The sequence below is a fragment of the Rhopilema esculentum genome, chromosome 20, assembly GCF_057945365.1.
Source record: "Rhopilema esculentum isolate cy_ngs chromosome 20, ASM5794536v1, whole genome shotgun sequence".
Classification (NCBI taxonomy): Eukaryota; Metazoa; Cnidaria; class Scyphozoa; order Rhizostomeae; family Rhizostomatidae; genus Rhopilema; species Rhopilema esculentum.
The window spans coordinates 686,199-807,431 of record NC_142834.1 but is presented as its reverse complement, the minus strand read 5'-3'; the positions used below and the strand labels follow the sequence as shown (position 1 = coordinate 807,431).

Genomic DNA, 121,233 nt, shown 5'->3' with positions numbered 1-121,233 from the left:
TGGCTACTCTTTGTATTCCTTAGCACTCAGTACACTGCTGTACTGGAATAATACCACGGTTTGACAATTATCGGGGGGATCCAGCTGCCCGGCCTCCACGGTTCACACGGACCTGACCTCAGTTTGGTGGCTTTAAGCAACATCAGATTATATTTTGCTGCAATTAGGAAATGTTCGAAGTGATAAAGGCAAAGGGAGGAGCTTATTGTTAATTCTCCAGAGTAAATTTTTGGTATTTGCCTATCTTGAATTCAGTGCCAATTATGAAGTTTTGTTCCCAGAATTAACCAAATGTTGTTGTCACCTTTAACCAGGCCCAAATCTAGTAGAGAGTTGAGCCTTGTTGCGAGAAAGATTTTTCGTCAAATATCAATGTAATATTATCTAAAGCTCTGATAGGCATGAATGAGATGTAGGAAACTTATGTAAAGGGTGGGCATGGAGCACACTCTACTTGCTAGGACCTGGAATTCTATGACACTATGAACAAAAGGCACTTTCTGCCTCCTCTGGCCTCTGGTTGGATATTCATATTCAATTGGATAGTCCAGTTCTGGTGATGTAATTTTACAATGAGATAAGTTTGGAACAGAGACAATTTTTGATTTAAGATAGTTGAAGGAAAACTGAAAGCTGCAGGTTGGTATTAGTTTTCATATCTTCCAATTTTTAGATGAAAGGGGTGGGATGTTTTTTGTTTAATATATTTTTACATATTCCCATCATTTCTGCTTAAACTTCTTCAGCTTTAAGATTTCATTGTTCTGTGTCAAAAATACATTTTTGTTGTGATATATAGTGGGAAAAGTATAAAGCAATGTTGTCACCCTTTCAGCTACATGTAGATTATAGCCCTTTTAATAATTATCCTTTTTAACAGCGTACTGAATAGGAACTGGAAGCAATACAACAGGCAGCCCATCAATATGAACTAATCCTGCCTATTATTCAATTACACCAAAAACTTAATCATCTTTAATTTTTGTAATAATTCTTTTTACAACTTATGGAAAGCTTGTTGCTGTTGATGACTGTTCTGGTTTGGTAAGTAGAATCAGGCAAAAAACATGATCTGGTACAATCTTTCTTCTCTTTAATTTGAAGTAAAGAAGACTCAACATGGAAAAAGAGATTTGAAATTCTTGACATGTTTATATATTTATACTTTGTAAACCAAATCAAACTCTGAGGTTTAAAGAAAAAATTACATACATCTGCAAATATTAACTTGCTTAAGAATTAGACAGAAATTAGAAATTTTCATAAAATGTTAGCTGAAGTTTGTCTAGGGAAAGATTCTTTGCAATATTCTAGGTAATGGATGTTGCTAAAGAAACATTTTTAAAAGCTGATGTCTGTAATCATAAAATTACAAATTCATCAGCTAAACACCTTTGATATATACAAAACATTAAAATTTGTCTTATTGTCTTTACTCAAATGATCAATGTTTAAAAGAAATGTTTAAAAGCGGAAAACTAAGTGTAGAAGGAAGGAATACATCAAGAAACGTACGTGTGATGACATCTATTAACATTTAGGTTTTCCTAAAATCGGTAATTTAAATATTCAACGTTTCTTATTGTTAAGCCTTTTGAATTTAATATCGGATCTATCTCTTCAAACATACTGAAAACTGGTTTCAATTCAAAAAGAAATAGCAAGAGAAACGGTATCTGATTTTGCTTAATAGTGAGGGCAACCAGTGGCAGATTTCATAACAATCGTGCATTTAGTGAAGAAAGCATGAAAATTGGCATACCTATAGATTTTGACATGCTGAAAACGATGAGATCGGGACCCCACCTGTTAGGTACCCCAAAAAGCTATTTTTAGATGATGATACTCGGACCCAGTCCTCCTCAACCAATTCTACCAATTTTACACCACAGTTCCATATTAAAAGCATACAGAGTTGTATAAGTGTATAATCAGGCATGAAAATGCAATAATATTGTTATTTCAAAATGAATTGCCCCCATATTCTATTTTTAGATGGGGTTCTTGGTCCCAGACCTCCAGGAAAGGTGCTGATCATTTTTCTGTAGTACCGGGGAGCGAAATACTAAAATTACTAATATCACAGAGATTAAGATCCTCATAACGATGAAAGCAATTGTTCAACTTTCATATTAGGCGCGCAGTCTATTTTTAGAAAGCGGTACTTGGATCCAGACCTGTGTCGGTAGTTGTGTCTGCCCTCTCATGATTTTCGGATGTTGGAAAATTGAGATACTGGTACCATGGAAAGCACTCAATGCTGTAGATGAAGATGGATTGTGGTCAATGTTGTCGATCGCTGCAGACGTGAACATACCATTCTGGATACTTGGTGGGCAAACTACGCCGTTTTCTCTGTAAATTTTACACAACTGTTTTGTAACCGCTAGTTCGAAATTTTGCACGCGATTGTTCGGGACGCTTATTCCATGCTTTGCAAGGTTTACTACCAAGCCCTTTTTTCGCGTTTTGCTGTGTATCATCAATCAAATATAGCGAGGAAATGGTGTTTCGTCAGCTTTCATGTGCCGTTTTTTTCAACAATGTCATTATGCTTCTTTTCTTTTCTGATTGTATTAAACCGAATCAACTGAGAGATAGATTTCGCAGCTCTACTGTTGCTCAATTCACAAGGCTCCCCTCCAATCACCGAAACACCCAGGATCATTCTTACTAAGCTATAAAGTGAGGCCGGAACTGATGCTTCGGCCTCACTTCATTGTTTTGATGTTTATGATGTTTTGGTTCTTCCTTATCGTCAGCAAACATTTGTTTTCTAATTATTTTGGCTGCTCTTGCAAGGCATCTACCATCATCCTCTCCGCTAAACGAGCACGAATCGAATATTGCTGATCCCGTCTCTTCCTTCAAAGTCAAGAGTATTTCTCTTCCTTTCTTATGCTCACTCAGTTCTGGAAGTAGCTCAATAATTTTCTCTTGAGGCGAGTGCTGTGAATCTTGCTCTTATATTCTTCAGATGCACCATATTCGACAAGGCGCTTGCAAAAAAAGAGTTTTCAAAGCACTTAGTTTGAAAACTGGGATTGTTTCTTCAACACTGCAGCATTCTTGCATGTAGGAGACTATTTCCGCTAAAATGACTCCGTAAATAATTTCGTACTCAACATCTGCTGCAGGTTTAGAAGATTTTATGGCTCGTACTCTATTTCCTAGAATGGTCAAACAGTTCTTGTGGAAACGAGCCTCAATTGCGACCAAGTCACCTTCACTGAGTCTAGCAAGAAGCTTGTCGTCCGATAACAGAATGGCCGCATCGCGAATTCTTTTATCCAAGCCAAGTGTGCCCGCATGGTGCAAGTTTTTATCGGAGTCATGCTCATCACATAATATGCACGTTGGTTGAAAATTATCTGCAGTATACTGAGATCGAGTTTTTAAAGTCACAGTGGAACTTTGTTCCTGGCTGCTTTCATCAACGCGCCTTTTTCTACATACCCTGTTGTAATGATAATTGTCGTAACGATTTCTACAACTTTTATGAAACTTTGCTTGGTATTGAACAAAATTATCTAAGAGATTCGGATTTTGGAACCTTCGCTTCAGAGATGACGGTAGCTGTCCTATCTCCCCAAAACGTCTAAGGTTTTCTATTACAGCAAGATATCCTTGACTAGCATCAGCTCTAGTAACATTCGCTGGACGCACGAGCGCAGTTTGATCGACTCCTTGACACAGAAAACAGAGATTCCAGTCTATTTCTCTATCAGTCTGACATCTATCAAAGTGATTGGGTACGTCCAAGAGCTCAAACCTCTTTCCGGACATGACACTTTTTGGAACCGTTCTGGCTACTTTCTGCTTACAGTCATGTCAAAATATCCCCTACTCATATCATGCCACGCGCCCCTGTATCTTGATAAGATCAGGCTTTTCTTTTTACCAGGTATCTCACTTCAAGGATAGCGTGCTCGCGCGTTCTTAAGACAAAGGATCTTCTACATGCATCAACGCAACTGATCAGATCAGTAATTATACCACGTTTCTGGAAATTCAAAAGCTGCAACGCTTACAGATTGCTTTCAGCTGTTAACTACGGATTCAGCTTCTGTATCGCGAAAATCGAAATTGTCCATCCATTGCATACGTAAAGATAGATTGATAGAAAAACTGCTCTACCCCATTCTGAAGAAAGCTTTTTGGTACAATTTAATCCCCTCTCAATTAACTTTTATGACTTGACGCATGGTTTTTGAAAATTTTGTAGAGGTCTGGATCCAAGTACCGCTTTCTAAAAATAGACTGCGGGCCTAATATGAAAGTTGAAAAATTGCTTTCATCGTTATGAGGATCTTAATCTCTGTGATATTAGTAATTTTAGTATTTCGCTCCCGGGTACTACAGAAAAATGATCAGCACCTTTCCTGGAGGTCTGGGACCAAGAACCCCATCTAAAAATAGAATATGGGGGCAATTCATTTTGAAATAACAATATTATTGCATTTTCATGCCTGATTATACACTTATACAACTCTGTATGCTTTTAATATGGAAGTGTGGTGTAAAATTGGTAGAATTAGTTGAGGAGGACTGGGTCCGAGTATCATCATCTAAAAATAGCTTTTTGGGGTAATTTACAGGTGGGGTCCCGATCTCATCGTTTTCAGCATGTCAAAATCTATAGGTATGCCAATTTTCATGCTTTCTTCACTAAATGCACAATTGTTATGGCTTTTTCCCTCACTATAATAAGATTGGGTTAGACAACTGATGGATTTCAAAGGTTTACACTCGATACAAATTTGAGACGGTATGAAACCTTCTAAAATCTAAACTACGTACCTTATTTAAATATTTAAAGACAACTAATTCAAAGAAACAACAAGTCTTTTTGAATATGTCGTTCCAAGCAATAGGTATCTATCTACAAATGCGATAAGAGCTCCAACCTTATGTAACCCCTGCGCTGTCCAGTTGTCATGAATTTGAGCAAATAGTTAACAATACAGGTTGCTGAAGTTCCAGAATCTTTAACCTGAATTCATAAGAAACCAAAATTTCAATCAACACATGCGATAAAAACTCCAACCTTTGGGCAAATTGTTAACAATCCTGGATACTGAACACCCAGAACCTTTAGCATCCTTTAATTCATAAAGAAACCAACCCAGATAAGATATGTGAATTATATTTCAACAAAAGTAGGCCAGACACAGAACAGCTGAATTGAATTTCAGAATCTTCAACAAACTTTACACCTCCGTAGCAGTTGTAGGATACCCAACTGCCAACGAACTGATAGCCAATCACAGACTCGAGTTTGGGGAATTTCAATGTGTAACAGCCAATCAACATAGTTGGAACCCTCGGAACCCAAGACATCCCCGCAAAAACCCTTTAGCCAATCAGAATTGAGCTTCTTAAAACTTCAGCACTACTGCAATTTTTAAATTCAAAGTCGTTTTAAGTCGTTTTTGATCAACTGTATACTATTTTTATTGTTAAAGTTGTTTTAAGTTGAGTTCTACTTGTAGCTTGATTGCATTATCTCATTTGATTCTTGACGTGTGATGCCAGGTATAATAACCTTGCTTGAGGAACACCTTACAGCCGGCAACAACGTGAAGAAGAGCTTCTGACAGTAGGCAGTATGAACAATCGGAAATCAGGCTTAAATTCCATTTTACCAAATTTTTGCCAGTAGGAAGGGTGTTGTTTAAGTACCTTACGGTAAAAATGAGAAGTTTTCAGGAAGTTTGCTTTCTATGTCACACAAAACCTTGTTGAAGTGTGGTACAGAATGATAAAGAAGATAGGATATTATAGTTCCTTGAGAAGTTGGGTGATTTTGCAAGCGGCTCTTGATGAACAGCTTAAAAAAACTCCTTTGTACTCCTGTACATATAATATGCTTTATTGGTTTTGTTACTAGTATTTTTCCATAAGTTACAAATGTTTCCATTTGGAGAAGTTTTAAGAGCATTTTGATTGATAGTTTGGCATTGGAAAAATTTGACAGATGGTAAATTACAGCTGGGTCCATTTTGGATTTTTGATAGAATTATGTTGTTGAGGGTGGCACTAATTGGAAGCTCTAGCCATTGGCGTATTTACTTGACTAGGTTCTCAAGATCCTCAACTAGATATATGCCAGAAAATTTTAGAAAAATCGTAGTTGTTATAAAGATTAAATTTTTTTTCATGAAGAGGTTATGAGTCTATTTGCTGAAGCAGGTTAGTCAGTGTTGGAACGATCTCAGAATTGTGTATTTAATTGGTCAATTCAAAGCCAATTTGGCCACCAAGGTACTTGAATGATTTTTCATTTTCAACAGAGGGAATGGTCTCATTATTAGCGAAAAGCCTTGGCTAACATTGAAGAGAGCAGGAAGAAAATTTCTTGATACAGAATGTTATATATTTGTCAACATGAATGATCATTGGCCTATTGGCACCATCAAGTGAAACAGTCCAAAAGATACTGTTTTCCTTTTTCACTACTGGTAATAACAGGTAAATACATTGTATTTGTTCTTGAGAAAAGCTAATTCTGTTGAAGATTATAATCAATAATTTACGTGTATTCTTTGTCTTTCATTCTCGGGTCATTCCGGTGTTTGTTATTTGCTACGCTTACTTTGAAAGCCCAATGCTACAGTGATTAAAATGCAAATACTATGCAAAGAGTGCTTCTCAATTCATTAAAAGTACATTTCATTAGTTTACAAGTAAAAATAAAGCAGGCAGTAGTAACGCCATAGAGCTTTTTGGCTGTAAACTTTCCTTTGAGTATCAGAACTTGAGATCAACACCTTTATCAGTGACCATCATACGCATATTCTCAAACATCAAACACCCCTACCATGATCTATGGCATGTTCTGAAAGGGTTGACCAAGAAGTTGCGAGAAGCCATCAATGAATTACGGTATGAGATTTTGCAGCAATTCAAAAAAATCTGCACTGGTGTGCTTTGTCAACCAAACAGGGATTTGGTGATCTTATTCTGGCTAAATGGAAGTAATTCATGAGACATATCGGTGACAGACATACTGATCATCTGACCCTCTGTTTCCTCAGTGTGCACATGATGCTATTGAAGAGCATGATTTGATTCGTTGGTATATATAAATAAAGGTAAAATTATAAATTTTATCATGTAGCATTCATTTTCAACAGTAGTAGCTTCAACTAACAATTCCAGTGAACAGAAAACTTTGATAAAGCCGCATCCATAAATCCCTTTTTTAGGAGATTTTCATGAAGGGCGACACAATTGAAGTAGTTGCCAAAGTAAACATGGTGGTTTCTGCCATGAATGTTTGTTGTCAAATGTTTGACAGCCCTTCTTCCAAGTTCTTTCTCTCGGCCATGATTTCCTCTTGGATTCCCAAGGTAAACTTAGAACTTGCAAACATACCCATTCCTGCTATCTGCCCGCTCCCAAACCTTGATACCATATTTAGTTGGCTTGGCCGGCATGTACTGCCCAAATGACAATATCCCACAAAACTTTATCATTGCGTCGTCTACAGCATTGTCTCTGTTAGGACTGTAATTCCCCAAACACTGTTTGTTGACAATTTCCAAAAGTTGCCTAATCAAGTGGAGCTTGTCTCTGTTAGGATCTTGCCGATTATAGACAGTGTAATCTTGTACATGGATATACTGGGATACTTCGTCAAATCTATCCCTTGTCATGATCTCAGCAATGGCATAATCACCATAAAATTTGTCCTGGCTCCAATACATTTTGATTTCTAGCAGGTCAACCAACGACATGAAAATTCTTAGGTCAACAAAGCAGCGCATTTCATCAGGTGTTGTTGGCGACCAACACTCATCTACCTTGTGTCGCTCCACCTGCAACTGCAAGGCATACAAATTTGTTTGCTCTGCCGAAATGTAGTAAATCTCTTCAGGGAACATTCTCAAAAAAGTTTATTTCTCTGGCTTCACTAGCAAGAGTGAATGTTGCTCAGACATCCTCTACAAATTCTGGGATGTAAACATCGCGAAGCATTTGTGTCCATCCGTTGGCTATATCGTCAGACAATTCTTGGCTTTCCCCGGAGCTGAAAAACACGTTGATAAAAAGGTCACCTTCCTCTGATGTTCTCTTTAAATTTTCAAAATATATTTCTATTGGCAAAAACTTAAAAAATTGACTTTCTCCGTCGCTTCGCCAATTTTGCAGTTTCCAGATTTTAATCTACCATTTTATATCCAATCAGATGTGAGTGATAAGGGTTCCGGGGCTGTTTTAGGTCAAATGTGCAATGGATCAGAAGTAGTTGTCGCATATGCTAGCAAAGCTATTGCACCTAACGAAGCAAATTGGTCGACTATAGAGAAGGAAGCCTTTGCAATTATATGGGCAGTTAAGTATTTTAGACATTTTCTGTATGGTGGCCAGTTTACCATTTATACGGACCATAATCCTTTAAAATGGCTGTTCACTCTTAAGAGCCCCAAAGGTAGATTAGCGAGATGGACAGAAACCCTGAAAGCGTATGATTTTAAGATAGAATTTAGGCCTGGACGAAGCAATGCAAATGCAGATGCATTATCTCGTATCCCTGTTATAAGTGCAATTTCTGCGCCTAAGTTCGAGCTAGCTAACATGTCAGAATTGCAGGGCAAGGATCCTGATTTGGCGCATATAATTAATTACTTACAATCAGGTATATTGCCAGGAACCTCTTCGGATGATCGCAAAGTCCTTGCAACATTTAGTCAGTACCTGTTGCAAGATGGTATTCTATATCATCTGTTTAGCCCTAGTACACCATATCGCAGGCAGGAAATGCGCTGTCAGTTGGTAATACGCCTTAATTTAATAGACGAAGTCCTCACCAGTATGCACGATGACGTATTTGCAAGTCATTTAGGTATAGCTAAATGTTATGATAAGATAAGGCAGGGATATTTTTGGCAAGGAATGTATAAAGACATTACGCATTGGATCGAAATGTGTAAGGACTGCGCTTCTAACAAATCGCCAAAGCGCACTGCCACAGCCCTTATGCGAAGTATTCCAGTAGAAGGACCATTCGATCGTGTCTGTGTAGATGTATTAGGCCCATTACCAACCTCGGACATAGGAAATCGCTATATTGTTGTTTTTACAGACAGTTTAACCAAATGGCCAGAAGAATTCGCAATTCGTAGCGCAGGCGCTGACACCATCGCTAAGCTTTTTGTCGAGGAGTTTCTAGACATGGTGCTGCTCTTACACTTTTATCCGACAGAGGTAAGAATTTTCTGTCGAAGCTAGTTCAGGAAATTTGTGATCTTTTTTCCGTCAAGAAGATTAATACGTCTGCCTACCACCCGCAAACAGATGGTCTTACCGAACGCTTTAACCATACGCTCTGCACAATGCTTTCTATGTATGTCTCTAAGCATCAAAGAGACTGGGACCGTTTTATACCTTTCGCACTATTTGCGTACAGGACAGCCGTGCAGGATTCTACCAAAGAAACACCGTTTTGTCTAATTTATGGTAGGGATCCCTCTTTACCATTAGATGTTGTACTTTCTGCTCCAATTAGCAAGTATGTATCGGTAGACGATTACAAGCAAGAAGTTATAAGGCGTACACAAGAAACTCGATATGTAGCTCAGCAAAGTATCGAGAGTTCTCAATTTAATCAAGCCACTAATTATGATAAAAATGCTAAGGAAGTAGAATTTAACGTTGGAGATCGAATTTGGTTGTTTACACCTCAAGTAAAACAAGGATTAACGTGTAAATTAGCTCATCTTTGGAATGGACCTTTTCGTATAATTAGAAAAACGTCGCCTGTAAATGTTGAGATCGAAGAAACACCTCGTAGAAAAACTATTGTACATGTAAACAGATTTAAACTGTACCGTCAACCACAACCACAACCAATGGATAAAATGGACAATGTCAATGATACTATAGCCCCGGATTTAGAAACAAGTTATCGTTTATCCTTAGATATTTGTAATCAATCTAACTTGTCGTTGAAACAAGGGACGTTTCAACAAGGGGGAGAGGTATGTCACCATACCCCCTTTTCCTTCATTCATTTAGATATATTTTTTCTATTCTATCGTCATCAATTAGTTGCTTCTTTTAGTTTAGCCGCCCTTTCTGAATCAGTTTAATGACTAACTTTCATTACATCGTTTCAGCTCTACCTACATCTTACCCTCGTTTTCATTCCTTTTCGATATCTACCTTTAGTGCATGACTCGGTTGTTTTTCTTACATTGTATCGTCGCTAAAGCTAATATCATGTTAGTCACTTTTCCTGTTTTTCTAAAATATTATTGGTTAAGTTCTTCACGTGTTTTCGCGTAGCTTTTTATTTAAACAGTAGTTTGTAATTAGAATTTAACTTGTGTTCCATGTCTCACTGGAGTCATGTTTATTGTTGATTGAATGAAAATGTTAATGTGAAACTTGTACTTTTCTATACCGCTCGAGCCTGACTGCCCTTCACATATTTTTGCAAGAGCACCTTCATGGAGGTAGGATGTGCCTCACTGCGAGTTTCAAGGAATTGTTCAAGAGATTGTGCTCTTTGTTTGCGCAACTCAGCTTAAAGGACAAGTGACACGCCTTTGGCGCCAAATTTTTTTTTCTTTTAACTTAAAGTAAAATGCTGTATGAGAGTGTTGTTGAAATATTTTTCCTTTCTGATTTCATTTTCCCACTTAAAAACCCATTTGAAATTATGGCGGGAAATGAATCACGTGACACCGTGATGTAGATTGTGATAATTTGTTATTACTGCTACTGGTATAGAGTGCAATATTAACGTTTACAACACGCTTGTAAACGAATACAGTTCGTCTGGACCTGTCGCGTCGTGTTTCGTAAACTCTCTATCAATTACAGGAAAATTCTGAGTTATCACAATGTACGTCATAGGGTCACGTGATAAAAAGCAAAATCGCGCCCCCTGCACCCCCTGCGCCCCCTGATTAGAATTTTTTGTTCCAAACCAGGAAAAAATTACTTCTAAAAGATGATCTATAAGTTAATGAAAAGAAAAGATAGGGTGAAAAGTGTGTCACTTGTCCTTTAAATTGACAAAAACTGAAAAACTATTTTATACCAAGATCTCGTGTATAACAACCTTATTCCAGTCAAATCCAATTTTAGATGCCGTTGGACGCTTGTTTTGTTGCGAAAATAAGGTAGTTGTAATTTTTACGACCTGCACTTCAATTCCAAAATCCAAGCCAAATGCGGTATTCAGGGGCATGAAAATGCTATGTATTGTCCTGATACCGTCTCATTAGACACCAGAGCAAGAGGCAATTCGCTCCTGCAAATAGCGTACGAGATTTTCCCTAAAAAGAAGAATTGCTGGGGATTGTCAGGTAAAACAAAAGGATTTTCAAAAAATGTGTACAATATTTTCTTGGAGTGATTTGCCCCTCCCACCAGACAGTAGATTGTTTGAACATGATTCACTCCGTGTATTTGATTAAAATGAAAACTCAGTAGAGGTCTTGTTGTCTTTGCTGGAATTTATGGAAAAACGGCTTGACATTGTTGATTGTGCAACGGAAGTTACGAAGGATAACTTCCTTTCCTTCGTAAAGCTTACAGCCAGTCAAAATGATAAACAGGAAATACATGCCTCAGCTGCACCAGACCTTGATTTGTGGTCACTGGCAGACTAGTATAATGAAATTCAGGAGACCGATATTAGGAAAGACGGCAACTCAAAGGCTCTCCTGAAACAGCTTTGCAGACAGGAGCACTACAAAGAGGTAGCACAGGTTATGGCCTGGATTCTGGTGTGCAAGCCAAACTCAGCAGATTGCGAGAAATTGGTCTCGGTTTATAGTAGCCTCAAGACAAGCACCAGAAGCTGGCTTCTACGCGAAACGATAAGCAACTATTTATATGTCAGCATGAATATGCATGTCTTTACCATGTTCAACCCTAGACCTGCTGTGCACTACTTTCTGCAAGACCGAAATCATAGAGTAAGGGATATACCAAAGGCAGATCGACAAGTGTGATTTTGCAAAGTATTTGAAAGTGAAAATGAGACACAAGACGAAGAAATGAACGAGAAAAAGCCTTTGCAACATAGTTTTCAGACATTTTTACTGACAGAAGATATGGTATATTTTACATAAACGTTTACTCTCAAGTTCCTAGTTGTAAGGGGGTGGAACTCCATTTTTCAAAAATTTTGCATACTCATTTCCATTTATCAACAACCCCTTAATTATATATTTCATGCAAAGTTCCTATTTAAAGACCCCCAACTTTAAACATAATTTCGGAAAATTTAAGCATTTCAATCTATTATGACCCATTTAAGGGTTTAGGAACTTGATAGTACTTTGCTCGCAAGTTTTGTTTGTTTATCCAGGGGTATGCTAAATGCTTGTTTTTAGGAGAGTTTTGACAGTCTACTTTAGGAATAGGAATCAGAGGTATAACATTGGACATAAAGATACAATTTGTTTGGTTATCATATAGGCTAGAAAATGGCCAATGAAACCTGACAGCAAGCACTGATGCATCTAATTGAAATTTTGCTTAACTAAGGGATGCACAAACTGGTGCTGAGTTGGCTGAGTCTTGTTGCCACGTTGTATAACTAGCATACCGGTTTTTAAAATTCAAAGTTGTTATAAGTCGTTGCTGGCAATTTTCTAAAAATAAATTTTCAAAATTTATTTTTTCTGGCAAAAACCCAAAAAATTCACTTTCTTCGTTTCTCCATGAACTAAAATAATTGCATCCAGCCTTTTTTGCATTGAAAGGTAAACACACTAAACCTCTCAACTTTCAACTGTTGTTTTCTCCAGATTTCTGACCTTGAACTACCAAAACATTTAACACCATTTGAGGTGGAAAATACTGGTCCAAGAGCCTAACAGCTCCTTTGAACTCAACTCCTTCCTTTGGCCGAGTTTCTGGAAAAGTGTAAAATTCCTTGCATACCCATTCTTCCACAATGAAGTAGTGGTGTTTTTTGGGCTAAATAAGTTATTCCCTTTTTAACAATGAAAGGGTCGAATGCATGTTCCATTTCTTCCATTTTTCACCAACAATTGTAGGGTCTCTATCGCAGTCAAATTGTGAAATTCTGCCAAAATCTGTACTAACAGGTGTTGCCATGATTTCTCATTGCCAGTTTGTTAGATCCCGCTCTTTTTATAACAGGATGCCACTGGATTGAGCTGCAGAATTTAGTCAAATAACGTATGCCATTTTAAAATGAAACACCCGTGTTCTCAACATGACCACAAGTTTGTATGAAAAATCAATCTCTATATTTTAGATGTGAAAGAAAAAGATCAAAGTTTTACACATAAAGATTTGCAAATTGCTTTCAACCAAGCGTAAGTGAACGAAACCAATCAAAAAATCTTCTTACAAAACTTATCTTGTGTATTGGCTTCTAGACAAACTTGTTCCATTCTTTATGCATTTTGGGGGCTGTAGGATCTTTGATTATTTTGAAGCTAGAAATATAAAACATCCTTCAAATAACATTTTATGTATTATTTATAAAGTGAGGCAGCTGTGAAAATTCCATTGCTTTTCCTTTGAAATAAAACTGAGTTTACTTGAACTCCATATGATCTTTTAGACATATTAGACTTGAAGCTCTTTTAATAATTTTCTGGGAGGGTTATTGATTTCTATTGTTTTACAGCAAAAGCCATCAACTGCAAAAATGCCAAGGTTCCCTATTTGAAAGAAAACTTTGAGATCAAAGGCATCCCAGACGACATTCCAAGGAGAAAGGAGAATGGCAATATAAAGAAGCCTTCAGATTATGGGCAACTCAAAAAAATCTAATAATGACAGTTAAAGAGTCGATTACATTCAAGGTTATTACGCCAGCATTAACTGCACCACCAACTGTAGAAGTTGTGGCTGCAACACCAAGTGTATCGGCGGTGGCATGTGTATCGATAGAGGAAAGTGCTAATGAAATCAAAACCCAGATAACATTGGATACGGATTTACCAGTCTGCATGTTAAAACTTGTAGAAAAGGAAGTAGGATTAAGGGTGCTGAATGGTGGTAGAAAGATTGAAGAAAGTGAGATAAACGTTTTCAAACGCCTCAGGGATGAAGAAGTTTGGCAGTTGACGGACACCTATTCCAGGGTTTTTACTGAGCATGAATTGGATGTTTTCAAGGAAAAATATGCATCACAAGAAAAGGGTGTTGTCTTGGCAACATATACTGATCATGCTGGTGTCTTTTGGCTGTTTAAGTTTGAAGGCTTTGCAAAGGATCTTACACATTTGAATGGTGATGATTCTGTGCCTGGCTACTGGCTCGACAAGAAGAAGGGTCCAGTTTACCATTTTTTTAACAGCAACGTCCATTCAATATAGAAAGATCATAAAGGACGATTACCAAAGTATTATAAGATGGAAACACAGAGTGGGAAAAAACGAGGCAACTAAGAGTGGACCAAGAGTTTCTCTGCTTGTTGAAGAAAAAATCAAACTGTTTAATTAAGTGCTTTGCTTTTGCTTTGTTTGATATTCTGGAGACTTTTAATTTTCACTCTTTGATGCCTTTTTAACTTTCCATCTTTTACAAAGACTGAGAACCAATAGTATTGATAGGAGTTTTTTGTAAAATTAAAAATCTCTCATTCTTTAAAAATATAAAATGCAGTAATGATGGTTGGTAACTGTTTCTTATGTTTCATTAGTACTGTCTTTCTCATCGGGTAAAATGTTAAAGGTGATTTCATCCTCGTTAATTTTTTGATGTCGCTGAATAGTGTATGCAACACAGTTGATAATCTTTTTTCTATTTTTCTAATAATCTTAATATGTTTGTATTTTTGTAATTCTTTATTTTACTACTTACAACTGATTAATTGTCTTAACTTTATTATCCTAGCTTAATGTTTGCCAGTTTTTTCAGATCCCTCTCTTTGATCTACAATGCCTGCCAAAAGTAGTTGGAACGCCGAGATTGTACTCTTAATAAATGTATATTTCTCAGTTCATTTCCCTTTTTCAAGCAGATGGAACCCCCTTCCCCCCTTATACAATGTTGTGAAGAAGGATAAACATGTTGCTAAACATGGGTTGCAAAATTTGCGCGGGAGGGGAGACATTTAGTAGGAAAGATGATTGAACTGTTCCAACACTTTTGGCCGGCATTGTATATGCTTGTTCTTTCTATCAGTATGGAGCTCTGAAATCCAATCACCTTTCCAGTTTCTAAAAATATATTTCCTCACTGCTGTTCATTTTTAGCTTCAGGGTTTACTGCCACTTAAATAATGTTTTGTACCATACTGTTTGGGTCTGGCATTGTTTATTGTCAAAAGCTCTCATAGCCTGTTATCAAGTAAATTAGAAAAGCGATGATAGAACTAAAAACCGTTAAAGGAATATGGAATTCGACGAATGGAATAGGAAGACGGATGTAAGAGCATGGAAAAGAAATATATGAAAAAAGCTAATAAAAATAAATATATATATACATATACGAAAATACAGAATATATGTATATGTATTTATGCACACTAATATGAAGAAAAAAAACCAAGAAAAAAGGGGGGGGGGTGGTTTTTGAAGATACGTAAACTGTTTATTAAGTCCAGAAGGATATAAAGTTCCAAGTTTAAAAATTATCCGTTTTTCCAGTGACTTTCTCTTTGCACTGTCCGTTGGGGCAAACAGGAGGCCAAGAACTACCATGTTATCTTCTGTGTGATTGGCCAGCTTAAAATCATGTCATTTATGAGAATGGAGCTGAAGTTTGAGACTTGTTGAAATAATGGAGGGTCTTATACCCCAACACCCACGGCTTTTACGTATCTTGTTGCCATGCTGTGGTATCATTAAAGATGCGATAGTTACTGCTGCCATCATGTGAGATGCTGTTGGCAGATGCTCAGTAAGCAAGAGACAAGAAAGCAAGAAGGATAAATTGAAAGTAACGGAAATCTTCTTTACAGTATGATTGCACGATCAAATTTAAGTCATATTTTCACCGAAGGGACATATGACGTTCATCTGTTGTACTATAAATGTGCAAAACATTCGCATTATATTCAACTTTTAGCACAATGTTCTTCTTTATGTGTCATGCGCTAAGGCGTTGACGATCATGCTCCTTCAAATTTCTCTATCTTGACATGCTTGAATGAGTTCATTTCCATTTGTCCTGTTAGTCCATTCTTTGATGTTGCTCAAAAACGTCACTCTCTGTCTGCCTCTTGCTCTTTTACTTTCTACTTTTCCCGTTAGCGATAGGTTCTCTATGCCTTTTCTCCACATATCCCAAAAATGTCATCTTCCTGTTTTTTGATGGTTTTCTAGCAATTTTCGATTCACATTAGCAATTGTGAGTACTTGCTCATTTGATATTTTATCAGTCCATGATATCATTTGATATCTTCAGCATTCTTCTTAAAAACCACATTTCTGTTGCCTCCAAACGCTTCTATATAACAGATGAGGTACTCCATGTCTCACATCCATATAGAAGGATGGACCGGATATAACAGTTCAGGATTCTCTGTCTCATTGACATGGTAATGTTTGAACTTGTTTAAATAGATCTCTATTTGTTGAAGGCCTCTTTACTTAATGCAATTCTTCGCTTTATTTCATAATCAGATTTGCCATCAGATGTAAAAAAGCTTCCTAGATAGTTGAATTTTGCAATGTGTTTTATGTAGATTTCACTTGCTTTAAGTGTACATGTTGGTGGACTGTCATCAAGTATGTTTTCTTAGCATTCAATGCCCATCTAAAGGACTCACTCTCTTTTGTAACTTTATCTAGAATATATTGGAGATTTTTTTCTGTCTTAGGAATCAAAACAGTATCATCTGTATATCTGATGTTGTTCACATTGCGTCCATTTATAACCATTCCATGCAGATCTTCGACTTTCCTGAAGATAATTTCACTACACAACGAAACAGGGTTGCCATACTGGCCTTTTTAAGGCCAAATTTCTCAATTTTGGCCTTTTTTCATGTTGATTTGCCTGAAAAAATAACATTTGGCCTGAGACTAAAATTTGGCCTTTTTTGGCCTGTTTTCTCGAATTTATCCTAATAATTTTTTTACTTTGTTTTTGGCCTTTGAAAAGTTTTTTTCAAACAGTGTATTCTCGCAGTTTCATGACATGGGCTTTGTATTGTTAGTGTAATGTAATTCATCACTTGCCACTTAACATAACGTTAAGCTGTGAATAACCAGCTACAGGGGTCACTGCGCTATAAATATTCAATTGACATTCACCAGTTAGTTTTCTACAATAACAGGATGTCTCGATGTGAGGCATAACAAAACATCGGCTGTTTTATCGGATATACCACTTCCAACAAGACTTGCGGACCCTAAAAACTTGATTCATATAACCCTAAACATCAGAAACCTTTCATTTAGATTCACGCGATTGCAATACTCACTGCTCTGTTAAATTTCAATTCGATTTCAATAATGAGTTTAAGCAAGGAACCCAAAGGTACTAAGTGGAAAGGCTACTATGAAAGTGCTCGAAAGTATAAGCCGCAATGGCAAAGAAAGCATCCTTGGGTAACAAAAGCTGTGGATGGAACAGATGAAGCATACTGCTCTTTATGTAAAGTCAATGTTAACCCAAAGCTTTGTCATCTTCAACAACACGAGGCTTCTACTAAACATAAAAAAGCTTCCACTGCAGTTTCTTCGAACAGAAAAATTGTTACTCTTTTGAAGAAAGATGATGAGGTCCTGAAGAAGATCGAGCTTGAGCTTGCTGTTGCTATAACGTGTCATTGTGCAATTCGGGCAGTTGACCATTTTGGTGAAATAATTGTGAAACACGGAGATAAGAGCAAACTGGGAGAACTGAAGCTTCATCGAACAAAATGCAGCCAATTAATCAAACGCGTAATCTCTCCTGCCCTATACGAAGAGTTACGTAGCGATGTTTCTGGCAAGAAGTTCTCCGTTCTCATAGATGAGTCAACAGATGTATCATGCAAGAAATATTTGTGTGTAACAGTGCGATATTTCAGCGAAAAGCAAGAGAAAATTTGCACAGCATTTATCAGTTCAGTTTCCCTCGTAAGCGCCACTGGGGAAGATATATTCAATGCCTTAAAACTAAGTCTTGAAGATGCTGGATTAAACTTAGAAGATTGTGTTGGCTTGGCATGCGATGGAGCATCTGTAATGGTCGGAAAGCATGACTCTGTTTATTCCAGGATGAAGATAGTGTCTCCAAATTGCATCCTTATGAAATGTATCTGCCATTCACTCTCCCTATGCATAAAACATGCTTTCGAAAAACTCCCTGCTAATCTTGGATTTTTGCTGAGCGAGATCCCAAAATGGTTTTCAAAAACCACACTAAGACGTGAAGCATACAAAGATCTCTTCAAGATCATCAATGGCGATGATGAAACCGTGAAAGTAAGTGGCGCCTTTCAGAAGAATTCCACAACAAGATGGCTTGTCAGAGGCAAATTGCTGTACAGCATCTTAGTAAGTTGGGAAGAGCTAAAAACCTACTTCTCAATTGCCGAAATAGAAGCTGATGCTTCTAGAAGATACAAAGCACGTTTAATTGCAGAAATGATGAAAGACAATGTGAATAAATTGTATTTTCACTTCGTTACACCCATAGTAAACGAATTTGAAAGGATAAATGCATTTTTCCAAGCAACAGACCTAGATCCAGACTGTATGATTAAAGAACTGAATTTGTTCCATAACAGCCTGACCAATCGAGTTTATCTCCCTGATGGCAGCCACGTAGCATCAGATAAAGTTGGTTATGGTGCTAAGTACATATTTGAACGCAACGAAATGATGGGGAGGAAGCAACTTGCTGCTCAACAAGGAAGGGAAATTGATGCAAGATGCCATCACTTGTTACTGGAGGCTGCAGCTCAAGTAGCAAAGCGCTTACCAGATTCCAATGCGATTTTTCAATCCATTGCATATCTTAGCCCCTCGAGTGTACTCAGTCAAGTGGAATGTATGCCATTGGCAAAGTTGCCCATGCAGCACCTTATTCAAGGCGATGTTCTGTCAACTATTGATGAACAGTATCGAAAGATAAAATTTATTGACTGGGCCAAAGAGATGAAGGAAGGAATACCACAAGATTCCTCAAAATTTTGGGCTGCAGTATTCTTATACAAAAACGCCCTGGGCGAGAGGCCATTTAAAGAACTCGCAAGCTATGCACTGTCATGCCTCACAACACCAACCAGCAATGTTGTTGTCGAAAGAATATTTTCTTACGTTACTGCAGTCAAAACAAAGCCAAGGAACAAGATGTCTCCTGTCATGCTTGAGGCAATCGTGCGCATCAAAACGAATTTGCATTTCGAAAATAAATGTTGCAAAGACTTTCGTGTCATTCCAAGGATGTTAGAGCTGGTCAATTCGTCCATGTATGCAACAGAAGGAATAGATGAAGATGATGATGATGATGTGATGATGCAAGATGAATAGCTTGTGTGAAACTTTATTATTTTTGCTTCATGCTTTGTTTGTTATTAACTTTAAATTTGTTCTTGTTTATCTTTTATAATTGTTCAGTTGCTTTCAGCTCTCGAGGTTCATGATGTGTTTTCCTAATGTATATCTACGCATGCGCATAGCGATGCTTCATGACGTCATTTTAGTTTGGCCTATTTTTGACCAATTTGGCCACTTTTTTAAGCTGGTTTGGCCTGCTCGTTTCCAGACCATCTGGCAACCCTGCAACGAAAACCTCTGGTTACAGATCACTTTACACTGTTACAGATCACTTTTTGATCTTTATCAAAAGTGATATGGATTGGCCTCCCATTTACACCACTCCTAGCTATCCATAGCAAAACTGATACAGTTAACCGTATCACTTTTGATCCTTCTAGCAAAATATCGCAAGTGATCCGGACTTGTGAAAACCCAGTGTAAACAGGGCAATCTGTATCAAAAGTGATACAGATCAACAATGACGCTTTGAATCAGCACGGGAGTGAGACAATTTGGCATCAACAGACTTGATTGAACTCAATTTTGCGAATGCCTGGTAGGTTTGAACTTCGTGGGATAACTTGATCAATAATGTTGTATCACCAGTAGAAATGGGTTGAGAAATTTGAAGGTCCAAGGACAGTCTCTTGAATCTATGTTATGAGTCAAACAGTCATTATGTGGGCAATTTTTTGCACCTCACAGAGAAGGACTTTGAAGTATTAAAGGAGTTTTACTTAACGGCATACAAATTTTAGCACTCACTCAAGAATTCATACTGGTGTAAATGGAAAGGCTATCAGTAGCAAAAGTGATCCGATGCAGTGAAATCAGGGCCTAAAATTCTTATCAGCCTCCTGACCTATCAAAACATTTTCTCACTCTCTATATTTTTCAAAATAGCAGACCAGCAGCCTCCTTTTAAGACTTAATGAGGCTTGATGAATATCATTGTTGGATTTAATCAAAGGAGAAGTAGGACAAGGTTAGAGGGTTAAACAATATCCTTTGGGTAGTACCCAGCTTGAATTTGTCATAACAGAAACTCAATGAAAGCGCACATTTAATGGGTCTCAATCCTAATCTGGCTCAGCTTTTGAAATAAATTAATCTAGAACATCGGACAAGAGAGCAATAGCAAACAGAGATGCAGTGTCACATTTCAAATCTCCAAAATTCATTGTAAGTCTGAATCTTTCTTATGTGGATCGAGCCCAGTGAATACAACTTTTCTAACAAAATATTCACCTAAAAAGTAGATATACCCTTCATGTTGCCCAGTACGATAAAGAATTCCATAAATTGACAGTTATTTTCAATATAAAACACTTTACATGAATCACTTTACACTTTACAAAACACTTTTATAGAAAATATTCACATAAATGCTTAACATTGCTGATACTTTATATCTTTCTATAAATTTTTAGATATGTATGATTTGTGAATAACGTTCTTTGGAAGCCTGATTAATTTTTTTTTTAATTTTCTGTTTTTGTATGTTCATAGCCATTTTCATACTGCATTTGTATATTCATAGTCTGATTGCTGAATATCAATTAGAGTTCTTCAAAACCATCGTCATTGTCATTATCATCAACTTCATTGTCGTTGTCATCATCATCATCATCAGTTTCATCAATGGCATAATCATCATCATCATTATTAATGTCATATTCAGTTCTCCTTGAAAATGCGACATTCGCTAGAAATTCACAGCTTGTAGACGCGATAGACGACGGGATTTCTTTTCCAAATTTTTCGTAGGTAATTTTTTCAGATAAAATTTGGTTTCAAGTAATTAGCACGTGCTTGTATAGGACACCACTTAGACAGGAATTTGCGTTTCTGCTCCTTGATAGTTCTTCCACCTTTTTCTTCAACATTTCTATGGTTTTTAACATGACTGCAATAGAAGTTTGCATTCTGCATAAAGAAAGCCTTGTTCTTCGTAGCATCTTTTTTCCAATTATAAAGCTGGATAATACAGCGTTTGGAAGCAAAAGGTATTTTGTCTATAAGAGAGGTCCGAGTAGATTCAGATTTTTGGTAAAGATTCAAAATCGAATGTCTTGTTTCTTGGAATGAAACTTTTTCAACTGACAGCAAAATATGTTCCTGAAGCACTATAGTTGGGCGTTGTATTTTGATACTTCAAATTTTTGTCGCTTTGTATATTGGCCTACCCCTCGTGCAAGACATATTGCTTGTTTCTGACCCTCTTTGAAAGGAAGGTGTAAAAAATTAGGACAGGAATATCTCTTGGTAGCATTATTATGTTTTCCGGTATCTGGAAGGATTATAATATCTTCTTTATAAACAAAAAATTAAGCTTTTAAACAGCATTGAGAAACACATTTCTCAGCTAGCTCTTGTAAAACATAGCGCAAAGTGAGGAAAACAAAATATCTTTGTATGACACAAAGAATTTAGTTGGAAGCAATAACTTGTTCATTCACATAATAAAAAAAATCAAGTTAAGCTTGAACCAGTGTGAACTATCTTGAAGCTACCTAGGAAACAGATCCTCAGAATATTATATGACTTAAGTATTGCGTATAAGTATAAGCATTAAGTATTGCCAGTAATATCTTATTAGTATAATCTGTTATATCATTATTGAAGTATCTTATCAGTTTTTTATAGGTATAGAAGGTAAAAACTAAAAAAACAATGTTTCAATAAGACATCTTATCCTCACCAGAATCCATCACAGACAGTAGCAAGTCACACTGGACGACCTGCCAGCATTCGATTCTCAATGTTTCTATTGCATCCCATTACAATTTGTATTTCTCACAACAGTACAGTCTACATTAGTGGTTCCTTAGCTATCAGCTCCGATTATTAACGAATTGCTCAGATTGATATTACTCTCCAGCATCCACTTTACTACTGCATTTTGTTGTTACTTGCGGTTCCTTACACATCGTAGTTTGCTTCTGGTGCCCACCCCTTTTGGGCCTTACAACTGTAGCTTATATTACCGGTTCGGGGTGAGGCTTGGTGAGTTAATGTTGGATGGGTTTGCAGATTTTATTTTCTTTTTTAGTCCAAGTGAAAGGCCTTTGCTAGATTTCGATCTGGTGTAATCCTGTTGGGCAGGTGTTTTTAGGGGAGATCAATGTCCATTTTTGGGGGTCAGGTCAATGTCCATCAGATCTGTTAGTTTGGTGGTAGCTGATGACACCAGTGACGTCACCATGGTGGTGAAGGCAATAGCAATAGTTGCCATGTTCGGAATTCCAGATCTGTAGGGCACTAAAAGTATCGACGGCAAAAAGCACGCATCAAGAAAGCAGGCCTTTAATTTCTCTAACTTGCTACTACAACTTTCCAACTACTACTACTACAACTTTCCAACTTGCTTTCCTGCCATTCAACCCACCCCCCTGATTACTACTTTTCAGGAAATTCTCAAACTCCCCAATCATTTCAACACCCTATTTTTCAGTACTTCAAAGATAGTGTCAGGACTTCTTTTCAGCTATAATAATATAGTTTTCTTAATAAGTTACTTCACTGTGGTGGCCCCATCTAAAATACACTTGAAGCTGTTATTGTGTAATGCAGCTTTCAAACAAATGTGGATGCTATCCATTTTCTACTGCTCTGTAGTAGCAAGTTGTAAGCTTAAAGACTAATTAATATTATTACATCATTGACCTTTAAATTTTTTTCAATATTATGGCTAATGATTTCGCCCTTTCACAATAAATGAAACCTAATACGTAAAATGTTTTACCTTGCTAATTTCTAGGTGAAACATTTAACAGCATATCATTCCAATATAGAGTAGGAAAGCGAACAGTATCTTACTTAGAAACAACACAAGCACTCTTTTCTGCATTTAAGAAAGTCTACTTGAATGTAGAATACATTGATACTAGATAGAAGTCATTAACATAAATGTGTGATTCTGTTGAAGTATGTAAGATTTATAATTTTTGAAGCTGGGAATCCTGATTTGCCGTATAGCCTGGTTAAGGTGATTCAACATTGTGAGAGAAGAACTGAGTATCCAGTCTATGCGATCTCTGCTCGGGTGATTGAAGCCAGCTTGGGTTTCCAGGATACTGAGTTGATCCATAAGTACCTGCGTACCTGCTTGAGGCATAGATTGACCCCTTTTACATTGGATTTGCATTGGATGCCTGGTGGCCTAATGATCCCATCTGGGCTTGAACGATTATATTTGATACTTCGTGCTGTGCTATTTTCCTTGTGACAGGATCTAATTCGCCAAGGCTCTCTGCTACAAAAAGACCAAAGCTTGCAGTGGCACTGTTGCAATCACTCTTCTGCTTTCTTTTCTTTGTTTGGTTTATGGATGTTGCCAGACTTTTAATATGAAATATGAAATTTATTGTAGGTGTTACTATTTTAGAAAACAGAAAAAAACTTTCAGTGACTGACTGAATAACATACTAAGCAATGTGCAATTTTGCTTTTTTACAGGCAAGTCTTGGGTTGCTTTCATCTGCTTTTCCTGCTTTACTATCTACAAATATTTTATAGCACTGCCTTGCTCGAAGCTTCAGGGTCTTGTGCTGGTAGAGGAATACCATGTGCTTTCAGTTCATCTGCTAAGGTTTGTGTCACTTTTTCTTTTCTATCTTTTTTCAATTGTTCCCATGTTTTTTGCATACAAATGCTTGTTGCTTTGAAAAACAACTGGCAAATTAACCTGAAAGAACAGCATTGAGAATCTTATTTTGAATTAGATTTAGCTGAATGTTTGAAGCAGATTTGAATTTTCTGTTAAAAATTTGGTTTCTTGTCATTCTGTGCTCGTTTTTTCTATTAGTTTTGATTAGCATGGACTTTGCACAACACGATGGCAAGATAGAATTAAATTTAGTCTTAATTCGAGTACTTGGTTATACACACATGGTTGCAAGAAGTTTTTTTATGTTTATATTTTTTTATGCAAGAAGTTTCAAAAGTCATTTCAGTTTTTTATGAAGGTTTCACTCGAACACAGGATGAAGATTTCACTCTTCGAGAGATTTCAAGTCATTCGAGAGATTTTAAGTCATTCGAGAGATTTTAAGTCATTCGAGAGATTTTAAGTCATTCGAGAGATTTCAAGTCATTCAAGCTTGTTTGATACTTGCTTGCCATAAGACAAAGCAATTATTGCAAAAAAATCTACAACAGCTGGCAGCAAATCTTGCCATTCATTCATCAAATAGCTGTTTTTTGCTTTCTCGGGAAAATGTTCCCTCTTTTTCAAGGTTTATAAGTTAAACTTGCAAATGACCTTGATTTTATGCCATTTAATGATTTTTATGATATTTCCTCCTCTGAATTCGAAGAAATGATGGATTTCCACTGTCAAAGTGACAATGTATTGGATAAAGATGGGAATTGAAGCCATTCATAAATCAACAATTGGTCAAGCATCAAATTTTTAATGGAAGCGACAAAGGATGTACCGGATAACAGCTTCCAATTTCTACTCAGCTGCTGTCAACACAGTTACGAACAAAGGTTGATCTGTTAGCTGATTTGCTGTAGCATGCATACAAGACTTTATCTTCACTGTTATCCATAACATTAAAGCCTGTAAAGTTGGATTTTTTTCTTTTGCTCCAGGTCACATGCTCATATTTTTTTGTCATCAGCACAAATTTTTTGCCCTATGATTAAAAGCATATGACTGTTGTCTATATCATTTGATGTACCAACTTCCTTCAACATGCTCTAGCATCGTTTGACAGATTGCACCAAAACGGGCACAGTCTAAAAACGGGCATCTTCTCCATCTTGCAGTGGTCTGAATTTTGTAATTTCTTGTGTGATTGCATCTGATACAAAACGAGGGTCTCTATAAATAGCATTTAACACTCCCATGCAGTGTCATAATCAGATCCAACTTCTCCATTTCATACTTATCATCATCCTTGATTAAATTTGTAAACTCCTCGTGCTTATGTACTAAAAGTTCAAACCTCCTTTAAAATTATCCAATCATTTTTGTACCTCGTTTACTGGACTTGCATTTGTGACTACATGATCTAAGACTTTCAAAGCTAGAGTAGAGGCTTCTTTTGCAGGTCTCCGATTGATTTTTCCCCCTTTTAACTTCTCAGCTTCCGCCATGGTTTCCTTTCATAACTTTGTTGGTTGCAGCTCTCAAGTTCTTTGACAATTTATCATAAATCAAATGCATGGTTCCTTATAACAGGACAGACTTTAGAGAAATGCACCCAATCATATATATAGAAATCTTATTCGATTTGAAACAACTAATTCACATCATAATAAAGCACAGCGAGATGATATTAAACAACATTTGTCAGCAAAATAATAATAATAATATTATGTTTTTAAAAATATTTAATCAAAGAAACACCCTCAAAGTGCCAATACCCCCTCCCACAAGTTTAAGATGCTTCCTGAATGCAATGCAAGAATTTAACATGAGGTTGAACAAGATATTGCAACACTATGCTACATTGAAACCGTCTAGCCCTCACTAACAGACAGTTAAATGCCGAAATTAATTATATAGAATGATAAGCAATTAAGCATACTTTGGAAGATAAGCTTACCAATCAATGTTTTAAGCATGTCTTGCTCAGCATATTTATGTCCCTTGGACTGTTGAGGCTTCTGCACTTTAGCTGTATTTAGTTTTGCTGATTGTTATGCAGGACATGGCAGAGTGCAGTGGGGCTCCAGCTCATGAAAAGTGAGGAACTAGAGAAGGTCTGTGGCTGTAGCACACAAAAAGTTTTTTGGACCACCTCCTTTTTTCCTACAAGAAGCATTTTTTCCCTTATAAAACAATCCTTGTTTCCCAAGAAATGTAATTTAATTCACGATTTGCAATGAACATTATTTCCTAGAACTTAATTTCAGAGTTTTGAAATTAGATATTTTATGCATTGAAAAATCACGATAAAACATTGAATAAAGTGCTATTAGTAAAAATTTTCAACTCTACACTGTCATGAAATCTAAACGAGAAAAAAGTTCAATAACGTTTTTGAGGGGATACCAGGTTCTAATCGATAGACCAAGTTTTCAGCTGTCTATTATCATGGACTATAGATCAGCTTCATCGATTTGATGGAAAATTGTTTTTGAAGAGTTGCTAAGTCAATTCCGTTTGAAATATCTCTCTCGCTGCATATTTAAATGATTTTCTAGGCATTCTTCAGTCATTGTAGCCTTAAGATAGCTGTTGATAATTTTTACTTTGCTGTGGCATTGTTTGCATGATGCTATTGACACAGGGAGACATGAAGCAATTTTTATTGCCAGATGAAGGTTTGGGTAAAGATTTTTAAGATCGCTTTGCTGAAACATCTTGAGAATTAATGGCAAATCGGGATTTTTCCATTTCTGATCTACGAGTAGGGATCTACAAGAAACTGGTGACAAGTGTTCAAGCACTTAAAGAAATGGGGAAACTTATCAAAGTGAATGGGTATGTGAGGATGACCCTTGAAAATCTCCCAGCAATTAGAGCAGACCTCGTGAGATTGGATGAGGACTGGCAAAAGTGGGGATTTCCTCAGCTGATTGAGGCGTTGCTAAAATGGTCTGAAAGAAATACAGTTTTTAACAGTGAATATCAGCTAAGTGAAAAAGCAAACAGACTGCAGCGAAGGGATACGTTTTTTCAAGTCAAACAGCACGAGTGGAAACCAAGGCAATTTTAGCAAATAATAGCAAATTTAAACATCTATTTTAAATAAAGATGTTTTAATATACTGCCATTTATATGGTTATTATATTAAGTTATGCAATATCCGGTTACAGTCGCACAAAATGTTGCTTGAAAACTTGTGACTGTAAACAAAGTGTCACTGTAAAAAGGGCTAAATTGAAATATTTTTACATATTTTGGTTTAAATGTTATGTGACTTTAACCAGTAGTGTGCCTTGTAGCAGTAGTTCGACTGTAGAGACATGAACAGGTAGCCAAAAGAAAGTCTTTTATTTCCAACAACGTGTTTTGCTTTAGATTTCACAGGACAATTAAATTCCTGTTTTCTTTTTAAATATTGCCTACTGTATCAAAAGATTGCAATATTCCAGTTAAAGAGCATTTTAAAATAATTTTTTATTCCATTGTTTGCATGACCTAGGGTATGCAGTAGAACTTATACACTATCCTTTCCTTTAGAAGAAGCTGTTCCCTTATGTCTATCTTTACTGGAAACAGTATCAACAGAAGCTTTGGAGAACAATTAATTCTAACTGGTGATGCACGACATGATAGTATGGGTCATAGTGCTAAGTATAGAGTATACAGTGTATTTTGTTGCAACAAACTATCAATTACACACTTTGATCTTGTCCAGGTAAGAAAGTACCTCTGACCCTTTCTTAGTAGTTTCGACAAGTCCTTTTCACCATATTATTGTTAGGTGAATTGATTTTTATGTAACATGCAGTTTTGTTTGTAAGCCTTGGTCTAGCCCATAAAGAATTGTTAATGCCTCTACTGCATTTGCCTTCACAGTGTGGTAAAAGACTTTATCTATAAAATCTGACACAAATGTTTAACTATGCTTGATAACTTTGCATCAAAGGCACAATTTAAAGTGATTGCTTTTTATCAGTAACTGAGGTATGAAAATAAATCTTTTTCTAACAATTCAACTTTTTTCTAGCGTAATGGGTGGATAGCAGCTCAGCTATGGAGTACAAAGGGTTTCAACGAAGCATCACATTCTTTGCTACACTGCCTTGTGGAATATCCACATTCGTATCAGACAGACACTGCTCTGTTGCCAAGCACATGAGAGAAAAGTTTCCTACTGTGAAACATTACTTTGGTCTCTGGCATCTAAGTTTTGATCTGATTCGGAAAAATAGATAATTGATGCCTATAATCAATACAAATAATGTATGCAAGCTTCATCTTTAGCAATTCTTTTCCTTGCAATTATCTGCTTTTCTTTAGAGGTTCGTAAAATTTTAACAAGAATATCAAAGCTAAAGGGTTGCGAAGTATTGGCAGAGTTGATTCAACCATGTGTGAACCATTTGCATTGGAGTGCAACGACAACACTAAGTGGAGATGGCAATGTAATTCTTGCAAAATTTAGGTCCTTTCTTGGGCACATCATCGATCGGCATAAAGATCTTGAAAATTCTCTTTTCGATAAATGTGCACATGGAGGAAATATTTCACAATGCAAATGGCTTAGGAAAGGTTCGCATTATTTGTATAAAGTACACTGCATTATTTTCTTTCTATTACTGTTGATCAAGTGTACAAAAATCTAAAAAAAAATGTTCTTGATTTTGCATTTAATGTCTCCTCACAGACTCGGATGAATTTGAAACGCTTAGTTCTGCCCTCAGTAACAGGCTACTGGAAAAAGGTATCCAGCAAGCTTTACCATTGGCCCAGACTAGCTGCTTGTAAGGTTTCCTTTCAGTGGTTATTCATTTTTGCTCAAAAAAGATTGGTGTCTCGTATGTTGGAATGTTTTGCAGGTAATTAGACTGAAAATTTCCATATCTTCTTGTGCAAAAGACAACTTTGTGAGGCTGTGTTAATGAACAATATCAACTTTTTGGTTTATTTACTTTTTAACAGCCAATAAGGAAGCTGCTTCTTTGCATCATATTTAAAAATGACCTGTACACAGGTTGAATATCATTAAAATTTTAGGATCCGAATACACTTCATGAATTTTTTTTCTATACTTTAGTTCTGATTTGATTTTAGTTCATATCAACAGGTTGCAGCAATTACCTTTAAAGAAAGATTTGATTTTCTTACCTAACAAATAGCATATGAATCTCTTTTCAGACATGCTCTACATTTCAACTACAATTTGGACAGGGAAATCAAAAGAAATGACGATGGTTCAGCTCAATTAGCTGTCCATTACCTGAAATTCAAAAATGGGGAGGCTACCATGAATGATATTACAGTTCATCAGTATTTTGCTGAATATTTCTTTTTCTCATTAATTACTCTAGTATAGATAAAGTAGTTGACAGTTTCTAATGTATTCTAGCTCAAATAAGGTTTGTGTGTTTGCCTAATGTGGCTGTTGATGTTTTACTAGGAATGTTCAACTAATATTTTATATCATGTGGAGGAGCTGTTTGCCACAACAATGAAGGACTGTAAAGGTTGAACAAACTAAAAGAGGCTACACCACCCCCGCTTCCTGCAGGTTTTGACAAATAAGATAGGGAAGAGGCAATTGAAAAACAGGAGCATAATGGACAATTGAAAAGGTTCATAATACACAATGTTAAAAACTATGTCAATGCCCAAACAATCACATATATTGAAAGAATTGTTGGAAGTGACTGCCTGAACAGTATGTAACAATAGGTGCAATGGGGACCAACTGCTGGCAAACACTTTATGCAAAAAGTTGAATACAGTTCAAAATTTTGCATACAGTTCAAATGTTTCATTTGTTTCAAATCATATGTTTCAATTTGCATATAGTGCAAATGCACTTTATGCACAGTATGTAAAACACCCATGAAAGAACACAAATTATTACACAAAGACTGTCCAAAAAATTTAGAGTAATCAGATTTATTATAATTACCATAAATAGAGTCTAATCAGCCCAGCTCTTCCTTTGACACCCTTACTAGCGATAGTCCAGTCTACTATAACACGTTTTCATCATGTTCTGCATATCCTGTTGCTCTCTCATTTCTTAAATTAAATTTTCCTCGAAATGCATTATAAACAGGCAGTGGCACACGCTTCTCCCCCAACTTTCCATGAATCAGCCTTGTAAAAGCTCTATAGGCAGCAGCTCGCAAAAATCTAGAAAAAAATAACTGCTAACAAGGAGGAAAGATTAAGAAAAATAAGTGATGATCATCGGCATGCAGTGCCATTTCAACTGATAAGTTGTGGCCATAAAGTTTCTTTCTGTCTTCAAAAAGGGGTAGAAGAACAAATTTTTCCCTAGTGAAAATAAATTCTTTGTTTGAAATTTGATAAATTTTTAATTTCAAAACTATATATTATATATCTTTACAAATAATGAAAATTGATGTTTTATCAGTCCGACATAAAGTGCTTCATGTTGTGCAGGCAGAGCTGTAAAGGCGTTTGTTGACAAATATACTCTCGCGTTTGTTGACAAATATTCTATCAGCTGTTAGCCTACCATAGCCCCCTTTTGATTTACCATCACTCAATTTCTGTCCAGCATACTTTGTTTTCAGTTTACGAAGTGCAGTTCCAAGGCGTTTTTGCACATGTCCGACACATTCATGCTTTTTGATTAATTTTACACCAAATGGCTTTAGGCTGGATACATTGTTGTATGCTTTGGAGTCACCATCTCCAATGTTTCCATTATATTGCAACTCGTGTAGTTCTTCTGATCGGAGGAAGATTCTTTTCACTCCCTCTGGCTCCATAGCTGGAGATGAGCCATGATAATTTGTTGCACAGTTGATCTTGGCCAACCATTTCTCTTTCTTTGGACAAACTGGCTTGGACTTCCAGGTTGAACATCCATGACACACTTTGTTTAGTGTCTCAAAATCAAGACACTTTCCTGTCTTTGCTAAGATGGCAGTAACCGCACCTTGCAGGGAAGAAAAACCTTTTTTGCCAGGTACCATCAAGCATCACATCACACTCGGTGTGGTCAGTCTCCTGGTCTTTCTCCTTTTTGGAAGCATCTCTCATGTTTTCTGCTACCTTATTTTTCAGACAACCTTGTATGGTTTTCAAAGTTGAGCTGTATGTGTCATGCAACATTGGGAAGGGAATGTTCAAATAAGCACAAAGCTTTAAAAAAGATGTCTCCCCCAATTTCCATTGCACCAAGTACAGCTCTACGGTTTATTTCAAACCCTTTGAATTTTTGCAGTTGGGAGAGGTGTACATCTCTACCCTCTTCAAACATTACTGACACTCTACAACAATCAATGATGCTAGTCCCATCTTCTTTTCTGTTTCTTTCTTCACTTGAAGCTTGCCATATTTACATTTCTGGCAAATTGCAGTGATATCCAGAAGTGACTGCAGAAATTCCATACCTATGGTACGAAAGCCTTCAGATTGAAAGTTGTCTTGGATGTCCTAAAAATAAATTACTAATAATATGTTCCTTATATATATCCAGGGGCCGATATAGGAAATTTTTTGACCAGTGCTCAGTTTAAGGGACCGCAACCAACAAATTGACCACGCCCATTTCGGTGGCGATGTTAAGTAGCGTATTTTTTCCAATCAGTGTCCCTCTCTAATGCACGCCCCCCTTTTGAGTAAAATTTCTCTTATCAGCACCCACTCTCCAATGAGCGCCCCCCAAATATTTTGAAAACATATAGTAACCAGCAAATCTTTACAATAGTAATCAGTTAAAATATATGGAATAAAACCTATGCTGTTTCAATTTGGAAATTCTTCTGCAACTACTGACAGAATTACATAAAAATACATTTGAAGGTATTGACATTTTAAATATTCAAGATGCCACACCAGTATTTATGCAAGTCTACTAGGATTTCGACTCAGGTGAAACTGAAATCTTGTAATGATTATGCCCATAACAGGTGTGATGGATTTTTCTAAAAACAACCATTGTTTAAATTTCAAAGCTTAACTTTTTAGTGGTGGATTTTTATCTTTTTCTTGATTAGCCCCACTCTCTAATGGGGCCAGAAATATGATAGAATACGGTAAACAAGAGTGGCTATGGAAGCAAGGAAAGTATTGTACAAAAAAAGGCAAATTCATGAAAATTGCTAGCCTGTGTTCAAGAATGTCAAAACGATGCTTTAAACATACAAAAAAGCAGAATTAATTTCAAATATTTTAATATCTAATTTCAGGCATTTTGGGGCCTTTACGAGAGAAAACCTTACCTGGAATGACGCATCATTGTTATATAGTCATTTGCAGCATTAACACAAAGGAAGCAATATTTTTTCTACCTGAACTCAGTAAAACTTGATTGCAGTCTTTTAGAACAACGTGTTGCGATAACATCGTAACTTTTTCAAAATACCTTTCTTAGGTTAAGAAATTACAACAGAATGGACTCGGAGGGACAGGAAGAGAGGAAAGGGAAGACCAAAGAAAAGATGGAGAGATGAGATCGAGCAGAAGGCAGGCAGCACGTGGACCCAGAGTGCCCAAAACCGTGATGAGTGGAGAAAGATGTGGAGGCCATCCGCCAGCAGTGGTGTGACAGGCTAATGATGATGATGAAGAGGTTAAGAAAGTCTTGACGACAGTTTTGATGAACTAAAATGGATTTCTTGCTTTTCTGAACAGATGCCCTCAGTTGTGCTACAAGTACTTGATTATCGAATGTGGCCTCGTATATCATATAAACCTCAATAAAAAATTTTCCCAACGGTTGATTTTGGGCGATTTTCAGTCTGTTATAGAGGAAAAAATTCTGAACTGGATGGTGGAAAATTCGCTTTTCTACTATTTTTTTCCGAATTCACCTTGAATTGAACGCTCCACGACCTAACTATTTCTTGTATGTGTGCTATTCTTCTGTCATTACCTCTGTCTTTTCTGATTCTCATCCAAACTGGCCTATTCACTCTGCAAAATGAGTTGGGAACAGTTGGATGACCTCTTGGATGAAGAATGCAATGTCTTCAATTTTTCACCTTGGATTGATTCTTTCCAGCGTTTTTCTATAATATTTGCCAACTTCTAAGATGTTGGTCATCCACTTCATCATGTTTTTGATCATGTTCCTCGTTCAAATCATCAAGAAACTCACCTCCATGTTTGTTTGCAACCTTCCCTGCATCCTTGTTGTTTGGCACTTGTTGGTTCTCCTTTTCACATTTTAGTGACAAATGCAAAGGAAATTTTTACGACGTCTCTTGCTGTGAAAGCATTTACTTCTATCATCAGAGAAAAGTAGGCAGGCTGCTGCTGGAATTTGTGTCATTCCATGAGCGTTTCTTTCTGGTGCTACCTGACTTCAGCCTATGGACGTGGAATTTGTTGCCCCTAATGTTTAATTTCATGAATTCCTCAAACGTATTTGCCATTGTGGCCATGCCATCCTTTCATTCATTAATATTTTGCAGTTCGTTCTGCGGTAGTTGACTACATTGTGGTCCCTTCCACTCATTCATTGATATTGTCTTCGGAAGACTTGAAGTTGACCTTTCAGTTTCTTCTTGCACGAAGTTCAGTAGGCAAACCCGTATTGCTTCTGAATTTCCTCTTCCTCCATTAATTTCATTCACAGAAATTCTTGACCAGCAAAATAAAAACCAAGACCTCAAAGCTGGTCGACTGACACAAAGATGCATGTTTCGCAACTGACCTCTACGGGCATGCACCGCATATCTCATGTAATTACTGGTGGTGTAATTGGAGATGACGTAGAATTAATGTCATCCTGCTTGTTGGTGAACTTTCTTTAACAGTGGCTCTTCTTATTTGGTTGTCTCTGCTCCTTATCAATTCCTCTACCTTTCCCATACACCAAAACCCATCTCACAACATCTCCGACAACAATATTAGCCTCTCCAATATACGATGCAATAAACTATTTTCTCCTCTGTAATTGCCTACCAAGATTCTCTTTTGTAACATCTTTCATTTTTCTATCTAGCAATGTCTCACATTTTAATTGAAAATGTTGTCCGCTATTTTTTGCCGGTATTTTTTGTTGCCGTTTGTCTGCATAATTATTTGTGCCAAGCAGAAAATGCTGTCTATTGTCCGAATGGTTTTGTCAACTCTAAAGATAGCAATGGCTAAATTCTACCAGGAGAATGGCAAAGATTGGCTGCATCTGAAGGAATGGGTTTGCAAAACATACTTCAAGTGCAATAGCCATTAGGAATGCTTTGAAGCAATACTTGTACAGCAAAACTGGCCCTGTACCATGTCAATTAGCTTACATTCAAAGAGTTGATGACGAATAAACTCACACAGCATCTTCTAATAATTGATTTTTTAACATTTTATAATCAGGAAAATTTGATAATTGAGCAAATAATTTTTTTAAAAAGTAATCTCTATTGAGTAAAAACATGTTCTGATTTGGCTCTATAGCAACACTCTGACTTCTCTCACTTGTATTTCCAAGTGCTGATACAACAGGCTAATCGGGTGAAGGTGCATTCCATGCTGGTTGGTGCATGCATGAACGATTGCTGTTGCTGCTCCTGCATTTGTATATCAAATATAATATTTTGTATTTGAATGTTGTTTGATAGAAATTTCTATGCACAAATCGAAATCCCTGCTCATTGGAGTCCTTAATCACCCCCCTCATTCTTCGAATTATCTAAATGAGGATTTAGAATTGTTGTCTGATGAGTTGTTAAGTACATCTGTAGCCGAGGGGGAAGAAACCATCTTAACGGGAGATATAAACTGTGACTTTCTAAAAAGAAACGATCATAGATGTATAAAGAATATTTTAGCCAGTTATGGGCTTGAACAGCAAATCAAAGACTCTACTAGAATAACACCACATACAAGCACCCTAATAGACGTAATAGGCACAAGGCACAATATTAGTCGCCCAGTTGTGCAAATCACATTGATTAAAGGATGGAACCCATAATTAAAGTAAGATTAGGAATACAATAGAGAAGGATGGTTATCCCACCTTTATTGTATCAATATGGTATCATGTTTGCATCTATATCTATAGAGAAAATGCATCAAATGATAAATATAGAATAAGAATCTCAAATACAAACTCTACTACACTTTATCCTTGATAAGAATGAAAGAATAAAAATGAATTCAAAAAAACATAGTAAAGACCAAGGTTGATCATAGAAGGAGTAGTGTTGAAAACGAAAACAATACTACGCAATCTGATGCTAAGTTTTCCATAAAAAGGGGCCCTCGAATGAAAAATGGACTACGAATATAATGGGGATGGTGAGTACATTGTAGTTCACTTGTTTGTTTGTTTCTGAAATCTATTTTGTTTTGATAAAAAAAATAGTGTTATCCTAAAACACTGCCCCAATCCTAGATAATTTATCAGTCATTGATTATCCATTAATCAATCATCAAAGCAAATTCTTAATTTCTTTTCCTAAAAGTTTTTTCGAGTCCTGATTGATAAAGGACCAACTTTCCAAGTTCTGAGACTCATGCAAACTTCTTTCCCTCTTTGCACTTCCTCTCACATGCATTGCCACCTAATTGCTGGCCGTAGATTCGTTTTAGGTCCTCATTCAGTCTAGCTGTACTGATGAGCCCTGATGTGGGGCGAAACCAGTCTACAGCCGACTGTTTGAGGTGTCAGTGGCTTTCTTTACTTCACATTTCTAAGCTCTACCCCAAAATAAGTAAGAGCTCAGCCCTTGTTGAAACAAACCGCTTCCTAGTGCCTTGTTTTGTTTTAAATGATTTTAGCTGCTGTACTCCGTTTTTTCTGCCTACCTTACACTCTGCTTTTTGAAATCTATTTGAATGGAGCAGAAATTTGGGGTGCATCGTGAAGTAGCTAATAAATGATACAGAAAATTGATATTGATTGGCTGATAACAATTTAGGTATAAAAATTCATGCAAGCGGAGTCAGCAAAATGGCATCAGTATATAGCTATCACTAAAAAAATCCTGTTTGCTCAATGTAAATTCAAATTTGCTCAAATAAGGCGAATTCTTCTTATCAAATAAGGTGTCATATGTACAAACTGTTGATAAGAACAATACTGTGAAAATTGGAGCTGTCTCCGGATTTCTTGATTCAAACTCGAACAGGCATGTTGATAACGGTGCCTTTTTAATTTTAAAAAACTTCCAGGCTTGAAAATCATGAAACTCTCGGTGATATTGATAATTCTTACCTATGAATCTAATTGTTTGTTTACCATCTAAATCCTCCTCCAGTGCAAGTGCTACAATAGGCATATTTGTCCTTATAAACCATTCATCTAACTGTAAAAGAGGATAATATAACAGCTTAATGTTTTCAGAAGCTGATAGAACGTAAAATTGTTAGGTGTATATTTTGATGTTTTACACTCTGAAGAATGTCAGAAGAAATGCTTAAGCATGATTGAACATGCTCGCATTTTTCAAAGCCATTTTTAAGTTTTTTAACACCAAAAGATTGTTTATGAAATTGTTTGCTGTCAGTAAGTCTACATGTCTATAATTTGTAAACCCAAGTGAAAGCAGAAAGCAAAAGTTTAATATTTTTGTCCTATTTAGTTCCTAGGCTCCAAAACATTGCTCACAAATTAATCTTGAATAAACATACTGCTGAAAATATGGAATATTATCATGAATAACTCGAAGTAGTGGCTTCATTTGGTTCCTGAACTACAGAATCTGTTTAACCACGGAATGGGTTCAGTTTTGAAATGTACCGGAGCATAATATTAATATTTTTCAAACACTTTTGTTTAGTTTTGTATTCTGGTTGTATTTTGAGATAAACAAATTTTTTAAGGAGTGCTTTTTAACAAAGTGAGTACTTGGATAGGCATAAATGTAGGAAACTTTAAGCACAAGGCTGCAAATGCAAATAAAACACATGCAAAATTATATTTTAAAACAAAAGAAAGTTGCGAGGGCAGATTAGAGGCTCAACAAAAGTTTGGTATTATCTCAACAACTGCATGTTAGCAAGTGAAACCAAACAAAAGAGTAATTCAGCTTTTAGTGAGATCAAGCACCTAACAAGACTTTTTTTGAAATAGTAGATTAATTTTTTTCTAAGACTAAATATTCTTTACTTGTATAAGCAGTGCAAAACAACACCTATAATCAATTGTTTCAAATCATTCATTTTTACTTGTCGTCTGACATCTTCATGAACTTATAATTTTTTATGCTCTAGTCAATGAACACCGAGAAAAGTTAAGGAATTCTTAAGGATTTTTGAGTTTCAAGGCATGGGCATCAGTGCCCTGCCTAAGAAAAATCTTTTACAAAATGTATGTAATCATTTCAAATTATCAGTATCATTTCATACTTCCAGTTGTTAAAATCATCAAATGTCCAAAATTCAAATTTACTGAGGCTATAGTCTATCAAGGGGATATCTAGATTTGAAGTCCGGGGGAGACTTTTTTCATGAATGTTATACATACCATTGTAGCAAGGCTTGAAAGCTTCGTCCTGACAAATGCTCTACGGCGCCCTCTTTTTGCCAAGTACTTTAATTGCTTCTTTGATCTTTTTCTCTATCAAAAGCAACAAATATAGATTTCATCTGTTGTCAGGATAGTGGCATGTAGACAGGAAGAAGAAGGAAGTCAAAACCTGCAGGGGCACAAATAGAAGTAAGCCATGCAACAAAAAGGGCAGTTTTATGAATGTTTTCAGAGGAGACCTTAAGCAAAAGCATTTATCAAAAAGATGGGAATGTGTCCCCTCCCCTGCTCAAGATGTGCTTGGTAAACAATGCAGGATTCATATAACCTATAGAACATTTTTCCAACAGTTTAAAGCATAATATTACAAAATGAAAGAAGGATTATGTACACCTTAACCAAAAATGAGAGGTTTTATGCCAACTTGTGCACCTGAAGAAGCCTTGGTGCATGTGCTCGCTTGCCTTCATTTCCTGAGGCCTCTTCACAAAAAAACTATCAAGCAGATACACCTTGAGCTACAGGCTGTAGCAGAGATCATTAGGATCCTATTGCCCCCCAATTTTGTATGATTCTCAAAATGTGCAAGAAGATTTGTTATATTTGATAGAAAATAGAAATGAAAAGCTGATTAGCAAGAAACTTGAAACAATAACTACAATCCGCTGGTTTTATAGGAACTTTTCATTTTCAATTCAACACAAGCTACAATGACAAATTTCACTACAAAAAAATTTGCAGTTGGCTAGCGTGTGGTAAAATATCATTTGGTTATTTAATTCATTCACACATTATATTATAATTATACCACATGCAGCTTATATATTTATTTCATTTTTACTGACTAGCTATATCGATTAAAAGACGATTAAAGATCAAATGAGTAAAGAACAATCAGATGATAATAATTGACGACAATAACAACAATAATTTATTTACTTATAAGCCTTTGAATAGGTTCACGAAAAAATGTGGAAATTAAATAGATTATTCAATTCAACGGTTTTCGATGAATTTGTTTTTGTAATCTTGTTCCAATACATAACCCCACGAGTATGACTGAAGAACTTTTAGAAAGATCTCATAAGATCATTTTGCTAAATTTCTGAAAGTGCCTTTCTCTGGTTTTATTCGGAAATACTTCATGCTCGCAGAAAGATGAACTTAGGATAACATTTGGTTTGACAAATGTTATCCTAAGTTCTATCAATTGATTAAGACTGTTCTATCAATTGAGGTACTAATATATTTATAATTATTTCGATATCTTGAAACATATGGGGCTTGGGAGTGAAAAGGGAGCATAAAATTTCAATTAACACAAGCTTAAAAAATCACAAAATATATTCAAGACAGCAACATGCGAAAGCTCATACATTGAGATTGTGTTTTGTGTTCAGTTTTTAGTCGTTTGAATATAGTGCTACACAGGCAATATTATAAGAAGCAGTGATGGCCAATTTGTACAGTGATGGAAAATGTGCAGCAATGAATCTGAATTTATGCAGAGTGAAATTTTCAAATTGTTTTAATTAGTAATCAAAATGTATAAAACAGCCACAAACTAAACAAAAAGTGCAATTTGTTTAATCAAAAATGTTGTTACTTTTAAAAACTAGTTGACATTGATATATACCTAGATGTTGGCATATTGTCTTGCGTATAAGACTGCTTCTTGAACTAGTTTTAGGTCTGTTGTGTGCTGAGACTAAATTGTTGCAGTCTGCCGAATGAGACTTTGATGTCAAAATCCTTATCATCTTGATCTCTTCTACATATTTTTCTGAGGATATCTATTTTGACCTTTGCATAGATCACTATCTTTGAGATCTTCATATTGATCTGCAACCTCACGTGAGTCGAAATTGTAAGCAATGGATGCACGGACATTTCTTATATCATTCTCACTGGCTCAAAGCTTACAAGTTATCCAAATTCACCAAGAAATTGGTTTCTCGTTTAAAGTTTAATAAAGGAGCACTTGATTAGTTACAAAAAGTTATTATTTCATGTGTGATATATATTTTATTTTGCTAGTGTCTTCTTTCGCTGGTATGTTTCAATAAATCATGAAACAAATTTATAACATCTTATATCTAATAGACAATAACAAGTTGGCACAATAATTTTTATCCTAGTAAGCATAAGCCTGTCTATTTTGTATTCAGTTACGAGAGCTTCAGCTACATTTAAGTGAACTTCAGCTACTTAGCGTTGAAATGTTTGGCCCCCACGGAGTAAGTGAGTGTAAAGGTAAGCAGCTAGATCATGATCACTTTGCACATAATTTCTTTTTCAAGACGCGAAAAACATAAATTGATTAAGAAACATTTATTTTATCAAACAGGACAAAGTATGTCTGTGCACCCAAAAGCACACACATTTAAAAAATGTGAGTAGTTAAATGCATGCATCTGATGTTGGGAGCAAGATTACTCTTGCCTTCTTGATGCAACAGAAGACACTGCTGACGAGTAGTCTGCTGATGAAGTGAGGAGATCTTCCTCAAATCAGGCTTGCCGACAGACCAGATGAAGCCTTTGATAACTGGCATTCTGGAATATGATCAATGTCTCCAATGCACACAGGTGGACATTTTTGACAATAATATGATATGGGGGGCAACATCTTGGTCAGATTTAAGTGTCCAACTCACTGATTTCAGTGTTATCGGTGTTAACTCACTGTTTTACATGGGGGTTTTACAGAGACAAATGTCACATGCACTAGCAAAGTAATAAATGCGATGCTTCAGAGATTTGCCAAGTAAGACGTCCCTCTGTTTCCAAGATGTCACTGAGGAAACGGGCTTTACAGTCACGAGGCTGGCATACAACAGGTTGTTTTCTATCAACATCAAACAGGCACTTGGAAGGAGTAATGTACGTCTTCAGAAAGCCACGTACCGGTGAGTGCAGCTTCATCAGGGCTGGAAAATGTCAAGAAAAAAAAGAAATTGTTAGCATGAATTCTCCATTGCTTGATGTTAATATGAACATTAAATTTATGTTAACCTCATTCTATGTAACACTGTTTTCTTGTCATAAACATACATGCTGTATATTTTTCGTTCTGCGCTACTAACAAAAAATAGAGATTTGCTTTCAAAATACAATCATTTGATATTATCAGTGTATTGTCTATTGTACAAATTATGTGTATTAGGTTCGAAGACATTCTCCTCAATTATATAATATAGAGTGAACAAAATGATTGCTGTCAAAACAGCTTTGATAAACAATAGAGGACCAACAATTTGTTTTTGCTTAGTGTGAGAAGTTGTTAGGAGAAAAGTTTGAACAAATCTAACAACTTAAAAAATCAGCTTCTGTGACTGGTTAGAATTTTTGTCAAAGATTTGCAAGAATATTTGAATTTTTTATTTTGCTGGCAGGAAGAAAAACTTGTTTTCAAGCCTTGAATTTCATCCTACCTAAGCTGATTACCATATAATTTGAACTTGACTATAATTTTATTCCCTGTTTGTTATTTCATTTTGCAAAGCCCTTGGATGGATGGCAGCCTTCTCCATTATCTCCAGAATTTAAAAAAGTGTTAGTTACAAAAAGTCTTACAAAAATTTCTCCCTAGGTATGGTATAAAGTTTCTTAAATTCAAACCTCTTGGAAAAGAATTTCTCCTGGAGCTAAGTGGGTTTGTCCAGAAAAGACGTATAAGCAACTTGTCTTCAAGCGAAGAAGATGGAAGTGAAAGTGAAGCTGAGGCTGACGAGCAAAGCAGTTGATGTCTGATCCAATTGTCAAAGCGATGGCTGGCCATTAGATAATTCACAAAATGGCTTACTGCAAAACTTACTTCCAAGATGACTCACCTCAAGGAATCAGCTGAATCAAAAGAAAAACCTGCAGCATCATCGCCTGTAGCTGATGGTACAATACCAGCTACATCAGAGGAGGCTTCTACATCAGGTGGCAGGACATCCACAGTAGCAAAAGCCGCATTTCCAATAGCTGTAAATGCTTCAAAGGTGATTTCCTTGACTGAGGAAGAGCATCACCTGCCATGACTGCTGAACAAAGCTGCACGAATGATTGGCATTGACAGGGATGATTGGAAGACATTGCAGAGGTTGTACTTTGAGAAAGCTGCAGGTTGGTCCCAACTCTGCAATCAGCTTGTCACCTGCCTTCACACAAAACACCAACAGAACAAGGATAAAAACACATTTAACATTTTCTAAAATGGCATCAAGTGCTGGAGGCAGATCCATCCACAATCTCGAGACGATACCATTTTCAACAGTCCATCCGTGATTGGGAAGGTCTGGTGCATCCATAATAGGTGTGTTGAAGCTCTTTTCCAAATTGCCCACTAATACACTGACTGACGCAGATGTTTCTTCAGAGAATCGAGGTTGCAAAGCATCATCAGTTCATCATAAATGCCAAGTTTGAAGGAATTCAGTTGAGCCTCATTTACCTTGCATACATCATTGAAGCTGTACATTCTACAAACAAACTTTTCTATTTGGCTTAGCCAATCATCACTGTACAGGAGGTACATCCAATGTTGCCAATGTACCTCATGAGGTAATCAATTCATCATCATCTTCCAAAACTTTTAGTGGTTTTACTTTTCCTTATCCATGGAAAGAATTTTTGGTACGACAACCTGCAAAAAACGAACAATAATAAAAGAAACTTTTTAAATTTTCTCTATCAAAATAATCCTGAACAACCTTATGATGGGAAAGCATAGACTGCCGGTCAAACTTTTGCTGAAGGAAAAACTAAAGCTTCTGTTCAATGCTGCTGCCTGAGATAACTTAAAGAATTATTAATATGATTTAAACAATTAAAGTACTTAAGAGAGAAGATCTTGAGTTTTTTCACATCACTGTAAAATTGCAATTGCATTTTCGCTTTCTAGAAATTCATGGCACTTTATTAACAACAACAAAATACCTGTGAATGCATGGAATCCAATAAGACCTGAAAATACGGCTGACACCACACTCTCCTGTATTTTGTTTATGTCAATCACCCTCCTTTAGTTTACTGCACCAGGGTCCAAGTACAAATTGAAATCAATCGATGACTTATGACCCAGCGTTAATATGAACACATTTGTGTTCCTTATCTGAAAGTAAATTCAATGAGAGAATCCTTGTTCTTTACCAGAGAGAGAAACTTTTTAAACTGGCACGGAATATTGTGGCTGGCATTCAATATCTTCGTCTGGGTTGTCCCTGCTCCTGTCAATTTGTCTCTTCACGGGTCTTAATGCTTACATCAGGATAAGTACCGTTTACTCGATCAACTGTAGTTTAGGTTTGCAACATGTGGCTCAACACAAGTCTTAAAAATTTTTTTCGGTATTTTTTAACGAAGTTTATTGCGAGGTAAAAATCTTAATCATTGACTGTATCCTGCCGAAACCTTTTATGCTCTGGGAGGACAATCGACTTTCTTTGCTTTGGCTTTACTGCCATTTCTATGGTGCTTTTCTTCGCCTGCAGCCATTTTAACTTGCGGTATGGTAGGGTGGCAGTATCAAGTTGGTTTTTCATTGTCGTGGTTGGTTGTCAAAGAATTTTAATCATCAGTTTCCTTGCTGCTACTACTTGTGTTTATCAAGTTTTCCTTCTTGGCTTCGGCTCTCCTTATTTTCTCTTCATCACACAAATTCTTGTAGCAAGTATTGTGATACTACCACTCAAAGTTATCTGAATTGATCTGTGTAAAGAATTCTTGTGTGAAGATTTTGTGGAAGAATTCTGCCGCGATTGTACTTTCTTCTGGAGAACAGGCTCTCGTTGATCGCGACGATTCGGCCAGGTCTTCCAATTTGCTGAGGGTTGTTTTAGGAAGTGCTCCACACAGACATCGCGGCAGAATTGGTTTCAGTCCACCACTGTGTGCTCACTTTTAATGTCTAGTTCTTTTAGGACCTGCTTTTTCGACAGGCCACACGTTCATCCACATTCTAGGCTCCAGAAATATGTAAGAGCTATTATTTGCCATAACTGGAGCTTCGAGCCTTCGAAAAAACTGCCCTTCTGCACTTTAAATCTTCTCTGACATTCTGGGCACCGCTTTGTCACTCTATCTAGTGATCTATTGACGGCACCCTCGGTACATTCTATGTGACAGTTCTCGCACAACATCCTTCGCGCAAGCAGCCCATTCAGCCGACACCAGGAAAGTGTGTCAGACAAATTCACATCAGACTTTACTCCAAAATGAAATATTGTCCTTAGTTTAAGAAATATTGTCCTGAAAAGATGGTAAGAAAGTGTCTATTAAATACATTAAAATAAAGGGAAAAAACAATTTCCTAAACTAATTTAATGCATTGTACAATTATAAACGGTCTATTTAATTTATTAAAAACGTTGCAATTTTATTCTTTAAAAAGTCTTTCAACAATGATACAAATTTACTGTATATACTACAGTTTCTTATGTTTTCTGGGAAAGAAGTCTTGTTGAGTTATCCTGGGAGGTTCCGGTTTCTTTTGGTGTAATAAGTGTTTTAGCTCTACTTGAACTCTTTGGGGAATTTTTTCTCTCGTCTAGAGGCAAGTATGTTGGCTAGGACTTATCATTAATCGCTTTAAATGCAGATTTGGGTCAAGACTACAGCAGTAAAGGGAGACTTCATCTTCTTCTTGTTCAAGGGTATTCTTTATCAGCTTTTCACATTAACTTAATGAATTGGATAGCAATGCATCTGCTTGCTCTAGCTTTCTTTTCTTTCTTGCTGGTGTAGAGCACACAAAGCTGGCTATAAAATTGACCCCCACTCCCTGAATAAGCTGCAGCAACAATGCTCTCTGTAACTTGGTTGGCTGTCTTCTCTGTCAAGAACAGCATCTGATCGAAAAATTTACACTTTGCAAGAGAGGATGGGGCTGCTTCTCACCTGGTCATCTTGTTCCTATATCCAGGCATTTCTTTAATGTTTCTTTTAGATTTTTATAATGTTTTGCAGAAATTCAACTAAGATCAAAATTAGAAACATTATTGCTTTTAAACAGCTTGCCTACAAAATCCACACAAAATCGGATAGGGCAAAATTTCATGCTAAAAAAGTTATCATTCATTTATATACTGCCTTGTCAAATGCTAAACAGTAAAAAAGGTCGATCAAGAATATTTGGGAAAAAAAGTAAAGCGATGGAAAAAGAAGGACTCTTCCGTGAAAATATTCTTTCGTCAAAAATCAAAGGCTGAAGCAGTGGATGTGCCACTTGAGGATAGAGATGAAGCAAACGATGAAGACGACAACAATGTTGACTGGTCTGATGTTAAGGTTGTGGATAACAACAGCAGAGGCAACTCTCTCTTGTTTGTATATCAAACAGAATGGCAACATAGGCTTCTCCGAAGATATGGAAATGAATTGGCTTTATTAGATGCTACATACCGCATGACACAATGCACGCTTCCACTGTTTTTCTTGGTGGTCAAGATGAACGTTGATTATCAGGTTGCTGTTGCATTTGTCTGCAAAGGAGGGTTCGACAGAAAACATTGCTGAGGCAATGTGTATAATACGAGAATGGAATCCCCACTTCATGCCACATTATTTCATGACCGATTATCCAAATGAAGAGATAAAAGCAACTGAGCAGGTTTTTCCATGTACAATAAATAATCTAAAAGTCTTAGCTATTTTTTAAAAGTACTTTATTTTGAAATGTTGGAGATACAGTGTTTTAGATATAAAATCATGCATGTTAGGTGACAGTTCTTTTTTGGTGTCAAGCAGAAAATTATATTTCCTTTTTGTGAATTTCTTATCACGCTTTGTCATGATATTTTTGGCGTGCAAAAAAGCATTATTTTCAGTTTATAAAAAAATTCTTCAAAAAGCTAATTCTTCTAAATTAATTTTTTTAAAGGTTATTAATTTTTTTGTTTGGGTCACATTTATTTGTGGTATCCACCAGGAACAAGCTTGGGATCGATGGTTAAGGAAAATAAGAAACGGTTGTGTGAAGGTAAGCAAAGAGGTGCTGCAGATGCACATTGGGCTGAAATAGGAGGTCAAGGGGACATTTGGGTTTTGGGCATATCTGACCAAAATTTTCTGACAAATAGCTGACAAAAGTAGTGGGAAATGGTAATTTGAGCATTTGGAAAGCCCTTAAATAAAAATCATTGTCATTTTATCACTTTAAGGCCATTCACAACTAACCATAAAGGGTTCATAAAGATTCCAAAATTTAGTATTTTCGTCCAGGTTACCCACTTATTCTTTAGGTTTCTAGTTCCAGGGTTGCCAATCGTAGGGATTTCTACCTACAGTAGGGATTTTTTGCCTTTTGTAGGTTGTAGGGATAAACCTACACGATAAAATGCAAAATGTAGATATAAATCGCTCAAGTTGTAGGTATAATCAAGATTAAAGAATTTTTCTAAGGTAAATTTTTGCCTTCAGTGCAAGACAAATGGTGTGACCCTTTAGTTTACAATGGCTGCATTGAAATCGCTCTCGAACTTTCATGACCATTGGATCACTCTTGTCCCAGAGTCTATTGATGCAATCAGATAGATTATCAAACTGACTTGTCTTTCCACTCTTGTTTATTCTATACTGACGGAGGAATTTAGTTGTTAAGGCCGATTGCTCGATCATACACAGAGAAAGAAGCTGAACAAGCAGAATATGACATAAAAAAGTCAAAAATCTGGAAAAGCCCAGAATACAGGAAATTAGTGGCTTGCCTAGAAAGTTATTGGTTTAAAATTAAAAAGGTAATCAATATGAAAAATAAGAAAAATATCAATAAACAAGTCACAAGGTTCTTTGATCTTTAAAAAAATTAATGCATTTGATTTTCAGGACCCCACACAATTTTCATGGATGTTATATTAATGCAAATTAAACACCTATTGATGTAATACACTCAATGGTGCCACAAGTATTAAATCAATTATTATCTTAATTTAGATCATACGTTTTATCTATTGTTTAACCTGTTTTTCCATTTCAGAGATGGATTCAGGCTTATCGCCAAAACAGGCTTCTCGTTAATTTTAACACAAACAATGGCACAGAACGTCAAAATGAGTCACTGAAGTACCAGTACCTGCAGAGGCACTTTAAAACTTTGCTCACTGTAATGCTTACAGTACTCACTGAACGATTCTTCGCAGATAAATTTGAGAAGTAAGTATTCAGCTAATGAAATTCAAAGCTTCATTGCTATTGAATAAGGTTATGTTCAATATTTTGTGATATAAGAAACTTCATATGTTATATAGCGTTGTATATCTAAAGGGACATTGAACACATTACTGACAGTTATAGATTGCATTTCAAATGCGGCTTATGAATTCTGAGACAAAAGTGTTAAATTTGAGGAGCATTGCACGACTTCAAGCAAATTGGAAAGCACTTTTAAATGGTCTGATGTGGTTGCAAATGTCATCTGTGCTTGAAGGTCATGCTGGCCTGTGGATTTTTTATTAATTGCAAACGATATTTACTCAATTTCAATCTATTCTAAGAATTTTTTCAAATGCAAATTGGATGATTTTAATCTCAATGCAGGTATTGCAATGCTGATATAAAGATGGATTCATCATATCGATGCTATTCTGACAACACTCCAAAATATTTGATGAATTGACCAAGCAGCTTCATAAACAGTTACTTGAAAAAAACGATCAACATGCAAGTGACATTCCAGCATCCTATATTTCAATGCAAAGCATGAGCAAGTTTGCAGTCACAAGCATTTCAAGAAACGCACTACCGGAAGAGTACCAATTAAGTTTCGAAAAAGATACAGCGATGCCAAATTGTACTTGTTATGATTGGAGACATTCTGTATACCTCTGCAAGCATTTTTTGTAGTATTTCCAAATTGGTCATGCGAAGCATTATCGCCTGTATATCGCAATTCGCCATTCATGACATTTGACGAAGAAATTCAGCAACACAGGTCCCGTGAAATTCTTGCAAAATTTCGAAGACCCTGAGCAGCCTGATTCCCAAAATGACCAAGACGCTCTTCCTTATGAATTAGGTAATGATTCATCTTCCAGCCAACAATCTCTGAAATCACACGAAAAATGTTATGGGCCACTTTGTCGCGAGACTCTAGATGAAATAAGGAGGCTTACTTTCCTTGTGCAGGATAGAAGAGACTCATGAAACTCTGACCTTCTTGAAAAGAAAACTTTACGCTGCTTGTTTGACGGAGAAGAGTTTGCAGTTGCTACCCACAAATAACTGTAGAGATGAAAAAAGAAAAAAATTAAGGCTTTCACTCCAAAGTTAATCGATGAGGAAACATAAGAGCCAACAGTTAGATCGAATCGTAGAGAAGAGAGATCAGACAGAAGAAGCAAAGAATTTTAGAATATATGATAGAGAAATTATTCCTATTATTGAGGAAGGAGTAGTTGGTGTTATCGACATGGATGGGGTAACAACGTTTGCTTCAACAGTCAAAAATTGTGCTGCAACAGTAGAGGACCCTTCTGACCTTCTGAAAGATCATCTGCTCAAATGACAGTGTTAAAACTACACTGAGTCATAATGAGAAGTCTTTTATGGGCGATCCTCTACGTTGAAATCTCACACAAAAGGATCTATCTGCCTTTCTGAAAACAGAACGCTAAACGACAATGTCATTAATGTTTTTCAAAAAATGCTTGGTAGAGATATCCAAAATGTATTAGGATTGCAAGACAAAGTTTTGGAACAAATCTTTAAATTCAAATCCATGCCAAATACACCTTTTGTCCAAATCATTCATGATGGCAGATTTCATTGGTTGGCACTAAGCACATATGGTTGTCAGGAGGGAGAAGTATTTTTATTGGACAGCCTTTTGTCAGGTATTATAACACAAAAGGTCAAGCATCAAATCTGTCGAATAATGAAATGCCCATCTGATATCATCGAAGTAAAAATTGCTTCTGTTCAGCAACAAAGTAAAGGAATTGATTGCGGTGTTTTTTCAGCATAGCATTCGTCCAAAGCATCCTCCTTGGAGATGACTTTCCCTCGTCAGATAAGACCAAGTCAGACTGTGCTCACATCTGTTACAATTCTTGCTACGAAACAAGTTGTCACCATTTGCATCAGCAATGGCTGCATTGAAACATTGCAAAGCAAGAACCATTGAGATTCAAGTACAGTGTAATTGCCGCCATCTATGGCTAAAATCAGATGACAGGATTTTTTCAAGGTAATAATGTGATAGCGAACTCTTCATGCTAAGAGTATGATGCTAATTTACAGTGGAGGCTGAAATACACGGTACTTTTACAGTGAATATTCAAACATGTCGGCAAATGAAGGTTTTCTCATGCACTTTGTTGGCAAATGAGGCCTCCCTAGATTGAAAAGCTAGCAATTGTGCTGCTTATACCCTGTCAATTTAAGAACAAATAAAGAACAATCCAGAATAAGATTTTATAAAAAATTAAGAACAGTCCACCTGAACGTAAATTAACTGGTTCTTATAAAAAAGTGTGTAGTCTATACAACCATGTATCAAGCTTGCGGCCCTGTTTTGATTTGGAACCAGCTGTCATGACATAACATGGAGACATTCGAGACAAAAGGTTTTACCGCCTTGTCAAAAAGACAAAAGAAAAGCCTATCCTTTCTTGCTGCAAAAGTTAAAAGCCAACATGTCTAGGTGAAAGGGACGCGAGGACTGATGGTTCCTTTTTCCAATTTACATGGTTTTTTCATCCTTTAGGTGAAAACAGACAAAAAAGGACTGTGTATTTCAGCCTTAAGGAATCTTTATAGAAGGTTTTCCACTTAAACACATTTTTCCTTGCTGCTATATAATGGAGTGAAAAAACCCATTACATCAGAAAATAGTCATTTTAATAAGTAATTTGTGGCAAATGTATTAATCTTTGAAGGTAACTTTGAACCCATTTTTCTATGAAGACGTTCAATTCCCTTTGTGAAAGCTACCTTGAACCACTCTCAGAACTTAGATTTCAGCTTTCTCTATTTCTTCTGTTTTTGCTTGACTTCCGTTTTGGAGTTGACCTCTGGTTCAACTCCTCTTCATTCTTGCCTTAATGTTAGCAACAAACCGAAATACACATGCCAAAAATCTTAACAACCTAATTCTAGATGAAAACCGATTAAACTCTAACATAATTATAATGAAAAAATTTTTATTTTATATTCTTCTACATACAACAGTAACCTCACTTCACAGCTAGTTACTATCGGCTAGCCTGGTGACAAGTCTACTAATTTACAAATGTTTTAATATATAAATAAAATCATCAGAGTTCGTAATATTTTTTGAAGGAGAGCAGTTCAGAGTTTGTCCAAGTTTCATTGCGCATACAGAATATATAATAAGATGTGCCTAGAATTATTGCTGACAATTTTTTAATCACAAAGTTTTGGCGTTGATAGTCTAGTTTTAATTTGCCACACATATTAATGAAAGAGACACTGGAGTTTCCAAAGATACAGAGGCAGCTGATGAGCAGATTGACAAATTTCATTTCTTTGTACTTAGGGCACAGTTCCTTTAGAAGGGAACAGTACTTCTCAGCCTTAGGGGCAGCGTTTTATTATGGTTAGTCTCGAACCCAACAGTTAATTCGATGACATACAGACAGTTGGAAGCAGTTTTGATTAGCATGTCAGGACAGAATGAATCGCCAGTTATGATACACTATGATTAGAAAGCAGGAATGTCAGCATATATGAATACATCTCGGATACAATAAAAGGATGATGCAATGAAGTGCTTTGCAGAGTCATGCCTCCAAGTAAAACGCCCTTGCTCAAGGTATTTGTTACATCCAGCTACAATCTGAAGAAATGATCCAGGCTGAAGACAGAACAAGCAAACTGGTGAAGAGCTAATTTTCCATTAGCAGAGGTTGTTCCTTGTGGCTAGTGTGTTGTTGAGGTACCTTATCGTAAAGTTGAAGATGTTTTTTGAAAGTTTACTCTGAGCTGCAGACCAGAGCGAGGCAAACTTTGTATAGGAATGCTCAAGCAGGAATGAAATAATGAAGCCTTGAGATGGTAACTAGGTTTTGAGCCTTTCAGTGTGTTCGTCCCTTGTAAATTTCAGTACTGCCTTAGTGTTCTTGTCAAACTGTATATTTTCAAAAAAAATTTCGGCTTTTTAATACTTTCCCTAAACAGAACTCTTGTGTGAGAAGCTTTGCTTTTTCTCTTCAGTCTCGTTACAGCGTTTCTAAGGCAGCAATACACGGACCAATCAACCTCTTTACCTGTCTGTCGCACTTTTTTCAAATGATATTCTCTTTCCTTTATTTTCAACTTGATATCATGAGAAAGCCATGGACATTCTCGGCTCCAGATTGTTCTTTTCACAATAGGTACATGTTTGTCAACTGTACTCTTGCGGAATTGTTTGAATTTATTCCAGGCGGTACTTATATCTCTTTCAGCATAAACCTGTTCCGATGGGGTACTCTTGAGATTTTCCTTGAAGTTAGCTTCATTTTATTTTGCATAATTATGTGTGAAAATCTTTCTCCGTTTGAATTTTTGACAATTCTCTCTCACGATCACTCCGGTTGGGTCATGATCACTTGTTTTCCAATTCCTGACCCTATTTCGAACAAATGGCTTCCAAGGCTTCTCATTACGGGTCCAACAGAGGGTGAATCCACCCAGTAATATGTATCAATATCATTTACATCTAACTCTTAATGAGAACCCGTTTTATTGACTTGATGAAGGTAGCCATCAAATTCGCTCCGAGAAATTCTAATTTGGGAATTGTTTTTCCTGAAATTGGACAAACCTTAGCCTTTGCTAAAATTAACTTAACGCCAATTTTCCCAGATTCCTACAGTGTGTGAAAGTAAACAAATCTTGCATATCCCTGTTTGGTGGCATCCAAAAAAGCGTGTATTTGATAGCTATGCGTTTTCTTGTTCTTAAGGCGTATACATTTCTGAACTGCTACCTCTTGTAACATACAAAGATCTTCCATTAACGTATCATAGAGTTATTTCTCTGTGCCTTCTAATTCTTTATTCCAAGGGATCTTTGCCACACACAAATCCTGAAACAAGATTTTCAGGTTGATGGTAAACAGAACCAAATAGCCTATGGAGTCAAATACTTTTGCAGCTACTTTTAACAAAGGCCTTTTCGTAGGGGGTAGCTCAGCTGCTAGATGTGTTATTTGCTGCACATCATAATAAAATTGATCTGACTTAAAATCCCAGTTGACCCCTAATACCTTAGAGGTACTGCTGCCTATAGGTAAGCTAACTACAAATTTTGCACTCGTTTGGTCGTCATGTAAAATATTTGAGTTCTCTTTATCTACCTTAGCCGATTCCTTTGATTCTAATTCATGTATTTTAGCACGCACTGCTGATTAATTACACTGCCATTTACATAGGTTGAAACCCCCTTTTGATTTGATTTGAAGTATCCTCGTCTTCCAACAGATTTATAGTGCCTCTGCCTAGGATTCTGCCCCACAACACTTATCGTCAACATATAACTGGCCCAGGATCTTGCAAATGTTACGCTCACTTTCCTAAAACTGTGTTATGCGCTTTCTTATTGTAGCTCCTAAAATAGCTGGACTGTGTTTTAATCTGAAGGGTAGACGTGCCCACCTAAGCTGAGCTATGTCGGAGTTTTCCTTGTCAACATCGTCGACCCATAGAAATCTTAAAAAATCATGGTCTTGCTTATCTATTCCAATTTGTAAAAATGCTTTCTCGATATCAGCAGTCATTACAATAGAATGAGTACAAAAACGAAGTACTTAATCAAAAATCAATAGCATCAATTTATATCCCCTCTGTAATCAATCATTTAAAGGGAGTCTGTCCCCTATTGTGCTCAACTTTATTTTCACAGGAGTGAAATTCACGCATCGTCAAGCTTGGTTGATAATTAAACGACTCAAACCAATCAGAGACAACTTTAATTCAAGAGCTTTTGAATCAAAGCTGTGGCTAGAAAAGTTGTTTTTCCTGTTTGGTTTGTGTGACAGATATGTCAACACCAAAAGGTAATGCTTCTAGTATCATCATTCAATTCAAATAACTTAATCTTCTTGCCATTACTGATAGCTTTTTTCTCGCAGTTTCAAATGTTGTGATCCGTTAAAGTGGGCAGACCAATAGTTCTTATTAGCCAATCATCGAGGGGATGGACTGCCTTCAATGATCTTTTCTTACCACACAATGATGCACAATAAAGTAGGCGTTCATAGCAGTTTCCTCTGCAGGGGGCACCCTTTTAATTATACCAGCATCTAATTGCTCCTTGAAAATATGACCCTATTATTTCAACAGTGCTACATCAGATTTAACTCTTGTCCTTAATGATGCCAGGCGAGCTAAACATAGCTCATTATCTCTTTTTACTGGTGAACCGATGTCTCCTTTTCAAGGCAGACCAACTTCAATTCTCTCACCATTGTGTTTGATATTCCATTCTTTGGTCGAATCACCATTGCTTAGCTTGTTGTCACAATGTTGCATCACCATGTGCTAGTAAAAGGCTTAATGGCACAAGTCATTCAATGATATACGTTTGAGAAAACTATATCTGTCGTATTTAGAAACCAATTTACACTGGTGACAGTTGTCGTGGGATTTGAAATCTGAGAAGTTTCAAACTTTTCGCCCTACACTGAACGACAGCCGAAATATTACATCACCATTTAAAGGGAGGTAAGTGATCACTGTACATAAATTTTGAAGCTTTTTTTCTTTTAAATATACCTTGTATATAGAACTCAATTCAACTCATTTCTGATTATCATTTGGCAAAAATGAGTAAAAAGAGAGCCGCCAAAGTGAGGGAACATAAACTTGAAATCATCGCTTCACCCCCACAATTAAAAGAAGACTAATAAAAAATCGTTGTCCACCCAAAAAACTGTTATGGGGAACCGGGAGAAGATATATTGAAAAGTGGCTACAAAATTTTGAAAGGGTCGCTAAAGCCAATAACTGTTCAGAAAAAAGGCAATGCAATATCTTGCCAGCATTTCTATGGGACAGAGTGGCGGAATATTATGTTGAGCTACATGACGGGTTAAAAGTGACCTTGAAACACTTATATCCTAATTAATGAAACATTTTATACGTAGGGAAACTTGTAGGTGTTATTATCCTAATTTATATTGACGCAAGCAAAACAAGCTAAAATCCGTTGATGATTTTGGCCGGGCCATAAAACTGCTTGTCCGTCTGGCACATGCTGAAATTCCTATAGAACATCAAGACACTCTGATGCATGAACATTTTGTGAATGGACTTAGGTCTGATTTAAAGTGTATGGTATTAATTTCGAACCCTAAAACATTCACACAAGCACTGGATTTGGCTAAGAAGGAAGAAATCCACGATCAAATTACAAATGGATCCACCACCTGGGTAAAGCAAAAATTTTTGTACCCAAGCAATGCTATTGTAACAAACCGGGGGAACAAAACTGGGGAACAAAATTTTAATGAAAGAATAGATCATTTAGAAAGTGTGGTTGAAAAACTTGCCATGACTCTTGCTGAGTCCTCTGTTTCCAAACGCCCCAATCGTTGATTTGGGGGTAAAGGCACATATCGTAGAAGGTACGAGGAAAGGAATTAAAGGTCCAGTAATGGAAGGCCAATTTGTGATCATTGTAAGAGAGTAGGACATCTGGAGGCTGTATGCAGCGACAAATAAAATGGAGAAAATTAAAAAAACTGATTAATGCTGCTCACGATTCATCGTCCTTGAGGCGTGATGCAGCTGATAGTAAATTGTTTAATCCCCAGTCTTCTTCGGATAGTCGTTTGTATGATGTACCATTACAATGTCTAACATTTATTGGACATGTCAAAAATTTTGGAACCGAAATAATTATTAATTCTGGCTTAGGTGTAGCAATTAGGTGTATCTTTTCACTTTGATCAATAAACATGCTAAGTCACCTTTAAAACTTTACACTAATTCAATATTAGCTAAAACTGCTACTGGTGAGAAATTGGATATCATCGGTACAACTATGTTAGAAGGTGATTTTGGCACTACAACTATGTTAGAAGTTGATTATGGCACTAGTAATTGGTATGTAGCCTGTTATGTTGCAGGTAATTTCAACTATTCATTCTTGATAGGGACCGATTTCTTAGTCAAATCAACGCCAAGGTAGATCTGTTTACGCTACAAGCTACTATAGGGCTAGATAAGGTTCCTATAAGTGTAGTTAAGCGTCCTAGCCAAGTACAGGTATGCATTACAGAATCCTTAGAAATTCCAGCTCGCAGCGAAGCATTCCTCACAGGTCATATTTCTGGGTTGCAGGGTACTGTTCTGGTCGAGCCTAGGAACGAAATACCAAGCAATGGTTGTTTTTTTATCTTGCTAGATCTGTTGCGTGCTTGTGAATAATGAGATCCCGGTAAAGATTTTTAATGCTAATGACTTTCCAGTCAAGGACCGTGTGATCTAAATGCTTTAGGCCTGTTTCCAACATTGCAGCGTGGCTATAAATATGTAGTAATTTTTACTGATTACTTTACCAAATGGCTTCACAAATGCTGATTCTCCTACCACCGCCAAATTATTCATTGAGGAGATCTTGTGCCGACAATCAGCTCCTCGTAGATTGCTATTGGATTGGGGTAAGAACTTCTTAGCTAAAGTAGTGAAGGGTATTTGTCAGATGGTAAACACGTCTAAGGTTAACATCACAAGTTATCACCCAGAATGCGATCCCCTTTATTAGAGCCCAAACTGTTTATAGAGGGTTTGCAGTAGCACTTGGTGTCTATTTCATGGTTGCTCAATGACCTGGGGAAAAAAGCCTAGTTTCTATCAGAAATTAAAATATTCTGATTTTTTATATAATACAGTCTACTGTTGTAATTATGGTGATCAATTATTGCTTTAAATTTTCTTGAAGGTTTCTTTCTTTGATGAAGATACTTTCTCATACAACTTGCCCCACCTCTATACTCTTAAAAAGATTCCATTTTGAGCCTGGATATATTCATAAAATATTCAGATATTTTTAAAATGTAGTTTTTAGGAAACATATTTCCTTGTGAAGGTTGAATAGAAAGCACGCTTTTAAAACAAAGAGATATACCAATATCAGTCATGCAATTTCCCGGTATGAACATCGCAAAACAGACAACTGCAGCAGCCAGAATGCTGAAAAATGAGACTCAAATACACAAATATGCTAGCTTTGGTCAAGCTACATTCATGAAATATTTGTAAAGATTGGGCGATTCTGTGACTGAATATTCTTAGAAAATTCCTTATAAAACAGTTCATAGCTCTGATATGATTTTGAGACTCACTTCTATCTCTACATATACTTGCGAGTTTACATGCAGTTTACATTCTTCATAGTAAAAAAAATGCATTGGGTGAATGTTTTTAAAATTACTGTTTACTTGTCTGTCATTAAGTCATCAATGCCTTCTAGTCAATTCTGTACTATATTCTTGCATTAACAGGACGATTGTAAGTTGCTGCTCTGAGTTTGAAGCTTGATGCGACCATCAGGCAACTGTTTTTAGGTGAATATTATACATATACTTGGAATCTTTTGTTGAGATGTATATTTTATATGTAAATATCTTACAGGGAAAAGGCAGTTTTACAAAATGTGGCGTCTGTGTGCTTTTGAAGGATTTGACTACTGCTTCCACAAATCCAGACAGAAGAAAAAGACTTCTTCAGAAAAAGACAAAGTACATTGAGCAGCAACAGTAAGTTAGGCACTATAATATTAGTAATACCTATGACGTTACCAGCATATTTTATTCAGATAAGACAAAGTATTTTTAATTTCATTCTGGAAATGATAAATTAAAAATAAAAATGATAAATTTTGATATTTTTTATTGAAATTAATAACGATGATGTTTATATCTTCCTAGAGCAGAAAGACAGAATAACCACCACATTGCTAAAGCGTGAAAAAACCTGAAGAAAAATATCTCGATAATTTCTGAAGCCCTGGATCAATCCAAAAGTAATATTCCACATTGGCTTGCAAAATCAAAGGTACCTTTCATTATTATTTTCCAAAAAATTAAAAAATCACAGCTGAATTCTTTATATTTAATGACAAAAAATTGTAAATTTGGTGATATTTGCAATAGGCACACCATTCAAATTTGGTGATGAATACGCTGTACAGATTGTTGGTAGATATTGCCACAGTACATTAAAAAGTCAGATTTTTTATTTTACCACTGGCAGATAGCTATGGCAGATGAGATTTAATTTTTCTGGACACGTTATCCAAATGTGTATTTAAATATTTTGAAATTATATCCATAAGTTTTATCCAGAATATCGTGTAAGCAAGTTTTGTCTACACTGTTGATTATTGAAACACTGACAAATATGTTTATGAAAAATAAAAAAGTAGGTTTACACGATTTCTGTACTTTTCTATGTTTTCCATATTCAGAAATGATTATTTTCAACAGATGTCCAGTAGATGTCCAGTAGAAACGCAGTCTAACTGCACAAAGAGAATGATGTCATGCTCCTGCAGTTGGAAGGTGTTTTTTGCAAGGCATACACTACTCGCCCAACAGTTACCACACTTCGGTTCCTATTCGATTTCAAAGGGTTCCTTTCTAAATACACCGCTAACATCCACAACCACAGCAAACCCCACACTTTAAATTTGAGAAAACAGCTTCTGGACTGGTTGGCATTACTTACAAGAACTGGGCAGCAGATAAGCAATGGCTACCATGAAATATTAATGGCAATAGAGAGCAGCCTTTGTTGATTCTCAATGAAAGTTGCACCTAAACGATTTCCCTTTACAATTGCAACCAGAATTCGATAAGAAAAACAATTTGGAAACAATGAGAAAAGAAGTGACAGCTGCAGCTGCCAGAATTACTGAAAGCGAAATGTTGTTCTACAAGAAGAATCCACGAAGTCCTGCTGAAAGTCTTTAAAGACAGGCAAGAGGCGTTTGCTGTCATGGAAATTTTGGGATAATTTGATTTTAAAACCATATCTAGAGGAATGAGCAGCAGAAAGTGATCCAGACAAGCAACAAAGGGAAGATGAGATAGATGAGATGATAAAAAATACAGAAAATTTCAAACAGGTTTGTAAAAAAATTTGTACTGTAGCTTTCTTGAGTGATATACATTAAAAGGTAAACCAGATAATTGTGCCCATGAATATGAGCCTATCGAGCGTTGTTGTGGTCTTAAAAACCAAAGGCAGACCATGTCAGTAATAAAGTTATAAACAGATTGTATCGAACCTATAAATGTAATGCAATTGCTCTCTATTTCAAGTCCACTTTTCCAAGTTTACAAGAACAAGGGTTAAAAGAAGATTAGCTTTCAAAAAAAGCTTTCAGTGAATAGAAGACTTCTACATTGTAGAAGAAATTTGTATCACCTTTCAACCATACGATTAAAGCAAAAATTTCTGATCACTTAGAAATGCAAAAATTGAAAAAATTAATAGATAAGCAAAAATAATGGAAACGCAAAAATAGGTAAGACGTTCCATCCCTATGACAGGATATTTTTGTCATTTTTTGATATATTAAACTGTTGTTTATCATACACTCCAATAATTATCATACGCTTCAATCTCTACTTTATTTTTCTCTCCAAAGAATATTTTAAACTTTTGAAATTAACCATTGACACCTCTTTACAAGCAAAACCTCTTACAATGAGAAAACGTTTGCTAAAATATCCATTCATGGTTTTTTATAAAAGTACATGTAATCTTTGTGCAAGTACTAATCAAAGCTATGTCCTCTCATTGAAATTTTACTCTTTTTTGAAACAGTTGTAGTTCACGGAATCTAAGGAATGTTTTCCTCTTTTTTACAGGTTGAGATAATCAAAAAAAGATGAATAAGAAAACGAGAAAGTTAGGTAAGTATTTGCAGCACTTTAGCAAATTTCTATAATCACAAAAGCTTCTACATACTTTCACGTCCATAATGGTCCTTATTGGCATTCAACTAACCATAGGATTTTCAACTACGGTATTTTAAACAATAGATATTGAAAGGTTTTTACATTGTAATTTGATGGTTTAACTTTGTAATTGTAAAAAATCATTTTGTGGTACAAAATTTAGAAATTGGTTTGATTAAAGCAAACATTTCAGTCAACATACTTTGTCAAACAATCGCCCTTATTGAAAACAATAACTGTAGTATTGATAATATTTACCCTGTATGAATGTTTCTCTTAACATCATTATTGTTATTATTAAGTCCCTTAAATGACCAATAATGTTTGAACTTGCAAACAAAAATCAGTACTGCAAGAAAAAGAGTAGGCCAAAACTTTACTTAGCTAATAGTGAGACAAATGGGAAAGCAGACAAACTAAGTAGATAGAGCAAAAGCATTAGGAAAAAGGTCAACATCTTTCCTTACGAACAAGCAACACTATGATTAAAAAGTCTTGCAGAGGACCTTAAATTGAGAGGTAGTGCACAATCAATGAATTTTCTAGGGATCTTGATTCCTATTAGACCGAAAGCAACAAAATGCAACATAAAAAAACATTGGTACAATAAAAAGAGGTCTTAAACCAATGCTTTTAAACTGAGTTTTTTGTTTCTTCTCTAGAGGTTCATCTCATTCCTGAAGAGTTGCTTTTAAACTTTGTGTAGGCCCGTCAACTTGACTTCCGTCCTCACCAAGTGGTTGACCTTGTTTCAAACCTATGTTTATTAAAAGTCTCAGTAGTTGATGTCTGAAATCAACATATAATATGAGATGAAAATGTGGTCTTGATAAACAAAAAGAGCAAAAGACAAGCGTAGTACAATCTCCTTACTTTCGGCATCAATACTTGAAGCTTGGCTTTAACTTTAATCTGCATTAAAAGCATATCCGGAGTAATTGGTCTCCCAAAAATAATTCACTCAGAATTAGGGTTGTATGATCGATACATACCTGTAAAAATTTAATCCCAGCATGAAAGTCAGCAACCTCAAGGTACAAACCATCAAGTCTTTCCTATTGTCTGACACCATTTTCAAGCTGCAAAAGGCAACTAACACCACATTCAACAGTAAGCTGGTCCCCAATAACACCTTGCTCTACAAACTTTGTTGGATTTACACTGTCATTGCATGGAGCATAGCCATGCAGCTTAGTCTTGACCTTCTGCATTCCACTTGTATCACTTTCATCTTCATAAATCATCTCAGCGAACACCTTGGAACAAAGAGAGAGAATGTGTTGTTTGCTTTTTATTACATTAAGTTGCATCTCAAACACAACACTGGACATTATTAGAAAACACTGTGGTTAAAAATTTCTCAACAGAACTCAATTTTATCATTTAAGGAAAAATAATTTTGATGGTTTCTAGATAAATAGCAAAAAATTTTCTTACAATGATTAAACAATTTGTTGAAAAGCTGTAATGATACTTTAAAACTACTGAATCGTGTAAATATAAATAAATATATAATGAGCTCTCTCGATAAATTTGTATTAAAATTTTAAATACAAGGTCAAAAAACATATCTATGTACTTTAATTTTTTAAATTTTAAATATCTACCAGTGTGGTGGTGCACCTCTGTACATCACTTATGATTAAACCAACTGAAGTGAAAATTAAATGATTCACAAAAAAATGAATACTTACTAAACTAGTTGGCATGGCCATTTTTGAGGAATATCGATGAGCTATGTGGTTAGTTACAATTTTTTCCAATTGTTTCAAACATTTTCTGTTCTCCATAGCCAAACGACCACAAAGTGTAATTCAAGCGTTGCTGATTGTGCTCCATACTGTTTGGTATACAGAGACTATTCTCCAACTCGGCCTGTTTTTTCATTGAAGGATGTTGTGAGTGCAAGCCATCTCCCAAAATCTGGGTCTCTGTAATCATGAGCCCTACCCAATTCACAACTTTCTCTTGATTCTCAGCTGTCATTTGGTGAGGTTCAGAGCTGAAGTTGAAATGGTCAATGATCAACTTACGTCCAGAGTAGGAACTGCTTATTGAATTTTTCATCATTTCTCCCTCCTTTGAAATCTTCTCTTCAATGTCACACAAATGATCTCTCCCATATCCATCCAATTTCTTGTACAAGAATGTGTGAGAAACAGCCAGCCTTAGTGCACTCAGCCGTAACAAAGATGCCTATGCAGGAAAAAAGTGTATTATAAATACATGCAAGTAACAAAACAAGCAAGTAATGGGAACAAAAAAACAATCAAGTGACCTACAGCAAATATATGACCAGCAACACAAAAGAACATTAAACTCAATTATGAGACTTAAAAAAGTTAAACAACTGGATATAATCGATAACAAATGTAATTGAAAGATAGGGAAATTGCAGTTTATCACATGGGAAAGGGTAATTGTCTCGAAATTTTACTATTTAAGTAAAAGGTGAATATTTTGCAAAATTTTGAACTGTCCTTTTTATCTGAAATTGTTTCTGACAAAAATTTTGTTTGCTAACTGTAACCAACTAGATAGAGATATAAAGATAATAATACAGATATAAAGAGATATAAATGAAGGTAATTATACACAAGTAGAAGTAGGCAGAATGCTTTCAAAATAATGTTTTGCTGCTTGATGCGCTAGAACGTTTACCTTTTTCCTTGCAGAATCCAACTTCTGCAGCAACCAGAGACGACAAATGTACAGCGATTCCGGCCTAAATACGACAAGAACATCAAGCTCCTGCAACGCATTTGCAACATTGAACTTACTTTTAGGGCCATCCACCAAATTAAAATCACGACAATTATCCTTTTTGGATAGTTTTTTAAAGCAAAGAATGCAAGACATCATTGACAAGATAGGACAATGTTTGAATGCCTCGTGAAATTGAAGAATAAATTGAACTGCAAATGCCGCTCAATCAATGCATTTAATTTTTTTGGAAAGGAGGTCATGATCTTTGCTGTCTCAGGGAACATGTCTTAACTTCAATTCGCAGACTCTACCCTTCGAGATAGAAGTGTTTGAGGCTGCGCGCAGGCTATTGGCATAGTTGCTTTATAATTATTTGCAGACAAATTATTACTTATATTACGCAGGTTCTATTATTAATGTATAATTTTGTCATCACGCATTTTCTGGCTCAAACTCCGGCCAGCAAAAAAGGAATGACATGTTTAAATAACAATTTTGTCCAACCCTAATTTGGAGGGGTTTCCCTTGAGAAAGATAAAATGCGCACCTAATTTGTTAGCATTTCCCGCGCATCAGAAAAATGCGCACCGAAAGACTGGGATGAACCATTCATTATCTTGAGTGGGGGGGATGGGTAGAATCTAGCCCCTGGTGGTTTTTTTGTGATAAATTTCTTAACCTTATTCTAATCATGCTGATTTTTACAGAGAATTAACAAAATTTATCTGGCTTTAGGGTGAAAATTTTTTTTTAATTTTTCATTGTGTGCAACCCGTTGGACTGTAGGAGCCAATCTTTGTCAAAAATAATTGATCAGTTTGACAGCTTGCAACAGCTTTGGGACCTCTGCTTGCAGGAAAAGCTTACAACTGATGTTCGCTCTAGAATTATTGAATGTCAGGCTGTAAGAAAAGTTGCCAAAGCTGTGAAAAGTGGAGGTTTGACATATTGTCGTTCTTAGTTTATCATTTCAGACTTTAATTGTTATCATTATGGCTGAAAATAACGCTGAGGCAAATTCTAATGATCAAATGAAGAAGAAGTTATCATTAAGATTACAATGCGTAGCGTTTGGATGTTATAATTTCAGTATAACAAAGACTGTACTGGGACGAGCCTACATTTTTTTCATTCCCTCAAAAGAATCCAAGGAAAAATCACTGGTGCAATTTGATTAAGAGACGCGATGGCTCTGATGGTTTCATGGTTACTAGAAGCACTGTTTTATGCGAAGAACACTTTACTGCTTCTGATATAAAGCAAAATCCACTTTGCTGGAAGTTAGTGGCGAATGCTGTTCCTTCGCTGAAGCTGTTTGTTGATCCCAAGACAACCACAACAGGAATGACATGAAAAGCACCCAAGGATCCTACTGCATCTCTTTGTACTCAACCCTCCTCTTCAACTGCTTCTGATACCTGTTCTTTTCCTGATTTAATGAAGAAGAAGATGTTGCCTTGCCTGATACTGTTAAAAAGGTGTCATCTCTATTTTCAACATGTTCAACTCAGACCGAACTTTCTTTTGTAAAGACGCCTGTTTATTTGAATGATGCTTCCTCTTCTAACATTATGACAGATCATTGCTATGCACCTCCTTTATCTTCAATGAGAGAATATGTCACTCTCCAACAGAAAATTGATGAACTGTCAGTTAAAGTTTCAGAATTGAATGCTAAACTATCCATTGCAAAAAAGTCACTTTCCTCCATCCATAAGTTGAAATATGATAATGGAGCTGTCAAATTTTACACCGGGTTTCAAAATTTCTTTTCTCTGGAATCTGTTTTGGATTATTTGGCACCAAAGTTGGATGATATTTCTTATTGGCGGGGATCCAAATCACATGATGTATCTAAAGACAAGCCGGACAGGCCAGATGAACACAAGAAATCTGGTCCCAAACAGAATTTATCTTACTTTGAAGAATTTGTCTTGGTTTTAATGCGTCTGAAAGTTTGTTTATTCGTAAATGATCTTGCAGATAGATTTTGTAGCTCAAGTGGACATGTTTCAAAGATTTTTACTAGTTGGGTCAAATTCTTGTTTCATGAATTGCCTTCTCTCTTCCCCTTCCTGTCTCAAAAACAAATCCCAAAGTTAATGCGAGAAGAATAGCGCTTTCCTCGGAAGCTTAAAATAGATTCTCACGTCGAGGCGCGGTGCACTATGGGATCGAGACTCGGACAAGCAAATATATTTAAACAATGTGTAAAAAGTCAACAACGAAGCATTGCTGCTGGGGGGGGGGGGGTATGTAAAAGCGACTCTAGGTATCCAGATCGAATGCCAGATGGTACAGTTTTTTTTACCATTTTCAAAGCCAGGAAGATACCGCGAAGGAATGACAAAGTGGGAGCTGGAGCAAGCCAAGATAAAAACAGAGCGTGCGATGGAATGGTTGCATGCTTGTGGAAGGAAGGACTTTTCTAAATTGGAACAGATAATGAAAGATATATGTATATGTTCTCTCCACTTTTTCAATGGCCAGGGTCCAACAGAGGAAAACCCAGACCCAGTTCTTGCAATATTAACAGAAAAGGAAGCAGAAGGCAGGATGAAGAGAAAGAGACACCCAAAAGATCGCAGTATTGACGCAAACAACACAGCGTCAAAAAAGGCCAAAGAAAGTATGGAGGAAATATCAGCATATGAAGTGGAAGCTCTTGCAACAGAGTCAAACAAGTCGATTGAGGTGGCGAGTATTAAATTGCAAGAAAAATCAGATGCTTCCACTCAAACCATTTACGACAAGTATGTGCTTAGAGAGAAAATCGAAACAGTTATTCTAAGAAATGATGGAAAGACTCGAAAGATGCAGGCACAATGAATAATTTAAATCTTATGTCCCCAAATGTAATATTGGCTGACAGAAAGAAGTCTAAATTTTTTATAGGCCTTTATCCTGATCAGGTTGATCTTTAAGTTTTTGGGTCCTGCTAAATATCAACTGACATATTGGCGCTTCCCACAGGAGCCAGACCCAATGGGACTATGCCAAACAGGGAAATCTACATTCCTCATACAAACACCACACTACCTTCAAAGCGTTGATTGCAGTGACCCCCAATGGGAGTGCATGTTTTGTGTCTGATTTCTATGAAGGAAGCCTTGATGATGTTGCCATTACTCAAAGATGTGGGATCTTAGATTACATTGGGCCTGGAGACCTTCTGTTAGTGGATTAAGGTTTCAGAATTCAAGATCTTGTGCATGAAAAACAAGCCACAATCAAAATACCACCATTTTTAGGAAATAGGTCACGATCATAGAATTGGTCACGATGTTTTGATGTCTCGTACAGGTTTTATTGACGTCAAGTGAATTTATGAAGAGAGTCCAACTCAAGATGGTTGTAAAAAGGCTAGGAATAACGAGTTTCACCAAGGTTTGAATCGAAAAGCGGAAGTTTTTGTACGAGAGGTCAAAGGGGACTGATTTCAGCCTGGTCAAAGTCAGCAGTGAAATCACAAGGAAAACAACAAGGAACGCTGTTTGTGAGTTGCTTATTGTAAAAAAGGAACATTTAAATTCTAATTTAGCTGATTACTGCCTAATTTTATCAGCAATTCTAGCTACAAAATTGACTGGAAATTCTGCGGTAATTTGCTCGTTTGCTGCGTGTCCGCCATTTTTGGCAATTCATAATGGCGGCAAAAACTGTGAAATCGCTTATTGGAAGGACAATTCCACTGTCATTAATGCCATTAGCTGCTTGTTTAGTAAATTTTCAAGAGCCTTTGTGTAGATAGTTTGTTTAACTATAAATATATATTATATCAACTCAACTATAGGCCCCCTAGATATAGGCCCCTGTGTACTAACCTACATATCATTTCAGATGTAGGCCCCCAAATAAAAGCATAGGGCTTCCCTTTGAAATTCACTGTGTATAGTGAAGATTCAATGAAAAATTTTTTTCATGAGGTAGCCTGAATAAAATGACTGTTCCTGCGTTGGGCAGAGCCTCTTATTACTTTTGTTCTTTCGTGAAATGTTTGCATGAGTACACTTTGGTGCCTAATAGATGCTCCCCACTAATTATTTTTTTCCAAAATTTTCCACCCAGGACATTATTATTTCAACCCCCCCCCCCCGGGCTATTAAGTTTTGGGAGAAATTCCACCCAAGATTAGCTTTCAAGTAATTGCAAAGACATTGCATTGCTAATTTGAATAGTTGTCTTTCTTTTTCTTAGTTTTTCTTAGATTCTATTGTTGGCTGCCAAAGAAGTTGAACTGTTTAAAAAATTGTCCATACCAAATGTTATTAAATTTAAGGGAATTTTCCAACCCCCTGCTTATTCTACCCCCCCCCCCCCCCCACCCCTGCTAATTAGGTTTGGAGATTTTTCCAGCCCTCCAACTATTCCAACCCCCCAGTCTATTAGGCACCCAAGAGTATGTTGGTGTAAATCTCCTTGATTGGAAGCCAAATTATGATTTTATGGCACATGCAAGTCATCTGTTACCCCAATAGTCCTCCCTGAGGTAAGCCCCCATCCCCCAGAGACAAACCCGCAAGAAACTTATAAGAACCTTTAAAAGTTCATGGTTTGGGATTTTATGGTATTCAGATACACAATCTTAACAAGGAACAGAAGTAGATTGAAATAGATAAAAAAATACAAGTTTAAACATAACTTTTTAAGAGAATGAATTGACTGTCTCTACTTATATATATTCTCAAAATATATCATTTCTTGGTTTCCATTTGTGTTAGGCAATTAGTGGAAAATGTTTAATTAAAACAAAGCAACCATTAACTAAATAAGCAACTTAGGATTTGACCAAAATTCTAAGTTGCATATAACGAATCTTGCATTCAAGGTAGGCTTATGGGGGCTAGGGGGCTTGAGCCATTGGAAATAAATACTCTTGAAGCTTGTCAATAATACCTTATGATATTGTCTGCTGTTGTTCACAAAATCGTGAATCTGCCAATAAAGAGCTGAGTTTCTACCACTTATAGTAGGAATTTCGTACTGCTACAATTGTGCAATTAAAAAATATTTTCTCTCTATCCAAAAACTAAACAATAAATGCATGAAGTCTTCTTGAAACACGCATCTAAAAGTACTCAGGTATGAAGACTTTGTGCCAGAAGGAAGACAAGCTGACTCTCAACTTCTCCTGAAATTGTTTGTCACATGGAATCCTCTGAACTGATGGTGGTCCTTTGGGAGAATGCAAAACAAAGTCACAAAATGGTAGCTGAAGCACCAGCAGTTGTAGCTGGACGGCTTATCATATTTGACGAAACGAAACGAAATGAAAAGTGATTTTTAAAGAAACAAACAAAACGATTTCCATATCTCTAAAACTGCTTGCAAGATCGAATCGAAACCATGAAATTTGTGTTGGGGGCATTGATTTTCACCTGTATGAATGGTTTTTAAAGGAAACTTGCCCATCTGAAATGAAATTCGGACAATTTTAGAAAAGTGCTACAATAAGTCAAAATCTACTTTCAGGATTGAAATAAAATGTGAGTGGATTTTTCAGCGGGACAGCATGTTAGCATAATTGATAGATCAAGACAAAAACAGCTGTTAAAATAAAATGAAAAGCATTAATTGTTCTTTATTATAATGTTGGAGTGAATTCAAGGCTGTTAGCCAGACATTGTTTTTCAAGAATTGGATATGGCTTTGCGTAAGGTGCTCTTTTACGCTGTTGGCCGTTTGTAGCCTAACTTTCCAAAAGTAGGGGTTTTGTTTTAAAATACATTCTTTCCTTACGCAGTAAAATTGGTTTCCCATCATCTTCTTTGTTAGCTCCATTCTCAAGACTCTTCCCTCTTCGTCTTTGATAGGGTACTGATATCGTTCCCTGTGAATCACTAAAATGTCAAATGGTATTGTGAGAAATGCTCTGGGAAATGCATTTTCGCAACCTTTGCAAGCCACTGCTCTTTTGTAGTCTTTTATAAAGCCGATTTGAAATGGCTCATCATTGTGGTAGTGTTCCATGAACTTGGCGGGTCGTTGATGACTTATATCCAGCTCATCGATTAGCTCAATTATTGGCTCCTTTGCAACATTATTTTTTCCGCGCTGCTTTTTTGAGCCTGGTTTGAGACCGGCACTTTCAGGACTATTTTTAAATAGTATTTGGAAAGGCTAGTTGTCTTGCTTTATTAAATTTTTAAGATAGCTGTGAAGTTTGTTGTGATTATCACAAACGACTTCTATATGCTTGCATAGCATTCCATTCTCTTTAAACGATTTGCAAGAACAATTATACCGTTGCTGTGACATTTGCTCGATATGGAATACTTTATCTTCATCTGTTACACAGAAATTCCCATTTTCCAGTGGAATGACTTTTTCAGTCTCCATTAATACTGCAGTTTTCCCAGATTCCTCTAAGCCTTTGGGCAGAAATTGTTGGGACACAGAAGTCTATGTCCTCGTACCTTTGACAAGGTGACATTTTTCTCTTTTTGGCATTAAACATGAAAACTTTGTTTCTATAGTTTTCTTTCTGTGCAAAACTCATCTGAAACAATTGCGCTTTATCCAGTTAAAATTGTGTGCCCTTAAAATTCCATACGATTGGAATCTGTGTCTCAGCATTTGATGCCATAAAAAGTTCATTGGCAGGAGACGTCAGCTGGGTAGAATTATGCCTGATTTCATCTTCTACTCCCAACGATAATTCACTTTCAACTGGGTCAATTCCCGCATCAGACATGAGCACTATGCTTGTTTGTTTGCCATGGTCATGGTTTGCCGTTGCTTCCTCTCTTTTGACGAATTCAGCTATCATCTGAAAATTATATCAAAAACTTAAAAAAAACAAAATTTTTCAAACTTTTAAAAACAGCCAGCTCTTGATTTTATTAGTAAAAGTAATCTCTTTAGTCCTAATACTAGCATGTAGAATTTAAAATAATTTTAACTTAAGAACCTCTTGTCTGCGCCGCTTGGCAAAGCCCCTATACCGCTTCTTTGGGCTAAGTTCCTTCGGGCTTGGAGACTCCGAAGAGAACGGCGATTGAAATCTCGATGTAATTTGCTTGATAACTGTCCTCCTTTTAAAGCTCCTTTTTCTCTTGACTTGCCCACTCCCTTTCGGAGATCCCTTATCAAAAATGGTAGGTACCACATCGCGCTTCAAGGAAGGATGTTTGATTCCTTCGTGTCCTAGGGAAGCTATGAATTTTGGTCCCACTTCAAACTGGTCCTCCTCAAGATGATCCTGGCACAATCTAGAATGTGTCTTTAATTCAAAATTCAGGAGACCCATCTTTGCGATCCAAACTTTTTGCAAGGAAGGATCAGAGGGGAATTTAAAAAGAGTTTTACTTTTCTGTCTTGGCTGGCTAGGCCCATCAGAAATATAATTTGTGACAGAAGCGTTTTCAGCAGCAGCCGTCCAGCTTCCACTCGATTTTCTTTTCCTACTGTCCTCAAAACAATTGTACGCACTACAGTGAACCATCTTTCTCTATCAGACACAGAACTTATCGAAGTTATAACTTTAAACGATCAACTTACACAAATCTGTGTACAGAAATCTGTTTGCGCACGTGAAACCACTGATCACGTATGACGTCACAATGAACAATTCATTCTCGGAAACGAGAAAGATCCGAGAATTGTCCCGCAGAGTAACAGACATAAAAAACGCAACAACTCGACAACGGTTGTTTATTTTTAAATAATTTCTTTATGATTGCTTTTAACAGCCCTAACTGCATCTAAAACAGTTAAGACAAAAATATATCAAATTTCTCCTTTAAGGCAACGACTTAGACCTGCATATACAGCAATTATAATACCTGAATCAGCTGTGTATCTATAATTTTATTACTTTTCAGATCCATTAAGGAATAAGACCCATCTTTTGCAGAATAGCCTGTGGAATCCATACGTGCATCACCACCAAGAACTAATTGCTTCCCTTGTAACTTTTGAAAAAGTTTCTTTTGAGACTCTTCCCAAACAGCAAAGACAGATGGTATGAGATATGCACTCTGAATAACATTGTAAACCCTTTTTGATATCCCTGCCATATTCAAATGTTTTAGGAAAGAGATAACTTTTGAAGGCTGGCTGTCAGAAAATAAACAGGCAGCAACTATTCGAAAATTCCCCCATGGCATTTTCTTGTGCATTGGCCGGGAATACCAGACCCTTTTTCCCTTAAATGCATTCAGCCTCTATACACAACATTGACCCACAAAGGGTTTTCCTTATATCTGTGCTTGGGAAAAGACAAAGGTTGCAAATTGCAAAAAGTGACATGATGCAAGATTCGAAAAACAGGTATGTCTTTGGTTCTTGAAAGTCAGCTTCAGATTCAGAACTTTCTGAATCTTCAGTATCAGACCCTTTAGTGCTGCCTATCCAGTCCTCATCTTCCATTGTGGATTGCCCTGCTGGTGCCTCATCAGATTCATCATCCATCTCATCAACAGGTGCTATACATGTCTGATTTGTTTGATGGTTATCTGGCTGTGTTTGCTGATCAGCCATGATTGACAGAGTAATATCATGTGTTTCCGTTTGAGTGGCTTAAAAATTAAAAACGTTTCACTACAATATATAGACTGCCTAAAGCCCGGTTCATAGTCGATGCATTACATCAAAACTTATACCCGTACGCCATATTTCTCTGCATGAGGCGCCAGCTTGTCTGGTGTCGGCTTGTCACAGAACTAGCGTACGCTAAATTTCGCCCCATATCAGAGGCATAAGTTTTGCGTACGGAAGTTTATTCTATTTTCCGCAAACCCGTATGCCTTGAACTTATCGAGTTGAGAAATCTTCAACTTTTTTATCACTCCGTACGGAAAATTTGATAGCAATGGCCGACTTTGAAGCGAAGCTATGTGAAGAGGTGCAGAAATACCCCCATCTTTACGATTCCTCGCTAAGGGAACACAAGGATTCAGGGCGAGTATCTAATTCGTGGTCAGAAATTGCCTCGACATTAGAAACACCCATTGATATTTGCAAAAAGAAATGGCGATATATACGGGAACAGTACGTTAAATGTAAAAAAACTGCGAAGGGGAAGAGTGGAGACGGAAGAAAGGGGAAGTCGAAGTATGATGCACTTTTGGAATGGCTGTCACCCTTTGTAAAGCACAGACAGTCAGACACAAACATCACTGAGTAAGTAGCTAAATCTTAAGCTATTTGACTTGATTTTTAGCTCTTTATTATGAATTTGTTTAACAAAAGTTTTGGGAAATCTATTTCGCTTGTCATTGCTAATCAAAAACTTCATAAACTCAACAATCTTTTATTTTTTTACTAGACATTCTCAGCAAACGACAACATTTTTGTCCTTAGAAAAATTGCACAAATGAGTCAAAATAATATATAGATAAGTAAAAAGAGATGATAGTTGGTTACTTGAACTTTGAGGTTTTTAATCATTGCTGGAGCATTATCTTGTCATCCTTTGTCCTTTTTTATCATTCATTTTAATTTTCATCTAGCTGCAGTTTTTAATTCAAAAGGATGGTAATAATTGTGTGATGATTTTTTATTGCTAAAATTACACGCTAAATTGAGATGGTTAAACAGTTGCCTTTTTCAGTGACCAAGACCAAGACCTTGATCAATCTGACCGCGAAGTGTCTGAAATCGCGTCTCATTCCTCGTGTCCTTCCCCAACTCAATCTTTGCAAGGACGCCAGTCCCCTTTTGTCAGTGAATCAAAGTTAAGGCCCTTTATGTATATTGTCGTCAGCTAAAGTATAGAACTAGTTCAAGAAACGCAGATTTGTGACAATTAAAAGAGGTAAAAATGCTACAAAACTGTCATGTTGGGCAAATTCCAATTAAATACTATCAACAATCATTTCAGTTATAAATAAACAGTATAAAATTATTATTGAATCATGAATCATAAGAATTTAGAAATCAAGCTGCAAATTGATGGCACACAAAGCTTGTATTTTCACAGGTTCTCACAAGCAAGAAGAGAAAAGTACTCCATGACCCGATTGATGAAGCCATTTTAAGGTCATTGTCAACGGAAAATAGAGAGTTTCCGATCGCCGACGCAGCTACGACGGGGACGTGTGCGAGGCCTGGAAATAGCGCGGTCAGAAAAAATTGCATACCCCCGTGATTACTTCTCGTCCGGCCTACGACGCAAAATTCGAAAATTTCCGTCGGAGGAAGAACGCAGAATTTTTAAGGTAAGAGTTCAATGTTTTCGATGTAATAGTTTAAAATCGATATAATTTTGATTCATCGAGACATTAATCTATCTCTTCGAAGTAAAAACAGCTCATTTCAACAAGCTTTCTTTTGCATTTCAGCCTTATCAAATCGACCTATTTCAGAGGGAAAATGGCAACAGAACCACTATCCAAAGAAATGGAAAGCCGACCCGTGTTCGTAGTCATATCGCATTGAATGTAGTTGTAGTTTACTAACTGAACACTGTCTTATATTTCTTATAAATTATGGCTTTCTTATAACTATTTTTTTTAAGAAACATAGTTAAACTTTGTCTAAGAGTTATTTAATCAAAAGTGTGCCAGCTTCATAACGCATTTGAAGCTAAAATTTTCAGATATTTAAAGGGATTTTTCCATCTATTACCAGCTATTATTAAAGCTAGTTTTTGCCCTTCACAAAAACACTATACACTTATCTATTAATCAACAAACTTGATATAGAAAATTTGCTTGGGACATTTCAGAAAAGAGAGCTTGAAGAAAGCTGAGAGTAGGACAAGTAACAAAAGATATTACAAACATCTACCTGTTCTTCAAAGCCAACTTATCTTCAGTTATAAGTTAATCAAGTCCCCTTCAGGTTTCAGTTATAAGTTAAAATATTTCAATTATGGATTAATGACATGAAATTAAGAAAGTTGACAAAAGCAAGTGCTGAAAAATGCAGCAACACTAAGACACTTTGCTACTAAATGTTGACCTTTGTTTCTTTATAAAAATGAGTGTTCGTCCAAATTGCAATCAAACTGCTAAGACTTTTTGCCAAATTCTTATTATGCATGTCAAAATGCAGCTTTCTACATTTTCTGTTCTTAAATAAACAGTTGTGTTCTTGTAAAAATGTTGAAGGTATCATGTAAGATATACACCAGTCTGAAGAGCATGGCAGATTTATGCACCAGGTCAATGTAGTGCTGTATGCTGATATTAGGAACTACACATAACATTTACTGCCATGAGGTTTACACACAGAAAACCAACCTGAAATGACTTTGAGCATGTGAGATTTTATTTAGAACTGCCACACTCTGCAGACTGGGATATACATAATTATATCTAGAACATCTGTAATCATTTATGTTTCATACATAATTTTTGAGTGAAAAGGTTTTTTTGCCTTCAACCCTTCTTAAACCTTTTCAAATAGGCACAAAATGACATGGACCAAGCAGCATGATGTGCTACTTTGTAGAGAAGTGCTGGTTGTCCAGCCATTTCAATTTAGGCATGGCACCCATGACCGAGGGCAATGCTGGGAGCGAATTGCCAATAATTTGAATTTGGTGGAGCATCCCCACTTCATAGTTGACCAAAGGTCAGTGAGAGATCGCTTCACCAAACTTGAAAAAGATTTTAAAAGGAAAAGGGCCAGCGAGGAAAGAGCCAGTGGTATCAGTCCAGAAGAGCCTGATGAGCTGGATCAGGCTCTTGAGGATATTACAGAGACTGCAAGGGAGCAGCAAGAACAGTTGTTGAGGGGAGAGGTAAAGAAGAAAAATGACATTGAGAAAGAAAAAGAAACAGCAGAGGCAGTGAGGAAGAGGGCAATGGAGAGAATGGGGGAGACAAGGGAGAGGGAGAATGTAGAAAGAGAGAGGAAGAAGAAAAGGCATGGGGGGGATACAGTGGAGTATTTAAAGGAAAAGAGAGCGCAGGAAGTCAAAAAGAGTGAGAAAGAATTTGAGTTGAAGAAGCGAGATCTTGAGTTAAAGGAAAAGATGCAGGAAGAAGAGATAAAGATGAGAAGGAAAGAGCAAGAAATAAAAGAAAGGGAACAACTTATGAGGGAAAGGGAATTGGAGGCAAGGCTGAAGAAAGATGATGAAGTTATAAATATTTTAAGACAACAGCTGCAGCAGCAACAGGCTATTTTGGAAGAGGTACAGCAGCAAAACAAATTGCTACTGTCTCTTTACCAAAGTAGCCTGGAAAAGAAGGAATGACCAGGTTAAGACTCATAGTAAAAATAATGGAACCTCCAAGTGAAAATGCTGGTATTATTAGTACCAACAGATTCTCTGTTTATAAAACTCATAAATGCCAGATAAAATTCATATCCAAACATTCCTTCTTTTCAAGTAAGAACTTAATGACTATATTATAAAGTAAGAACAAATTTTAGAAGATAAACATGTTGGCAATTTTTGTTATAAAACCTGACCTAATACAGAGCTTGAAGGACCATGCCTACCGCTCCCCCTCCCCCCCCCCCACTGTTTTGATGCACTAGTTATAAAGACTTCTTCTTGAGACATATTTCCCCATTATGAGAGTTTAGCTTGCCCCTTTTTTGGAATGCTACTACAGGCCCTCTAGCTCCTGTATAGTTTTTGGTTCTGAGTTCAAAATTTCATAAAATTTATTGAGGCCTTTTCTTGAGGCTCTTCTAGAACTACTATATAATTAGCACTATACATCTAATAGACAAACAACTCACTTTAAAACACAATTTTGTCTAGTCTCAAAAGTATGTATATTTTTCTTCCACCCATTTGTTTAGTCATTTTCTTATAAAAATATAAGCATATCCTGCATGCTGTTGGTTCAATTTGAATTTAGAACTTTGAAAGATATGTTTCTATATAACCACAGCTTTATAGTTGTTCTTGATGTAATGTGATGCTTTATTTTTCAACATTAACTTTTTTAGATTAGAAATTGTCAATTGCAGTTAAGGATTTCTCTTGTTAATTGTTCTTAAACTTCAAGGCTGGACTGTCCTTAATATGTTCCTAAATAATTAGGTTGCAAGTAGAGAAATTTTTAGACAGGAACATTTTACTGAAGTACTAATGGCCTTTTATTTTCATTTAGATAACAATTTTCTTAAAAAATAATCTTAATATCAATTTTCTTAATAGCAATGTTCTGACAGGTTATGCATTGAAAAGCCTATTTCAACAAGCTTTATATTCAAAATCACCTTGTAAAATATCTCAGCCTTAGATTGTTCTCAAATTTTTACTATTTTTGTGTCAGTTTTCAGGCTCATGTCCTGATAAAATAGTTCTACAAGACGAGATTGTGATTTGGAATTAATGAAATGTTGCTCTTTACAACTCAGTGTGTTTGAAGTGATATACTGTTTGTTTTGGAAAAGTCACATTTACTTAAGTTCTATCAATGGTTAACTCAATTGGTTAATTTTTTGTTTATCAATATTAACTATCCCATACACTGAGATTTCTATCATGTGTGATAAGATAAATCTAAACTTGGTAGCTTTGGTAGCTTTTAAAAAAACTGTTTGGTAGCTTTTAAAAAAGCTGTTTGGTAGCTTTTAAAAAAGCTGTTTTTATCTGAAGTATTCTTCAAGAAGTGGTGGCTGCAGATTGAAAAAAACAGATGTGTTGTTCCCATACAGGCAAGTAAGTGCATTGCGTAGTAGGGCACAAACAACATAAGTCTTTCCAACTGCACTGAGGCCAATCTTCAGATCTTTCTTGAAGTCTGTGAATTTAAAATAATTCACAATATCACCAAACACCCATTCAACAGAAATACGAACCCTGCTCATGGATTGATTGAAGGCTTGCTCTTGAACAGTTAGGTTTGGTCTTCTTGCGAAGGGGCATTGGAGAAAAACACTATGAGGATATGCAGGATCTCCATAGATGCACAAAGGCTGGCCATCAGGTGTAAAGGAATGTTGCTCCAACTGATTTAAAAGACCTGACATTGCCAGGATGCCACTGTCATGCTTTCTTCCTTCAACTGGACCAAAGAGATTGGCAATAAGTCCATTAGGTACCACTACCGATTGGAACTTGATTGCGTGCACTCTTTTATGGCCGTTATAGACAGCCCTTTGATCCTGGTTTGGTCTGCAAATGGGCCTGACTGTTCCATCCACGAAACCCCAACAGTTGTCTAATGCAGCACCTTTCTGATGAATGGCATCTGCATATACCTTCAGATTATGGCGTGACAATAATGGCTGATCAAGGTTGGCAAGGAGGTATCCAAATCTGTCGAAGATATGGTCAATCACGAGATTTACGACCATACAGAGTTGTGATACAGGCCTACCAAAACGAGGGATGAGATCAGCCATTAGGGCGATGAGGTAAGCAAATCTCTTTAGGGCGATGCACAAGGCTTCGATTTCGTCTACCACCACACCATTCTGACACTTGAATATTTCCGGGAGGCGCAAAGCAGCTGCAAGTCTAAAAATGTCATCTTTTTTATAGCGAAATTCCACTTCACATTCGTCTTCTCGTATATCAAAAACATTAAAACGTTCGTACTTAAAATACGGAAGGCCAACGTGCAAATTTTTCGGGTGGTCATCTAATAGAAGAAGCAGCTCTTCGTCGTCGATATCGCCCTCATCGTGCAATAAATACAGCATGTCGTCCATTTTAGCTGGTTTAATTTTGGCGCCAATGCACGTCCCCGTCGTAAAATCGGAATCTGATTTTTTTACATGTGCAGGAGGACGGAACAGCCGCGCTATTTCCAGGCCTCGGAAACGTCCCCTGTTCTAGCTGCGTTGGCGATCGGAAACTCTCTAATGATGAGGCCAACAACTTCGCAAAAGTCGTGGCTGATTCCATTAGAAAGATGCCAAGACGAGCTCAGTTGATTGTCAAAAAGAAAATCACAGACATTATTTTTGATGCTGAGCTACAGTTGTGCAACACTCCAACTGAAAGTACAACGGAGATTGGAGATTTTTCCCAAGCCACTTTCTCTTCTCTAGACAACCAAGCAAACAACCAGTCCTCGGAGTCAACATATCAAATTTACCCCAGTTTCACGTCTTCGCTTCAGTAAAAAAATTTTTGCAAAAAGTTGTAAAATGAATATTTAAAATCTTTTAACCTCACCTATTCTCTCTAATGAGCACCTTAGTGCTCATTATAGTCTTGGCCTCAGAGAGGAGGCGCTCATTAGCGAGCGGTGCCTATTAAAAAGGGCGTTGCTTAAAAAAAGAAATCCAAAAATAAAAGTCAAAGTATTAAAATACAAACGAACTGAAAGAACTGAATTTTCCCAATTGATCAACCTAGATTTTATTGAACATACGTTTACCTCAGAGAGGAGGCGCTCATTAGCGAGCGGTGCCTATTAAAAAGGGCGTTGCTTAAAAAAAGAAATCCAAAAATAAAAGTCAAAGTATTAAAATACAAACGAACTGAAAGAACTGAATTTTCCCAATTGATCAACCTAGATTTTATTGAACATACGTTTAACTGATGACTGTTGCGATGATTTGCTGGTCTCCATCTGTTTTTATGATCTTCAGGAGTGCTCAATGGAGAAGGGCGTTTATTGGAAAGGGAGCGTTCATTGGAGAGGGGGCGTTCATTGGAGAGGGGGCGCTCATTAGATAGAATACGGTATTTATGATCAGTTTAAGATAAGTAATTAATCGGGGAGAAACATAATCTTAATCACCAAATTTATGTTGCAGATAATTTCAATTTCTTAATGATTTTCTGTATTTACAGGCGAATGAACAGTTTAATCAAATTAATATATCTTTATGAATTATATTGTTATTTTTGCTGTTATTGTTATCAATCAGATAAAAGGTGTCGTCCCGTGTTTTAGTAATTATTTCTGAAGTCGTCCTCTACGAACCACAGTTTCTTGCCAAGGTACGCTTCCTTCGTCGGTCAAGAAAAAATCTTTCAGCTGTTCTCTATATTTTGTAGCTTGTTTCGATGACATATTGCTACCAACTCGATTTATTGCACGGATACTGTTTGCTTGTATTTCTCTCCATGTCCCTGGCACAACGTCACCCTGTAGTTCTTGGTCAACCAGCGTTGGAGGCACATATCGGGTTTTTGGCGTATTTTGAAAATCTGTTTTTGCTAAATAATTGTGTAATGCAATACATGCTTTCGTTATTGTCACACTATTTTCTGGATTGGCTTCAATTGTGCGACCAAAAACTCTCCAGCGGGCTGACAAGATTCCAAAAGCATTTTCAGAAATTCGATGTGCTCATGAATGTCTATAGTTATAGACCTTCTTTTCATCGGATAATTCTGAGCCTGAAAATTAAGTTTGGAAATTTTGAATTTTTAGGCTACATCCTTTTAGGATATAAATGTTTCTGGAAGGGTGTATTTCTCGTTTGGGACGATGGAAACTTAAAAGCTAGATCAATCAAAATCTGATTGCCGAGAGCACTTCATATAAAAAAAAACAACTGACAATTATATAAAATGTTTTGGATACCATGTTTGAAATTATTACCTGGATAGGGGCGCATCATATTTTCCTTGAGTGGAAATGCTTCATCACCAACAAAAACGTATGGGGATATCTGTTCTGAACCTGGCAGTGCACTGGGTGCTGGAAGGTCCAATGTCCCTGCGTTCAGTCTCTTTCCAAATACTGAATTTGCAAGGACGCCTCCGTCGCTTTGCCTGCCGTAAGCACCAATATCTACCATCACGAATGAGTATGTGGCATCAACTACAGCTAGAAGTACTATGGAGTTGAACCCTTTGTAGTTGTAATAGTCACTTCCTGCATTTGCCGGTGCCTTTATTGCAATGTGCTTTCCATCTATGGCTCCTAGGCAATGAGGATAATTCCAATATTTCCAGAAATCGTTTGCGATCTCTTTCCATTTTTGCTCATCAGGAAAGCTTAGGAATTCACTTGAGAGTGTATCCCAAATAGCGCGGCATGTATGGTAAATGATTTGATTTACTGTCGATTTACCGTATCGACCTGTGATGGCTAGGTTTTGCTGTGCATCTCCATGAGCAAGGTATCGTAAAGTGAGCACCAGTCTTTCATCGGCTGATATAGGATACCTGTGATTCTTTCCGAACGTTAACTTTTCCTTCAATCTACTAAGCAGATCGTTCTATCGTTCTTTTGACATTCTGAAAAATTGAAAATGCCTTTCTTCGTCCATCGAACGCAAATCATTGACTAGGATCGTGTATTCCCCGCGCACGTTTCTCAAAGAATTCAAAGGCCGAATATACGACCGCGTTTTGTTGTTCCTTTTCTTTCTTCGCCGAGCAAGTAGAAGGGCAAGTAGAACCTTCCTTGACGGCATATCCGGAAACTATGTACCGAAAAAACTTATGACGTATCGTTTCAAGCTTCCCGCATGGACATGCGGAAAACGTACGAGCTTACGCTTTTGCCATAGGCAAGATGAAAAGGCGTACGCTTCAAAGCTTACCCTTGTGCGGAGTTTAGCGTACGCTAATAAGTTCAGAACTATGAACCAGGCTTAAGGAAATAATAAAGGGAAGATCAAAGGGGTAGAGGTTTCCAGAATATAATCAAAAGAGCATCTTGTGAAGTGACATAAAAAAGCCATATAGAAGTTTACTGAAGGCATTACAGATATGTATCAGGTAAAGCCCCCAAGTCCCGGATACAGAATACTTACCAGGTGACCATATTCTGGGGTTCGTCTGTGTCCCACAAAAATGCCATGTGATAGGTGTTTGTGTTGCATAACTTTTTGTAACACACATTTCATCTGCAATGGTTGTCAGCTGAGTTGACTTGTCAACAAATGGTGTCTAGTTCTCTTCCCGTTTGTTTTCTAGTGGTTCCGTAACAGCATCTCCTGTCTCAACCAAAACCAAAGGTGAAACCACAAAATCACTGGGGGTGAATTCGCATGGTTTGACCTCATTTACGCACATGTAAATTTTAACTTACCTCGCGCCTCTGGCGCTTGACAAATGCTCCATATTTCTTAGAACGCGATTTTTGTGGGCCTGGGGAATTAGACAACAGATGCGACTTCTCTCTCCATGTTTTTTAGGAAACAGTGCACAGTCTCGGCCGCAGAGCACTTTTGAGTCAATACTCAAAGAAAATGATCTACCAGCATGTATAATTACAAAAATAACAATGTGATGATGCTTATGATGGTGATGACCCTTATGGTGGTGATAATGATGACATTAATAGTGAATAATATTTTTGCCTTACATTAATTTAAAGATGGGTTTGATACTGAAGCTTTTCTGATACTGATACTTGCCTTACATTTTAAGATACTGAAGCTTTTCTTCGGACATTCTTCAGAGTATTGAACATAACAATAAGGATAAAAAGGTTACAAAAAAGTACCCAGTTGTGGACCAAAATATGCCAATCAGAAAAACAGGCACATGAGAGTTTCTGCTTCCCGGTCAGTGTTTCATACCTATACAAAATATTACATCTAGAGTGTAAGGGTGAAATCGAACTCCTGTCTACACAATAGCAGCTAGTTGTTTTCATAGATTGATTCCAAAACTGCTAGATGAATTGCAACCGGCTCTACCAATTATCATTTGCTTACAAAATCTAATATGCAAATGCTTTGCATTTGGCTAAGCTCATAGAAGGTGAGAATCTAATGTATTTGTATTTTGCTACCCTGCTCCTGGAGGTTTGTTTTGACCCCGAGAAACTATGCTTATTGAGCAGTGTCTTGATCTTTCCTCTCGATGTGACCACACCTTGTGATTCCTATACCTTAGCATATACCTTAGAATTACAGATAGCTGGTGACTCTTCTCACTCGGAGTGAATGTTTGGCTATGTCTGGGGCTCAAACCACAGACCCTTGGATCTGTAGGCAGCAACCCAAGCGAAAGAAGTCAGCCCCCTCTAAAAAACAAATTCGATCAAGAGAAAGAGAATTGCAGTTCTGTCTATTGGTGAGTTTTAGTCAATTTAGATCATTTTAATTCTTAGATATGGCCATCCAAGCTGTCAAGATAGAACAGGATAAGATTGCTGGCTGTAATGAAAAATCAAAATATACTTACAAATGTCTTTATTTCAGATTTCCAATGAAACTAAATTTTTTCTTGCTTTCTTTTTGTTTCACAGCATTATCTCGGTTATTTCCAGAATGTTTCTGGGTTCTCCAGCGCATCGCAGGAATGACAGTACTTTGAGAGGACAAAAGTATGGAAAGGATAGTCAATAATGGCGGCTCACAGTGGCCAACGGCCCAAGGCAATAAATCTTCAATGTTTTACTGATTTTTTTCCCTTTAAACAGCAAACTTATCGTTCAATTTTGTTTTCGACTGAAACTCTGTAAGATGACGAATGCATTTTCAGGTCATTTACTATCGTCCCAAGCCTCTTTTCCTAGTAATTATGTTTCGCAAATTTTTCGCCTTAGGACCTTGGCAACTGCGAGCCACCATTTTTAACAACCTTTCCATACTTTTGTACCCTAAAGAGTAGTGAAAAATCTAATCGCAATGTGCTGCCAGCCTCCTTTCACATCAGTTGAAAGCGAGAATTGTCTACTTAGACAGCGCAGCGCCGCAAAATCCATGACTGACTTGCAACAAAGGATGCCAGCGTTAGTGACCCTTCTGGTCAATATCTATTCTGTGGTACTGGCAACTATCTTCTTATATGAATTTGATTATAGTTTCAAAATTATAATGCCCTAGAATTTGCTTTGGAAAGAATTCTCAGTAGATTTTTGTTGAATATTATATACTATATTTTATCACAATGTACCTTTGGGAAGGAAAGCAGTTTTAAATTGTTAATAAAAATTTGTCTAGTAACTTCTGTTTAATGAGGTAAGTATGAAAGCAGAGGTAAATCTGTGCTTTTATGTGATTTCTATTGTAGATAATTTACTTCATAACTTTTATGTAAACAAATTCCTTAAAACTTTCTTATACTTCTAGCTCATATTCAGTGCCTTTTACCACCCTACATCTGCAAAGGACAAGTGCACTTTGTATAGCGACCGAAACCTTATTGACAGAAGAAATGTTTCATCTGATGTTAAGCACCATGTGAATCCTTGGAAGACATTCCTTGCATTAGCAATAAAGGCATGTGTTATTGTATCTGCTTTGCATATCATGGAGATGTCATCAATGGATGGGAAACCTGCTAAGGTATTGCCTGTTAATAAAAACGGTAAAAGAATAGAAAAGAGTCAATACCTGGTGGAGATTGCAACAAAAATTGTTGACGAATTCGTCCTAAGAGCATCCAAAGTCAATGAGTTGATAAAAAAGAAGGAAAACCTGGAATCCTTGCAAACTGATGTGTCTAAGAATGCACATAGTAGACTGAAGCATTGAAAATATTGCAAATTTCATCTCCAGAGTGGCAGTAGCTGTAAATAATTGTTTTATATCATCACAAAGAAGTTAGGAAGAGGAAGAAAGGTGAGGAAGAGGAAGAGAAGAGGCGAGGAAGAGGAGGAGAAGTGTCTTGAAATTATTTTTGATAAGCAGCTTAATGCTAATCTTTCAACTAAGGGGAATTGACGTTGAAGTTTTAAATTACATTTACAACACCCGATTTTCAACCTGTTTTGGTAGATAAAGATACACATATAATATCATGGAGAAAGGTAAAGATATAAAATCCGCACTAAAAGATGCCATTGAATGCATAGAGCGTCTTGAGCAACATGGTTCTAGTTCAGCAAACACCGTCAAAAATGCTGTACCACCAGCGGTCAGGACTTTGAGGCCATTCTTGCCAATGCGGCGCAGTGCAGACACACATACTACTTCGCTAATTAATACAAGCAGAAGACCAAACAACATTGAAGGAAACAGAGAAGAAGCAGTAATGCAAGATTTTAGGTAGATACATTTCTAATTTTCCTTTCTAATTTTCTTTATCTTTTCCATCAATCGATATATGTATTTCATAAAATAAGGTGCATGTTTATTATAAGGGACCTAGCACATGGCCTAGTTCTGGAAGTTCCTTATTTTTGGACCATTTTTTTTATCAAACTGTAGTACTAAAAGTTCCTTAATAGTTCCTTAAGTTGACTGCATTTCCTCAACACCCTGTTCTTTTACTGAAATGTCTGAGGGGCAAAAGACAGCAACCCGAAAGTTACTCAATTAAACACCTTCATAAAACACAATGTATCTGATTTTTAACTACAAATGAATAGAAAAAAACAACCAAAGGCTAAGGAAGGCAAAATGCATTACAACTGCACAGAATGTTTTGCAACTATACAAAGGAAATGTAGATTACAAAGTCAATCAGAAAAACATTATCAATCTCCAAAAAGAATTCCCTCAACAAAGATGCTATTGGTTTGAAGAAACTATCATCTAAAAAGGACCAACAGCTGTTAGAAGAGAAAACCATTGTTTCTAGAAGACAACTAAACATCGAGCATGTAGAATGTGATATTTGCAAAAGAAAGGTTACCAAAAAGAATAGGAATCTTCATTATAAAAGGTGGCATAGCCAAGAATATACATACACTGCAGTTTTTTTGTGATAAACATTAAGGTTTTTACATTATTAGAAAGTCATCACATGAGGATGTGGGTCATCCTTTGCATGTACAAAAATTACTTCAAAGTGGATTAATCGATTTTGAAGATGAAAGGTGTCGAGAAGAGATGACGACTGCTGCGTGGTCAGGCATGAACCAAAGGGAATGCAATCATTTGACGCTAGTTAATAATGCTTTCTATCCACAACAGTTTACATTGAGGGAATACAAACTATTTCAATTGGCTTCCAGTGGAAAGTATAGAGTTTTGTCTGAGGAAACAGTTAGCACGTGCATTGAGTTAGAACACGGTTGTGATTTGTATAATCATCCATTAGTGGTTGCTTAGAAAGACCAAAATCATATACATTTGTCCGTCTATAACAGCAAATATATGAACATACTTATACGGTCTCGATGTATAGTTTTTTTCAAGAGTCTATCTAGTGGTCTAAACTGAAAGGGTAAAAATCCAAGTATGTGTGCAAATATGTGCTGTGGCAGAGGCTGTATTGAAGACCAAGATCGATAGCAACTTCATTTTGATTTCCTCTTTGCATTTAGAATGCCTTAGCGAATGTTACGAGTTTAACTGCATGATATGTGGTTTTTATCTCGATTGCTGATGTTAATCATAAAGTTGCATTTAAGTATACTTCTCCTACAGAAAATGATTTGAATGAAGATGATGTGGATGAAGTTGATCGTCAAAATTTTTGGAACCAAACTGGATATTATAAATTGCACCAAGACCGGTCTTGATAAGAACAACATTAAGTTTAATGAGATTTTTCGGAAAATGTTTGGATTTTCTGGTGGCTGGTTGACAGTAGCATGCAATCAGGGAATAATTTAGGCACTCAAATTCTTGCATCGCTCTAAAAGTCCAAGAGACTATATAGATATTTTGCACAGACTGGAACACAGGCCAAATATATTTATAAATGACATGGCCCACATTGTTTCTGCATTTGGCAACAGAAATTTTGACATTTTTCTTTTCACCAAACAAAAGCATTACTGCATAGGCTACTGAGGAGAATGTCCAAAAGGCAAATGAAGGAGACCTACAGCTATCATTTCCTTTGATTAATTCATTCTCAAAGCTAGGAAAAGATGCAGATGCTAACTGTCACCCAATCACCGATAGTGCGCAACATTTTGCCCTTTTTGACCGACTTCATGAGGGAAACAGCTCTAATGAAGTTGAGGTACTGCAGAGGATAGCTTGCATCAATGAGCTCTATGGTCAAATTAATAGTCAAGTTGCAGAACAAATTCATGGCTTGTTCAACCTAAACAGATACTTTCTAAATAAAATGTCTCCATCTAATCATATATTTTTGTTACGCTTAATCATTGATTTGACAAACGAAGCCAGGAACTGGCAAGTTATTTGTGAAATGGAGAAAAGAACGAGACTTGTTGCTAAATTGGATAACTTTGGTCGTGCAATTCTTGCCCATTCGAGAGAAGAGGACCAAGTTCATGACGATCAAAGCTCAGACGATTCTGTTGACAGATCCTCCCTTGGGACAGCATCTATAGATCTATTCCCATGGTTTGATGGTTTGAGGAAGTTTCATTTTCTAAGGAAGACCAAACATCAAAACCTGACTATAAAGAATTTGTCAACGGTTTGTACAGGATGGCAATCGCCAGAATCTTTCTTCATATTCAAACAAAAATTTTGAAACCCAGCTAAAAAAAAGGTGTCTGCAAAGTATCAATATCTCTAAAACAAGTGATATCGAACCTGAAAATACAGAGAGGCCTATTGATGATCTTTTTCTATTAGACGTCAAGAAACCCCTTGATTTTGACAATGCTATTGTAATATCTGATGATGATCTTGACTGAGGTAAAGTTATTGATAGTCATAATGTGGTAATAGATTTTGCCGCAAATATTCTCTCGTTTGATACCACCCCAAGTATTAGTAATATTGAAAATCCAGAGGCTATAGTGCAAAAGTTGCAAAAGTTAAATTATATTAAATCCAATTGAATCAGGTTTACCCTTGTGTTGCTCTGTCATTAATGCTGCATTGGATATCTTGCGCCATCATTTTCCTAGTCTAGGCGGATTGAACCCAATTTGTAAACTTAATAATATGTGGGGCAGCGGCAAAAATTTGCGCTCAAATTGTTCCGGTCAATGATTTAGGGGATGGATGCATTGAATGGGGCACCCTGTCAGATGTTTGTCGTCTAGAACTATTTTATCGTATGACAGTCTTGTAAGAAACCATTTGTCCAAAAACAAAAGAGAATGCAAATAGGATATTTCTGTTGAGGGTTATGCTGCAAGACTTGAAAAAACCAAAGAAAGATAGCTTCGAAATTCAAGTTATAGATACCTCATCATCTTTAAAAAGTGCAGACAGGGAAATAGCTGCTATATTTTATACACTCAGTCTTGATGCAGGAAACTTGATCCACAGGTAATTTATTACAACTAAAAAACACTAAGACAGGAACTCTCCAAAGCGCTAAACAGAAACAGTTTCAAACAGATCAACTCCCAAAACAAAAAAGACAAGCTTTGAAGAGTTCCAGCATTACTTTCATCGTGACCCCCACAAACTTCTGAAGCTTTGCCAAACTCGATAGTTATCCTTTTCTGCATGTGTGACCAGAGTTTGGAATGAATAAAAAATGTTTTTCACAACAGAAGCATTTGAATTAAAAGCACCACAGGGTGAACAAATATTGTAGTCGCTGAAGGCTTCGTACAAAAAAGCGACCTTAGAATTCATGGATTTTGTGCTGGGTGACTTCAATGGATTAAATGTTATGTTTCAATCCAACGAATTCAAATTTCATAGGTTCCTGCCTGAAGTAGAACGCGTCATTTGAATGTTTTGTGCAAATTTTATGATCAGATCACAAAACCGCCATCCGTCTGCAATAATTGATGGGAGGGCATCATTGGATTCAGCATCAGTTCTAGCCAAAAGTCGTCCTCAACTGGCTGACAAAACTTTGCAAGTTATTGATCGCCAATGGCGATCCATTTTCATTGATGAGGAGGTGCTACGCAGTGGCTGGGGAACTAAATTAATAGAAGAGTTTCGGAGGGCTGTCAGCAAAATAACAACTTATGAAGCTTGGTAACTTCAAAATAACAACTATTAATTTGTGATTATAAATAGAATTACATAATTGGCCATTGGAAGCAAATGACGTAATGGCGTTGAGGGGTTTCCGTTATCCAACAAAACCTCAAGCACCATAACTTCATGCCTGCACTTGGAAATGGGTTTAATCTACTTAATCTACACAATTTTTAATCTAAAATAACCCAATACCAGAAGAGTGCTCACATCTACCATTTTGATGACTCATGAAAACTCGTTTATATATCCGCCTGGTCATTTTGATTATTCACAGCCTTTGTATAAGGATCAATAAGGGGTGTAGAAAAACTAAACATCATATTAGAATGTTGAACAAGAACTCCAGACCAAGTTCAAGGCATTTTAAAGACTTTAGAAATCCCATTTAAAAAACGAACAGTCAGTTTTTTGTCAGTCAGTTTTCAAACTCGTCCATCAATAATGGATGACTCACTCGTTTTATTAGCAATTTGAACTTTATATCTTCCCTTGGGCCGAATAACTACCAATTTCACTACTTATCACCTAATATTTTATGAACAAATTTAAAGCAATCTAGTCATGATTTTTCGGAATATCAAGACTAACAAGCCTGAACTTCAATTAACAAGCCTGAACTTCAACTTATAAAAAACAAAGAGTATATATTACATGCTTGAGACGCATCACCCGTCTACACATAAATTAATAATAGATTGTTTCTCTCAATTTGCAGGATATACAATTTGCAGGATATACAACTGTTTTTCTCTGAAGAAAAGGTCACAACTCCAGGAAATCCCTATTTTACAATTCAATTAAAAGTATCCGCAACAGAACAGATAGCAGTGAGAGTAATAAAGAAATGGAACAAAGATAAAAACCGAGATATCTTCATCCAAAAACAAAACGAAGGTGATCCTGTCACTTTATAAAATATAGCTGCTGGCATCTTCTTCTTCAATTCCTTTCAGGAAAGTGACCTCCTCAAATGTTCCTTGAAACTAAACTTTACTCGTTTTTATCAGTTACCACCAACTTTCCAAGAAATGAAAAACAAACTTCCAGCCTCTATTCTGTCCAAAGACAGTTACAGTGGATTGGGAGAAAAAGGTTATTTCTCCTGGATGAACCATCCCCACCAAAATACGTGAGGGGTGACGTTCCTTTAGACCACTCTGGCCACGTTCTAAAAGAGAAATAGAGGAGCTTCAGCCAAGTAAATTTAGTCAGTAAACTCAGACATCTGTTCCCTTACCAATACATGCGTAAGCAAAAATTTCACAAGAAAATTAGCAACTACAAGTACGGAAAGGTTCATAAAGTGCCTATTTTGCATTTGCCGCATGCCAATTGCAAAATGCCCCCTCACCCTAACGTGCCAGATAACAATTTTAACTAACAATCACCAACTATCTATAAATGCTACAGCTGATGTCTTGGCAAGCTTTTTGGAGACAGATGTTGCCCAAACATACAAAGAATTTCCTTTGGAGCTCGAAGATAAAATTCTGAAGCTTGAACAAATCGATATCGACTATAACAGTAAAAACAACCAAATTACTCGAATTTCATATCTTCAAAACTGAATTGCTCCATTTATTTGACACCATCTTTGTCCCAAACCAAATAATGCTTTTAATTATATAATTACACTTCCTGTAACGTTAAATGTTGCATTTTTTTCTTAAAACCATCTTATCCAATCAGCTTATTGACTGAATTAAAACCGAGAATCGCTCCCAAAAACATTTATAAGCACCCATAGACAAAGTTCCTCCTCTTATAACATTGATCATGCAAATCGTGACACCATCATGAAATTTCGCACAACTACCCAGTTTCATGCACTGAAAAAGATCGGGGTCAGACCCCAACTCAAATTTGCCCCTGAGTGCTATTTTTAGATTGGGGTAACTTAACTCAAAACTGCCCCAAAATTTTATTTTGGGACTGAGAGTACTTAGACCCTGTCTCATTAAGGGGTACCCTATCACAACTCTACTACAAATAACAGTAAAGAATTTTTCACAGATACCTAGTTTTATGCGTAGATTATGTTAAAAAAGATAAGTCAATCATTACAAAACACTTATCATGACAACGATATTTCAGGCAAACGGTTTGGTATTAAATTTTCTGAAACTTTTCCTAGGATGGCTTGAGAGGCGAAATATGTTTTTTGTGTTTATATATATGTTTATATGGTTTTAAAAATTTTCACTACTAGAGTAAATCAATGCCCAAGAGCATTTTCTTGCTCATTGGCGCTGCCTGACATTATTAATTAGAATGCATGATCTAGAAGATTTGCGACTCTGGTTTTAAGTCTTTAAAGATGGTAATGTTATTTAATCGTCACTGCATTGTCCACTGCACTAGCAGAGCTCTGTGCAATCTAGCTGATACTGACGACAGTTGCATCTTGCACTGCAACTTTTCTTGCAACGACACTTGATGAGCAGGTAACACGTCTTTTATGCTTCTGGAATTGTCATCCATAAAGGCTTGATTTCGTTGCCCTTTCTCGTCTACCCCCAACTTTCATAACTTAGAAGAACTTGGCAATTTAGAATGGATTGTCCCCAAATGTGTCTAAATTTTTAAACTAGTTTTTCGCCAAGGAATTTAGATAGAATTAAGCCATTTTTACATTATCTTGTGGTTATTAAATATTTCTTAAATATTATTAAATATCATAAAGTGGTACAACTCTTTGTCTTTTTCCTGTTTTTTTTCTTTGTCCTTTCCCTCTTATCAATTCAATGAGAACTGTATTAAACAGAATGTTACAAACCTGATTTTTCTAAGTGTCTTTCATATGTCCTCCTTTTCTCTCAGCGACGGCTTTCCCATCCTTGTTTTCACTGCTTTGTGTTTGGACTTTGTGAAGAAAAATTTGTGTTGCCTTTTCACACTTTCATTTGGTGCGATCTTTACAGCTGATTTAAACTCTTGCAATTTGATTTTTCACAGGGCATCAAATGTGTTCCTTGCAGATTAGATTTGCTGGCTTAAGAACTTCAAAGCTTCTAAGATAACAAGTGTTGTCTCACCAACGTCGGAAATCAGTTCAGTGAGGAATTTGATTATCCTGTCTCGCAGCCTAGAAACATTGTTTGCAGTACCAGTTGTTATGAGATTGAATTATCTTTGTATTCGATATCAGCTGTGTATTGTTCTTCACATGGCTTTTGCTTTCCTCTGACTATAAGTAGCCTTTGTACCAGATGGATATGCTTGCAGGTGATGCCATTCATCAAGAAAATTGATACAGGAATATTATTGGGAATGACAGCAGCTTCCACAGTCAGTGCATTTCAATTGGCAAGGTATTTCATCGCAGCTTTGTTGATGCCAGGTTACCTTTTAGATGTTGTTACCATTCTCAGATTTAACCAGCCAACAATTGGATGACTCAGGATCAGCTGTTACGTCACTTTCTCTAGGCTGAAGGCTGCAGAGGTGCCGTTTTCAAATGATGCTTGCTTTGAAGGTGCTTTTCCTTTAGTCAGCTTGATCAAACGCTGGAAAATTTCATCATTGTTAACTTGCTCCAGTTTTAACAGGGAAGCATAAACTTTTCTGTTATATCTCCCATGTTGATAATTGTATTTCAGCACTCAATGGAAAACCTCAACAAACATGTTCGTGTTGATGCCTTCCCCAACTCTGTAGCAATATCCCCAATTCTCCTTTTGCTGAACCGAAAATTTTTCAAAATACCTAGTGAAATCTCTTGATCCTTCTACTCCATTAATGCATGCAAGTAGTCTTGAAATGAAGAAACATCTGTTTGCTCAAGTACAACAGGCAACATTTTATAGACTTCTGTTTGAAGTTGCTGGCAGCTGATTTTTTGCCTTATTTCAGACTTCCATGTCTTATCAACATGCCAACTGCAAAAGAGGCCCTTTGGACAACAGTTGTTGACTTCACTGAATGCATCATAGAATTGGGGTGCAAGGTCACTCATTAGCCACTTCGGTGTCACAGCTCCAGAATTTTCCATGATCTTCTGAAAGAAACGTTTCAGGAATGGGAATGGCTTATTTCCATATATTCAAGATGCATTAATAGTTTTTTACAGTCCTGTAGATATGTATTAGATATGACAAAGATCACAATATTTTGCGATAAAAAGAGCATCATTTGTCTCAAAACATAAATTACAATGAACATCACTGACAATTGAAAGTTAAGTGTTCCATGACATTTCTAATCCAGCTTTTAAAAATTTCATATCGCTTCTTAGACAAATGTTGTTGTTTTGAATATGGATTTATTAGAACAAGCAGCCCCAAGATGCTTATTTTGTAGAGAACATATTTGCTGAAATTCGGACGAAAATGACAACCCAAACCACAACTGAACCCTTCGTTGCTCTGTGCAAGTTGTTGCTTTAATAGAGCACAGCTAAAGATTTTTGTAACACATACCTCTCTATTTTCAAATTCCAGAATTTCAGAATTCCAAATGAACAAAAATGTGACGTACAAGATTCGCCTTCTTGGCATAAGTCTGAGGGCAAAGTGGACACTTGAAAGAAGAAGACAATGAACTTGTCTTTGCCATTCGAATTTTGCTACAGTTTTATGAGGCAGTTGGCTGTTGGGGTAATACCTTAATATCTATTGATTTCTTCTTCTCTCCCTTCAATTTTGAACCGCCATCTTTGCTCTCAATTTTTCTTTTTGGCTCTTTGTCTGTTGATGCGCTACTTTGAATGATGTCCTCTTCTAAATGTGAATCAAACGTCATTATTTTGTGGAACAACCATTTCAACTGTTACTAGGAAAATTCAACAACTAACCATTTCAACAAATAAAAGGAAAATTCTGTAAATTGAAATAAATTTTTGGAAATACAGATACAGAAATGTATATAATGTTAATAGGATTTTGGCACACATGTCAGCAGCAAAACATTGATGTTCTAAATGCAATTGTTTGGTATAACTCTTTATTGTGACTATATTACTCAATTTAATTTGAAAAAAGTATATTGTGATACCTGCAACAATTCAAAGTTTACCAGCTTTGAAATGGAATTTTAAAACTTTGTGTAAACACCAAATTTAGCACTATGACCCATCGAATCAAACCTGCCATCTCCTGACCACTGAGATTTTTTTATGTGTTTGTCGATCAGGGCAGCTCTATACTTGTGCCAATGCATAAAACCTGAGGGAAACAAAAATTTTCGCAGATGGGGAAAGTAGGATCTTGGTGATATTGCTGCGAGGCCTATGTGCCTGAACATAAGAAACACCTGGCTGATGTTCACACCAGACAGTAAGATGCTAAAACTCATCATCAAATTTCCAGCAGGATATCTTCCATGCATGAATGGCTGACTTCTCCATGTAAACTGTTGGCCACAATGTGAGCATTTCTGAATGACATGGTTCCATTCCGTTTAATTGTAACTTTTGGATTTGGAGCTCTGCAATGGTAGCAGAACATCCGAAACAAATTGAGTAGCATGCCCAAAAACACTTTAAATTTTGGTCCATTTTCAGCCTGTGTACCAGGTGCAATTATAGAATAAATAAATACAACATCAAAACAATTTGTAAAATACAGGTAAACAGGATATTAAAATCCACATCTTTACCATAATTTAGACTTATGGAATTTTAATCTGACCCATTTTACTAGCTTTCATGAGCATATTGGTTATATTTTTCTATGTAGAATATGTTTTTGCCATCAAAACTGTTTGGCAGTTGCCCCCTGGGGCACTCTATATGCAAACATGAACTAGAGTGACAAACACTACCATATATCAAACATGTTTTGCCATTATTTACATACCTTACAGTGTTTTTTACATCCTCCATTTCCTCATCCTCAGACATCTCCGCAATTTCTTCACAGGACACCCAATCAGTATCTTCATACTCGGTACTCTCGTATTCACCTAACTCTAAAAGTTCATCTTGAACACTGCTTGTCTCCGAAACTGTCCTTTTCCTACTGCAGCTTGGTTGGTTGTCCTCTTCTGTACATTCTTTATTTGGACGAACCTGCATATGAAAAATACTCACCTTAATAACACTCACCCAAAAATTGGCTAAACACAAGGCTGTTAAGTTTATCTAGATAGAAAGAAGATGAGGCAGGGCTGACCCCTCTAGATCTCATGAGACCTACAATTTTAAAAATGTATATTTTCAAAACATGCTAGGCTTTTTGTAAGATGATTTGGACAACGCTGTATTGTCAATGTAAAATAAAGCAGTCTAAGTGTATCCAGGGGGAATGGTCTGCAACACCCACCCCCCTCCCTCCTAAAAAATCAAATAAAGAGGTTGGTGGTTATGTCATCAAACTTACTTGATCAAGTTGACAACGTAATGCAGCTTTCTCTTTCCGAATTGCCCAGTTGGTCTTTTGAAGGAAAATTTTTTCTCTTTGAGAGTTTGAACTTCAATTGGAGGGTCTAGTTTGGAGTCTTTGTGGGCTTCTTCGTCGTCAGTTCTTTCATGTTGTAGCTCCATTTTTTCAAGGGTCGTTCGTAAATCTGGTGGATTGAAGACTATAAAGTGTGTTGCTTTTGCGAGAAAATAAAGGCTAGTCTTCTTTCTAAATATGACACATATATCATGAACTAGGCTTCTGCGTAATTATAATCACCCTTTTCTATTTTGACAATTTACGTATTCTGATCAAATAAACCTAAGTAATTTTATTTAAGTTTTAGAGGAAGATGAAGTTTTGACCCTATTCTACAGAAGTAAGGACCTAATTTTAAAGCATGAGTGATTTGTTTTAGGCTTTCGTTCTCGGAAAGTTGTGCCACTATCAACTCTCTTGTTGGCTATATCAATGCTTGGAACAGCGTCAGCCTTTAGTTTTGTTCTTGTTTCGAGCTCCTTGGCAAGATCCCTTCTCATCATGTAAGAAGTGTCTTCAAAATTAATTGAACACAACCCAGCGTATTTTGATGGTTTGAAACCTTGTCTGTGCCGGCGAACAAATCTCACCCATTGCTGATGTCTGGTTCTGTCCAGAGATTAATCAGGGAAATAATGGAGCGAGATACCCTCTGTAAACTGTGTATTCTTGCAACTGGTCCCATCAAATGTTCCAGCAACGACTTTAACCTGGAGAGTGCTTCGAATTTGCCATGCTACTTCTACTCTAACTATCTACTACTATAGACCAATTCAACTTACGGCCTCGTTTTGAAAATGTCTCCTAAATTAATTATACGGCTTTCTCAAGCTCAGATTTGGTTTTATCACCATAATTTTAGGCCAATTTTCCATATTATTTGTGCTTGTATTTTAGATTTTACAGTGCAATGAAGTTTGAAAACTTGTAAGAGATTTGACCACAAAAATCATTCTGGGGGAAACTTTACCCCCCTAGTCGCCAATTACGGTCAAATCCCTTATAAAATTTTTATCTTAATGTTGTCATAAAATCAATATTGTGAGCAATACCAGAATGAAAACTTCCAAGTAGACTAAAATCATTGCTCTCAATCCGAATCTGAGGTCAAAAATTTTGTACAAAAGAATTTTTCAAAATGAGGCCGTAAGTCGAATAGGTCTAATGCCGTGAATGAATGCGTGACCTATTCATTTATATATCAGGATCCATCACTGTGACATCACAAGAGGACATCCTATTCCCTAATGAATATGCGTAATGTGTCGTTTTTCACACGCAATAAAAAAGAAACGACAAGGACTTATGAAATTCTGCTTTTTGATTCAGAACCAGAACCTTTGAATCTATGAGTGTAGCTAATAAAATAATTATCAAAAATTTGGTTTCATAAGTCCTTTAAGGGAGGTTTATAAAATTTACCATAACACTCTTCTTTATAAGAGCCAGTAAATCGAAGTTTAGGCTGTTTGTTCTTAATTTTTTTTGAAAATCTGACGCTGAATTGTTCTTGATTTGTCCTGAAAAGATGGTAAAAAAGTGTCTATTAAATACATTAAAATAAAGGGAAATAACAATTTCCTAAACTAATTTAATGCATTGTACAATTATAAACGGTCTATTTAATTTATTAAAAACATTGCAATTTTATTCTTCAAAAAGTTTTTCGACAATGATACAAGTTTACTGTATACACTACAGTTTCTTATGTTTTCTAGGAAAGTATTGAAGAGTCTTGTTGAGTTATCCTGGAAGGTTCGGGTTTCTTTTGGTGTAATAAGTGTTTCAGCTCTGCTTGATCGAAGCTCTTTGGGGAATTTTTTTCTCTCAACTAGAGGCAAGTATGTTGGCTAGGACTTATCATTAATCGCTTTAAATGCAGATTTGGGATGAGACTACAGCAGTAAAGGGAGACTTCATCTTCTTCTTGTTCAAGGGTATTCTTTATCAGCTTGTCACATAAACTTAATGAATTGGATAGCAATGCATCTGCTTGCTCTAGCTTTCTTTTCTTTCTTGCTGGTGTAGAGCACACAGAGCTGGCTATAAAATTGACCCCCACTCCCTGAATAAGCTGTAGCAACTATGCTCTCTGTAACTTGGTTGGCTGTCTTCTCTACCAAGAACAGCATCTGATCGAAAAATTCACACTTTGCAAGAGAGGATGGGGCTGCTTCTCACCTGGTCATCTTGTTCCTTTATCCAGGCATTTCTTTAATGTGTCTTCAAGATTTTTATACTGTTTTACAGAAATTCAACTAAAATCAAAATTAGAAACATTATTGCTTTTAAACAGCTTGCCTACAAAATCCACAAAAAAATCGGATAGGGCAAAATGTCATGCTAAAAAGTTATCATTCATTTATATACTGCCTTTTCAAATGCTAAACGGTAAAAAGGGAATAGCAAAAAGCAATATGAAGTGAGAGACAAATTAAATTTGTATCTAAAATAAGTTTTAAAAACTTGTATTCAAAGTAAGTTTTCAATTCATTGTCAATATGACTCACTTAGATGTTCAAACATAAAATGGCTCTTCTTTTTGTGAAGTATTTTCTTTATTGTTCAATTTATTTAATCTTCATTAAATATCATAATTTATAGTATCAGCAATAAATTTAGCAGGACTTAGCAGGACTACCAATTTTCATAGTTATAGCCAAAGCAGGTACAATTCTATGTTAATATTTAGAGAATCGTTTGAAAGATGTCCACACCCCTTTCTTCACATTTTTGGGGAAACGCCCAAACAACTTTAACAGCTTGTACTTTTCAAGGAATTGAGATATTGAAGTTTAGGAATTTATCATATTTGGTAATGATGTATAAGGTGTGTTAAAAAGAATGCATTCTGAAAACATCATGGTTACAGCCCCTGGATGATTTGACATGGAATGCCCAAATGTGAGATCCTCATAATAAGTTTAATGTTAGGATTTTCTACCTCTGAAATCTCCTTTTCTAATATTTTCAGTTCATTTTGGTGGCTGAAATCATCAGTTGAACAGGCTTCTTGTCCTGCCTCTGATTCATTTCTATGTATTTCTGATTCTGGCTTTGATGGAATTCCCATTAGTGTATGTTCTGACCCTGCCATCTCATTAAAATCTTCATCATCACTGGGCTCTATCCCTTTCTTTGGTCTATTATTAAGTCATGAATACATGCTACCAGTGGCACTGCCTGTCTGCTGAAATTGGGCATACCCCAGTCTAGGTCTTCAAATTGAAAATATTTTCCACGTCCTAAAACGATAAGTAATCACATTGTTCTCAGTAAACAAAGGTATTCCATGATCGATCAAGAATATTTGGGAAAAAAAGTAAAGCGATGGAAAAAGAAGGACTCTTCCGTGAAAATATTCTTTCGTCAAAAATCAAAGGCTGAAGCAGTGGATGTGCCACCTGAGGATAGAGATGAAGCGAACGATGAAGACGACAACAGTGTTGACTGGTCTGATGTAAGGTTGTGGATAACAACAGCAGAGGCAACTCTCTCTTGTTTGTATATCAAACAGAATGGCAACATAGGCTTCTCCGAAGATATGGAAATGAATTGGCTTTATTGGATGCTACATACCGCACGACACAATGCACTCTTCCACTGTTTTTCTTGGTGGTCAAGATGAACGTTGATTATCAGGTTGCTGTTGCATCTGTCTGCAAAGGAGAGTCGACAGAAAACATTGCTGAGGCAATGTGTATAATACGAGAATGGAATCCCCACTTCATGCCACATTATTTCAAGACAGATTATCCAAATGAAGAGATAAAAGCAACTGAGCAGGTTTTTCCATGTACAATAAGTAATCTAATAGTCTTAGCTATTTTTTAATAGTACTTTATTTTGAAATGTTGAAGATACAGTGTTTTAGATATAAAATCATGCATGTTAGGTGACAGTTCTTGTTTGGTGTCAAGCAGAAAATTATATTTCCTTTTTGTGAATTTCTTATCACGCTTTGTCATGATATTTTTGGCGTGCAAAAAAGCATTATTTTCAGTTTATATAAAAAATCCCAATTCCTCAAAAAGCTAATTCTTCTAAATTAATTTCTTAAAGGTTATTAATTTTTTTGTTTGGGTCACATTTATTTGTGGTATCCACCAGGAACAAGCTTGGGATCGATGGTTAAGGAAAACAAGAAACGGTTGTGTGAAGGTAAGCAAAGAGGTGCTGCAGACGCACATTGGGCTGAAATAGGAGGTCAAGGGGACATTTGGGTTTTGGGCATATCTGACCAAAATTTTCTGACAAATAGCTGACAAAAGAGGTGGGAAATGGTAATTTGAGCATTTGGAAACCCCTTAGGTCAAAATCATTGTCATTTTATCACTTTAAGGCCATTCACAACTAACCATAAAAGGTTCATAAAGATTCCAAAATTTAGTATTTTCGTCCAGGTATTTTCGTTTAGTATTTTAGTATTTTCGTTAGTATTTTAGTATTTTAGTATTTTCGTCCACTTATTCTTTAGGTTTCTAGTACCAGGGTTGCCAATCGTAGGGATTTCTACCTACAGTAGGGATTTTTTGCCTTTTGTAGGTTGTAGGGATAAACCTACGGGATAAAATGCAAAATGTAGGTATAAATCGCTAAAGTTATAGGTATAATCAAGATTAAAGAATTTTTTTAAGGTAAATTTTTGCCTTCAGTGCAAGACAAATGGTGTGACCCTTTAGTTTACAATGGCTGCATTGAAATCGCTCTAGAACTTTCATGACCATTGGATCACTCTTGTCCCAGAGTCTATTGATGCAATCAGATAGATTATCAAACTGACTTGTCTTTCCACTCTTGTTTATTCTATACTGACAGAGGAATTTAGTTGTTAAGGCCGATTGCTCGATCATACACAGAGAAAGAAGCTGAACAAGCAGAATATGACATGAAAAAGTCAAAAATCTGGAAAAGCCCAGAATACAGGAAATTAGTGGCTTGCCTAGAAAGTTATTGGTTTAAAATAAAAAAGGTAATCAATATGAAAAATAAGAAAAAATATCAATAAACAAGTCATGAGGTTCTTTGATCTATGAAAAAATTGATGCATTTGATTTTCAGGACCCCACACAATTTTCATGGAAGTTATATTAATGCAAATTGAACACCTATTGATGTAATACACTCAATGGTGCCACAAGTATTAAATCAATTATTATCTTAATTTAGATCATACGTTTTATCTATTGTTTAACCTGTTTTTCCATTTCAGAGATGGATTCAGGCTTATCGCCAAAACAGGCTTCTCGTTAATTTTAACACAAACAATGGCACAGAACGTCAAAATGAGTCACTGAAGTACCAGTACCTGCAGAGGCACTTTAAAACTTTGCTCACTGCAATGCTTACAGTACTCACTGAACGATTCTTCGCAGATAAATTTGAGAAGTAAGTATTCAGCTAATCAAATTCAAAGCTTTATTGCTATTGAATAAGGTTATGTTCAATATTTTGTGATATAAGAAACTCCATATGTTATATAGCGTTGTATATCTAAAGGGACATTGAACACATTACTGACAGTTATAGATTGCATTTCAAATGCGGCTTTTGAATTCTGAGACAAATGTATTAAATTTAAGGAGCATTGCACGACTTCAAGCAAATTGAAAAGCGCTTTTAAATTGTCTGATGTGGTTGCAAATGTCATCTGTGCTTGAAGGTCATGCTGGCCTGTGGATTTTTTATTAATTGCAAACGATATATAAACGATATCTATTCTAAGAATTTTTTCAAATGCAAATTGAAAGATTTTGTTCTCAATGCAGGTATTGCGATGCTAATATAAAGATGGATTCATCATATCGATGCTATTTCGACAACACTCCAAAATATTTGATGAATTGACCAAGCAGCTTCATAAACAGTTACTTGAAAAAACGATCAACATGCAAGTGACATTCCAGCACCCTATATTTCAATGCAAAGCATGGGCAAGTTTGCAGTCACAAGCATATCAAGAAACGCACTACCAGAAGAGTACCAATTAAGTTTCGAAAAAGAAACAGCAATGCCAAATTGTACTTGTTATGATTGGACACATTCTGTATTCCTCTGCAAACATTTTTTGTAGTATTTCCACATTGGTCATGCGAAGCATTATCGCCTGTATATCGCAATTCGCCATTCATGACATTTGACGAAGAAATTCAGCAACATAGGTCCCGTGAAATTCTTGCAAAATTTCGAAGACCCTGAGCAGCCTGATTCCCAAAATGACCAAGACGCTCTTCCTTATGAATTAGGTAATGATTCATCTTCCAGCCAACAATCTCCGAAATTGCGGGAAAATGTTATGGGCCACTTTGTTGCGAGACTCTAGATGAAATAAGGGGGCTTACTTTCCTTGTGCAGGAAAGAAGAGACTCATGAAACTCTGACCTCCTTGAAAAGAAAACTTTACGCTGCTTGTTTGACGGGGAAGAGTTTGCAGTTGCTCCCTAAATAACTGTAGAGATGAAAAAAGAAAAAATTAAGGCTTTCACTCCAAAGTTAACCGATGAGGAAACATAAGAGCCAACAGTTAGATCGAATGGTAGAGAAGAGAGATCAGGCAGAAGAAGCAAAGAATTTTAGAATATATGATAGAGAAATTATTCCTATTACTGAGGAAGGAGTAGTTGATGTTATCGACATGGATGGGGTAACAACGTTCGCTTCAACAGTCAAAAATTGTGCGGCAACAGTAGAGGACCCTTCTGACCTTCTGAAAGATCATCTGCTCAAATGACAGTGTTAAAACTACACTGAGTCATAATGAGAAGTCTTTTATGGGCGATCCTCTACGTTGCAATCTCACACAAAAGGATCTATCTGCCTTTCTGAAAACAGAACGCTAAACGACAATGTCATTAATGTTTTTCAAAAAATGCTTGGTAGAGATATCCAAAACATATCAGGATTGCAAGACAAAGTTTTGGGACAAAACTTTAAGTTCAAATCCATGCCAAATACACCTTTTGTCCAGATCATTCAAGATGGCAGATTTCATTGGTTGGCACTAAGCACATATGGTTGTCAGGAGGGAGTAGTATTTTTATTGGACAGCATTTTGTCGGGTATTATAACACAAAAGGTCAAGCATCAAATCTGTTGAATAATGAAATGCCCATCTGATACCATCAAAATAAAAATTGCTTCTGTTCAGCAACAGATTAAAGGAATTGATTGCGGTGTTTTTTCAGCATAGCATTCGTCCAAAGCATCCTCCTTGGAGATGACTTTTCCCTAGTCAGCTATGACCAAGTCAGACTGTGCTCACATCTGTTACAATGCTTGCTACAAAACAAGTTGTCGCCATTTGCACCAGCACTGGCTACAGTAAAACGATGCAAAGCAAGAACCATTGAGAGTCAAGTACAGCGTAATTGCTGCCAGCTATGGCTAAAATCAGATGACAGGATTTTTTCAAGGTAATAATTTGATAGCGACCTCTTCATGCTAACAGTATGATAATAATTTACAGTGAAGGCTGAAATACACGGTACTTCAACAGTGAATATTGAAACATGGCGGCAAGTGAGGCCTGGACACCTCCCTAGATTGAAAAGCTAGCAATCGTGCTGCTGATACCCTATCAATTTAAGAACAAATAAAGAACAATCCAGCCTAGGATTTTTGAAAAAACTAAGAACAGTCCACCTGAACGTAAATTAACTGGTTCTTATAAAAAAGTGTGTAGTTTAACAACCATGTATCAAGTTTGCGGCACTGTTTTGATTTGGAACCAGATGTCATGACATAACATGGAGACATTCAAGACAAAAGGTTTTACCGCCTTGTCAAAAAGACAAATGAAAAGCCTATCCTTTCTTGCTGCAAAAGTTAACTGCCCACTTGCATAGGTAAAAGGGACGGGAGGACTGATGATTCCTTTTTCCAATTTACATGATCAGTTTTTTCATCCTTTAGGTGAAAACATCTATTCCAATTTGTAAAAATGCTTTCTCGATATCAGCAGTCATTACAATAGGATGAGTACAAAAACGAGATACTTAATCAAAAATCAATAGCATCAATTTATCTCCCCTCTGTAATCAATCATTTAAAGGGAGTCTGTCCCCTATTGTGCTCAACTTTTTTTTCTCAGGAGTGAAATTCACGCATCGTTGAGCTTGATTGATAATTAAACAACTCAAACCAATCAGAGACAACTTTAATTCAAGAGCTTTTGAATCAAAGCTGTGGCTAGAAAAGTTGTTTTTCCTGTTTGGTTTGTGTGACAGATATGTCAACACCAAAAGGTAATGCTTCTAGTATCATCATTCAATTCAACTAACTTAATCTTCTTGCCATTACTTATAGCTTTTTTCTCGCAGTTTCAAATGTTGTGATCCGTTAAAGTGGGCAAACCAATAGTTCTTATTAGCCAATCATCGAGGGGATGGACTGCCTTCAATGATCTTTTCTTCCACACAATGATGCACAATAAAGTAGGCGTTCATAGCAGTTTCCTCTGCAGGGGGCACCCTTTTAATTATACCAGCATCTAATTGCTCCTTGAAAATATGACCCTATTATTTCAACAGTGCTACATCTCTTTTTACTGGTGAACCGATGTCTCCTTTCCAAGGCAGACCAACTTCAATTCTCTCACCATTGTGTTTGATATTCCATTCTTTGGTCGAATCACCATTGCTTAGCTTGTTGTCACCATGTTTAATCACCATTGCTAGTAAAAGGCTAAATTGCACAAGTCATTCAAAGATATCCGTTTGAGAAAACTATATCTGCGTTTATTCTTGGTGTCATTCTGAAGTTTTGCCGAACATTTACCTCGGCAATTTACACTGGTGACAGTTGTTGTGGGATTTGAAATCTGAAATATTACTTCACCATTTAAAGGGACGTAAGTGATCACTGTACATACATTTTGAAGCTGTTTTTCTTTTGAATATACCTTGTATATAGAACTCAATTCAACTCATTTCTGATTATCATTTGCCAAAAATGAATAAAAAGAGAGCCGCCAAAGTGAGGGAACATAAACTTGAAATCATCGCTTCACCCCCACAATAAAAAAACTAACAAAGAATCATTGTTCATCTAAAAAACTTTTATGGGGAACCGGGAGAAGATATATTGAAAAGTGGCTACAAAATTTTGAAAGGGTCGCTAAAGCCAATAACGGTTCAGAAAAAAGGCAATGCAATATCTTGCCAGCATTTCTATGGGACAGAGTGGCCGAATATTATGTTGAGCTACATGACGGGTTAAAAGTGACCTCGAAACACTTATATCCTCATTAATGAAACATTTTATATGTAGGGAAGCTCGTAGGTGTTATTATCCTAATTTATATTGACGCAAGCAAAACAAGCTAGAATCCGTTGATGATTTTGGCCGGGCCATAAAACTGCTTGTCCGTCGGGCATATGCTGAAATTCCCCTAGGACAGCAAGACACTCTGATGCATGAACATTTTGTGAATGGCCTTAGGTCTGATTTAAAGTGTATAGTATTAATTTTGGACCCTAAAACATTCACGCAAGCACTGGATTTGGCAAAGAAGGAAGAAATCCACGAGCAAATTACAAATGGATCCACCACTTGGGTAAAACCAAAATTTTTGTACCCAAGCAATGCTATTGTCACAAACCCTGTTGCCGCATAACTGGGGAACAAAATTTAAATGAAATAATAGATCATTTAGAAAGTGTGGTTGAAAAACATGCCATGACTGTTTCTGAGTCCACTGTTTCCAAATGCCCCAATCTTTGATTTGGGGGTAGAGGCACATATCGTAGAAGGTATGTGGAAAGAAATGTAAGGTCCAGTGACGGAAGGCCAATTTGTGATCATTGTAAGAGAGTAGGACATGTGGAGGCTGTATGCAGCGACAAATAAAATGGAGAAAATAAAAAAACTGAGTAATGCTGCTCACGATTCATCGTCCTTGAGGCGTGATGCAGCTGATAGTAACTTGTTTAATCCCCAGTCTTCTTTGGATAGTCGTTTGTATGATGAACCATTACAATGTGCAACATTTATTGGACATGTCAAAAATTTTGGAACCGAAATAATTATTAATTCTGGCTCAGGTGTATCAATTATTTGTTTAGAGCTTTTCACTTTGATCAATAAACATGCTAAGTCACCTTTAGAGCTTTACACTAATTCAATATTAGCTAAAACTGCTACCGGTGAGAAATTGGATATCATCAGTACAACTATGTTAGAAGTTGATTTTGGCACTAGTAATTGGTATGTAGCCTGTTATGTTGCAGGTAATTTATTCATTCTTGATAGATCTATTCATTCATTCTTGATTATTCATTCTTGAGAGAACTATTCATTCTTGATAGAGACCGATTTCTTAGTCAAATCTGAAGCCAAGGTAGATCTGTCTACGCTACAAGCTACTATAGGGCTAGATAAGGTTCCTATAAGTGTAGTTAAGCGTCCTAACCAAGTACAGGTATGCATTACAGAATCCTTAGAAATGCCAGCTTGCAGCGAAGCACTCCTCACAGGTCATATTTCTGGGTTGCAGGGTACTTTTCTGGTTGAGCCTAGGAACGAAATAGCAAGCAATGGTTGTTTATTGTATTTTGCTAGATCTGTTGCTTGCTTGTGAATAATGAGATCCCAGTAAAGATTTTTAATGCTAATGACTTTCCAGTCAAGGACCGTTTGATCTAGATGTTTTAGGCCTGTTTCCAATATTGCAGCGTGGTAATAAATATGTAGTAATTTTTACTGATTACTTTACCAAATGGCCTTCACGAATGCTGATTCTCCTACCGCCGCCAAATTATTCGTTGAGGAGATCTTGTGCCGACAATCAGCTCCTCGTAGATTGCTATTGGATAGAACTTCTTAGCTAAAGTAGTGAAGGGTATTTGTCAGATGGTAAACACGTCTAAGGTTAACATCACAAGTTATCACCCAGAATGCGATCCCCTTTATTAGAATCCAAACTGTTTATAGAGGGTTTGCAGTAGCACTTGGTGTCTATTTCATGGTTGCTCAATGACCTGGGGGGAAAAAGCCTAGTTTCTATCGGAAATTAAAATATTCTGATTTTTTATATAATACAGTCTACTGTTGTAATTATGGTGATCAATTATTGCTTTAAATTTTCTTGAAGGTTTCTTTCTTTGATGAAGATACTTTCTCATACAACTTGTGAGAAAGTACGGATTCAACTTGAATGTTGCAGGATCAAGAGAAGGTGTAAAAAATGTCAGCATAAAGAATATGTGCAAGAAATTGGATGAATACAATGTGCAGCTTTGGCGAAATTCTCTCGGATGACGACAAAACAATATACTTGCCATGCTGTTTCTTTAGAAAGGAGCTGTATACCACGTATAGATCAAACAACAAGTCCTCGGATATACAGCTTTCTGGAAAATGTGGAAAAAGGACTTTAAGCATGTGGAAATTTCAAGGGTAAGAATACACGAGATCTTCTGTTTATCGATGCTGCAACTCGTTTTTAAAGGCTAAATGGGTTTTTGGGTTTGAAAAATGTGGCCCATGACATGGCACAAGATTCTTTAGACTTTTTTGCAAGAAGTCCAAATTTTTGCCCCACCTCTATACTCTTGAAAAGATTCCATTTTGAGCCTGGATATATTCATAAAGTATTCACATATTTTTAAAATGTAGTTTTTAGGAAACATATTTCCTTGGGAAGGTTGAATAGAAAGCACGCTTTTAAAACAAAGAGATATACCAATATCAGTCATGCAATTTCCAGGTATGAACATCGCAAAACAGACAACTGCAGCAGCCAGAATGCTGAAAAATGAGACTCAAATACACAAATATGCTAGCTTTGGTGAAGCTACATTCATTTAATATTTGTAAAGATTGGGCGATTCTGTGCCTGAATATTCTTAGAAAATTCCTTATAAAACAGTTCATAGCTCTGATATGATTTTGAGGCGCACTTCTATCTCTACATATACTTGCGAGTTTACATGCAGTTGACATTCTTTATAGTAAAAAAATGCATTGAGTGAACTTTTTTAAAATTACTGTTTACTTGTCTGTCATTAAATCATCAATGCCTTCTAGCCAATTCTGTACTATATTCTTGCATTAACAGGACGATTGTAAGTTGCTGCTCTGAGTTTGAAGCTTGATGCGACCATCAGGCAACTGTTTTTAGGTGAATATTGTACATATACTTTTCTATCTTTTGTTGAGATATATATTTAATATGTAAATATCTTACAGGGAAAAGGCAGTTTTACAAATGTGGCGTCTGTGTGCTTTTGAAGGAATTGACTACTGCTTCCACAAATCCAGACAGAAGAAAAAGACTTCTTCAGAAAAAAGACAAAGTACATTGAGCAGCAACAGTAAGTTAGGCACTATAATATTAGTAATACCTATGACGTTACCAGCATATTTTATTCAGATAAGACAAAGTATTTTTAATTTCATTCTGGAAATGATAAATTAAAAATAAAAATGATAAATTTTAATATTTTTTATTGAAATTAATAACGATGATGTTTATATCTTCCTAGAGCAGAAAGACAGAATAACCACCACATTGCTTAAGCGTGAAAAAACCTGAAGAAAAATATCACGATAATTTCTGAAGCCCTGGATCAATCCAAAAGTAATATTCCGCATTGGCTTTCAAAATCAAAGGTACCTTTCATTATTATTTTGAAAAAAAAAAAATTCACAGTTGAATTTTTAATATTTAATGACAAAAAGTTGTAAAGTAATATGTTTAATAAGTCCTGCAAAATAATAATGTTTCCTTTCCTTTATTTGAACAGATGTCTAACAAGGACGAATTCCTTAAAAACCCATGTAACTGGTTTATTATCTCATGGAACTGCAACCTGTTACTTATTTATGGACCTGATGCAATAGGCACACCATTCAAATTTGGTGATGAATCCGCTGTACAGAGTGTTGGTAGATATTGCCACAGTACGTTAAAAATTGCCACACTATTTTACCACTGGCAGATAGCTATGGCAGATGAGATTTAATATTTCTGGACACGTTATCCAAATGTGTATTTAAATATTTTGAAATTATATCCACAAGTTTTATCCAGAATATCGTGTAAACAAATTTTTGTCTACACTGTTGATATTTGCAACACTGACAAATATGTTTATGAACTGCTGTCTACAAAAACAAACAAAAAAGTAGGTTTACACGATTTCTGTACTTTTCTATGTTTGCCATATTCAGAAATGATTATTTTCAACAGATGTCCAGTATCCATGCATGGTTTTTTATAAAAGTACATGTAATCTTTGTGCAAATACTAACCAAAGCTATGTACTTTCCATTGAAATTTTACTCTTTTTTGAAACAGTATGAAACAGTTGTAGTTCATGGAAGCGTAGCAATATCTTAGGAATATTTTCCTCTTTTTTACAGGTTGAAATAAAAAAAAGATGAATAAGAAAACGAGAAAGTTAGGTAAGTATTTGCAGGACTTTAGCATATTTCGATACTTTCCTTCTAGTTATTTGACGGAAATCACAGAAGCTTCTACATACTTTCACGTCCATAGTGGTCCTCATTGGCATTCAACTAACCATAGGATTTTCAACTACGGCATTTTAAACAATAGATATTTAAGGGCTTTCACATTGTAATTTGATGGTTTAACTTTTCAAGTGTAAAAAATCATTTTGTGGTACAAAATTTAGAAATTGGTTTGATCATAGCAAACATTTCAGTCAACATACTTTGTCAAACAATTGCCCTCATTGAAAACAATAACTGTAGTATTGACAATATTTACCCTGTGTGAATGTTTCTCTTAACATCATTATTGTTATTATTAAGTCCCTTAAATGACCAATAATGTTTGAACTTGCAAACAAAAATCAGTACTGCAAGAAAAAGAGTAGGCCAAAACTTTACTTAGCTAATAGTGAGACAAATGGAAAAGCAGACAAACTAAGTAGATAGAGCAAAAGCATTAGGAAAAAGGTCAACATCTTTCCTTACAAACAAGCAACACAATGATAAACAAGTCTTGCAGAGGACCTTAAATTGAGAGGTATTGCACAATCAATGAATTTTCTATGAATCTTGATTCCTATTAGATCGAAAGCAACATAAAAAAACATTGGTACAATAAAAAGAGGTCTTAAACCAATGCTTTAAAACTGAGTTTTTTGTTTCTTCTCTAGAGGTTCATCTCATTCCTGAAGAGTTGCTTTTAAACTTTGTGTAGGCCCGTCAACTTGACTTCCGTCCTCACCAAGTGGTTGACCTTGTTTCAAACCTATGTTTATTAAAAGTCTCAGTAGTTGATGTCTGAAATCAACATATAATATGAGATGAAAATGTGTTCTTGATAAACAAAAAGAGCAAAAGACAAGCGTAGTACAATCTCCTAACTTTCGGCATCAATGCTTGAAGCTTGGCTTTAACTTTAATCTGCATTAAAAGCATATCCGGAGTAATTGGTCTCCCAAAAATTGGTCACTCAGAATAAGGGTTGTGTGATCAATACATACCTGTAAAAATTTCATCCCAGCATGAAAGTCAGCAACCTCAAGGTACAAACCATCAAGTCTTTCCTTTTCTGTAAACCATCAAGTCTTTCCTTTTCTGTGACACCATTTTCAAGCTGCAAAAGGCAACTAACACCACATTCAACAGTAAGCTGGTCCCCAACAACACCTTGCTCTACAAACTCTACTGGATTTACACTGTCGTTGCATGGAGCATAGCCATGGAGCTTAGTCTTGACCTTCTGCATTCCACTTGTATCATTTTCATCTTCATAAATCATCTCAGCGAACACCTTGGAACAAAGAGAGAGAATTTGTTGTTTGCTTTTTATTACATTAAGTTACATCTCAAACACAACACTGGACATTATTAGAAAACACTGTGGTTAAAAATTTCTCAACAGAACTCAATTTTATCATTAAAGGAAAAATAATTTTGATGGTTTCTAGATAAATAGCAAAAAATTCTCTTACAATGATTAAAACAATTTGTTGAAAAGCTGTAATGATACTTTAAAACTACTGAATCGTGTAAATATAAATAAATATATAATGAGCTCTCTCGATAAATTTGTATTAAAATATTAAATACCAGGTCAAAAAATATATCTATGTACTTTAATTTTTCAAATTTTAAATATCTACCAGTGTTGTGGTGCACCTCTGTACATCACTTATGATTAAACCAACTTAAGTGAAAATTAAATGATTAACAAAAAAAATGAATACTTACTAAACTAGTTGGCATGGCCATTTTTGAGGAATATCGATGAGCTATGTGGTTAGTTACAACTTTTTCCAATTGTTTCAAACATTTTCTGTTCTCCATAGCCAAACGACCACAAAGTGTAATTCAAGCGTTGCTGATTGTGCTCCATACTGTTTGGTATACAGAGACTATTCTCCAACTCGGCCTGTTTTTTCATTGAAGGATGTTGTTAGTGCAAGCCATCTCCCAAAATCCGGGTCTCTGTAATCATGAGCCCTACCCAATTCACAACTTTCTCTTGATTCTCAGCTGTCATTTGGTGAGGTTCAGAGCTGAAGTTGAAATGGTCAATGATCAACTTACGTCCAGAGTAGGAACTGCTTATTGAATTTTTCATCATTTCTCCCTCCTTTGAAATCTTCTCTTCAATGTCACACAAATGATCTCTCCCATATCCATCCAATTTCTTGTACAAGAATGTGTGAGAAACAGCCAGCCTTAGTGCACTCAGCCGTAACAAAGATGCCTATGCAGGAAAAAAGTGTATTATAAATACATGCAAGTAACAAAACAAGCAAGTAATGGGAACAAAAAAACAATCAAGTGACCTACAGCAAATATATGACCAGCAACACAAAAGAACATTAAACTGAATTATGAGACTTAAAAAAGTTAAACAACTGGATATAATCGATAACAAATGTAATTGAAAGATAGGGAAATTGCAGTTTATCACATGGGAAAGGTTAATTGTCTCGAAATTTTACTATTTAAGTAAAAGGTGAATATTTTGCAAAATTTTGAACTGTCCTTTTTATCTGAAATTGTTTCTGACAAAAATTTGTTTGCTAACTGTAACCAACTAGATAGAGATATAAAGATAATAATACAGATATAAAGAGATATAAATGAAGGTAATTATACACAAGTAGAAGTAGGCAGAATGCTTTCAAAATAATGTTTTGCTGCTTGATGCGCTAGAAGGTTTACCTTTTTCCTTGCAGAATCCAACTTCTGCAGCAACCAGAGACGACAAATGTACAGCGATTCCGGCCTAAATACGACAAGAACATCAAGCTCCTGCAACGCATTTGCAACATTGAACTTACTTTTAGGGCCATCCACCAAATTAAAATCACGACAATTATCCTTTTTGGATAGTTTTTTAAAGCAAAGAATGCAAGACATCATTGACAAGATAGGACAATGTTTGAATGCCTCGTGAAATTGAAGAATAAATTGAACTGCAAATGCCGCTCAATCAATGCATTTAATTTTTTTGGAAAGGAGGTCATGATCTTTGCTGTCTCAGGGAACATGTCTTAACTTCAATTCGCAGACTCTACCCTTTGAGATAGAAGTGTTTGAGGCTGCGCGCAGGCTATTGGCATAGTTGCTTTATAATTATTTGCAGACAAATTATTACTTATATTACGCAGGTTCTATTATTAATGTATAATTTTGTCATCACGCATTTTCTGGCTCAAACTCCGGCCAGCAAAAAAGGAATGACATGTTTAAATAACAATTTTGTCCAACCCTAATTTGGAGGGGTTTCCCTTGAGAAAGATAAAATGCGCACCTAATTTGTTAGCATTTCCCACGCATCAGAAAAATGCGCACCGAAAGACTGGGATGAACCATTCATTATCTTGAGTGGGGGGGATGGGTAGAATCTAGCCCCTGGTGGTTTTTTTGTGATAAATTTCTTAACCTTATTCTAATCATGCTGATTTTTACAGAGAATTAACAAAATTTATCTGGCTTTAGGGTGAAAATTTTTTTTTAATTTTTCATTGTGTGCAACCCGTTGGACTGTAAGAGCCAATCTTTGTCAAAAATAATTGATCAGTTTGACAGCTTGCAACAGCTTTGGGACCTCTGCTTGCAGGAAAAGCTTACAACTGATGTTCACTCTAGAATTATTGAATGTCAGGCTGTAAGAAAAGTTGCCAAAGCTGTGAAAAGTGGAGGTTTGACATATTGTCGTTCTTAGTTTATCATTTCAGACTTTAATTGTTATCATTATGGCTGAAAATAACGCTGAGGCAAATTCTAATGATCAAATAAAGAAGAAGTTATCATTAAGATTACAATGCGTAGCGTTTGGATGTTATAATTTCAGTATAACAAAGACTGTACTGGGACGAGCCTACATTTTTTTCATTCCCTCAAAAGAATCCAAGGAAAAATCACTGGTGCAATTTGATTAAGAGACGCGATGGCTCTGATGGTTTCATGGTTACTAGAAGCACTGTTTTATGCGAAGAACACTTTACTGCTTCTGATATAAAGCAAAATCCACTTTGCTGGAAGTTAGTGGCGAATGCTGTTCCTTCGCTGAAGCTGTTTGTTGATCCCAAGACAACCACAACAGGAATGACACGAAAAGCACCCAAGGATCCTACTGCATCTGTTTGTACTCAACCCTCCTCTTCAACTGCTTCTGATACCTGTTCTTTTCCTGATTTAATGAAGAAGAAGATGTTGCCTTGCTTGATACTGTTGAAAAGGTGTCATCTCTATTTTCAACATATTCAACTCAGACCGAACTTTCTTTTGTAAAGACGCCTGTTTATTTGAATGATGCTTCCTCTTCTAACATTATGACAGATCATTGCTATGCACCTCCTTTATCTTCAATGAGAGAATATGTCACTCTCCAACAGAAAATTGATGAACTGTCAGTTAAAGTTTCAGAATTGAATGCTAAACTATCCATTGCAAAAAAGTCACTTTCCTCCATCCATAAGTTGAAATATGATAATGGAGCTGTCAAATTTTACACCGGGTTTCAAAATTTCTTTTCTCTGGAATCTGTTTTGGATTATTTGGCACCAAAGTTGGATGATATTTCTTATTGGCGGGGATCCAAATCACATGATGTATCTAAAGACAAGCCGGACAGGCCAAATGAACACAAGAAATCTGGTCCCAAACAGAATTTATCTTACTTTGAAGAATTTGTCTTGGTTTTAATGCGTCTGAAAGTTTGTTTATTCGTAAATGATCTTGCAGATAGATTTTGTAGCTCAAGTGGACATGTTTCAAAGATTTTTACTAGTTGGGTCAAATTCTTGTTTCATGAATTGCCTTCTCTCTTCCCCTTCCTGTCTCAAAAACAAATCCCAAAGTTAATGCGAGAAGAATAGCGCTTTCCTCGGAAGCTTAAAATAGATTCTCACGTCAAGGCGCGGTGCACTATGGGATCGAGACTCGGACAAGCAAATCTATTTAAACAATGTGTAAAAAGTCAACATCGAAGCATTGCTGCTGGAGGGGGGGTATGTAAAAGCGACTCTAGGTATCCAGATCGAATGCCAGATGGTACAGTTTTTTTTACCATTTTCAAAGCCAGGAAGATACTGCGAAGGAATGACAAAGTGGGAGCTGGAGCAAGCCAAGATAAAAACAGAGCGTGCGATGGAATGGTTGCATGCTTGTGGAAGGAAGGACTTTTCTAAATTGGAACAGATAATGAAAGATATATGTATATGTTCTCTCCACTTTTTCAATGGCCAGGGTCCAACAGAGGAAAACCCAGACCCAGTTCTTGCAATATTAACAGAAAAGGAAGCAGAAGGCAGGATGAAGAGAAAGAGACACCCAAAAGATCGCAGTATTGACGCAAACAACACAGCGTCAAAAAAGGCCAAAGAAAGTATGGAGGAAATATCAGCATAAGAAGTGGAAGCTCTTGCAACAGAGTCAAACAAGTCGATTGAGGTGGCGAGTATTAAATTGCAAGAAAAATCAGATGCTTCCACTCAAACCATTTATGACAAGTATGTGCTTAGAGAGAAAATCGAAACAGTTATTCTAAGAAATGATGGAAAGACTCGAAAGATGCAGGCACAATGAATAATTTAAATCTTATGTCCCCAAATGTAATATTGGCTGACAGAAAGAAGTCTAAATTTTTTATAGGCCTTTATCCTGATCAGGTTGATCTTTAAGTTTTTGGGTCCTGCTAAATATCAACTGACATATTGGCGCTTCCCACAGGAGCCAGACCCAATGGGACTATGCCAAACAGGGAAATCTATATTCCTCATACAAACACCACACTACCTTCAAAGCGTTGATTGCAGTGACCCCCAATGGGAGTGCATGTTTTGTGTCTGATTTCTATGAAGGAAGCCTTGATGATGTTGCCATTACTCAAAGATGTGGGATCTTAGATTACATTGGGCCTGGAGACCTTCTGTTAGTGGATTAAGGTTTCAGAATTCAAGATCTTGTGCATGAAAAACAAGCCACAATCAAAATACCACCATTTTTAGGAAATAGGTCACGATCATAGAATTGGTCACGATGTTTTGATGTCTCGTACAGGTTTTATTGACGTCAAGTGAATTTATGAAGAGAGTTCAACTCAAGATGGTTGTAAACAGGCTAGGAATAACGAGTTTCACCAAGGTTTGAATCGAAAAGCGGAAGTTTTTGTACGAGAGGTCAAAGGGGACTGATTTCAGCCTGGTCAAAGTCAGCAGTGAAATCACAAGGAAAACAACAAGGAACGCTGTTTGTGAGTTGCTTATTGTAAAAAAGGAACATTTAAATTCTAATTTAGCTGATTACTGCCTAATTTTATCAGCAATTCTAGCTACAAAATTGACTGGAAATTCTGCGGTAATTTGCTCGTTTGCTGCTTGTCCGCCATTTTTGGCAATTCATAATGGCGGCAAAAACTGTGAAATCGCTTATAGGAAGGACAATTCCACTGTCATTAATGCCATTAGCTGCTTGTTTAGTAAATTTTCAAGAGCCTTTGTGTAGATAGTTTGTTTAACTATAAATATATATTATATCAACTCAACTATAGGCCCCCTAGATATAGGCCCCTGTGTACTAACCTACATATCATTTCAGATGTAGGCCCCCAAATAAAAGCATAGGGCTTCCCTTTGAAATTCACTGTGTATAGTGAAGATTCAATGAAAAATTTTTTTCATGAGGTAGCCTGAATAAAATGACTGTTCCCGCGTTGGGCAGAGCCTCTTATTACTTTTGTTCTTTCGTGAAATGTTTGCATGAGTACACTTTGGTGCCTAATAGATGCTCCCCACTAATTAATTTTTTCCAAAATTTTCCACCCAGGACATTATTATTTCAACCCCCCCCCCTGGGCTATTAAGTTTTGGGAGAAATTCCACCCAAGATTAGCTTTCAAGTAATTGCAAAGACATTGCATTGCTAATTTGAATAGTTGTCTTTCTTTTTCTTAGTTTTTCTTAGATTCTATTGTTGGCTGCCAAAGAAGTTGAACTGTTTAAAAAATTGTCCATACCCCAAATGTTATTAAATTTAAGGGAATTTTCCAACCCCCAGCTTATTATACCCCCCCCCCCACCCCTGCTAATTAGGTTTGGAGATTTTTCTAGCCCTCCAACTATTCCAACCCCCCAGTCTATTAGGCACCCAAGAGAATGTTGGTGTAAATCTCCTTGATTGGAAGCCAAATTATGATTTTATGGCACATGCAAGTCATCTGTTACCCCAATAGTCCTCCCTGAGGTAAGCCCCCATCCCCCAGAGATAAACCCCCAAGAGACTTATAAGAACCTTTAAAAGTTCATGGTTTATATCTGGGATTTTATGGTATTCAGATACACGATCGTAACATGGAACAGAAGTAGATTGAAATAGATAGAAAGATACAAGTTTAAACATAACTTTTTAAGAGAATGAATTGACTGTCTCTACTTATATATATCCTCAAAATATATCATTTCTTGGTTTCCATTTGTGTTAGGCAATTAGTGGAAAATGTTTAATTAAAACAAAGCAACCATTAACTAAATAAGCAACTTAGGATTTGACCAAAATTCTAAGTTGCATATAACGAATCTTGCATTCAAGGTAGGCTTATGGGGGCTAGGGGGCTTGAGCCATTGGAAATAAATACTCTTGAAGCTTGTCAATAATACCTTATGATATTGTCTGCTGTTATTCACAAAATCGTGAATCTGCCAATAAGGAGCTGAGTTTCTACCACTTACAGTAGGAATTTCGTAGTGCTACAATTGTGCAATTAAAAAATATTTTGTCTCTATCCAAAAACTAAACAATAAATGCGTGAAGTCTTCTTGAAACACGCATCTCAAAGTACTCAGGTATGAAGACTTTGTGCCAGAAGGAAGACAAGCTGGCTCTCAACTTCTCCTGAAATTGTTTGTCACATGGAATCCTCTCAACTGATGGTGGTCGTTTGGGAGAATGCAAAACAAAGTCACAAAATGGTAGCTGAAGCACCAGCAGTTGTAGCTGGACGGCTTATTATATTCAACGAAACGAAACGAAACGAAAAGTGATATTTAAAGAAACAAACAAAACGATCTCCATATCTCTAAAACTGCTTGCAAGATCGAATTGAAACCATGAAATTTGTGTTGGGGGCATTGATTTTCACCTGTGAGAATGGTTTTTAAAGGAAACTTGCCCATCTGAAATGAAATTCGGACAATTTTAGAAAAGTGCTACAATAAGTCAAAGTCTACTTTCAGGATTGAAATAAAATGTGACAGGATTTTTCAGCGGGACAGCATGTTAGCATAATTGATAGATCAAGACAAAAACAGCTGTTAAAATAAAATGAAAAGCATTAATTGTTCTTTATTATAATGTTGGAGTGAATTCAAGGCTCATAGCCAGACATTGTTTTTCAAGAATTGGATATGGCTTTGAAATGGCTCATCATTGTGGTAGTGTTCCATGAACTTGGCAGGTCTTTGATGACTTATATCCAGCTCATCGATTAGCTCAATTATTGGCTCCTTTGCAACATTATTTTTTCCGCGCCGCTTTTTTGAGCCTGGTTTGAGACCGGCACTTTGAGGACTATTTTTAAATAGCATTTGGAAAGGCTTGTTGCCTTGCTTTTTTAAATTTTAAGATAGCTGTGAAGTTTTTTGTGATTATCACAAACGACTTCTATATGCTCGCATAGCATTCCATTTTCTTTAAACGATTTGCAAGAACAATAATACCGTTGCTGTGACATTTGCTCGATATGGAATACTTTATCTTGAAATTCCCATTTTCCAGTGGAATGACTTTTTCAGTCTCCATTAATACTGCAGTTTTCCCAGATTCCTCTAAGCCTTAGGGCAGACATTGTTGGGACACAGAAGTCTATGTCCTCGTACCTTTGACAAGGTGACATTTTTCTCTTTTTGGCATTAAACATGAAAACTCATCTGAAACCATTGCGCTTTATCCAGTTAAAATTGTGTGCCCTTAAAATTCCAAACGATTGGAATCTGTGTCTCAGCATTTGATGCCATAAAAAGTTCATTTGCAGGAGACATCTGCTGGGTAGAATTATGCCTGATTTCATCTTCTACTCCCAACGATAATTCACTTTCAGCTGGGTCAATTCCCGCATCAGACATGAGCACTATGATTGTTTGTTTGCCATGGTCATGGTTTGCCGTTGCTTCCTCTCTTTTGACCAATTCAGCTATCATCTGAAAATTATATCAAAAACTTAAAAAAAACAAAATTTTTCAAACTTTTAAAAACAGCCAGCTCTTGATTTTATTAGTAAAAGTAATCTCTTTAGTCCTAATACTATCATGTAGAATTTAAAATAATTTTCACTTGTCTTACGAACCTCTAGTCTGCGTCGCTTCGCAAAGCCCCTATACCGCTTCTTTTGGCCAAGTTTCTTCGGGCTTGGAGACTCCAAAGAGAGCGGCGATTGAAATCTCGATGTAATTGGCTTGACAACTGTCCTCCTTTTAAAGCTCCTTTTTCCTTTGACTTGCCCACTCCCTTTCGGAGATCCCTTATAAAAAATGGTAGGTACCGCATCGGGCTTCAAGGAAGGATGTTTGATTCCTTCGAGTCCTAGGGAAGCTATGAATTTTGGTCCCACTTCGAACTGGTCCTCCTCAAAATGATCCTGGCACAATCTAGAATGTGTCTTTAATTCCAAATTCAGAAGACCCATCTTTGCGATCCAAACTTTTTGCAAGGAAGGATCAGAGGGGAATTTAAAAAGAGTTTTACTTTTCTGTCTTGGCTGGCTAGGCCCATCAGAAATATCAGAAGCGTTTTCAGCAGCAGCCGTCCGGCTTCTGCGCGATTTTCTTTTCCTACTGTCCTCAAAACAATTGTATGCACTATAGTGAACCATCTTTCTCTATCAGACAGAATTTCTTTATGATTGCTTTTAACAGCCCTAACTGCATCTAAAAGAGTTAAGACAAAAATAACCTGGAATCCTTGCAAACTGATGTGTCTAAGAATGCACATAGTAGACTGAAGCATTGAAAATATTGCAAATTTCATCTCCAGTAGCTGTAAATAATTGTCGCAGTAGCTGTAAATAATTGTTTTATTGTTGAAGTTTTAAATTATATTTACAACACCCGATTTTCAACCTATTTTGGTAGATAAAGATACACATATAATATCATGGAGAAAGGTAAAGATATAAAATCCGCACTAAAAGATGCCATTGAATGCATAGAGCGTCTGGAGCAACATGGTTCTAGTTCAGCAAACACCGTCAAAAATGCTGTACCACCAGCCGTCAGGACTTTGAGGCCATTCTTGCCAATGCAGCGCAGTGCAGACACACATACTTCGCTAATTAATACAAGCAGAAGACCAAACAACATCGAAGGAAACAGAGAAGAAGCAGTAATGCTAGATTTTAGGTAGATACATTTCTAATTTTCCTTTCTAATTTTCTTTATCTTTTCCATCAATCGATATATGTATTTCATAAAATAAGGTGCATGTTTCTTATAAGGGACCTAACACATGGCCTAGTTCTTGAAGTTCCTTATTTTTGGACCATTTTTTTTATCAAACTGTAGTACTTAAAGTTCCTTGATAGTTCCTTAAGTTGACTGCATTTCCTCAACACCCTGTTCCTTTACTGAAATGTCTGAGGGGCAAAAGACAGCAACCCGAAAGTTACTCAATTAAACACCTTCATGACACACAATGTATCTGATTTTTAACTACAAATGAATAGAAAAAACAACCAAAGGCTAAGGAAGGCAAAATGCATTACAACTGCACAGAATGTTTTGCAACTATACAAAGGAAATGTAGATTACAAAGTCAATCAGAAAAACATTATCAATCTCCAAAAAGAATTCCCTCAACAAAGATGCTATTGGTTTGAAGAAACTATCATCTAAAAAGGACAAGCAGCTGTTAGAAGAGAAAACCATTGTTTCTAGAAGACAACTAAACATCGAGCATGTAGAATGTGATATTTGCAAAAGAAAGGTTACCAAAAAGAATAGGAATCTTCATTATAAAAGATGGCATAGCCAAGAATATACATACACTGCAGTTTTTTGTGATAAACACAAAGGTTTTTACATGATTATAAAGTCATCACATGAGGATGTGGGTCATCCTTTGCATGTACAAAAATTACTTCAAAGTGGATTAATCGATTGTGAAGATGAAAGGTGTCGAGAAGAGATGACGACTGCTGCGTGGTCAGGCATGAACGGAAGGGAATGCAGTCATTTGACGCTAGTTAATAATGCTTTCTATCCACAACAGTTTACATTGAGTGAATACAAACTATTTCAATTGGCTTTCAGTGGAAAGTATAGAGTTTTGTCTGAGGAAACAGTTAGCACGTGCATTGAGTTAGAACACGGTTGTGATTTGTATAATCATCCATTAGTGGTTGCTTAGAAAGACCAAAATCATATACATTTGTCGGTTTATAACAGCAAATATATGAACATACTTATACGGTCTCGAGGTATAGTTTTTTACAAGAGTCTATCTAGTGGTCTAAACTGAAAGGGTAAAAATCCAAGTATGTGTGCAAATATGTGCTGTGGCAGAGGCTGTATTGAAGACCAAGATCGATAGCAACTTCATTTTGATTTCCTCTTTGCATTTAGAATGCCTTAGCGAATGTTACAAGTTTAACTGCATGATATGTGGTTTTTATCTCGATTGCTGATGTTAATCATAAAGTTGCATTTAAGTATACTTCTCCTACAGAAAATGATTTGAATGAAGATGATGTGGATGAAGTTGATTGTCAAAATTTTTGGAATAACGTTGCGATGGAGATGATGAGCAGGGGGTTTTGCTCAATAAAACTAGACTCTCTAAAAGTGGGTCCGAATCTGTCATATTGGCCACTTTTTATGGGTAGAAAGAGTAGGATAGGAAATATAATATAATTTATAATATAATTTATATTTCCGAGCACCTTAAAGTTCATAGGGGTGATGAAAATGTTGAGGTGGAATTTAGAGAGATGTCTGAAGAGCGATTGCTGGAAACACTGTTTGAGAGCTCATCCAAGGACGTAAGATTGCATGCTATAAAAGTAGGTGTGTCCTCAAAAGTAACATTTTGCCCTTTTTGACCGACTCCATGAGGGAAACAGCTCTAATGAAGTTGAGGTACTGCGAAGGATAGCTTGCATCAATGAGCTCTATGGTCAAATTAATAATCAAGTTGCAGAACAAATTCATGGCTTGTTCAACCTAAACAGATACTTTCTCAATAAAATGTCTTTATCTAATCATATATTTATGTTACGCTTGATCAGTGATTTGACAAACGGAGCCAGGAACTGGCAAGTTATTTGTGAAATGGAAAAAGAACGAGACTTGTTGCTAAATTAGATAACTTTGGTCGCGCAATTCTTGCCCATTCGAGAGAAGAGGACCAAGTTCATGACGATCAAAGCTCAGACAATTCTGTTGACAGATCCTTCCTTGGGACAGCATCTATATATCCAATCCCATGGTTTGATGGTTTGAGGACGTTTTATTTTCTAAGGAAGACCAAACATCAAAACCTGACTATTAAGAATTTGTCAACAGTTTGTACAGGACGGCAATCGCCAGAATCTTTCCTCATATTCAAACAAAAGTTTTGAAACCCAGCTAAAAAAGAGGTGTCTGCAAAATATCAATATCTCTAAAACAAGTGATATCGAACCTGAAGATAAAGAAGGGCCTATTGATGATCTTTTTCCATTAGACGTCAAGGAACCCCTTGATTTTGACAATGCTATTGTAATATCTGATGATGATCTTAACTGTGGTAAAGTTATTGATAGTCATAATGTGGTAATAGATTTTGCAGCAAATATTCTCTCGTTTGATACCACACCGAGTAGCAGTAATAATGAAAATCCAGAGGCTAGAGTGCAAAAGTTGCAAAAGTGAAATTATTCTAAATCAAATTGAATCGGGTTTACCCTTGTGTTGCTCTGTCATTAGTGCTGCATTGGATATCTTGCGCCATCATTTTCCTAGTCTAGGCGGATTGAACCCAATTTGTAAACTTAATAATATGTGGGGCAGCGGCAAAAGTTTCGTTCAAATTGTTCCCTTCAATGATTTAGGGGATGGATGCATTGAATGGGGCACCCTGTCAAATGTCTTCTTGTCTAGAACTATTTTTTCGTATGACAGTCTTGTAAGAAACCATTTCTCCAAAAACAAAATAGAATGTAAATACGATATTTCAGTCGAGGGTTATGCTGCATTACTTAGACAACCAAAGAAAGATAGCTTCGAAATTCAAGTTGTAGATACCACATCATCTTTAAAAAATGCAGACAGCGAAATAGCTGCTATATTTTATACACTCAGTCTTGATGCAGGAAACTTGATCCACAGGTAATTTATTACAACTAAAAAAGACTAGGACAGGAACTCTCCAAAGCGCTAAACAGAAACAGTTTCAAACAGATCAACTCCCCAAACAAAAACAAAAGCTTGTTTAACTCATCACCCTCTGAAACCTTTTTGCAACCATATATAAACTATTATATGAGTAAACAATGCCCTGGGATATAGTCTTAAAGAAAACAATCACCCTCATTTTTTGAACGATTAGGCCTTCAAGGGCAGAACTTTAACAATCATTTGTAACATATAAACTTTTATATGGTGGGTATTTTTTTTCAAATGTAGGGATTTGTGGGGAAATGAATAGAGTTTATGTAGGTAAAGCACTGGTAGTAGTCACATGTGCATTAGGTATAATTGATATGGAAAGAGTGGCAAACAAAGCATTAGTAGTTGCAGGTGATGGTCAGATGGAATCTCCAGGGTTTTGTGCAAGTGAAGGAAACCATACTCTCATGGAATTAGCTGGCAAAAAATCATTAGCTATGGAATGTGGAGCCGGTGTAGTATGCTAATCGGTCCCCCATGTAAAAGTGTCCCCTTTGAGGCGATAAGTATATGCGTTTCAGTAACCTTCGTGAAACGGGTAGCGTTTCAGTGACCAAGTGGTAATGGCGGAAGTGTATAGCGAAGCTTCGAGAAAAAGTTCAAGATGCTGATATATTCTAAAGTTCAAGATGACTGTTAAATTTACTGGAAATCCAAAAATATATTATTTATAATGCAAAGATTGCTTAGATTTCTTGCGGTAGATGATAATAGTAAGCCGAAATAGAAAGTTGATACGGTGAGTTTAGGCCCATCAGCTTGATTCGTGAAATCGTGGCAAAAACTGATGGTTTATTCACAAGAAACGCTCCCTTGTGTTTAAAATCAATGTTTTTACTCGTGCATACTTGATTGTAAAGAAAAGCTATGTACAAATCTAACATTAATTGCATATGAAAGGCGTGAATGTTGACATATAATTTATTCGTCCCTGCTCTGTTTGGCCTAAGCCTTGCTACAATTTGAATATATAGTAAACTTTATCGTGAATATCGACATTGTCTTTAATCATGCCCATTTAATAGTATTTTTTCCAAGATGCTGCTACTGAAAAGATATGGGGCTAGTGCCCCCTTGAAGCATGCATACATTAGACGGGGAAGATATTCTACCCCATGTTAAAAGGGACAGCCCCTCCATCAAACTTTATGACACCTCTGAAAAAAGTTATCAAAGTCTCTAGAATCAAGGTGGAATTTTTGCATCCTTTCTTTTCAACTAAGAGACAAAGTAGGCAAAGTATTTAGATGTGTATATAAACTGTATACTTTTCAAGTTTAGGCATCTTCTATATCAATAAATGATCCAAATCCCCCTATTAATTTTTTTAAATTGAGGAAATTTTTGTCTGAAAACATTTTATCTTGAATATTCTGTACTGATATTTACAAGTATAAACATAAAATATTGCTAATTTTGTTTTGCTTAAGAGGTAATATTGTTCAGAATGTCTGCTTTTCAATTTGGATGTTCTTGACATTGACAATTATTGTTCTTGGTTTTTCAAACACTCTCCATTGATGCTGAGCTGAGCATTTTCTTTTTCAAATAATACATCTTCTGAAAACTCTTACTCAATAAACTTAAACAAGACAACAATGGATGAGATGTTTCTTGTATAGTGTAAATTTGATATGACGATGTCATCATCATTAATAATATGTAAACACTACAACTGTCTTAGGGTTCACATTACTTTGATAGATGGAAAGAATACATTATTTTTGTTTCTTAAAATTTTTATATGGTTTAAACAATTGACAATCATGAAAAAATTTTCTTATTTGTTTTGTACAATTGTGGGGTCATAATGTTTACTGTATAATACCATGAGATTGTACTTTTTTGCTAGAATAAGCCTGACATGATCTCTGACTTAGCCCTCATTCACTAAGGGGTTTATTGCACAGCTCTTACACAATAGACATTTGTGTTCAGATTTTTTTGCATAAAAATGAGAAATAATAATTGAGAAAAAACAATAAAATCAGAGCTGTTTTTCTCAAAATGCATGTATTTATTGTCAGATTTATCAGACATATAAAGATTTTATGTAATATAAACTTTCAATGCTTTTCTTATTAATGCTTTCAGGTATTTGGCAGACCTTTTTCAGACCTTTTTTCAGACCTTTTTTCAGACCTTTGGGAGATCTTTGGTAAACCTTCTAACCAGTTCAGAGACTACAATGTTAGTTTAATTTTGTGGTTCTTAACTTTCATTAGCAAGACCTATTAAAAAAAACATATCAATAATATTCCTTATGGATATGATAAGAATAAATGCATATGAATATAAAATGCACAAAATCAACTGTGTTAGCCACATCAGGGGTAGTTAGTACCTAGGCATTTCCCTGTTTGGCAAACAAATAACAGATTTCAATGCAAATAGGGGCATTACAAAGTTCAAT

General features: G+C 36.4%; 9 protein-coding genes, 1 long non-coding RNA gene and 1 pseudogene across 14 annotated transcripts; 7 read left to right on the top strand and 4 right to left on the bottom strand.

Annotated features, from left to right (window-relative positions):
• Positions 1–17,405: 17,405 nt before the first annotated feature.
• On the top strand, positions 17,406–19,412 carry LOC135689904 (zinc finger protein 862-like). The gene has a single exon (XM_089114433.1). It carries the CDS (start codon positions 17,406–17,408, stop codon positions 19,410–19,412), a length of 2,007 nt encoding a protein of 668 aa, XP_088970559.1.
• Positions 19,413–30,524: 11,112 nt separating this feature from the next.
• On the top strand, positions 30,525–41,910 carry LOC148957759 (uncharacterized). Its single transcript, XM_089114553.1, has 2 exons — positions 30,525–40,352; positions 41,036–41,910. The coding sequence occupies exons 1-2, from the start codon at positions 40,186–40,188 to the stop codon at positions 41,187–41,189; spliced, it is 321 nt and encodes a 106-aa protein (XP_088970679.1). The 5' UTR covers positions 30,525–40,185; the 3' UTR covers positions 41,190–41,910.
• Positions 41,268–56,225, top strand: LOC148957758 (uncharacterized; annotated as a pseudogene). Its single transcript, XR_016145155.1, has 9 exons — positions 41,268–41,432; positions 44,536–45,059; positions 45,339–45,432; positions 45,672–45,735; positions 46,023–46,166; positions 46,406–46,581; positions 46,966–47,375; positions 47,813–47,876; positions 47,967–56,225. The product of XR_016145155.1 is annotated as an uncharacterized LOC148957758 (transcript).
• On the top strand, positions 55,977–65,296 carry LOC148957757 (uncharacterized). Its single transcript, XM_089114543.1, has 2 exons — positions 55,977–56,131; positions 64,019–65,296. The coding sequence occupies exons 1-2, from the start codon at positions 55,977–55,979 to the stop codon at positions 64,230–64,232; spliced, it is 369 nt and encodes a 122-aa protein (XP_088970669.1). The 3' UTR covers positions 64,233–65,296.
• Positions 55,997–63,388, bottom strand: LOC135687680 (uncharacterized). Of its 3 annotated transcripts, none has more exons than XR_016145056.1 (3): positions 61,001–63,388; positions 59,332–60,535; positions 55,997–59,096 (listed from the first exon to the last, which is right to left on the bottom strand). XR_016145056.1 is itself a non-coding variant. In XM_089114490.1 (3 exons), the coding sequence occupies exons 1-2, from the start codon at positions 61,199–61,201 to the stop codon at positions 60,083–60,085; spliced, it is 654 nt and encodes a 217-aa protein (XP_088970616.1). In that variant the 5' UTR covers positions 61,202–63,388; the 3' UTR covers positions 55,997–59,595; positions 60,034–60,082. The 3 variants fall into 3 exon arrangements, 2 of the variants coding, with proteins under 2 accessions (XP_088970616.1, XP_088970615.1); XM_089114490.1 differs by having other exon boundaries at positions 55,997–59,595; positions 60,034–60,535; XM_089114489.1 differs by having other exon boundaries at positions 55,997–60,535.
• Positions 65,297–65,638: 342 nt separating the features above from the next.
• LOC148957756 (uncharacterized) lies at positions 65,639–70,765 on the top strand. Its single transcript, XM_089114517.1, has 2 exons — positions 65,639–70,168; positions 70,599–70,765. Exons 1-2 carry the CDS (start codon positions 69,858–69,860, stop codon positions 70,753–70,755), a joined length of 468 nt encoding a protein of 155 aa, XP_088970643.1. The 5' UTR covers positions 65,639–69,857; the 3' UTR covers positions 70,756–70,765.
• A 436-nt stretch (positions 70,766–71,201) lies between these two features.
• Positions 71,202–73,475, top strand: LOC148957755 (uncharacterized). Its single transcript, XM_089114455.1, has 2 exons — positions 71,202–71,403; positions 72,398–73,475. The coding sequence occupies exons 1-2, from the start codon at positions 71,360–71,362 to the stop codon at positions 73,191–73,193; spliced, it is 840 nt and encodes a 279-aa protein (XP_088970581.1). The 5' UTR covers positions 71,202–71,359; the 3' UTR covers positions 73,194–73,475.
• A 14-nt stretch (positions 73,476–73,489) lies between these two features.
• Positions 73,490–75,718, bottom strand: LOC148957754 (uncharacterized). Its single transcript, XM_089114445.1, has one exon. It carries the CDS (start codon positions 75,611–75,613, stop codon positions 74,546–74,548), a length of 1,068 nt encoding a protein of 355 aa, XP_088970571.1. The 5' UTR covers positions 75,614–75,718; the 3' UTR covers positions 73,490–74,545.
• Positions 75,719–84,556: 8,838 nt separating this feature from the next.
• On the bottom strand, positions 84,557–95,501 carry LOC148957753 (uncharacterized). The gene is made up of 2 exons (XR_016145093.1): positions 91,909–95,501; positions 84,557–91,598 (listed from the first exon to the last, which is right to left on the bottom strand). It is a non-coding gene; the product is annotated as an uncharacterized LOC148957753 (long non-coding RNA).
• Positions 95,502–95,592: 91 nt separating this feature from the next.
• LOC148957752 (uncharacterized) lies at positions 95,593–97,874 on the top strand. Its single transcript, XM_089114692.1, has 4 exons — positions 95,593–95,784; positions 96,031–96,129; positions 97,181–97,356; positions 97,737–97,874. The coding sequence occupies exons 1-4, from the start codon at positions 95,593–95,595 to the stop codon at positions 97,813–97,815; spliced, it is 546 nt and encodes a 181-aa protein (XP_088970818.1). The 3' UTR covers positions 97,816–97,874.
• Positions 97,875–104,888: 7,014 nt separating this feature from the next.
• Positions 104,889–108,321, bottom strand: LOC148957751 (uncharacterized). 2 transcript variants are annotated; one of them, XM_089114509.1, is made up of 3 exons: positions 108,121–108,321; positions 107,155–107,656; positions 104,889–106,714 (listed from the first exon to the last, which is right to left on the bottom strand). In XM_089114509.1, the coding sequence occupies exons 1-2, from the start codon at positions 108,319–108,321 to the stop codon at positions 107,360–107,362; spliced, it is 498 nt and encodes a 165-aa protein (XP_088970635.1). In that variant the 3' UTR covers positions 104,889–106,714; positions 107,155–107,359. The 2 variants fall into 2 exon arrangements, with proteins under 2 accessions (XP_088970635.1, XP_088970636.1); XM_089114510.1 differs by lacking the exon at positions 108,121–108,321 and having other exon boundaries at positions 104,889–106,189; positions 106,425–106,714; positions 107,155–107,292.
• Positions 108,322–121,233: the final 12,912 nt, after the last annotated feature.

Coding starts and splice junctions, on each gene's coding strand:
- LOC135689904 (XM_089114433.1), top strand. CDS start 17,406: ATGAGTTTAAGCAAGGAACCCAAAGGTACTAAGTGGAAAGGCTACTAT.
- LOC148957759 (XM_089114553.1), top strand. CDS start 40,186: ATGCGATGCTTCAGAGATTTGCCAAGTAAGACGTCCCTCTGTTTCCAA. Junction 40,353..41,035: donor CTTCAGAAAGCCACGTACCG/GTGAGTGCAGCT, acceptor ATTTCTCCCTAG/GTATGGTATAAAGTTTCTTA.
- LOC148957757 (XM_089114543.1), top strand. CDS start 55,977: ATGTATATTTTATATGTAAATATCTTACAGGGAAAAGGCAGTTTTACA. Junction 56,132..64,018: donor AAGTACATTGAGCAGCAACA/GTAAGTTAGGCA, acceptor CGCTTCCCACAG/GAGCCAGACCCAATGGGACT.
- LOC135687680 (XM_089114489.1), bottom strand. CDS start 61,201: ATGATGTCTTGCATTCTTTGCTTTAAAAAACTATCCAAAAAGGATAAT. Junction 60,536..61,000: donor TGGATTCTGCAAGGAAAAAG/GTAAACGTTCTA, acceptor TTTCCTGCATAG/GCATCTTTGTTACGGCTGAG.
- LOC148957756 (XM_089114517.1), top strand. CDS start 69,858: ATGGCCGACTTTGAAGCGAAGCTATGTGAAGAGGTGCAGAAATACCCC. Junction 70,169..70,598: donor TCAGACACAAACATCACTGA/GTAAGTAGCTAA, acceptor TGCCTTTTTCAG/TGACCAAGACCAAGACCTTG.
- LOC148957755 (XM_089114455.1), top strand. CDS start 71,360: ATGGCAACAGAACCACTATCCAAAGAAATGGAAAGCCGACCCGT. Junction 71,404..72,397: donor GAAATGGAAAGCCGACCCGT/GTTCGTAGTCAT, acceptor CTTTTCAAATAG/GCACAAAATGACATGGACCA.
- LOC148957754 (XM_089114445.1), bottom strand. CDS start 75,613: ATGGACGACATGCTGTATTTATTGCACGATGAGGGCGATATCGACGAC.
- LOC148957752 (XM_089114692.1), top strand. CDS start 95,593: ATGAACGTTGATTATCAGGTTGCTGTTGCATCTGTCTGCAAAGGAGAG. Junction 95,785..96,030: donor GTACAATAAGTAATCTAATA/GTCTTAGCTATT, acceptor AATTTCTTAAAG/GTTATTAATTTTTTTGTTTG. Junction 96,130..97,180: donor CAAGAAACGGTTGTGTGAAG/GTAAGCAAAGAG, acceptor TTTCCATTTCAG/AGATGGATTCAGGCTTATCG.
- LOC148957751 (XM_089114509.1), bottom strand. CDS start 108,321: ATGATGTCTTGCATTCTTTGCTTTAAAAAACTATCCAAAAAGGATAAT. Junction 107,657..108,120: donor TGGATTCTGCAAGGAAAAAG/GTAAACCTTCTA, acceptor TTTCCTGCATAG/GCATCTTTGTTACGGCTGAG.